The sequence below is a fragment of the Odocoileus virginianus genome, chromosome 6 (genome assembly GCF_023699985.2).
Source record: "Odocoileus virginianus isolate 20LAN1187 ecotype Illinois chromosome 6, Ovbor_1.2, whole genome shotgun sequence".
NCBI lineage: Eukaryota > Metazoa > Chordata > Mammalia > Artiodactyla > Cervidae > Odocoileus > Odocoileus virginianus.
This window is the reverse complement of record NC_069679.1, coordinates 62,934,859-63,041,371: the sequence shown is the minus strand read 5'-3', so window position 1 is coordinate 63,041,371 and position 106,513 is coordinate 62,934,859. Positions and strand designations below refer to the sequence as shown.

General features: G+C 40.4%; 1 protein-coding gene across 2 annotated transcripts; it reads right to left on the bottom strand.

Annotated features, from left to right (window-relative positions):
* Window positions 1-2,692: 2,692 nt before the first annotated feature.
* Window positions 2,693-93,918, bottom strand: RHOJ (ras homolog family member J). Of its 2 annotated transcripts, XM_070469449.1 has the most exons (6): window positions 93,147-93,918; window positions 26,779-26,837; window positions 15,382-15,546; window positions 13,089-13,184; window positions 4,838-5,017; window positions 2,693-4,680 (listed from the first exon to the last, which is right to left on the bottom strand). In XM_070469449.1, exons 1-5 carry the CDS (start codon window positions 93,388-93,390, stop codon window positions 4,871-4,873), a joined length of 711 nt encoding a protein of 236 aa, XP_070325550.1. In that variant the 5' UTR covers window positions 93,391-93,918; the 3' UTR covers window positions 2,693-4,680; window positions 4,838-4,870. The 2 variants fall into 2 exon arrangements, with proteins under 2 accessions (XP_070325550.1, XP_070325549.1); XM_070469448.1 differs by having other exon boundaries at window positions 2,693-5,017; window positions 93,147-93,911.
* Between the last annotated feature and the right edge of the window lie 12,595 nt (window positions 93,919-106,513).

Genomic DNA, 106,513 nt, shown 5'->3' with positions numbered 1-106,513 from the left:
AGAAGAAGGTTTGAAAGGGGATGACCTCAGAGGAGGTTTGAGAGAGATGACCTGCATGGCTATTAAAGACCCAGAGAGCGCTGTCCAGCATTTCATCACTTTTAATGAATCACGAGGTGGCATTATCTAGGATTATTACACAATTAATTCTGTTGGCTGATTCTGCTTAGAGGCCCAGAAACAGAATGCTCTTTATGAGAATGGCCCTGCTTTCTTCCCCATGCTCTAGAGACCAGGCACAAGTTAGTGATTCTTCAGGACTGTCAGATATGCGTTTTTGCCTCATGTTTGGTTTTAGTTTTTTCTCCCTTCTCTAAATGTTTCCTTTTTAAGAGAACCTAACTTTCTTCACAAGAAGTTTGGTTTCCCTGACCTCCCTCCCTCTCTCTTTTTCTGTTTCTAACGGTCCTTGAAATGAAATGTTTTCTTGAGTTTTCCTTTGCACTTGGGCAGCCTCCTCAATGACTCTTAAGAGAATAGTTGGTGACCTGTGGTTCTCTCTGCAAAAGAGAATGCACATTTTGTATTCTGGCCTCTAAATACATGGGTATATTTAAAAATGAAGACATAAGATCATCTCCAGCATGGTGTCAAACATTCCTTCCAAGCTAAACCTTGATTTTTAATCTTCCATCACTTTGGTCTTATGGATGAATCTGCGTTTATGAAAGCAATACTGCTTCTTTATAGGCTGACCTCAAGTTATATTGGAGAAGGAAATGGCAACCCACTCCAGTATTCTTGCCTGGAAAACCCTATGGATGGAGGAGTCTGGCAGACTACAGTCCATAGGGTCACAAAGAGTCGGACATGACTGAGCGAATTCACTCAAGTTATATGTTTCTTCTTGAAGACCCTCCCCTTGGGAGGTTATAGGAACTAACACTCCTAATGATGATATTTATGTTAGCATCACATTCTGGGTTTAATGAAGGCTGTGTGTATGGTTACAGGCACTTCATCTGTTACTTCTCTTACAGACCAGAAATCTTCCAAGTGGTTCTTTGCATGTCATGATCAGACATACTGAAATCTCAATATATACCAAATCTCTCTTCCTGTCATATGTGTGTGGCAATTTTTGATTTCCCAGGTTAGTGCTTTCTTGTTGAGAGTGCTGCAGGTACTGCATTCAGCAATTGCTCTTTGGGTATACATTTTCTTGGCAGAAAGCAGCCCCAAGTTCTACTGTTAACATGGTTCTGACTTGGGTTTTCCATATAAGTCCATTAATTCTACCAAACAACCAACCAGCTGACTGAAAAAAAAATCTAACTAGCTCCTTGATCAAGCCATGAAATTGAGATTATATTACACTGTATATTTGTATCTTATTATAGTGGCCAATGTCATATATTTGAAATGCGGTTAGGATCTATAGGATAAACAGATGCAACTCAGATAATATACCTACAAAACTCCAACTTAATATGTTGATAATGAGTAGATTCTAGTATGAAAGTTAAGTGTTGGTCGCTTAGTGGTGTCCAACTCCGCAACCTCAGGAACTGTAGCCAGCCAGGCTCACCTGTCCATGGAATTCTCCAGGCAAGAATACTGAAATGGGTTGCCAATCCTTTTTCTAGGGGATCTTCCTGACCTAGGGATTGAACCCAGATCTCCCGCATTGCAGGCAGATTCTTTACCATCTGAGCCACCAGGAAAGATTACAGGCATTGGATGAAATGCAATGGATGAAAGCATTGGATGGGAAGCAGAAAAGCTGAGATCTGTCCAGCTTTGTCACAACATATCTCTTTTAACTCATCTGCGCTTGTATTTTCTCACCTGTACAATGAGGAGATTGGGTTATAGCTTCTTCTATCTCAGAAAAGTCAAGACTACACCTTCAGTAGCGGTCTGTTGCCCCTTCTTGACTTTGAAGATGGTGTAGACCTTTAAAAGGGTCCTTGTTGAGATTTCTACGTCTTTTAATCATTGGTTTCAGAATATAGTTTTTTTTTTTTATTGTTTTTTTTTTTTTTATTTTTATTTGTTGGAGGCTAATTACTTTACAACATTGCAGTGGTTTTTGTCATATATTGAAATGAATTAGCCATGGATTTACATGTATTCCCCATCCCGGTCCCCCCTCCCACCTCCCTCTCCACCCCATCCCTCTGGGTCTTCCCAGTGCACCAGGCCTGAGCACTTGTCTCATGCATCCAACCTGGGCTGGTGATCTGTTTCACCCTAGATATACATGTTTCGATGCTGTTCTCTTGAAACATCCCGCCCTCGCCTTCTCCCACAGAGTCCACAAGTCTGTTAAGTTTTATTCAATTTTACGGCATAAAACTTTTTTTTTAAAGAGACATGAACTACCTATTGTCATGAAACAGGGAATACATGATTAATTGGGTGGAATGACATGAACTCTTTTAGGTTGCTTTGTTCTTCATTATTTTATTCAACAATTAGCTCCTAAAACCTCCCAGAGCTTGGGCTCCACACAGACATTGTCTCTCCAGGTTCTGGTTCCAGGTGAGAGAGCGATCTCCCACTATGAACAAGTTAATTTCTGAGGCCCATCAGGGAGGTGATGACCTGGTGAACCATTTGCCTGTTGAGTGCACACATCTGGAAAACTCTCCTTGGCAGAGCAAATACACTGTTCTCAATTTTTCATCCCCATCAGTGAGGAGTGGCTTTTCAGCAAGACGTAACCACACAATAACGTAACAAAACCAGCTAATGGCACTTCATTTATTATAGGGCTAAATGCTCATTATTGTTTGTAAAGGATGAACTCAACGTCTTCAGAGTTACAGTTTATACATGGTTGATTTCCATTTACAAAGAGAGAATGTCCTTGTTTTCTCTAAATGTCAAGCTTTGACTTACAAAACTCCCGTTTTCTTTTAGGTGGGGTGTGTGTATATTCAAGAAAATGTTCAGCAACTAGATGGGAGAGAAGAGAAATAAAACTTGAAATGTAGAAGAAGGGAAAGCACATTTCAAAAATTCCAAACAAACAAAACCCAAAAAACTGAGGGGGTGTCATGGAAGGTCTTCACAGAAAGGACCAATACTGTATGCTTCTTTTTAAATGTGCTTCCTCCAGGAGCAGAAAGAACAAGAAAGACTGGATTTTTCCAACAGGAGTGTGAATCTAGAAATTCTTAAACTAAAATTCGTGTAATTTCATTCTGCAAAGAGGCACTTTGCTTATGCAATTGAAATAAAAATAAAGTGCCTACCTGGGTGTTTCCAGGATAACTGTAAGCAAATAAGACTAATTAGAAGCCTTCACAGTCTCTAATTAAAAGCTAGGAAATAAATCACTCTGAGATACAAGAATCCCTGGATGTTTGGAAGAGTCTCTTCCCCAAGCCTAAAGCCCCTGTTCCATAGAGCACATCATTTTGGAAGCAGGGCATAGGTGGATCCAGAGCTTGGTACTCATGGATATAGACCAAAATACACATTTGGGACAATGAGTACAGGAAATAGGGAGGGGCAGTATTTCAGTACCAGTTATACTTGAAAAATATCCTTTAAAGAGAATGAGAGCTCCCATGGGACAAACTGAGACGCACTTTCAGTTGAAGTGAGAGGAAAAATTGAGGCACTTTGGCTTAACCTTTGGGGACTTTTAAACACAACTTTTTTACATCCCATGATCAGTTGCTTCTTTGGAATCAAGTTATTATTGGGCATGGGAGACAGTGTGAAATGAAGAGAGGAAATAGGCATACAGTGGGGAAGGGAGGGAGCAGGAAATCTCACTTTAATGAATAATAATTTTTTATAAGATAGGTCTGCCATATTCTCTTCCTAATCAGTTTGATTGAAAAGCAGAAATCCTACTTTCTTAAAAGCACAGTTCATTTGTAATTTTGAAGAGCCAACTCATTAGGAAAGACCCTGATGCTGGGAAAGATTAAAGGCAAGAGGAGAAGGGGGAGACAGAGGATGCAATGGTTGAATGGCATCACTGACTCAATGGACATGAGTTTGAGGAAACTCTGGGAGATAGTGAAGGACAGTGAAGTCTGGTGTGCTGCAGTCCATAGGGTTGCAAAGAGTCAGACCTGACTTAGCGACTAAACAACAACAATGACAATATAATGTGGAAAAAATAAAGTGACCAATCAACGTAAGCATTTCTGGGAGGTGAATCTTAGGCAATAAATGTGGACCTGCAACAATTCAGATGGTGCTTCTTTCATTTGGGTTCAGAAATTACGGCTTCGTATATTTCCAAAAGTTTCAACATTTCCTTGTATCTTCTTACAGTCAGGCATTCAGAGGTACATGTTGGTTTTAATAGCTTTGGTAGAAACATGCTGAAAATAGGAATGAACATAAAAACCTTTTTCTTTAAGATAGTTTGGTGTGGTTTTATAAGGCCTGAGTAAACTGGTATATTAGTAAATTTCTTAAAATAATACAAATTAATATAAGACACATAGTAGAACAGCAGATTCAAGAAAAAAAAAGGTTAGTGTCATATTCTCATGTTTTGTAAAAGACATCACGTAAGGCCACCAATACAAGAACCAAGTTCTTTTTTTTTTTCAGTTTTCCTGTGATGATTTCCTATCAGTTTCATGTTCTTGGAGGGGATGATGGAAAACTCAAGATGGCCTTGATTTTGTTTCCCACGTGGTCAGCAGTGGCACTGGCTGGGATCTGGGCTCAGCATTCTCGTGGAGTGTGCAATGTGGATGCTTCTGGCTGGGAGGGAGGAAGTGGCAGTTGGCTGATAGTGTGCTGTGCTTGGGAGGGCTCACAGGGCGGAGGGGCAAGCCTCTGTCTGGGTCAGGGACTTCCTCTCTGGTCATGCCCTCCTTTTGGCTTGAGCTGGGTCACAGAGATTGGCTGCCATTCTTACCCTCTGTGGGGTGGCGGTGGGTCTCCAGCCACCTCAGATAATGGAACAGCAGCTGAGACACTGGGAGCAGTGTTTCTTCTTTTTCTTGGGATGGAAAATGGTGAGGATTGCTTCATCAAAAACTGCTTTGAGACCTTTCTGGGTCAGGGCCGAGCATTCCAGGTAGCACTGTGCTCCAATCTAAAACACAAAGAGAGGCGTGAGAGGAGAGAGAGCGAGGCACAGTGGTGTCTGCCCTCTGCCCAGCCAGGAGCCACCACTGCGTGTCTCGCACGCAGCCCGGGGATGGTTGGGATCACTTTTCCTTCTGCGTTTCAACTTGCATCTGCTTTTCTTTTTGGTGTTTTTATATATTTTGCTTTCTGATATTAACATTAAATCACTATGGATTGCTTCTGAAAAAAACAAATTTATTCATAAGTATAAGAACATAAAACATAAAAATTAAGAGAGGATTCAAAACCAGTGATATAGTTGAATTATTTTTTTTGTGAACTACAGGGTAGGTGATGCTGTTTTTGGTGCCTTCTCATTTGTATGCAGAACATGTGAATGTGGTACAAGTGAAATGAATTCCCTTCTGTGCATAGTAGGGCAGGGTGTCAACTTGCTTAATAAAGCTCATAGAAAGAGAGTGGTTTTATAGAGAGTGATATGGCTTTAGAGGTCATTTTTGATTAAAATGCACTTCTGACAAGGTGTCTCTCAGCAAAGTAATATCTGATTGGTTATATTATTCAGTTTTAAGATACATTAAAAGGCATATGTTAAGCAGTTAAAAAACTCCCAAAACACATAAAAATAAAGGTCATAAAATATATCTACTGACACAGATATCCTCTTTGTCAATATACAGTCTACATGTATTTAAATGACAAAATATCTTGTGCTTGCCTAGGGCTTTATTTCAAAGCTTTTGATGATTTCATATTATGACATATTGGATAATCACAGATCCCTATGAGAAATATAAAAATTCAGGCCAGAGTTACAGATTCTCATTTTTAAAAAATTGCAGGTAGAGCAGTCCATGTTTGGCAGTCAACTTCATGAGATAATTCATGCGAGCAAGACCTGGGGTTTTAATTGCTCCCCAGCTCAGTATGAGCTAACAATTTGATGTGGACTTTTTAATATTAAGGACATCTGGAAAAATGCGTTTATTATATGCTTCACATTATAAGAATAACTTAAAAATTAAAGTGTATTCAGGAGAGGGTGGATGGATGGAGAGCTCCTGGAAACCAACAGATAAATGACTAAAACAGGGTAGCAAAACCACATGTTGATTAGGGCCAGTAGCTCAGGTAACTGAGTAAAGTAGGGCTGGTACCAGACAACAGGGAGAGGTAGAGACTGCGGCGTCCTGTGGGTGCACACCCCTCTAAAGCTGGCAGTCTACTTGGCTTTGGACCACTGTTGTCATGAAGGAATGTTGGTTCATTCTTGGCATCTCTGTGTTTTTGAAGAGGATGTGGGCATTTGGATTTTAATTAATATTTACCCATTAAAAAATACTCTATTGGCCAAGCAAGACACTAATGTGGGGTGCCTTGGGCAGCAACCCGCCAATCTGTATTGCTTAAGAAGACCCCACTAGAAAGTGAACGAGCTAGACCTGGAATCTGGGTCATGTTCTTTCCCTGGTCCATGATGGAAATTCTGACCCTCATCACTCAACTCTGGTCAAGCTGGCAATGAAATGAGGCTGCCCACTTGTTTGAAAGTCCACAGATAAGAAAACTAAGCGTGAGGTAAAATTGTTCTGGTGGGGTCCAGATATGCACTTTTCCCCTACATGGTTATTGGTTACTGTATGAGCCAAAAAATTTCCCAAAGGAAGCATGTTACATATTGAAAACTTATTTTATAGTTTTGCTTTGACCATGGTCTGGATTAGAAAATAGCTTTTTTATATAATTAAAAACAATTGAATATGAGAGGGATAGTGAAGTGAAAGTCACTCAGTCGTGTCTGACTCTTTGCAACCCCATGTACTATACAGTCCATGGAATTCTCCAGGCCAGAATACTGGAGTGGGTAGTCTTTCCTTTCTCCAGGGGATCTTCCCAACCCAGGGATTGAATGCAGGTCTCCCACATTTCAGGCAGATTGTTTACCAGCTGAGCCACAAGAGAAGCGAGGGATAAGGATTAGAAAAATTTTTCCTAATAATGTCCTGAAATGTCATCTCTTACAGTTTGCGATTGTATTCAGGACTCAATATTAACACATGTGAAAAGCACACTAATTTAATGAATGTGTCTACTGAATGAGTGGCTGTAATGTACTGGCTCTTGTCAGTCATCCTGAAAAAAACACCCAGAACATGCCGTGGGACTGTTGTATCTAGAATACCTCCCTGCTAAGATCACAAGCCTCAACTGACTCTGGAAATTACAGGACAGCTGGACGGAGCTGGGTTCGCACATGGAATTCTGGACCATCTGGTCCTGCAAGATGGGAGAGTGCACATTTTCTCCTTCTCTTGTCTCTCCCCCGCCCCCGCCACAGTGCTGCTGACAACCTATCAGAGTTTGCCTTTTGATGGAGCACGAGGAGTCCAAACTAGTCTTTTCCAATTCAGACATTTCTGAAGATAATCAAACAGTAGATCAAGGCATTATTGTGTAACTGGGTTAATATAGGATTATTTTGTACTGATAGTTACAGGAAAAGCAGCAAACAGATTTTGCGTGTGATTTGGGAAATATGTGTGAGAATCAGAACCCAGTTGTGAGGTTAGTATTGCTAACCAAGGATCAGGTGCTCTAATGGTCAGAGGAAAGAATCCATCCTGATGCAGGTAAGACTTATTCCCTATAACACAGTCATGTTATAGGGACTGCTAGAAAAAAACTGTGTGCCCTCCAAGATGCAAAATGCAAAACCATCCCAAGGAAATACAGCCTCTTTTATAGCAGCAACTTCATCTGCCTCTTGGAGCAGAGTGACCTACACTGTCAAATATTTAGAATCCATCTGCAAGTGCTCAGGATTCACAGATCTTTGTTTAGATATACATGTTAGCAATCTGGGACATGCTTTACCAAAATGATGTGTTTTCAGGAACAAAATAGACACTGAGGAATGTAAACTGAGAGAACATTTTCCTGATAACTTTATAATAGCTGTAACTTAATGTTTCAGAAGCTGGGAAATTTATCGGAGGTATACAGAACATAAAAGAGTCTGACAAGAAGAAAAAAAACAGGCAAACAAACTCACAGTGACCAATCAAGTGAAAGAAAACCAAGTGTTTCTTCCAGGTGGTCCTTGTGGAGGTGGGACGTGTTCTAGAATAAGATAAGGCATAACTGGAAGGAATAAAATGGAAGATCTGCCCAGCTGCAGACATATCTGAGAGGACACAATGTCTACAACAGTGCTAGCTAGGTGAGCTAGACCTTGTGGAAGGTACACTGGCTCACTAAGTTGAGAGGTAAGTCTCTCACCATTCTCCTTTGCAGCTCAGAAAATTGATGTCCATAGAGGTAAGGTAACCTCCCTAAGGCCATACAACTAAGAAAATGGCAGAGATTTGAATGTGTCTGCCTCCTGAGCCTGAGTCTTAACCATTCTGTTGAGGTCTCTCTAGCAAATGTAAAGAAATGTGATGAAAAAGCAAAATAAACAGACGGAGATTTTGTTATGACAGAGTGACGATGAGAGACGAGAAGGAAAAGGAAGGTTGGTACTCTGTAAATAGGGAGAAGAGATGTTAGTACAATAAACAGTAAGCTGGTATCTAAAGAAATGGCTTGTAGCGGAGAAGTTCCTTATTTCTTATTTAAAATTTAGGAAAGTTATGCAGATAGAATGTTCAACTTGAGAGCCACATGATGGAAAGAGAACCAAAGGACTTGTGAGAAAGATTCCATCTCAATAAATTAGCATGATGACCAAACTGCTGAAAGAGGAAAAGTGTTTCTAGGCTGGATGCATTGGCTGCTGATTTTTTTTTTTTTTCAAGAATTGGTAGAAATTGCCAACTCAAAGGTGGATAATGTGACTGTACTGCTTGAGCATAGGTTATTATGAGGTGTTGGGGATTGTGGCTTACTGAACAGTATATATTGGTTTGGGTTTTTCTGTACCATCTTATGAACTTTTGGGCCAACCCAATGCCTTATTTAAAAAACTGTTTAAAAGTTGCAATTGATGAGGAAATGCTGGATTGTGCTGCCAGATGTATTGATTTTTTTAAGAAGTCAGAAATGTGTATATTTACATGAAATTTCCAAATTGCTCAATGTTGGCCACTAAATCACATCAAAAATACCCATGTTGGTTGATCAAACATTTGTGGGTGCAATCTGGGCCATTACTTGCACGTGTCGGTCCCCCTGATTGGAATTTGATTTCCCCAGCCCCCTGGTTTTGTCCCCCTGAGAAACTTATTATCCTGGCTCAGTTGTTGGTTTCTCCAGTCAGTCTCCCCAAACGCGTCCATCACTGTCTCCTCTCCGCTACCCCAGTGCACGTGTCTATTCTATTTGTTCAGTTGGCGCGCTTTAGCTTGCCTGTCTCTCGTCTTCTGGGCTGTGGGCTTCCTGAGGGCAGGGCTGTCTCCCTCTGGTCTCTGTAGCCCAGATCCCAGGGGTGAAGTGACTGACTTCCCATGACCACAGGACAAAGTGGAAACGGCCGGCACACAAAAAAGGAGGGTCATGGTGAAGTCACAGTCAGCGGGAGGGTGTTAAAGACTTGATGAGCATTGATGACAGGGTTTTTGCTGCACTTTTGCTGCTTTAAACCCCACTGGTGCAAGTCAAAAACCCAAGAAACGGGTGCTAAGACAAAGTGAGAATAGCAATAAAAAATGCACAGGGTGAAGACGATGATAGGAGAAGCCAAAAACTGAAAAAAGGAAAATGGTCCAGTGTTTTATTCAGAAATACCTTAGGAAGACTGAGCTTAGAACACCATATTTAGATTGTATTCAGTGGAATTGGGAAAGAGAACACATAAAGCATCATCAGCAGCATCATCTTAGAGCTAAAGTGGCACAGATTAGGTATTAATTATTGCCAAAGAAGTCCAGCTGCAGTACAGACATACACAAATGACAAAAGGATGGGAAGAGTGGGCTGAAAATTAAAAACAATAATGGAAAGAAGGGGAAGGATAAAGCAAGTAAAGGGATAACAATGATTATTTATTATAAACTGATATAAAACATTTACATAAATGTAGTTGACTCTAGAGTGTAAATAATAGGAAATATGTATGACAGGAAAATGTCTCATAAGTAAAATGTCCTTTCAGATAAAAAAGAGATGATAGGTGAAAAACATTTTGGGAATTGAAAAGTACTGAACAAAAGTATATAAAAAATTTGAACTTGCAAAGCATTTAAGTTATGGGGAGGATATACACATTAAAATAGGGACCTTCAGGGACTTCCCTGGTGGTCCAGTGGTTAAGACTTCACTTTTCCTGTGCAGCGGGTGAAGGTTCGATCCCTGGTTGGGGAGCTGATACCCAATATGTCTCATGGCAAAAAAATAAAAACATTAAACAGAAACAATATGGTAACAAATTCAATGAAGACTTTAAAAATGGTCCACATCAAAAAATGTCTTTAAGAAAGATACGGGGCTTCAGTCTATAAACAAAGAAGCCCCAAACCTAAGGGTTTCTTTTCAGATTAGAGGGGGGAGGTAGAAGATCATGGTGGTTAAACACAGTTTCACATCCTGGCCCTGCCACTTTCTAGCGAGGCGGTCTTTGCTTCTCTGAGCCTCAGTTTCCTCTAGGAGAGTGGAGGTAATAATAGGTACACCTTGGGGGGTAGCTGTGAGGATTAATTAAGACAAGGCATGTAAAGCTCTTGGCATGAAGCCCAGCGCACTGCAAACACTCCATAAATGTTAGCTGTTATTATAAACTACTTGACAGGAAAGTCAGGGAGCAGAGAAACCTAACGCATCTCTATAATTACATGAATTGTGATGAAACAAGTTAAACTCTTGCTTGGTTTTCTTCTAAATTGGATTTTGTAAGCTAAACATGATTTTCGCTGTATCTGAGAGCAGTTGCTAGGAGAAACTGGCAAAAGGCAATGAAGTGGTGAATTCAGCCATTGTTCCTAAAATAAGTATGAAATGAGATGGGAGGCTCTGGAACGACTTCTTCTCAGAGGGAAAAAACAACTTCCCAAATGAGAAGTCAGTCTAGGACGTTGACAGGATGGTGGTGGGAGAGACTCCAGAAGCAAGAGACACAGAAAACAAATCTCTGCACAAAGCTTATGCTGAGCCTTTGGAGCCTCCTCTCTGTGAAAGATATCTAGCTGGGAATCACATACAATCATTTGTGGAACTGTATGTTTAAGTACTTTAGGGAGAGAATGGAAGCTGGATGTTTGAAGAAAAGGAAGAAGAACCTGTAGAAATGTGCCCATTTCTTAAAAAAAGTTTTGGCTGTGTTACATGGCATATGAAATCTTAGTTCCCCAATGAGAAATTGAACCTGAGTCCTCTGTGTGGAAATGCAGAGTCTTAACCATTGGATCACCAGGTAAGTCTGACATGTGCCCATTTTGTAGGTGGGAAAAGAAATGGTTTGAGGAGATGGTTTACAAAAGATCAGGTGCATGGGGGTGGGGAGATCAGGAAGATCCCCTGGAATAGGAAATGGCAGCCCATTCCAGTGTTCTTGCCTGGAAAATTCCATGGACAGAGGAGTCTGGTGGGTTACAATCCAAAGGGTTGCAAAAAGTCGGACATAACTGAGCAATTGAACACACACACACACACACACACACACACACACACCCCTATTATCAGCTGTGTGAATCAAACCTATTCATCTCCCTCAGACTCTGGGTCCTCAACTGTAAGAGAAGACCACTGCTCCCTCTACCTATGAGGGGAGCAAGAGGCTGAAATGAGATGGAGCTTGTAACGTGCTTAGTGAGAATAGGATGGGTGGTTCGCATTACTGTTTCTAACATTACCATCCCTAAAGCATAGCGCTAAGTCGTTTCAGTCATGTCCGACTCTTTGTGACCCCATGGACTGTAGCCTGCCAGGCTCCTCGTCCATGGGATTTTCAGGGCAAGAATACTGGAGTGGGTTGCCATTTCCTTCTCCAGACGATGTTCCCAACCCAGGGATTGAACCTGTGTCTTCTACATTGGCAGGCAGGTTCTTTACTAGTGCCATCTCACATTTGTGAGATGTTCTCATGTATTACATCCATAGAAACAGAATTTTATTTAATTCATTTCTATTCAAATGTATCACTTAATTTTGTTGCCTATAAGATAGGTTTAATAAGAGAAATGCATTCATTTTTATTCACAAAAAATTGGTAATTAATGTGACTCTTGACCTATTTAAAAGCAGGGGACCCCTAACTCTGCCCCAGGTCATGCATTTGCAGAGTTAGTTAAATAAAGTAAAAGAGAAATTTCTGAGACCTTTGGTTTGGCTTGATGGGTTTGTGACTAAATCAATGAGGAGGCTATGGAAATATGATTTATAAACCTCCTTTTGCATCTGGTACCTCATCCTTTCATGTACATGTTAGTGTCTGCTTTTGTGCACATCTTGGCAGTAAATGGGAGACAGATTTGGTCTAAATTGTTTTCCCAACAAAATCATTCTTTAGCTCTTAAGAATGAAGAAAGGACCATGGAAAGGATCATGGAAACTGTTCCAGCTGTGAGCAAGTAGCTATTATCTGTGAATAGCCCCTTGGATTCTTTGGCTAGTTACCTTTTGGTCCATGTTACTCTTTTAAGATGCTGTTGGTGACATAATCCAGCTCCTCTAAGGGGCTACTCATTATAGGGTGAGAAAGACTAAACAAATATAACCCTGCCAGATGCAAATCTAAGCTTCTCTCAGGAAAATCACAAAATGCCTTTTATGGAGCCGTTTAAATGAGTTACATGGATAATAAGCAGTGAGATTTACAAATATCTATCTAATGACTCCCTTTATTCATACTCAATATGGCAAATGGATATTCTAGAGGTTGCTAAATCAAATGATAAGTGCTTCAGCTGTTTAAATTCATCAAGTTTCTTTCTTAATGAAAACCAGACAGTGCTGGCTGATAAGAATGCTAACCAAATGGTCCCTTCCAGCCTGAATTGAACAGAGGGAAGTGTATATAAAGCAGAGAGATGATTTTGAACATACTGCACTTTAAAGCAAAAGCCTATGTAGCGCTTCTATTCTAAAGCATACAGCAAACTCGTCTCTCAGAAACCATTGAAAATGAAATTCAAAATCGGTACCGCTTTTGCAAGCTTCACACCATGCTCGTAAGTGAGAGGTTTCTCCTTCATATATAGCAAACGGGCCAAAGTTTTGGGGTCGTCTCGGAGATCAATCTGGCAAAAAACACACATGTAATACATTTATTCACTTTTTCAGGCCTTACCAGATATTTCAAACCCTGACATAATAGAGATGTTTTCCCACTTGACACTCATGAAATTGCTGAATTTTCTTTAAGGAAGTGCATACACATGGCCATATTATGTCTAGAAATTAAAGTGAGTTCTTTGTATATGTATACCCCAGGCTTTCCTTATAGTTTCGCCTTCAAAACTATTATCCTGGGAAAGTGAAAGTTGCTCAGTCCTGTCCAACTCTTTGCAACCACATGGACTGTCAGTCCATGGAATTCTCCAGGCCAGAACACTGGAGTGAGTCACCTTTCCTTCTCCAGTGGATCTTCCCAACCCAGAGGTGGAACCCAGGTCTCCCACATTGTAGGCAGATTCTTTACCAGCTGAGCCACAACGGAAGTCCTAGAATACTGGAGTGGGTAGCCTATCCCTTCTCCAGCAGATCTTCCTGACTCAGGAATTTTACTGGGGCCTCCTGCATTGCAGGAGGATTCTTTACCAACTGAGCTATCATGGAACTTTCACTATTACCCTGGGAGCTGAGGACTTATTCAAATGATTCTGCGGCTGTTTCAAATGCTTTTGAAATTTCCTGTTTATTTCTAGATGCTACTTATAGGATATACAAAATAATCAGTCTTATTACTTTGCAGTGACACCTCATTTGGTCTCTAGTTATATTACCAATTCTCTAATAGTTTATTTCCTGGCTCTGATTATATGTATATTATATACATAGACTTTTCCAAACCAAATCTTCATACTCAAAGGGATGAAGATTTGTCACTTGTGAGGATATTCTAAAGAATGTGCTGTAGGCTCTGAAGGCAAGTTCTAAAGAGGAATTTCCAAGGGGCTTGCTTAAGGAATAAACATTAATCTTTTCAAACATAGAACTACTTCAAAAATAACGTTCATGTGTGGATGAAGGTTGAAAATTTAAATATTTAAGTTGCTTTAATCTCTCACTGTGTGTGTGAACCCATGCATACATGCATGCGTGTCAATATGGGCACATCAAAGCTTGTGTTTTAAAGAACAAATGACATTAGGATCCCCTTTGAAAGCCCATTTCTCAGCTTTACAACTTTGTGGGTGGGTTTTATTTTTTTGCCTTAATTTTTTAACTTAGTGCCCATGAGTTATAAAAGGATTTGGATCATACAAAGATGTTGGCATGTCCCATTACATATTTTCTTACCAAATCGTCAAATATTATCATCTAGAGTTAAGGCAAAAGATTTTATTTAAATAAACAATTATCTTTCAGAGCAGAAGTGTTAATTGTATTTATGGATCTGTTAGTTCTCTGTCCACATATTCTCTTGGCAATATTTTCCTTTCTCTTACTCACTTAAAAATTTTTCTTGGTCAAGCAGAATGTAAAATGAGAAATAGAAAGCAGCTGCATATGAAACAGACAACAATAAAGCTCTTCAGTATCATTACATTTCTATGTCTTTGGGATAGTAATTTGGGTTTTAACATAGCAAAGAACAATCTATTTAAAACTATAAAAAGCTAGAACAATCTCTAATGTGTTTGGGAACTGGCTTACTGTTGGAAATTCAAACTATGGAAAATTTATTAGCTTTCAAAACACTCTAAAGTCTTTTACAATTGCAGCTTTGTCTGATATATATCTGTTTTAATATCATTTCTAAGATCTGAAAGACCGGGGGCCTTCAAGGGAATAGGGAGCAGTGACTTTCTGTCTTCCTTTTCAAGGACTGTTATTGAGGAGTTTCTGTCATAATGAGCCTATCCTGATTGCTGTGGTCATTTTGACATTCACACCTATTTTGTGACTTTCAAACAATCATGGATTTTAGATATAAAAAAAATTAGGTAATAAGTGTAATTGACATTTACACCTCATTCCTCTGACTCAGAACTGGAGAAGGGTGTCTGTTTAAAAAATGACTTTGTTTTTTAAAGACAAAAAGTGGAGAGAAGAATTTTTAAAGGCCCCACGGAAACTTCCTGTTACATATGCTTTCAACCGTGGGCTAGATAACCACATGGTTCATAATAAAGGCTGTTCATAGGACTGTTGTACCTGAGACCCTGTATTCAACAGTGTTTGGTAGAATAGGATGTTCTGGGAATGCCTACAGGGTCTTTGCATTTGGTTAGCCCTCCACGGCCACCCTACCCGGCCACGCCGCCGTCTAACCTGGGTCCCTATGAGGACGTAAGGCACGTGAGGCATGCATTCCTTCAGCTCAGGGACCCACTCCTCCTGGACGTTGTGATAAGAGGCAGGGTTTACGACAGAGAAGCAGATCAAAAACACATCAGTGTTGGGGTAGGAGAGCGGCCTCAGCTGGTTGTAATCCTCCTGTGGGAAGAGCAAAGAGTCTGTGTGTTTGTATTGATGCAACAGGGTGAGGTGCGGCCCGTGTGGTTCCAGGAGTGTCGCAGACTTTAGATTCCACCGCAGCGTCCTCGACACCGTTCCTTCCCGACCCCGGAATCTGGGGGTTCCCTGTATTACCAGAAGTAAAGGAGCCATCGGCCAGGAAAACACTGTTGTGTACAGAGCAATTATGAATTGACCTCTTTTAAGATGGACTAAAAACAAAAACCAAAACAAAAACCCTTTAAAACATTTTAAAATAGTTTTAGTGGGATAATTTACATAGTATAAAGTCCATCTGTTTAATGTCTATAACTCAAGAAGAATTATTGCAATTCTTGTGCCTATGGGAATTGTGTTGTATTGAATATGGATTTAAATTAGTGGGCCATTGGCCAAGGCACAGAAATTCTCTCCTTATGTAATTTTTTAAAAATTGCATTGAAATTCAATTTAAAATAAGCTAACTAAAATGCAAAGCAACGAGTTGTTGCTAAAGCATACACCACAATATTTGAAGAAACATATTGTGTGAGGGGTTAGAGCTAAGAATTTGGGATTTGTTTCTAAATCTACCTAAAAGCCATATTGTGACCTAATAAATAAGATACCAGATTAATGAATTTTCCCCAAAGACTTTTCAGAACAGAATATGCTTTGGTTGAAGAGCTTGTGGTTGCATAAGATGTTTATGTATATGCTATTTTAGTGGGAGATGATAGAGACAAAGAAAAATGTTGGATCATCTCAACTTTGGGAAAAGTCAGCAAGTACCTTTTATTGTATGTAAAATATTTTAGGAGGTTCCAAGGTGTAAAATCTGCTATTTCATTAGAAGTTTTTATCTATTGTCATAGAATTTGGTAACACAGTAACTTTAAGTGTGTGTGTATATTTTATATGTATATACTATATACACATTAATAATACATGTTCTCACGTACCACAGTATGTCACAAATGTTCATACACACTACAGTACACTTCATATACATATACATACTACATCCAAGCAGACATTATACATATATAGGTGCAACCAAATCTGTATGTTCACAGTTACATTGTCCATTTCTATGTACATATGTGTATTAATTCATTTATTAGGGTCTGTCCTTACTATTCTAACATTAAAAAAATTACAAAACATATATGCTCATTGTAAATATTCAAACATTATGTAAGGACATAGAATTAGAAGTAAAAGTTTGTTTCTATCCAGTGCTTTATCTCTAATAGTTTTTCCTCTCTTCCCAGATGGAGCCATTATGTAACAGTATCCTTCCAAACTTTTAACATTTATTTACATATATAACATATACATGTTTATTTAAAAATTAATTGCTTATATAGCTTAAATTGTTGTGTGATTCTTGCTTTTAAAAAAAATTTGTTTATTTATTTGGCTGCATCAGGTCTTAGGGAGGCATGTAGGATCTTTATTGCATCACATGAGATCTTTCATTGCAGTGTGTGGACTCTCTAGTTGTGGCCCAGTTACTTGCTCCACAGCATGTGGGATCTTAGTTCCCCGACCAGGGATTGAACCCACATCCCCTGCATTGCAGGATAGATTCTTAACCACTGGATTACCAGGGAAGTCCTGATATTTGCTATTTTAAACTTAATATGTATGGATATTTAAAAATATCGACCTCACTATCTTTCTATTGACTCTAATAACATCTTTATTAAAAGGGGGTGCACATGGCCATGTACACGTGTTCCTGGGAGGATCCCCTTTGGAATGTCAGGCGCGGTCATCTCTGGTTGGTCAGCATGCATTTATCTGTTATTCAGTGCCCAGCACACAGGGGCTTAGTACACTATTACCGCTTTTAATTCTATCAGCCTAAGCAAAATGCAGTGCAGGCTGGCAAGGATGCTGAATAATCCCAAAATCCTAAAAAAGTGAACTAGAAACACACAAAAAGTCAGTTATTGTGGCTCATTTACCACATTTCTATGAAAGCAATTAATTGGGAGATGAATATGTTGCTTAAAAACTGATTGGACCAGGCCTAGGACTGCATCTCAGTCAAGTTGTACCCATGTCTGTGTGTGTATGTCTGCATGTTGAGGCTGGTAGTGGTGGGAGGGGACAACATCTTTTATCAGTACCTCCTCCTCTGTACACAACTAGCTCTAAAAGCCAAACCTCTCCCAGGGTCTCTCTCCCCTCTCCCCTCTCTCTCACGGTAGCTGTGAAGTCCACAAGCTGAGAACTCTCTTTCCCAGCCCATGATCTATGGGTTCACAACACCACCTTCTCCCTGTCACTGCATCCTCTCCTCTGCATTGTCATAAACGGAGTAGGGGCTGTGCTGTGTTTTCTCGTGCCCCACTTACACTCCGTCCATAGCACATATTCCATAAGTGCTATTGATTGACTGGATGACACAGGGCCTGCTGTGATCTGCAAATGAACACATGGCTTTTCTACGGATCATTTATTGTAGTTTTCATAAGAATCACCTGGGGAGATTTAAAAACCTCCCGATGCCCTGCTAGCCAACTACCTGCCTCTTCCTTCCCTACCCTGGGATCAGTGAAATCAGAATCTCTTGAGAGTGGGTTTGGGCATCTGGGTATTCTGATTTCACTGGCCTGAGGCTGGCATGGAGTTGAGAACAACTGAATTACATCACCTTGACTAGCAACTGAAGATATATCAAGGGCTTATTACTAAGGGCCAGGCACTGTTTCAAGCTCTTTCATGTATGATCTAGTTGAATCCTCTCACTAGCCCTGAAGAGATGGTACATCAACTTCCGAATTTCATAGAAGAGGAAATTAAGGGTTAGAGAAATTCAACACTGGACCAAAATTACAGAGCTTAAACACCAGGATAGTGTATTTGGCCTGAATCCAGCTCTAGCTCTTAATTGTGAACAAGTAATTTGTTTCATCCAAGAATTTTAAGTGACAGATTAAGCATTTCCTTGAAAATTCAATTCTCTAGGAATCTTAATATGGACTGATGCTTTACCCAAGGATCTAGGAAAAGAAATGTTAGACCCTGGGGTGGGTGTAGTTACCTATTTCTATAGAACTAAAAGGCCTGTCTCTAGGTCTGCATCTACCAGCAAGTACCACCAGATGGCAGCAGACACTGTATATTTAAAACCTCAAAGCCTAAAAAAACAACACAATTGGGAGAAAAGTCACAACTGGACAAATCGGGTCACAACTAGATAAGCAAATAACTGGTGGTCTGAAAGGATCATGTTTACTTGGTTCTTTACCCAGAAACTCTCAAAGGAATTCTACTTACATTACGGGAAAGTTAGGAAGACCCTGGGTTGCTGGATTAACGGTAGGTGGGAAGGTGCTGGCAGTTTGGTTTGTTGATAATTTTCTCTCCTAGTAGGTCCAGCTGGTTGACTTCTGACTGCATCCTTCATTGGGCTTTATGCTGCTCTGTATTCTGGCTCTCTCCTCTGTGGAAACTTTAGTGCTGCTCTATGTACTGGGCTGTGCTTAGTTGCTTAATGGTGCCTGACTCTTTGCGACCCCATGTACTATAGCCCATCAGGCTCCCCTGTCCATGGGGATTCTCCAGGCAAGAGTACTGGAGTGCGTTGCCATGCCCTCCTCCAGGGGATCTTCCCCACCCAGGCATTGAACCCAGCTGTCCCGCATTGCAGGTGAATTCTTCACCACCTGGGCCACCAGGAAAGCTCAGTCCTGCTGTATAATTCCAATTAAAAAGATTAATTAATTTCCTACTGAATGCCTAGCATATAGCATTAAGGATGCTATAAGAACTATACAAGGTAAATAAGAATTGGAAATCTGGTTGGGAAAAAAAAATGAAAATATGGGAAACAATTCGATTTATGTGAAAGTGAGAGGTGAAATTTCTCTTGTGTTAGTTGCTCAGTCATGTCCAACTCTTGTGACCCCATGTACTGTAGCCCACTAGGCTCCTCTGTCCATGGGATCCTCCAGGCAAGAATGTTGGAGTGGGCAGCTATTCCCTTCTCCAGGGGATCTTCCCAACCCAGGGATCGAACCCAGGTCTCCTGCATTGCATGCAGATTCTTTACCACTGAGCCACCACGGAAGCCTTGCTTTTAGTTAACTCCCTGATAATAGAATACTATAGAATAGTTTTTAACTGAATTGGGAAAATACAATTCCAAGGCTGGAAGAGGTCTTAGAGATCATTAGTGCAGTGGCTCCCAGAGGAGCATGGGCATCACCTGGGAGCTCGTGAGGGATGCACATTTCCAGGTGCTGGCCAGCCTTCTGAAGCTGAGGTTCTGAGAGCAGGGCTGCCCGCTCTGTGACCTAGTGGGTCCTCCAGGTGACTCCATTGTAGACATTGAATGATTGAATCGGGGCCACAGAGCAAGCGTACCATTAAAGAAGGCTCAAACCCGGGCTGGCCTGACTCATTTCAGCTCCTCTTCCCCACGGACTGCAGCTGTAAAACACGCAGGGGCTTCAGGCTTAATATAAGTAAGTGTTCCCTCGGCCTGAGGGCTGGGGACTGGGAGGTTGGGGGACTTGAATTTCTACCAGCTGATAACTTGATTTTTTTTTTTGCTATGGAGCATGTTTTGAGTGGGAATCCATGGTGGCTCAGCTGTAAAGAATCTGTCTACAGGTGCAGGAGATGCAGGTTCGATCCCTGAGTCAGGAAGATTCCCTGGAGAAGGAAATGGCAGCTCACTCCAGTATTCTTGCCTGGAGAACCCCAAGGACATAGGAAACTGGCGGGCTATAGTCTGTGAGGTCACAGAGTCAAACACGACTGAGCGACTAAACCACCATGACCACGTTTTGAGTCTTGGTTGGATGCGCACGTGTCGACATGGGGTAAAGGGTCAGTGGTCTATCTGGTATTTGAGACCCCTTCCAATGTTGAAACTGATAATGGAAGACTGCAACAGTGACTTGAATGGGGCTTCAAGGGCTAAAGTTGACAGAGGCTGGGGTGGGGGTGGAGAGAAGGGTGGGATGTTGTAAAGGTAGGCTTTTGAGCGCTTTTCACCCAAATTCACTGAGGGCAGGATAGTGTTTGAAGACAAATCTCGTGTTCTGGGGGTAACTATGGGTGATTATCAAACAAGAAAAGGTCGGGGACAGCCTCAGCCTCAGACAGGCTAAATACTTGTGTTTGAAATATGTCTGGATCAGCCACACCGTGATGGCACAGATGGTGAGGAAGTGAAACCATTAGGCCAGCTCTCTGCAGACTTAGTGCGTGTTTAAATTACCTGGGGATCTTGTCAGGTTGCAGATTCTTATTCAGCAGCAGGTCTTGCATGAAGTCTGAAAAGTTGCATTTCTAATGGGTTTCCAGGCGGTGGTGGTCCTGGGACCACACTTTGAATGGGGAGGAGAGGAGAGTGGCACTGAGCAGTCCCTTCACCCCTCCTTACCCCCACACCCACGTCAAATTGGAAATAGAAATTTGCTTCCAAGTCCTCTTGGTTGAATGATATTTACCCCAGATTTTCAGCACGGTCTCACTTTTATATTATTCCGTAAGTACACTTGGATCTGTTAGGCTTGGTTTGGAAAATGTAGGCAGCACACAGAGGGCAGGAGTGTAGTAAACGTGGGCTAGACAGACCTACTCACAGGGTTCAATTCCAGCCTGGCCTGTGGCTACTGTGGGACCTGGGGTACGTTCTCCCTGCCTCAGTTTTCTTATCTGTAAAATAGGTTGATAATAGTGCTGGCCTCTGGAGAAGGCAATGGCACCCCACTCCAGTACTCTTGCCTGGAAAATCCCATGGAGGGAGGAGCCTGGTGGGCTGCAGTCCATGGGGTCGCTAGGAGTCGGATACGACTGAGTGACTTCACTTTCACTTTTCACTTTCATGCATTGGAGAAGGAAATGGCAACCCACTCCAGTGTTCTTGCCTGGAGAATCCCAGGGACGGGGGAGCCTGGTGGGCTGCCGTCTATGGGGTCGCACAGAGTTGCACACGACTGAAGCGACTTAGCAGCAGCAGCAGCCGCAGTATTGGTCTCAGAGGGTTACTCTGAGAATAAAATGTGTTAGTGTTTGTAGACCACAGACCTGTGTCGTGAACACAGCAGGTTCTTTAGTGGTTGAGAGTTTATTCTCCCTCCAGCTTCACTTTTCATGAGGAGAAAAGTATGATTGTGTCCTGAGATTATTCTTAACCAATAACTTGTCACAGGGGTCAACTTCCTTACTCCCTGCCCCCCAGTTTGAACACTTCTAAAACCACATTAAAAGGCACATGAGCAAGAAAGTTTGAGTCACTCATTGGGGAAGAACATTTGTTCTGAGGTTTTAGGCAGACTTTCCATAGAGAGTCGATGTTGGATTCTGGGCTCCAGAGGGCCCTTGGGTCAGCTGATGAGAAAAGGAAAGGCTCCTGTCCTTCCAAGTGGGCCCCAGGTTGCCGTCGTTAATGAACCCCTGATGTCCTTGCCTCCGTCCCTGGTCATATGTCTCTCTTTCCAGCCCCTGTGGAGGTGTAGGGGGTGCGGGGTTTCAGGGAGAGGGGAGGAAGCGTTTCAGGATTCAGGGCAGTGAAGATGTGTGGTGTGCCGTCCTGACTGAGCAAGCGGTATGACTGATGGCTCTCCTGCTCTCAGACACTCATGGTCACTGGGACAGCTGAGCTGCTGTGGTTTCTCCGTGACAGACACCATTCTGTACTTGCCCACAAGCAGACAACCCTAATCCAGTGGTACTCATGTGCCAAGAGCTCAGAGGTTTATCCTGCTGAGAAGCCAGGCTCCTGACACCAGGAGAGTCTCATTTCTCCCGGCAGCACAGCTAACTGCCACTTTTGCAAATGCTGTCTTTGAGATACCTCTGTCCTGGGGTTCGCCCTGAGAGGCTGATTGCAGCAGGGTTTTACTCACTTTGCTCCTGCAGGCCAGAGCCCATGAGAGGAGCAGGTTTGGTGTCTTAGTGCCGGGACTGGTCCCACTCTAGGGGGCCAGCTGGGGTGGGGGGAGGTGGGGGTTGCCCGGTTCTGGGCTGTGACCTGGGAGAGACCCTTCTCCCATTTGGGCATTTCTCAGCCAGCACATGTCCTGGCTTGCAGCAGCACCCCCACCCTGCCTCCTGCTCTCCCCTACTCTCTCATGCAGCTGTTTAGTCACTAAGTCGTGTTGGACTTTTCTGCGACCCTCTGGACTGGAGCCTGCCAGGCTCCTCCGCCCATGGGATTTCCCAGGCAAGAATACTGGATAGGGTTGCCATTCCCTTCTCCGGGGGATCTCCCTGATCCAGGGATTGAACCCACATCTGCATTGCAGGTGGATTCTTTACCGCCGAGCCACTGGTGAAGCCCAAGTCTCTCATGAACATGCTTTCAAACTGGCCTGTAAGCGTGTCGTGAAAAAGTCGGCTCCAGACTCTGTAGTCAAGCCAAAGACCTGAGCTCTGGAAATCCGTCTCAGCCACATGCTACTGGGGCATGTGCTGTGCAGGTTGGGTAGGCAGGATCTAAATAGATTCAGCTTACAGACCTGGGCCTTATTGCCTCCCTGGTGTGAGCTGGGGCGTAACAAGCAGAGTGACCCTGTGAAAAAGCCCCTCACTTCATTGCCTAACTGAATGTTTGGAATTCTGTCGAACAGATGAACCGGAGTTCTGAAGACTGTCTTCAAAGAGCTCCACTCACAGCCCAAATATCCGTTTGTTTCAGGGATTTGGGGAGAGAGCTAATGTTTGCTAGCAGCTGCCTCATGCTGGCAGTGTATGCACGTGGCTTCGTTACAAACTGTCTTGAGCGGATGCTGGGCTGGCTGTGCGGTGCCGGAAGGTGTCTCAGGCAAGTCTAGTGGGACTGCGGAGGCGCCCGAGGTGACGAGGTGTGGCAAAGTGGAGGGAACCAGGTCAGATGATTTTGTCCAGGGCTGACTTTGAGGGTAGAGGTAGTATTTCCTTGCCACTTTATCTTTCTGAACACGTGTGCTTCTTGAGGTTATTTTTAACTCTGAGCCCTGCTTAACTCAAGACAAAGATGAGGGGGCACTGTCCCTTAGTTTGTTTGTGTCTGAAAATCTGGTTATTCACAGCCAGATGCAATCCTATAGCCAGGTTCGGAGGCTTGTTTCTTTTTTTGCGGCTCAGGGATCAATCAATTGGCTCTAGATTACCTCTCTTTCTTGTTAGTAACTCTGATCAAATGAGTAATTTTGAATTAGTTCTAGACCTTCCTTAGTCATGTGACCTCAGCAATATTTGTGAGAATATAACTGAGGAGGTTATCATCCCTGAAGCTGGGAATGGAAATTTTGGGACAATGCTTCTAAATTAAATTTGTCACAAAGCCTTACTGGCAGAGTTGTGGAGCCATGGGAATCAACTTGGGTAATGGTTATTTTCCACTGCATCCTCCTGACATTAGGAACAATGTTTCAACCAACAAAGGCTCCAGTTTTAATGTGCGGATGAATCACCAGATCTTCTTAAAATGCATTTTCAGATTCAGTAGGTGGGGGATGGGGCCTGAGATTCTGCCTTTCTAATAAGGTCCCTGGTGATGCTGCTGGTTGGTCGTCCAGACTCTGAGTCCCAAGGTTCTAGAACAGTGGTTCTCAAAGTTACCTGTCAGAAATTTAAGTGTGGAGGCACCATCCCAGAACTGTAGAGTCAGCAGCTCTGAGGGTGGGGCCCAGTGTCTGGGTTTTAACCAGCCCTATTTGTGATTCTCATTTCTACTTAAGTCTGAGAACCACTGTTCCACGTAATGAATTACATGAATCCTTCAGTGGAACACATTCCAACACTTCACGGCCCTTTCCTGCTAAAATGTCTCCCTTAGGTCTAGCCTCCAATTGTTTAGCTTAATTACTCTGGTTCTTTAAGGCACTATTTAAATCATTTTCAAAGGTCCCAATCTTAGAATTTCAGTTCTATAACCGACTTTAAGATATGTTCTGATTTCTTTTCCCCACATTTTATGTTCCCCTATGAACCTTGTCTACCTCTGGGTTTTCAAAGTAGCTGGTGGAAAGCATTAAAGTGAAAGTTAAGTTGAAGAATTATCTGTAACCCATTTGTTGTTATATTCTATCAGCAATTATCATGTTCTCCTGTGTCAGAGTTTTGGGTCAATTTGTAGTCTAAACATGTTTTATCCACTGCCTTAGAGTCTTTACTCAAATACTAGTATTATTTTTAAATTTTTCTAAAAAGATGGAGCAGTGGGAAAGAATAACTAAACTGGTTTTATGCAGTTTTGTTGGATTTGAGATTAAATAGAGGCCAGGGGGAAACTGTCCTGGGGACAATTAAGCACAGAAGCTAACAATTGTAGTGGATTGCTATAGAATTAGGAAGAACTAGGCACAGGGCAGGGGGCATAAGGAGCTTTTTTAGAAGGCAAAGGAAACAGGTTTCAGAGTCAGGTAATGATCCTTGCTGTGTTGAGCTTTTCAAACTGGATTATATTCATAAGATATGATTATGTATGAGAAGGGTGTATACTTTCTTTTTTAGGCTGTGAGTCCTGATGAATGGGGACACCCCCAATGACTGTGTGATTGAATGAGTGTAGGCAACTCCAGCCCAAAGAGCAGCCTCCTTCTGTTGCTGGAATGCTTTCTGGTGCAGGGGCAGTCAAGTAGGAGCTGCACTGAAGCCTGGTACCTTAGCACAGAGGAGCCACTCACCTTTCCAATCTGTGTGTCTGTGGGCATCCTTTCCTAGTTGTGTGTGTTGGTATTGATGTGAGAGGTCTCCTCCACTTTCTAGTTCCTGAGGGTAGCTGGCTAAAGCACCCATCTTCCAGTGAGGGGAAACTAGATGCTTTTACGAGCTTTGATTCTGCTGCTAGATTTTTCAAGTTCTCCACTGCCTGGTTCTGCCTGTCTGTGGAACACCTGCTTTTGATGTTCCATAGACTTTTATATTGCCTGAGCCACCATCATCTGACATGAACAGCCAGCTCATTGGAAAAGTCCCTGTTGCTGGGAAAGATTGAGGGCAGAAGGAGAAGAGGGCATCAGAGGATGAGATGGTTAGATGGCATCACTGATGCAAAGGACATGAACTTGGGCAAACTTTGGGAGATGGTGATGGACAGGGAGGCCTGGCGTGCTGCAGTCCATGGGGTCACAAAGAGTCGAACGTGACTGGGCAATTGAACAACAATAGCAAGACATTTATACAGTGGTTCTTGCCAATGCATACAGAAATCCCAAGGAGAATTTTGTTTATTATGACCTTTTTTTCAAGTTGAGCAAAAAGACATATCTCCAGATAATTGTGAAAAAAATCTAGACAAATGTGTAACTGCATATAACAATTACCAGGAGACTCACAGGGAATAAGCAGGGTCAAACGTTCACGCCAAAGGACTTAAGATGTATAAATTCGGACAGACTGAAAAACCCACTGATTTTGACTTAAATAAATGATCCAGGATGTATGGTAACAACAGCTCTGTCAAAGAAATTGGGTTACAGCCATCAATTACTTAACCACTGCCCCTCTAGCCCATGAACTGGTAACTTTAGAAACTTTTTGTAATGACATGTGGGATACAAGGGAAAAAAAGACAAGGTGACATTTTCACCCTAGCAGAGAATGTGTTAACTGGTTTAAGAATTGAGGGTTCTATTGCTTTACATATTTGTTGGCCAAGATCTCTGACTTGAAGAAATATTTCTGACAGAATGAGAATATTTCAAGAATAGAGAATTTAGATTCAACTCCAGTTGTTTAGGGGTTGATCCTCACATCGGGAAAATATCCAGGATCCTGGTTTTTTCTCCTTCTGATACTAAATCCATCTATTTTCTATTCCCTGACCCCCATTTCCTATCTCTTTTTGTACCTTTCTACAGCTCATTATTAGGCTTTTTAAATAAAGAGTGGGTAAAGAATACAACATGGAAAAAAAATAGTGGATGAAACTAAAATTTATGAAATTGACTCAGTTACCCTAGGTCTGGAATTGGCATGGGTTAGAAGAAACTGGAACTCTTCACCAAATATGTGATTTTGGTTAGTGATAGTCATCATCAATAAATGAATGGGTATTTGCTTATCAATAACTTGAATCTCATAATGATTTAGTTTTCTGTTATTACAAATATTGTTAGGATATTAAAAATATTTTGGTTGTTGTTTTAGGTATATGATAAATTTGCCCCAGGTCATCAGAGGAGGTAACGTCTATCCCATCAGTCCCCATAAACTTAGTCAAATGGACCATTCTCCCCCCTCCCAAACATTTCATGAATCAAGATAAGAAAAACATACCTGTCCTGCGGTGTCATACAGTCCGAGCAAGTGTTGCTTGCCTCCCACTGTCACAGTAACTAGGGGAGAAGAGAAAAGGAGAATCTGTAAATGCGAGCTTCAATCAGGATCCTTCACATTTCTCTATGCCAGCATCTCCCTGGGCAGCAAGGCCAAGCATATGCCTCACCCATGTATATTCTAAACTGAGTTGACAGCATGATCGCCAAATGAAAGCCAACCCTGGGCTGCAGTGAGAGCAGATGGGCTGAGTCAAGGCCAAATTTCTCGACCAAGGCAAATACTGTTTGGTGCCACTAGGGCACTCTGCAGGCTGCTCATTAACCCTGATTAGGTGCTATAATAGCAAGATCCTGAAGGGAAAGGATGCTGGACTCATTCTTGGTTAGGTTATTCTCTTCTTTCATTTGGTTTGAGCCACCTTTCAGGATATAGATTCAGGTAACCAGAAATCTTGGCTTTTATTTCTTGTCAAAATGCTAAGAAGCTCTGAAAACAAAGGATAACCCACCTGTCTATTTTATAATTTATAGCAAAGCTGGGGCTTCCCAGTGGCTCAGTGGTAAAGAATCCACCTGCCAGTGCAGGAGATATGAGAGTCACAGGTTCGATCCCGGAGTTGGGAAGAGCCCCTGGAATAGGAAATGGCAACTCATTCCAGTATTCTTGCCTGGAAAATTCCATGGACAGAGGAGCCTGGTGGGCTACCATCCATGGGAGTCACAGAGTTGGACATGACTAGTCACAGCAGGATCAGCAGGAAGGCAAAACTAATAGTGAAATGAGAAAGGCTTAACATTTATTGCAAAAAATGTTTTTATTCAATATCTCTCTGCTTTAGCTCAACTGATTCATGACAGTTTGAAACTCAGTTGCAGAAGGAAGTGTTGTATATGGGTTTCTTCTAACATTATATATACAGTGAAAAGTAGAGAGTTTGATTTACCCAATAGGCTTATGGCCTCACTAAGCAATTATGTCCAAAAGTAAGAGGTAATAGAGGAATACCAGCCACTCTTTACATGGCTGGAAATGAAATAAAGTCTCAACTTGAAACTAAACTGAGATAGAACAGATTGAAAGCAAGAGTAATACCATTTTCTTGGTAAATGGAAGGAACAAATTTAAATTTCCACAAAAATTTAATTCCTCTTTGGAAAAAGAAAGTAAAATATGAAGGAGAATGTGATTTTTCCTAGTTGATTAAGAAGAATGTACAAATGCTACAAATGCAGGGATTTATATTCAATATCCTGTCATAATCTATAGTGGAATATAATCAGAAAAAAATAAATGAATTGCTATATGGTACACCTAAAACTAACACAATGCTGTAAATCAGCTATATTTTAATAAAAAATGTACAGGTCCAACATAAAAATGATTTTTGATTCCTTCTGTCATTAAATGTTCAGAAAATGAAAAATAAATGGAATAGCAACCTTTTATAACCACATCTCTAAAATATGCCAGCCAGATTCTCTAGTCTACTGCTCAGAGTTACTGATTTGGTACTGATTTGAGTTTTATTTGTTTTCAGGTTCAGGGGCTACATGTGTGCAAAGTGCTTCTTAATGGCTTATTCTTTGAAAAGCACTTGTTTAAAAAGCACTGCCTCCCCAGACACTGGGAACAATTTTTCTAATCTTCTCAGATCAACATGTGTTCAGCTTGATAACATGGTGGCAGCCACTGAGATGAGCTTTTAAATGTGTGTTTTTAAGTGGTGAACTCAGCTCCATCCAATGCTAGTGACAACACAGAAGATAGGCGTTTAAACATTTTCCTTTCAGAAGCCAGGCTAGTGATGGAAATGAAGGTGAGATGGCGCAGCCCCCAGCTCTTTGTCCTGTTATATTTTCCTCTTGCTGCAGACTTGGAGCCTAGTCAGATGTTCCTAAAATCTGCCTAAATGATTTCTTTAATGGCCCATCCACCACCTAGTCATGGATCAGGAATGAAAGGAAGAAAGCCAGCCATTACAACATGGAATTTCCTGCCTCTAGTGAGCCCAGTACACACAGGTTAGGGCAGCTGCTCGGAGAGCCCCTGGGACAGCCCCCTGACCTACAGACCCAGGGCCATCTGTGGAGAGAGCACTAGAAGTTGCTTCATTCTTCTGGCCCCACTGGGCACTGCAGATGTTCTGAAGTGATGGCTCCGACCTTCATCACCGGAGCCCTGAAGATCATGCTTGAGTTTCCTCAGGGAACGAACATTCCTTCCAGCCTGCTTTTCCTCAGACCTCACCCTCTGCTCCCTTGGCAGCTCTGACGGCAGGGAACTGTACCAGGCCTGAGGCGAGGGCCAGCCTGGGAAGCGAGCCTTTGGGCTGAGAGTCTGAGCCCAGTCTTTCCTTTCCTCTGTCCTTCCCTTCCTCTAGGATTTATTGGGTTCCAGGACTGTGCTCAAGGGTTGGGAGTGTTTATGCTCCCTGGAGATACGTCTCCTGCTGTCACAGAGCGTGGAGAGGAGGGTATAAGGCAGTGTGGTGGGCACTCTGCAGGGCAGTGTAGGTGGGTGTGGGAGCACGCAGAAGGGGCACTACCACATGCACACACACACAGCTGAAGTGTGGTCCAAGAAGGCCTTCTGGAGCACATGGTCTGAGCTGAGTCCCAAGATTGGCGAGAGTTACCCATGGTGCCCTGGGAGTGGTTCAGGAGCTACCCAGCATGCACTGGAGGAGACGGGGCTGAGGAGGTGAGCATGCAGGCTCAGGCCCTCCTAAGTCACTAATACAGGCTTTATGCTGAAGGCTTTGTTAAGCTGCGAAAGTCCTGAATTCTCCTCTTCCCCAAAGGCAGTGAAAGAGAAGGAATGAAAATAGTTTTCTTGGGTTTAGGCAAAACGGCAAGAGGAGGGAAGATGAGGATTTTGGGGTGGAAGCCAGGTTGGCCGTGAGCTTGCCGGGCAGTGGCTGCCTGCGCTGTTGGGTCAGCCCTGCTGGACGAATCCTGAGGGGACAGGGCGGGGCTTGTGCCCCCATCTCTGGAAACCACATTTGTTCTCTTCTCTGCCCTTCGATTCTTCCATTTTATCAGAAGGGAGATGAGGGGATCACAGGGTTGATGATGGAGAACATCGTGGGACAGGCAGCCAGAGACACAGCCAAGCAGGACTCACACATCGTGGGATATGCAGATGGCTTTGAGAGTCCTTATCTTGGATTAGCGATGGACGCCCTCTCGCTTGTCAACCTGGCTCTGTGAGGCTCCTTACCTCGGAAATGAATTAGATCAGTACAGAAGGAAGCTGTGCTCTAAAATGATCAGAGGAAATGCAGAGAGGTTGAGACAGCAGGATCTTGGAAGTCAGACGGTTCTGCTTTCGAATCCCATCTTTCTATTCACCATCTGCGTGACTCTGGGAAAGTGACCTAACATCTCTGAGCCCCTCTTTCTCTATTTGTAAAAAGAGAGCATCATCCATCGAAGAGAATACTTGTGAGGAGGAAGTTAAAGGAGAAGATCCTGGCACGCAGCCTGGCCCGTAGTAGGTGCTCAACAACTGTTGCTTTCTCTCCTTCAACAATGGAGAAGGGAGTGACAGCCCACTCCAGTATTCTTGCCTGGGAAACCCCATGGACAGAGGAGGCTGGTGAGTTACAGTTCATGGGTTACACAGAGTTGGACATGACTGAATGACTAACATTCCTTCAACGAATGCTTGTTGAATCCTTCTAAGGCCAGGGCCAGTCTGACTTTTTCGCCCCTGTGTATGCGTACTCAATGCACATATATACTCAATGGACATGACCTGGCACAACAACTTTATAATATGTATCAACTGCCAGTCACTTTCTACCCTAAATGGTTGCTATTTAGATCAATGTCTTGTGTCTCTGATTGGACAGGAAGACCCTTGAGGAGACAGTCTCCATAAGCCATGCCCTGCACAGTACAGAGCACAGTTCCTGACATTTGTAGTAGATGCTGAATCCACAGAACGGAACTGAAGCCTCAGGGGCAACTCAGGCGGAAGGAGGCCCTTCAAACCCAGCAGAGCTGCAGCTTTTGCAGCTTCAGGCTCCCTGGCAAGACACCAACTGCTGGGAATTGCCTGCAGCCAGTAAACCTGCCTGGCAGACTGGTCAGGCTAAAATCCCAGATCTCCTATTCTCAGAGCTTTTAGGATTGTTTTTGGTTTTTTTTGAGCTTAGAGAGGTTTTAAAGAGAGTGGGTCAAGTGACCTGCTAATGGCTCAGATGATTCTCTCCATAAAGTGTGAAAAGTTGTCAGTGACCTGTTAAGTATGTAAAATGAAGGCCTTCCTCTCCAAATCCATTAAGTTCTTTGCTTCCTTGTGTTTACTCTTGGTGCAGCTTGGATTGTTAAATTTATGAGTTGGAGTGAGGTGGTAATGAAGTTGAAGTCATGTTTCCTCTCCTGAGGGTTAGCTGGTTTCACCCAGAGAGAAAATGTCCTGGAAGGAGGTAAGCCCACCCCTGCCCCTCAACCCTAGCATTTCTGTCACCTCATGAAACGGCGTGTCATTTGCAAACCCGGATGAGGAACGGTTGGTCATTCCCTGCAAGCCAGCTCTGACCATCAGTCCAGCTCATCAGCAGTGCTAGGAACCTGGTTCAAAGCCCCTGACCTGTTGGGTGGTGGACAGGTCATCTCATCTGCCAGAGAAATCTTTCGGGGTCAATGTGTTGAATATATGATGAATCTGAGAACTGGCATGGTGGAAATGCCAGATCAGTCATGAGAAAACCTCCCAGTGCCCTTCCATTCCCAGCACAAGGCCAGCTGTCTGCATCACTCAGGTAGAATGTACTCTAGTTGGCGGGTAAGATAAAGCAGACATGACTAGGTGTGTGGATATAATTCCATAGAGGTCCTAGGGTTTCCTTGGTAGTTCAGATGGTAAATAATTTGCTTGCAATTCAGGAGATCTGGGTTTGATACCTGGGTAAGGAAGATCCCCTAGAGGAGGGCATGGCAGCTCACTCCAGTATTCTTGCCTGGAGAATCCTATGGGCAGAGAAACCTGGTGGGCTACAGTTCACAGGGTCACAAAGTGTCAGACACGACTGAAGTGACTAACATTTTCCCTTTCATTTTCACTATTTTGGAGGAAGAAACCCTAAATTTATAAACATAGCAATAAACAGAATTTTAAGAAAGCTTGAAATATGCCCTCATGCAAATATAGACTGATATTATATCAAAGATTTATTAACTCTTTATGAGAGAATTAGTAAGATAAGAAATCTTGTTTGAAGAGCATTTTGAAGAACTGGGCATTTATAGGTACTAAAAGGCAAAATGGCAGAATAAAATAGCTAGGTTCAATGGAAAACTGGTTGTTATCCTATGGAAAGATAACCTTTGGTGTTCTGCTCTCTTACTAAATGAATTGTTTGCATCTTGACCCAACAAGATTTGCAAGGTAACATGCAACTTTCGAAAATCTAAACTTTTAGTTAGTAGCAGCATCAGACAAAGGTGAATTCCCCTAGATTGCTAAGCCTTGAGGGAAGGGAGTTGAACAGCTCCCCAGCATGATGTTGAGAGGAGAGGTTCAGGCTCTTGGCTTTATGTCCAAGTTTCTGATAATTTTTCTTTATGTCTGGATTCAAGTCCATACTTAGCCTTTCACTCACTTGGTGAGATGTCAGGCAGCTCAGTAGGTTTCTCCCTCACCTGGAAAATAAACACATTGCCTTTACCCTAAAAGGGCTAAGTCACTTAGGTCATGTCTGACTCTATTGTCTGCAGTTTCTGTGTCCTCCTCCAGGGGATCTTCCCGACCCAGGGATCGATCCTGCATCTCTTATGTCTACCTACATTGGCAGGCAGGTTCTTTACCACTAGTGTCACCTGGGAAGCTAACGGGGTGTAGACATTCTTTATAAGCTGTTCCAAAGTCAGGGGTAATCATCACTATAATTTGTCTACCTCTGGCGGCTGCAAAAAACAGAGTTTAAATGAAAAATCTCAATTCTGACCCTTGTCATGCTTGCTGACAGGATATTTTCACTGAGCTTTTCCCTCTCTGAACTGACTGTCACCTCTTGTGCTTTCTCCTTTCTAGGAGATCCCATCTGGGACAGTGACTCACCTAACACCAGAGTCTGCTCTGAGGAGTTGCTTGTCTGTATGTGTTATGTGGTGTCTGCCTCACAAATGGACATGTTCATTCTATAAGAAGAAACTCAGAGGCGTCTGGGATGACAGTCCCCTCAAATTAAAATAAGTTAGTGAATAGAATGGAACTAGAAACAGACACTGCATTTTTATGAATATGAATGGTGGTGAATTTCTCCCTAGTGGGGTTTTATCCTTATGTGTTCCTCTTAAGGTGGCTTGAAAACCTTCTCATCCGCCTACACTGACCCCCCTCAGCCAGCTGGTTTCCCTTCTTTGCAGAGAATGCCTCTTGTTTCCTGAGGAGCAGCCTGTGTGTGAGTGCGCATGCGTGTGTGTGTATGTGAGAAATGAAAGTTGTTCAGGCAAGTCTCTTATTTGATGTGTTGGCGTGAGTTCCTGTTTCTGAAGAAGACTGAGGAGAAAACCAAACAGGTTCCCTGAGAATCCAGTAGGATTCTGAGCTGAGGATTTTCTTTGGTTGGGTCTTTACATTTGTCCTACAGTAACGAAAGTTCCATTTGAACAGGGTAACATACATCTGCATCTTCCACCCCTGGTCATGTTTCTTTTTTCCTTTAGGTACACCTATGTGACAGGTGCTTTGGTTTGTAGTCATTTGGGATTGTAATCACCCCAGAGTTTAAGGCAGAAGAATGGGTTGGAGGCCTGAAATCCCTGTGAACAAACTGGGACCTTGAGCAAGCTTCCACTTCCATAAGTCTCAGTTTTCTTGCTGGAAGTTTGAGGAGAAAAGGAGATCATGAGCATAAACACAGTGTACAAGAAAGCTACTACAAATACAAGGTGGCATCACTAAGCAGATGGCTTCTTAACAATACTTTTGAGAACAGAACTTGCTGGAATGAAGCTGGGTGTGGGCTGGGTGTTCAGGAAAGGTCTGCCCTTCTCAGTCCTTGTTTGATAATTGAGGAGGAGGCGGATGAAAAGCAAGAGGAAGGGGAGGAGCTTGTGCAGTTCCAGGGTTCTTGGAACTGACTGGGGATGAGGCCAAACCAAGACAGAGCTATGATTCCATGACATCCACATCCTGGGATTTTAGAGTCTTAGTACTTGGCCTCACCCTTCCTTCCTCCATGTTCATTTGGTGTCTCCATCCTGCCAGTTCTATCTGCTAAGTATCTCTAGACTCGAACTCTTCTTTACCATCCATGTAGCTGTCCCCAGGCAGCCCCTTACCCCCAACCTTGTCAGCTGCGAAAGGCTCCTAATCTTCATTTATTTCTTCAGGCTCCATCTCCTGTTCTCCTTTTCCTCACTGCCCCCAGAGTAAACGCAACTGTGGCTCCCAGTCATTTCAGATAAAATTCAAGTACTTTCCATGAACGTGCAACCTCCTTGTAATCTGGCTTGTGGTTTACCTTTCCAGATCTTTTGTTTTTTATCCTCCTACAACCCAAACATCCTGCAATCTGTTATACTCACATTACCTTTGCTTAAGTTGTTCCCCCTGGAGATCTGGAAAAGAAATTTTGGAATGCTTTCTCCACACCCGTCAACCTGGAAAGCTTCCATAACCTGGAAAACTCACTTCCATAACTCCTCCTTGATGCCCCTCCTCCCCCCATGTACCTTAAGTGTCTTTTCATGCTTATTTGCCCCATTGGCCTTAAAGTGCTCTGTGCTATTTATCCTCATCACCAACATCTAGCATGGGCCTGGCATGTGACGCTGTAAATATTGGTTGAGTAACTGTCAGTTAAACTCCAACCAAAATGGGCATTATCTCTGAGGCATTCATTTTCTCTAGCTGAGTCCTTGGTCTTTCCCAAAGGGTCATCATAAGCTTTTCTAGACATGAAGTGGCAAGATGGGGTCAACAGCAGTGGTGTTCTATCCTAGAGTTGGCCTACCTGTTAGGAGGGGATGCCATGGAAATGTGGTTCCACTGGGTGGGATCAGTGCTGGGAGCTCTCTCTCACTTTTCCAGGCAACTCTCACCATCTACAGGGCTGCTGGACTCCACCTGTGGGGCAGGACCACTGCCAACAGAACACTGTGGCCGTATAAGCCACAGTAGCCAATCTCCCTGGCATTAGCGGCACGGTACAGGGGCTCTGTCTTTTGATTGAGACTTTGGGAAGAAGTGACTGCATCATAAATGAAGCCTGCATATGGCGATGTCTGGTCTGCAAATCAGGGTGGGCTTTATGCAGGACTCCTGTTTAAAGAGATACTTAAGAAAAGAAGGCCAACTCTTTCAGTCATATTCATACATCACTAGAAACTTATAGTAATTAAGCTGACATCGAGGTATGGTAGAATAAATGCCTAACTTAGAGGCAGAACCTTTCAGCCTTGGTCTTGACTTGGTTGAAATCAATGTTTCATGGCAGCCACCAAGGGAAGCTGGTTTTAAAACACACATTCTGTGGTTTTAAACCCCATACTGAAGATTCTAGGAATGTAGGTTTGGGATGGGGCCCAGAGTCTGCATTTTTATCAAACTCTCTGAATGACTGAAATCTGAACCTCAGTTTCCTCATCTTTAAGATGAGAATAATAATAACTCTTACCCTGGAGCATCCAGTCCACTTTAGACAGTTTTGTGAATATCAGATGAGGTATGAAAGGAAACGAGTTACAGTTTATAAAATGCTACAAGGATATTATCTTTTTTGATCCTGCACAATACAGGCACAAGGCGGTATGTTTGTAGCAGTCCTCTCCCCTCCTTCTCTAGAAGTAGTCACCAAGCAAATTCAAACACCTAGGTGATGATAAAATAGAATAATGTGTTCCTGTGAGGAGTGTTCAAAGAATTATTAGGTTCATAAAAAGTCTATCAGGTGCCAGCTATAACTACTTAGAAAATATGATGGAAAATATCCTTCTCACAATAACAACTAAAACTATAAAATGTCTCGTAATGGAAAGACCTTTATGGAAAAAAAGCATAAAAAACACTTTGCTGAGATACATAAAAGAATAAAAATGGGAGAACAGCTCATGGTCTAGGGTGGGAAGGACTGTATTGTAAAGATGTTAGATCTCCTCTGTTTAATATGTTTATAGTAATTCCAATAGAATTTTTGAATTGGGCAGATGCCAGAGTAATTATAGCAGTTATATTCAAAATTTAGTTGGGGAGAATACCTAATAACTTAAAAAGAATGACAGGTTCATTGTGCTAATATGTTAACATGTAATATAAAGTTATTAAAGCAGGATAGTATCAGCATAAGAATCAATGAACCAGATCAAGAATCTCAGCCACTGAACCTATACTACATATGTGAGGATTTAGTACATGATAAGTGGCAATGGGGAAAGATGAGGTAGTCAATATATGGCATTTAGATAACTGGTTACTATTTGGAAATAAAAAAGGACTCTGAAAATATAAAAACAAATGAAGAAAACCTTAAAGAAAATGATTGATATATTGACCTAAAAATAGTCACGTATAATATAGCACCAGGAACTCTGCTTAATGCACCGTGGGGACCTGGTGGGAAGGAAGTCCAAAACAGAGGGGATCTACGTATATGTGGTGCTGATGCATTTTGTTGTACAGTAGAAACTAATGCAACATTGTAAAGCAATTATATTAATTAGATATTAATTTAAAAAGTCACATATGTTCGCATATATTGTGAAAAATGGTCACAGTGTATGAGGGTCAAGAAGTTTATTATCTTCAGTGCATAAGGGTGCTTTCTGATTAAGAATAATGATCCAAAAGAAAATATATAAAGAATATAGAAAATTTACAAATACATAAAGGGCCATTGAATATTGGAGTAAAAAAATCAAATAAGGTGTAACCTTTGGCTTGTCAAATTGGCAAAGATGAGGAGAATGACACCCAGGAAGGGTGAGGATGCGGCACCTACATGCTATTGGTGTGTGAAACGTAAATTGGTTCATGTTTTCTGTCAAGTCATTTGGCAACATAGATCAAAAAAAAGGTCTAATCAGGGGTCTGCCTTTGACTCCTATTTCTGCAGTGTACCCCCAGGAATAGTCATACAGGTGCACAAAAATATATATGTATAATACTATATATCACCAAAAAGTGTACAATAGTAAGAGTTGGAAACAACATACATGTTCAATACTTGGGGACTGGCCCTCAAAAGTTATGGAACAACCATACAATGGAAACTTTAAAGAACACTGAGGTAAAATAACTAGGATATAAAGTCTAGGGAGTAGGAGATAAAATTCTATATTGAACATGCAAAAATCCTTACAGAAAACACTTTATTTTTTCCTTACTTGGTTACCATGAACATGTAACTCAGAAAAAAAGATATGTGGGTGCTCAACAGTTTTAGTTACTTTGTTGTTATTATTGCTGTTATATGTAGATTGGATTCAATGTTAACTAAGTTGTCTCCCATCACATAAGTTCTACCATTTCTTCTTGGTTCCCTCTGTAATTCTGTTTTAGGCTTACCCAGATTTATTTTAGGCTGTAGGACCAAGTTTATATTTTTACAAGTAGGACCATGTGATGAATCGGTCTACTGCAGTGAAGGTTTATGAACTGTGTATTGCAGAGCAACTCATCTTTTTCAGAGAATTATGATGAACCACTAATGCTCTACCTATATTTGCATTTCAAAGGTACCAAGAAAATATTGTGCATTTGAGGGTGGTAGAATCTGCTAAATGTATTAGTTGTAAACCAAAAGGAGTATATGAGCTGTAAAGACAACAGCAGTAAATTGGTTTTAAATATAGAACAATGTCTAGGCAGAGTGAAATAAATTAGCCAGGTAAATATTTACAGTGTGCATTTCTTCTCTCAATAATTTCTTTTCCTAAGTGTTACAAGATAATTTGGAGAAAATTAAGTGATTTTTCTGTTGTCTACTTTTGTGCATGGTTGTTCTGCATTATATTTACTCATCTGCCTCTTTGTTATTCAGGATCTTTGTTATGTATTTGTAGTTTTCTCCCTTTATTTATTTCATTTACTTTAGTCTAATATGGGGTTCTTTTCAGGTAGCAACTTTACTTTCTAGTTCTTAAGAACTGTCAAGAAATATTAATAGTTGCTAGTTAATTATGATCAAAGGAGGATGTGTGACAATTTGAGATAAAACAGTCCTTGGATCTTTTCTGCGATGAATATCTAAGAGACCATCTTGTATAACTTTATTGAGCATTTTCTCAGAATTTCCATAAGGTAACATCTACCGTTTCTATGTCCTTGTTCACCTATTTTTCCCCAGTTGTTCTTCAAACCACCTAAAAAGAGGAGTATAATTTTGGGGATGCTTATCATCAGTGTTAAGTTCATTGCTAGTCAGTCCTATTAAGGAGAGGTTCATAGCCAGTAAAGGAATGCTCTGAATGACAGCTACTCTCTGAGCCTGTGGTATACATTGTCACCCAAAGCTGGAGAAAGGTTTCAAGAAATTCTTGGCATCTGAGTTCAACTAGGTCAGAGCATTAACAATATGAGGCTTTGAATTCTTGCTTGGTTTGGCTGATACTTTTCTGTCAGGTTTTAGGTGAGATACCATTAATTTAGTAGAGTTTCTGTACATTTTCAAGTATTCAAAAAATGTAACAAAAGCGGAGAACCACGTGGTATGGTGTCAGTGTGGTTTCAGATTCAAGGACACACAACACTAACCATGCAAAGTCCTCATAAACCATTCTTACCTTAAGTAAAAGCTAAAGGGACCAAAGGGGGATTCAAACCATAAACCACAGTGTGTGTGCATACTCAGTCATGTCCAACTCTCTTGCAACCCTGTCGACTGTAGCCTGCCAGGCTCCTCTGTCCGTGGAGTTTTCCAGGCAGGGATACTCAGTAGGCTGCCATTTCCTCCTCCAGGGGATCTTTGCCACCCAGGGATCCAACTTGCGTTTCCTGCACTGGCAGGCTGATCCTTTACCACTGAGCCATCTGGGAAGCCCATAAATCACAGCACTGCCTCTTAAAAATCATTGTTTTCTCAGTATTTTTCCTAGTCTACCACAGCTGTGAAGTTTTGCCCCTCCCCTTCATTCATCACCAGCATACCTTCCTAAATATATGGCTCCTTTCTGACAACACAGGAAAGCCAAGGCTTGATTGGTGTTCTCCTTTGGGCTTTGGAGGAGAGGAAATCGGTAGCCAAAGGCACTTTCCCTCCTCAGGAGAAGGGGGGAGGGAGTGAGGACTAGGGGAAAGGGAAGGATAATAAACATTTGTAATTTAACTTTTGCATCCTGACACATTTATAACGCAGGTATTTGTTTTATAAGTTAAGGGGTTGTTTGCCAAACTCTTAGGCTAATAACACCATATCTTTCTGCTGGACCCACAGACAATCAACAGTTTAAACAACCACATGGTCATAAACACCACAGAAAGATGGAACTACAGAGTCTGCTAGACAAGAAGGTGAAAGGCTGAAGGGTGGAAAGGGGATACAGATTAGATGATGGTCCTCTTGAATCATCACTAATTTGTTGGAAGCAAGGAGATTGTGCCATTGGCAGCTGCGTGGACATGGGATGAGGGTTGTATGTGTGAGGGGTTTGAAAACTGTAGTATTGTGTTCTAGAGAATGTGAAGTTAGGCATTCAGGACCTGGTGAAGCAGTGGAGCTGGGGAGGCTTTGCCATTAACTACGGAGAAATAACATCAAAGAAGGAAAAAAGAAGTCATATTTGCTGGGGACAAAAATTGGAGGTGGGAGTGAGAAATAAGATGGAGAAGGTGGAAAGAAGACTTGGGAAGGGGGTGAAAGTAAAATTATTAGTTGCTCAGTCATGTGTGACTCTTTATAACTCCATGGACTATAGCCCACCAGACTTCTCTGTCCATGGGATTTTTTTCCAGGCAAGAATACTGGAGCAGTTAGCCTTTCCCTTCTCTAGGGGATCTTCCCGACCCAGGGATCAAACTTGGGTCTCCTGAATTGCGGGCAGATTCTTTACTGTCTGAGCCAGCAGGGAAGCCCAATATATGGAGTATTTGAAGACCAGACATTTAGTTTGGCATCCATATCCAATAGTTCACATTACAAAAGGATCAGAAATAATAGCTGAAACCCAGGATTGAGCCAGGGACATTTTGCTCTTCAGTCTACATTCTCTGAACTATTTCAGCCACTTGTAGGGAAGGGAGTGGATTATTCTAGTTGGCATCAATCTTCAGAAGTCCAGTGTGGGCCCCATCCCAGCCACCCCAGGGAACTTCCAAGAGCTGGTTCAGTTGAGATACTTAGGCAGTTTAGGTGTAGTTCAGATCCTCTACGGTTGCTCTAAACTGATCTGGTCACTCAGGGAGCTCTCTGACTTGTGGCTTCTCTGTCCTGCCGATGGTCTTGATTTGTGACTCTCCAACTGGGAAAACCCAAACCTATTCTGAAGGATTAGTAAACTCCTGATTTGAGCCAGCTCAAATCAGGAGGGGCATATGGGCTTGGGCTTGGTTCTTGAGTGGCCAGATGTCAGGGATGCCTATGACTGGGGGGAGAGAGGGTAGATAAAGAAACCCTTGTCACTTCTGTCTGGCCTGTTCTCTTCTGGATGGAATCACACCCTACTGAGTCCTGACTTCACAAGGGCACTGATAAATGGACAAAGGCAGACGAAGGATGTTGTAGAAGCCAGAGTGTTGGCATGGTCAGGAAAGCCATACCCACGCATGTCATGACCCTTGCTGTCCCATCTTGTGATGCTTGAGCTTCCCCCCTCCTCTCATTATGAATTCCTAATAAGGGCTGCGATGACTAATTTTATGTGTCAGCTTGGCTGGGGCTTTCGCAGAGGGCTCAGTGGTAAAGAATCTGCCTGCCAATGCAGGAGACACAGGAAACACAGATTCAATCCCTGGGTTGGGAAGATCCCCTGGAGAAGGAAATGGCAACCCACTCTAGTATTCTTGCCTGGAAAACCCCGTGGACAGAGGAGCTTGGTGGCTTGTAGTCCATGGGGTTGCAGAGTTCAAAGAGTTGGACATGACTGAATGACTGAGCATGCATGCAACTTTGGCCGGGCCATAGAATGTCTAGATAGTTGGTCAAATATTATTCTCTGTGTTTCTGTGGGGATAGTTTTGAATAAGTTTAATGTTTTAATCAGTAAAGCAGGTTGTCCTCCACAATGTGGGTGGGCCTCATCTAATCACTTGAAAGTCTGAATAGAAAAGACCAACCCTCCTTGAGTCATAATGACTTCTCCAACAGACTGCCTTTGGACTCCATCTGTACTACTGCCTCTCCTGGGTCTTAAACCTGCTTGTTCACACTGTAGATCTTCTCCCAGCTTTTATAGTCACCTGAGCCAATCCCTAATAATAAATCTCTTTGTCTATATATCCACATCTTATTGTTTCTGTTTCTCTGGAGAACCCTGACTAATACAAGGGCTCTTGTAGGACCACACAATCTGATCTACAAGCTCTCAGCTAGGGGACAAGTATTTGGTATAATGTTTGGACTAACACAGAGATTCAACAAGTGGATTATAAATAAAAGGATATTCTTCATGACAGAGTTGGTTAGGTGAGGACTGATACCAGTGCCAGTTGGCGTATTCTATGGCAAATAAGGGACCCAGGACATGAAACTGGTAAATAAAGGTGCTGATTTGCAAATGACTTGGTCACCAATGACCCAGAGCATCCTTGTCTGAATGGTGCAGGAGGCATCCTTAGTAAAGTCAAGGTGAGAGCTCCTCCTTCAGGCTCCAAGAAATGTGGCTCCAAAATGGAGATAGAAAAGACAATTCATGTAGCAAGTGGCCCTCATCTGAGTGTGAGATGGGGAGACACCAAAGTGGAAGTTGTTTTTATCCCCTGCTATTACCAAGAGGCACACCTGAATTATGAGGATGTTGAGAGAAGGATGGGGAGGTAGGGTTGCGTGGTAATGGTTGTTATTAATGTGCAGATTCTGAGTCAGTTGGTCTGGGTGAGGCTTAAGAATTTACATTTCTAATAAGCTTCTGCCTGGTGCCATTGCTATTGTTCTGCAAGCCACACTTCAAGTGACAAAGTTCTTATTCTCCCCTAAGTATGGCATATATGAATTGCAGGTGGATTCTTCACCTACTGAGCTACCAGGGAAGCCTATATATATCTAAAAATATATATGTAGACATACCACAAAGGCCTGTAGAAAGGAAACTGGATCTGGTCCACAACTAGTGTACACACTCTTACCTACTCCCTCACTGGGCTTCAGAAATTAAAAAGGTGGAGCATGGTCATCTTGGTGGTTTAGTTGCTAAGTTGTGTCTGACTCTTGCGACCCCACGGACTGTAGCCCGCCAGGGTCCTCTGTCCGTGGGATTCTCCAGGCAAGAATACTGGAGTGGGTTGCCATTTCCTTCTCCAGGGGATCTTCCCAACCCAGGAATTAAACCCAGGTCTCCTGCATTGCAGGCAGATTCTTTACCAACTGAGCTATGAGGGAAGCCCAAAAGTGAAGGTGTCTCAGTCATAATCTGACTCTTTGTGACCCCATGGACTATCACCTTATCGGTCCTACAAAAAGTCAAAGCACCTGCCCTGAGGGAAGCCTCCTGATGGGGCTGCCAATTTCCGTGGTGGGGATTTGAGGCACAGAAGGGACTGCAGCCAAAAAAGAGGACTGTAAAAAATGGAATTATAAACAAGTAATCTGGAGGCTTGGAAAATTTTGTCTCACTCCCCTGGGTCATTACTGAGGGGAAATTGACCTCAAAATGTGAGAGGCAAGCGATTTGGGCAAATTGAGACCATGAAAAGGGCTGATTTTCTCAGTCATTTATTTCAATATTTCAGTAGATTATACCCAGCAGCTTGGAGTATAATAAAAACCAATGTGCTTGCTTCTATGTGGGGGATTTCTGAATGTCTTTTTGAAGTTCTGTGACCTAAAAGTCTGTTTCTAGACCTGTGTGTGGAAGTACCTACTGCTGCTATCTGTCCACTGTAAGGGTCTTTGTGGACATGGCTAAAGCGCCATTTGGGGGCAGTTGGTGAAGTCAGACAATTTATCCTCCCTGGGTGAGTGCCCTTCACCCCACTTCCTCTTCCCTGGCCTAGTAATTGGTATCTTTCTTTCCTTTTCTTATCAACATCTATCCTCTTTTCTCCCCTCCCCACAACACACTGAGGTTCTACAAATGATTAATAACTGAATAGACTGTGAACTCCTTACATAGTGTCTTGAAAGTAATGGGTGTTAAATAAATGCATTTGTTGAATAAATGGATAGCTTCACATCTACCCCCTCCCTAATGAGAAAGTATATGTTTTAGAGGGGGTCACGTCAAACTGATACATCTCTAATAGGGATGTCAGGAGCATCTGGTGTGGAGGGCAGGGGAGTTTGTGTGAGACTTGTAGCTTTCCTAGCACTGGGGAAATCACAGTGGGAGGTCCTGGGAATACTATCTGGTGTGGGTGACAGAGAAACAGTTGTTGAATTCAAACTGATCAATTCTAGGAAACAAGGAACCTATTGAACCCATGACTTGGGCATACTCCAAGATAGACAGTGACCAAGTATTTGGCTAGTTCCCAGCATGACAGTTGAAACAACCCCGATCCAGGCTTGTGTGACATAAGGCAGACTTTGAGGTTGTCAGTTTCATAGTTTGGGGGGAGCAGCCCAAACCTTTGACCCTAATCTCTGCTAGGACTGGTTCTACCATCACTCCAAGCACCATGCTTCTCAGGGGCACTGTGGGGGATGGTGCTAGAGTGGCAGACTCTGCTCCCAAATCTGACTTCCAGTTAGGAGGTGGCCAAGCACACCTGCTAAATAGGTTACAGATTTTTAAAAAAATATAGAATTAATGACAGTAAATGAACATTAACCTTCATTAATTATACCTCCTGAGACAAATTCAAACAGTTAAAAAAATCATCACAATGGCTGATCCTTCAACTGTCTGCAGAATGTTTTTCTCTTTTAGACTTTGTCTAAGGATCAGTTCTTCTGGCTCTCTGTGAGGTATAGCATTTGTAACTAATTGTTTTTATATACAATCTCAAGAAGGTTGAGAAGGGAACAGACTTACCAATCAATAAATGCTGACTTGCCTAAAACTAGAAATGCCTGGAGGAAAACAAAGATAGGCAAGAGGGCAGCAATAGCTGATACCTGTGAAAGAAAATGATTAGAAGTATTATCGGAAACCCATATACTTCTGAAGGAATTAGGAATTGGCACTCATAGGCATCTATTAACAAATATGTATCTGTTGAATGTCCCTTAGCATGGCACTACCTTGACTACTAAAGGGATTTCGGCTTGAGAATTACAGAGCTATTGATCTTTTGGGGCTTATAAGTAAGTATAAGTGTAAGAGAGTAAGGAAAGGCAAGAGAAATAAAAATATGTATGTATGTATATAACCTAGACTTAGCAGTAGGGCTAGAAAAATTGTCTAAACATACAGGCAAATTGTTCTTGAACAATTATGGAGAATTTCCTAGTTTCTCTGTTAAATATCATCTCATCTTCACATTACTGTTCTTAAGAGATGCTTCTCTTCCCATCTTTATGACACTGTTGCATTTCTGGGAGTGAAAGGAGGTTGGGTGATTCTAGGGGGTAGAGGGGGCAGGGAGGGTTTGAGAAAATGGTGAATTCCAGGCAGGAGGACTAACAAAATAGCTTCTTTCATCACAGTTGCATACTAGAGAGCTATTAATTTGGAAGGAGTGATGCTTTTCTTAGGATTAAAAATAGTTTAGGAATATCCTTGAACTACTTTTCCATAGTGAAAAAACATTTTATGAACTGTTGGACTACATGAACTGATTTGAATGGATGGTACCAGATATTGGAGACAGTCCATTGATATGGTTTTAAGCATACTCCAGATTCATACCTTGGGGCATCCATAGATATCTAACTATTTAGTATAACAATTGTAGGCAGAATAATGGTCCCCCAAAGATGCCTACCTGCACATTCTCAAAATCTGTGAATATGTTACCTTATGATAAATGCAAAAGGGACTTTGCTGATGTGATTAAGTTCAGGATTTGAGTTGGGGAGATTATCTTGAATTACCTGGTCGATTCCATGTAATCACATGATCCTCAGGAGTTGGGGGTTGGGGGGAGAGAGAGAGAGAGCAGGAGAGTCAGTCAGAGATGACAGGATGGAAGCAGAAGTTGGAACCCTGAATCAAGAAATGAGGGCGACCTCTAGAGGCTGGGAAAGGCAAGGAACGGACTGTCCCGTGTAGCCTGCAGAAATGCAGTTCTGCTGAAACCTTGATAGTAGCTAAGTTGCTTCAGTTGTGTCTGACTCTTTGCAGCCCTGTGGGCTGTAGCCCTCCAGGCTCCTCTGTCCATGGGATTCTCCAGGCAAGAACACTGGAGTGGGCTGCCATGCCCTCCTCCAGGGGATGGAACCCACGTCTATTATGTCTCCTGCATTGGCAGGTGGGTTCTTTACCACTAGCGCCCCCTGGGAAGCCCCGATTGTAACACATTTCTGGAGGTCAGAAAGAAGATAAGATGATAAGCTTTTGATAATTTGTTACAGCAGCAATAGAAATCTAATACAGTAACTTTATGTTATAAAATATATACTAGCCAAAATAAATGTTATAAAGGCAATAATGTTTCTGGAGAGGGAGCATCCTTTCCATTGGCTTAATGCTTTCATTAAGTGAAGGCATCACTCAGTATTAACATTTTTGGCTTGACTGCGCCCATGGGAGTGGAGACAGTGATTTGACTGGTAAATCTGCGAACACACCTGGGTGCGCACTGCTCAGCCCTTCTTTCTCTCTGAGATCTGTCTGCCACAGACGTAAAAGCTCTGTTTCTTTTCTCTCTCTCTTCCTCCCCACCTCCCCTCTTCCCTTCACAAGCCTTTATTTTCCAATACTGTTTGTGATGGGTTATGTGCTTAAAGCCATTCTGTTCTTTTTCTGTTTGACTCTTATTTTCTCTCTCTAAATCAGGGAAAAGTGGTGTCGTTTATCCAAACCCCTGAAACACAACTCATCACATAACTATTTTTCTCTTTTCATCAAATAAGTTATCCTTTGTTATTTATTTACTATGTCTTGCTTAGTTCCGGAGAGTATTTACCATGGTTTACAAATAAATTATAATAAAAAATGAGGAGCTGAGGGAAAAATGAAGGACCTATTAGATCAAGCTGTAGCAAGGAGAGAATGCAAAGCCTGTGTTAGGAAAGTCTCTTCTGGTACTGGGTGGGGGTTTAGGTTTGGGGAGGTTTACAAATTTGGCTATGAGCTTATCAGTAAAAACAAAGAGGGAAGCCTAATTGGTTAATGATTAATAGAATTATTATAGAATCAAAATAGAAGGATTTATGGAACATGATAGCAAAATACCAACTGGTTACTCATGAGAAACATAATTACTCCTACAACTGAAACTGAAAACTCTCTCTTATGGCTTCCTAAACAGAACACTTATATTGATATAATGTGGTGAATGGGATTCTAGACATCATCTTGAGTAAACATGGCAAATTGTTGTTGTTTGGTCACTAAGTTGTGTCCAACTCTTTGTGACAACATGGATTGCAGCATGTCAGGCTCCTCTGTCCTCCACTATCTCCCAGAGTTTGCTCAAATTCATGTCCATTGAGTTGGTGATGGTATCTAACTGTCTCATTCTCTGCTGCCCCCTTCTCCTTTTACCTTCAGTCTTTCCCAGCATCAGGGTCTTCCCCAATGAGTCAGCTCTTCGCATCAGGTAGCCAAAGTATTGGAGCTTCAGCACCAGTCCTTCCATTGAATATTCAGTGTTGATTTCCTTTAGGATTGACTCATTAGATCTCCTTGCAGTTCAACGGACTCTCAAGAGTCTTCTCCAGCAACACAATTCAAAAGTATCAATTCTTCAGTGCTCAGCTTTTTATGATCCAACTCTCACATCATTACATGACTAGTGGAAAAACCATAACTTTGACTATAAGGATCCTTGTCAGCAAAGTGATGCCTCTGCTCTTTAATATACTGTCTAGGTTTGTCACAGCTTTCCTTTCAAGGAGCAAATGCCATTTAATTTCATGGCTGTAGTCACTGTCTGCAATGATTTTGGAGCCCAAGAAAATAAAATCTGTCACTGCTTCCACTGTTTCCCCTTCTATTTGCCATGAAGTGATAGGACCAGATGTCATGATCTTAGTTTTCTTCATGTTGAGTTTCAAGCCAGTTTTTCACTCTCCTTTTTCACGCTCATCAAGAGGCTCTTTAGTTCCTCTTCACTTTCTGCCATTAGGGTGGTTTTATCTACATATCTGAGGTTGTTGATATTTCTCCTGGCAATCTTGATTCCAGCTTGTGATTCATCCAGCCTGACATTTTGCATGATGTACTCTGCATGTAAGTTAAATAAGCAGGGTGACAATATACAGCCTTGATGTACTTCCTTCCCAATTTGGAACCAGTCAGCTGTTCCATGTCCAGTTCTAACTGTTGCTTCTTGAGCTGCAGATAGGTTTCTCAGGAGGCAGGTGATGTGGTCTGGTATTCCCATCTCTTAAAGAATTTCCCACAGTTTGTTGTGATCCACACAGTCAAAGGCTTTAGCATAGTCAATGCAGCAGAAGTAGACGTTTTTCTGGAATTCCCTTGCTTTCTCCATGATCCAATGGAAGTTGGCAATTTGATCTCTGGTTCTTTTGCCTTTTCTAAATCTAGCTTGGACATCTGGATTCTCAGTTCACGTACTGCTGAAGCCTAGCTTAAAGGATTCTGATCATAATCTTGCTAGCATGTGAAATGAGAACACTGTGTGCTAGTTTGAACATTCTTTGGCATTGCCCTTATTTGTGATTGGAATAAAAACTGACCTTCTCCAATCCTGTGGCAACTGCTGAGTTTTCCAAATTTGCTAACATATTCAGTGCAGCACTTTAACAGCATCATCTTTTAGGATTTAAAATAGATCAGGTAGAATTCCGTCACCTCCACTAGCTTCATTCATATGTGTGTGCTCAGTTGCATCCGACTCTTTGTGACCCCATGGATGGTAGCCCACCAGGCTTATCTGTCCTTTGAATTCTCCAAGCAAGAATACTGGAGTGGGTTGCAAGTTGGACCATATAGAAGGCTGAGCACTGAAAAATTGATGCTTTCAAGCTGTGGTGCTGGAGAAGATTCTTGAGAGTCCCTTGGACAGCAAAGAGATCAGACCAGTCAATCCTAACAGAAATCAATCCTGAATATTCATTGGAAGGACTGATGCTGAAGCTGAAGCTCCAATACCTTGGCCACCTGATGTGAAGAGCTGACTCATTTGAAAAGACCCTGATGCTAGGAAAGATTGAGGGCAGGAGGGAAGGGGGCAACAGAGGATGAGATGGTTGGATGGCATCACTGACTCAATGGACATGAGTTTGAGCAAACTCCAGGAGATAGTGAAGGACAGGAAAACCTGGCATGCTGCAGTCCATGGGGTCACAAAGGGCCAGACAAGACTTAGTGACTGAGCAACAGCTCCAGGGATCTTTCCGATGCAGGGATTGAATGCACACCTCTTGCATCTCCTGCATTGGCAAGTGGATTCTTTACCACTGGGCCACCTGGAAAGCCTGGAAAGTTCATATTAATGCTTCCTAAGGCCCGCTTGAATTCAATCTCCAGTATGTCCGGTTCTAGGTGAGTGACCATGTCATTGTGGTTATCTGGATAATTAAGACCTTTTTGTACAGTTCTTCTGTGTGTTCTTGCTATCTCTTCTTAATCTCTTCTCCTTCTGTTAGGTCCTTGCTGTTTCAGTCCTTTTTCGTGACCTCCCTTGCATGAAATGTTCCCTTGATATTGGCAATTTCTTGAAGAGATCTCTAGTCTTTCCCATTCTATTGTTTTTCTCTATGTCTTTGCACTATTCATTTAAGAAGGCCTTGCTATTGAGGGCCTTGCTCTCTCTCCTTGCTATTCTCTGGAACTTTGCATTCAACTGGGTATATCTTTTCTTTTCTCCCCTGCCTTTCACTTCTCTTCTTTCCTCAGATATTTGTAAAGCCTCCTCAGACAACAACTTTGCCTTCTGGTATTTCTTTTCTTGGGGAAGGTTTTTGTCACTTCATCCTGTAATATGTTATGGACTTCCATCCATAGTTTTTCAGGCATTCTGTCTACCAGATCTAACCCCTTAAAATTATTCATCACCTCCACAGTATAGGGATTTGATTTAGACCATACCTGAATGGCCTAGTGGTTTTCCTTACTTTCTTCACCTTAAGCCTGAATTGTTGCAATAAGGAGCTGATTGTCTGAGCCACAGTCAGCTCCAAGTCTTGTTTTTGCTGACTGTCTAGAGTTTCTTCATCTTTTGGCTGCAAAAAACATTATCATTCTGATTTTGGTATTGACCATCTGGTGATATCTATGTGTAGAGTTATATCTTCTGTTGTTGGAAAAGGGTGTTTGCTTTGACCAGCATGTTCTCTTGACAAAACTCTGTTCACCTTTGCCCTGCTTTATTTTCTACTCCAAGACAACCTTGTTGCCAGAATAATAATTCTGGTTATCTCTTGACTTCCTACTTTTGCATTCCAATCCCCCATGAGGAAAAGGAGATCTTTTTTTGGTGTTAGTTCTAGAAGGTGTTGTACAGTGTATGTAGGTCTAATATGGCTATACTTAGCTTTAGAAGCTATTGTTTTTACAGTATCCTTCAGTGGAAGTAAATGGTATAATAACACATATCTTTCTTTTACATTGAATATTTATTGGGCATCTACTCAGTAAGTTGGGAGTGATGCTTGGTACCGAGACATACATGGGAGAGCAAAACAAAACCACCCTTGTTCAGGCAGCTGACAGTCTAGAAGGAGAGCCAGATAATATACAAGTAAGCCCACTCTAGGAAGATAGAAAATTGGGAACTTGAGAGAGTATAAAACAGAGGAGTCACTTTATATTAGGGATCAGGGGCAACCTCTTTGAGGAAGTGACACCTAAGCTGAGACTTTAACTATAAGTGAGCAAAACAAAGAATGTGGGTATAGTGGGAAGAGATCAGGTGTGTGTGTGTGCGTGTGTGTGTGTGTGTGTATGTAGAGCATTCTAGGTAGAACAATAACACAGAGGCCCCAAGATGGAAAAGATAAGGAAGAAATGGAAGGTTAATGTGGCCATTGTATAATGAATGAGGGGGGTGAGCAGACAATGGCCTGGAGAACTTGTGTATTTTTTAGCTTAAGCAGTGGGATCCCTTTGAAGGCTTTTGAGGAAGGAAGTGACATGTTCTAGTTTATATTTTAAGAAGCTCACTCTGGCTGCCGTGAGACAGCAGTCAAGAAAGAACGGGGAGCCTCCTGCAGTGGCCCCAGGACATGTTGGTAGCTGAGACCAGGGGGTGGCGGTATAGAGGTGATGTGTCTGGTGATGGGGGCAAAAGCAGGCGCACATAGGTGCTTTGCTGTTGATTGAGGGAACGCTTCTCCCTAATTCTGATTTGATTTAATCCTAAATCAACCTTAACTCTTTCTTAACTGATTGGCTCTAGCATCTAAATTAGTTGCATGTGCAAATTGGGCAGATTTCCTAGGAGACATATTATCATCCCTAACAAGATTCTATTTAGAGCCATGGTTCTTAACCTTGGCCACACCCTGGACCAATGATCAAAGAATTTCTGGGGCTGAGACTTAGGCACAGACATATTCTAAAGTCCCCCAACTGCTTCCATTGTGTGGCTAAAATTAAGAACCACTATTATAGAACATAAGATTAATAATGAGATGTAATATGTGAGATTAGAATTAAGTCCAATACTTAAGATTGTAAACAAGATAGAGAAGGAATTTTTTTTGCTAATATGAGATTTGAATGAAGCCAACTATGTGGTTTTCTTTTTAAATCACGATGAACTGAGGAAAAAGAAATCCTCATAAATAGTTTAAGTTATAGCAGTTCTTGTCAAATTCATCTGAAACCTTGAACTTAATAAATAAAGATAAATTCTTAGGCACTGCATGAACCAAAGTATAGGCTAATTGGACATGAAACGTTTTACCTCTAAATCAGTGTCAGAGGCCAGCAGTTCTGAGCATATGGTGGCTGCTTTGTGGGGGTTTTTAATAGAACAACGGCCTGCATCCTGTTGCTATGGGAAAATTCCCAGGCTACATACTTGATAGTCCTCAGGTATGAGAAATGATTCATGCACATACTGAGTTGGTGAGTTCCCATCATCCTGTTGCTTCTGGAGAGGGCATCAGCTCTGTAAGGACTAAGAATGCAGTGAATGTATCTAGTTCCTTCCAGCATACATTTCATACCTTCCTCTGTCTTCTGAACCCTGGAGAAGGAAATGGCAACCCACTCCAGTACTCTTGCCTGGAAAATCCCGTGGACAGAGGAGCCTGGTAGGCTATAGTCCGTGGGGTCGCAAAGAGTCAGACATGACTGAGCGACTTTACTTACTTACTTACTCTGCCTTCTGAAAGCACTCTGAGCTTCTCAGCATCACACAGTGAGCTCTGACTGGTTCTAAGAGTGAGCTGTGATTACCATAAGCCTGTCATATACCCCATATAACAGATCACCTTGTTTGGTTGGGAGTTGGCATATGACCCAGGTCAGACCAATTGGGGCCAATGAGATTCACTCCCAGATTCTTTATGTGAGGTATAAAGGAATGGACCCTCTTTCTGACTGAAAGTGAAAGGATAAGGAGGTAGCCGCTGCAGCTGATTTTGGAACTGTGAAAAGAAATCTCTTTGAGAATGGAGCCAATCCTAAGAAAGCAGGGCTGACAGATGTTGTGTAAGTCATGGATAAAGCTTCATCCGAAGCCAAGATGACCCCCTGTAACTTACAGTGATATAAGGACTGTGCCTGCCTTGTTCATTGTTGTTTTAGCATGACAGTAAACATTTGTCGAATGAATGAATGGTAAAAAGAGGAAAGACAGCGGTGTTAGGAAATAGAAATCAATATTGAGTTTATGTAATTACAGAAGAAAAGACCATTATCTGGGAAGCCAAACTGCCATCATTTTTCTGATTCTGACATCAACTTGAAATAGCAAAATATGGAATTTCCTTCTGATCACCTTACAATGACAGAGGAAGCTTAAATGGAAAAAAGTAGTAATAAAAAATAAATTGAGCTGGATGGGAGGGAGAAAATTGTTTTTCCATAACACTGGTATCAAGGGAAATCTGACTCAGATTTAAGGCATGTATGTCAATGATTTCCCAAACTCAAGTATTTTATTTATTATTTCTTTAGCTTTACAAATGGTTCACTTAATTTAATCACACTTACCTTGACATAGATTATTAAAATTTTGCCCAGATTTGAGTTTGTAGAATTACTGTATCATGAAAGAAAACACATTCACATGTTTCAATATATCAATCAAAAGAGAAACATATCTAGTCAATGATCTAAATAATAATTTTTATGTGATACTTTCCTGGGGGCTACATGCATATTTTATATAGTAGTGGTCCCCAACCTTTTTTACTCCAAGAACGAGTTTCAGGGATACAGGAGGGATGGTTTTGGGATGATCCAAGAATAGTACATTTACTGTGCACTTTATTTCTATTATTATTTATTATTGTCACATCAGTTCCACTTTAGATCATTAGGCATTAGATCCTGGAGTTTGCAGACCCTTGTTATATAGGAAAATTTATCTTATGGGCTAGCCTACAAACCTAAACATTGAGGGGAGGTAGGGAAAGAGAGAACTAAAGAGCCTCTTGATGAAAGTGAAAGAGGAGAGTGAAAAAGTTGGCTTAACTTTTAGCTTACACGAGAAATGGGAAAGGAGACACTGAAAGAAATATTTTGAAGACAGAGACGAGAGGCAGGGACTAGAGATGAGTGGTGAGAAGTAAGAACAAGAGGAGAAGGGAGGAGGGGTAAGTGAGTACTTGAGAAGGTGATGGGAAACAGACTTGGGGTTGGGCCTGCCTGGATTCTGGCCCAGTCCCCTGGGTAGTTGCCAGGAGAGAGCTAGGGGTGGGGGAAGGAAGCGTGAGACACTCCTAAACTGGGTCTTCGAAATGGCAGGAATCCCTGCACTATGCAATCTCCTTTGGATTTATAAAAAGGTCATACACCATCTCATAGCAACATTAGCTACACAGGTAACAGGTGGCGAAAACCAGGATTAGAATCCTGTCTCTTGGAATTCAAAGCCAGGTCTCTAGCCGCCCTGTTCTTTTATATTTCTGATGATTTGAACTACTGTGTGTGATTGTGAATGTCTCCTATGAGGTCCTTGCCATTGGTAGGTATGGATTTTATAAGTTTTCCAGACCCTTCAGTTTGTAAGCATTTGCCTACAAAGAGATCATAGTCCTAGATATTGGTTTACACTTAGGTCAGATTTGTATAGTTTAACAAATACATAGTTTTCTAAATAATATACACTGTGTACTAGTGTAGCCAGTTGAGTCTTCTGCCCTTCTTTTCAATGAGCAAGAAAATCTTGAACATGTTTGCACTGTGGGGTTTGCACTGTGATGACTCGGAGGTAAGGCAAAGTCATGGTCAGAAGCACCAGCACTGTAAGAGTTTAGTTTGGTTCAGTTCCCTGAAGCACACAGTGTTCTATGGAACTGGATGGGAACACTTCAGGTTTACTATTTCCATACATGTGATTGAGGTGATAAGGAGATGTTTGATTCTTTAGTTATTCAGCGACTTGATATTACATTGTACTGGATCCATTATTTATCAATAATTGGTAACGTATTTGATTTTGTTCTTTATGTATCAATTTTATGCTTTTCCCAAAAGGTTTTAAAGGTTTGCCAAAAATATAAGATTTTTGTAAAGTGAAGCAATCAGGGTGAAAAGAAAATTAATGAAGGAAAAATTAAGTGAAGGCAAAGAAGATGTTATTATATAAAACTCACAGGGTAGGCCGCTGTTTACTGACCCGTGAGAAAGAAAACCCAAATTTGGTCCTGTGGTTTCTGCAGCCACTGTGAAGAGGGTTGAAGGATGAGTCACAGTGTCCATGAAGCAGAAAGCTCCATTTTACCATTGAGAATCCTGATGGACAGAAAAGGCCACACAACTAGTAAACCCTGGACACTGTATTTAAATTCATGACTGTCTGACTCTAAGGCTCACGCCATTCTCAATAAGCTCTGTTGCTTTTGTGTACACACAAATGCCCAGGTGTGAGTGAACTCAATCAGAGACAAGAGCAAGGACATGAAAGTGAAGGCTTTGCTTACCTGAAAACTTCTTTATTTGTTGAAAATTCATTTTTGCGCAGTTTTGTGATCTGGGGCAAATTTTATTATTGTTGTGGAGGATGCAGAACAGCTAGGAGTCTAGGCTGACAATTGGCAGTGTCACTACTGCCGCATTTTATCTGCTAAAGCAAGTCACAAGGCTGGACCAGATTCATGGGTAAGGATTCTACCTCTTGAGAGCAGTTACTGCAAAATCACATTGTGCAGGGTGTGGATACAGGGGGACATTTTGAGCAATTGTGATTTTTGTACCTCATCTACTACAACTTCAGTCTGTGAAATAGAGATAGTAATAATAATTTCTACTTTATAGGTAGATTGTGAAAATTATATGAGATAATATCGATGTTACCTGGCACATAAGGAATGTTAGAAGTGATAATTATTATATCGCTTATCCTTACAACCAGCCATATGGAGATTTTGTAATCCTCTTTTCACAAATGAAGAAACTCAAGAGTTGAAGTAAACTTGTTGCTGATCACATTTTTAGTCAATTGTGGAGCCAGGATTCAAACCAAGGTTTGTTTGACATCAAAGCTTGTAGCAGAGACTTCCTAACTGTTCACCAAATCTGTTTTTGTTTTTTTCTGGACACATAAGTAGACTACATCTACCAGCTTCCTTTGCTGTAGGACTGACTGAGGGATCTAGTCCATAAAAGATGAGCAGTGCTGCTCAGAAGGGAAGGAATTTGGACCTCTGAATCTCCACATGAAAGAGAAATGCCTGCAGATTAGAAACACTGATTTTGGATTTTAGTGAGCTAGAAATAAGCTTTTGTGAATAGCCAATAAAGTGTTGCAGTTTCTTACAGTAATTACAAGCAACTATGGAAGTTTTTCTTTTTCTTTTTTTGGCTGCTCCACACAGCCAGTGGGATATAAGTTCCTCAACCGGAGATCAAAGCCGTGCCATCTGCAGTGGAAGCTTGGAGTCTTAACCAAGGGACCACCAGTGAAGTCCCTGAGAACTATTGCAGTTTAGTTGTTAAATAGTTAGCTCTACAAACTGACTTATACTACCTGTAACAAACTAATACTAACAATAACATATTGGCTAATGGTATTATTACTAGCTGTAAAATCGAACGTATTTGAGTTTTAGTTTCCTTGTTTTTTGAAATTGGAATCTTTGTGGTATTGTTGTAAGGATTAAAGATAATGTGTATCTACCTGTCTCACTAATACATTACGTGAGATTTGACAACTCTTCCAAAAAAGAAGCCATTATCAAGTTTCAAAGCTGCTCATTTTCAATCAGGGATTACCTTGGTTTGATAACATCCCTAGTGGTTTAACAAGCAACAACAATAACAGCAATCATAGCTTAGATTTATTGCCTTCTTGCCATGTACGAACTGCTGAGTACTTTTTATGAGCCTGTCTGTCTCACATATTCCTCTCTCAGAGCTTGTGAAGTCAGAGTTCTACCATCTCCATCTTAGGGATGATGACACGGAGGATGAGAAATTCATAGATGCATCTGTTTTAGAAAAGGATGTTGTACATGTTCTGAGTAGGAATAGGTGCTGTTACTCAATTGATATTAGTCAGTTGTAGGAGTTTGTCTGTAAAATGTGCTGGTTGTGATGCTACTCTTCCAGCATCACATCAGAAATGGTGCCCTTTGCACAGCTGTGGAAATGACTGCAATTTGTCTTGGGGAAGAGTTTCTGGCTCTCATAGCCTAATGTAAAAGAAGATCAGCTTCCAGAGTGCTTACTGTTGTGTTCCCCATTACAGTTAATACTGTAATACTCAATAGAAAAATGAGTATTTTATTTATTTAGTTTTGAATTGTCTGTTAGGGTGTTATATAAAAATAATGCATGTTGTAAATAACTGTGGTCATTTCATTTTATATCTCTGAGTTATCTCCTTTGTATAACTGTATGACAACTGCTTAAATAGGTCTGTTGATAGCTGTGTTTAGTTTGGATAAGAGCTTATGGATTTTTCCCAGAAAATAGGAGTGAGGACTGGCTTATTTAAAGAGAATGATGTCTCCTGCATTGATAGGTGGGTTCTTTACCACTAATGCCTCCTGGGACGCCCCAAATTATGCAAAAAACTCATTGTGATTGCTAATGTGTGCCTTTCCATCAGAACCAGGCTTCTCAAACTGGGTTTGAGTAATGAGACACAGAGGGAAAAAGGAAGCTTTTTCCTGCAACATCAACTGCCCACAATCAAATAACAACACTTCATTTTCATATTAAAACAAAGAAGGATATATTATAAACACCAAATTCATAAGGCGATTAAAGACAAAACATAGAACTTTAAAGAAAATTTCCACTTGCCCGTGCTGAGTATGTTCCCTTGCCTCCCCTCCCCCAGTGTTTCCAGCCTCTGCTTTGCTGCTTCTGCACTCAACAGCATAACTAACTGCTCTGCAAAGCTAACTGGATATTGATGCTCCTGTCTGCAAAGCTGCAGGAAGCACAGAAAGGTAGTTAATGTGAGTGTCTTTGGCCTGTACTTGCTTTCCGTCATGTCAATAAATCCTAAATCCTCCCTTGAAGTCACCAAAGTCTACTGGTAAGTCATTCTTCTGAATGTGTGCCCAGAGACAGGAGGGACAAGCATTTGTTTAAAATATAAAACTAACCAGGCATGTGCAGCCAAGCTGGCAGGGCTCTCTTTTCATCTTGCTCCCCATCTAGGGATGTGGTTTCACTCTAGGAAGGGCAGGCCAGCAGCGCTTCTCTTCCCCAGCCCCCACTTCCATATTGCAGAAGCACTGTTTCAGACAGACATGGCCAAGAGAAACTGTCTCCTCTTCTGACACACCTCCCAGTCAGAAAAGAAGCTCTCATCCAGGGACAATAGGATGAGCATACTGAGTCTTAAATATTTCTGCCCAAGCTCACCTATAGGGCAAAGGTTCCATGCTGGGAGGAACAAATCAAGAAGATGAGGGTCTACTGTTCCCACTCAAAGACCAGGGTTATCTGGGAGAAGTGGGCCATCATCTTGGCTGCAATTTCAGTGCAGAAGCACAGAAGCTTACTTGGAAGGAGGGAAATATTGAACAAACTGCACTGTTCTGCATAAGGTAATTGACTTGATTTGGGAACAGAGTATGAGGATATTCATACCTAAGGGTGTTGTGGAAAATAGGATCTTGGGAGTGAGCAGTTCAGAGAAGGCAGTAGCTCCATGAGGGAAACAAGCTGTATAGTAGATGACTGAGAAGTTTAACAGGGAGACCAGAAAAAGAGACAGTTGAGAGCTAGAGGGTTGAAACAAACCTCAGAGTCTCCCCAAAGACAGTCCCTGAAAAGAGGACCATGACATTTATTGGATCAGGTTGTTGAAAAATTTGGGTACCAAGGCGTTGTCAAAAACAATCTAGAAAAAATGGTACTGATGAACCTATTGGCAGGGCGGGCTTAGAGACACAGACATAGGGAGTAGACATGAGAACCTGGATCAGGGAGGGTGGCATGTGACTAACTGTTAGACTAGGATTGACATATATCCATTACCATCCCACATGTGAAATAGATGGCTAGTGGGAGCATGCTCTGTGCTCTGTGATGACCTAGAGGAGTGGGATGGGGGGTGGGTGCTGGAGGGTGGTTCAAGAGCGGGGGTATATATGTATATTTATAGCTGATTCATTTTGTTGTACAGTAGAAACTAGTACAACACTGTAAAGCAATTATACTCCAGTAAAACAACAACAACCCCAATAATACAACCAGCCATCAGTGAGTGGAGGCTGGCCACAACTTGTGGTATCAACAGGAGCAGTCAGGTAACAGAAATCAGGAAAAGAAAGCCCTTCAAAATCCATTCTCATCCAAGGATGATCATACCTGGCCAATACCTTGCCCTCAGCAGAGTGATAGCAGGGGCTGCTCACAGAAGCGGAAATAAACCACTAAAATAATCCACCATGTTACAAAATAAACAGCAAAAATATCAAGCCCCGAAGTGGGGGAGGGGAATCAGTACTTACAGTTGCTGTATCATCTAAAATGTTCATTTTTTTTTCAAGGGGGACGGAGGGGGAGGCATGGACTTGGAGTTTGGGCTTGGTAGATGCAAACTATTAGATTTAGAATGAATAAACAACAAGGTCCACATGCATAGCACAGGGAACTATATTCAATATCCTGTGATTAACCATATGGAAAAGAATATAAAATGTCCATTTTCCAACCAAATATTATGAGACATGCAAAGAAACTGACAAATGTGACACATGCACAGAGTGAGGGGAGGCAAGAAAAAAAAAGAAAAGAAAGCTGGCAAGTCATTGATGGGATTAGAAATCTCTTCTTTCCCCTTTTCTCTTGTGTATTTATGGCTGTATCAAAGACTAGGGAGGATGCAATATTTTTGGTCCTTGCTTTCCCAGAAAACTCAGAAGATAGATGATTAATACTACGAGGATGCATTTTTGACTCACTGCTTCCAATCCATATTAAAAAAATGTAGATCTCCAATGACCATAGAACAAACACATTTATGGTGTTCCACCCCCCACCCCCCACTCCCAGCTCCTGTGTTCAACCTGTCCCTGAGCAGACTTTTGTGAGATACTCTAGACCTGATAATAGTTTCAAAGGAACTTTATTGGGCAAAGTCTTTGGTATCTGGAATTTACATTAGTCACGATTTCTCCTGAGGGCTCTGGGAAGAAAGCAAGTGAAATACTGGGAGAGGACTGGCTGTGGATTTGAACTTGAAATCATTGAATCTGAGATCAAAAGATTGAAATGCTTAGTCTGCTGTTGAACACATTCTTAACAAAATACACTTTTCATCTCATGGAACCAGTATCACAGATGAGAAAATGAAAAAGTGGATTCTGGTTATAAATGTCTTAGTTACATTAAATGAGTTGAATAATTTTCCTTGACAAATTTATTACAAGGTGGAAAATCCTGACATAACTTGATTTCATTATGTTTTTACTTGTTCTGCAAAGCCAGTAGGTATTTGTGGAGTATCCACTGTGAAATATTATAACAAGATGATTATAAGGTGGTCCCATAGTTTGTGGGCTTGATTGTTTTTCTTGACAGCTTGTGCTGAGTATGGATCATCTCTTTTCTCTCTCACTGCTCCTGCTACATACTCAGTGTAAATATTCCAGTGTCTTTCTATTTACTCACTATTTCTCTTCTGCTGCCCCGAGCCCTCTGCATCTTCATGCCTATCATTTTTTTTTCTCCCTGAGATCAATCAACCAGCAAGTATTTTTTTTATATTGTTGTTATAATAGGCTTTGCAGAAATTAAGCTATAATTCCTAAAGGCTAGGGGAAGATTTCTGTCCAAATTGCTCCACATAGCCACCAATGTAGTAATATTTCATGCCAAAAAAGTACTTAATGGTTTGGATGATGATAATAAATATATACCTTAGAAAAGAATGAGATCTTTAGTTTCTTTCTTCTTCTTTTTTTTTCTTACTTTCTTTCTTCTAAACACAGCTCTGCTTAGACTTTCCAGAAAGAGTGTTCATATACTCTTTTCCTTTTTGAAAAAAGGGACTCTATTGGTTTTTATTTATTTAAATATTTATTTATGCATAATTGGTATTCAACATTACATTAGCTTCAAGTGTGCAACACAATGATTAGGTATTTATATATATGCTGAAGTGATCATCACAATAAATCTAGTTAACATCTGTCACCATATATAGCTACTAAAAAACCTTTTTTCTTATGATGAGGTCTTTTAAGATCCAGTCTCTTAGCAACTTTAAAATATGCAAAACATTATTATTAACTATACTCACCATGCTGTACAGAGCATCCCCAGGACTTTTTTTATAATGCTAAGTATGTACCTTTTAACTCCCTCTCTTCTCCCTCCGCCCCAGCAACCACCAATCTGTTTTCTGGGCCCATGATTTTGGTTATTTTTAGATTCCACATATAAGTGATATCATATGATATTTGTCTTTCTCTATGACTTCTTTCACTTAGCGTCATGCCTTCAAGGTCTAACCACGTTGTCACAAATGACAAGATTTCACTCACATGTTTTTATTATTAAAACTTTCATTTTTGTCTAGCCATGAATTCCCTCCCAGCCTTTCTTCACTTCTTTCTATTAAGCAAATCCAACTCCTTTAGGGTTTCCTCAAAGGCTCTATTTTCAATATCATAAATTATTCATTTTTGTCATTCTGCCATATTATAGAATATTTACCAAACATAAAATTCTGTGACACTCTATAAAGGAAATACAAGTCAGAACCATTGCCCCCAAAGATTAGAAATAGGGAGATTAAGATAGCCACAAAGGTATCTATTTTAGTTCTTTAGAATTTCATCTCTGGTCTTTTAGCATAGAGTTGACTCACTTGATAACCTCCTCTTTTGACTGTCCTTAATTACAGAAAATATCACACACACATTGTTAAAGAATCTTCTCTTTCTCTTCCTCTACTCATCTTGAGAGAGGTCTGTATTGCTATCTTGCAAGTAAGCAGCAGTGACCATCACAAAATTATAGCTAAGGCACTCTAACCCATGTCTCTTAACCCTGAAATAGAGGAGAAGCATCTGACAACCGCAGTAGGTTAGTCAGGTCAGATTCTGACAGCTAAATTTGTAGTTCTGTTCAAAGAAACTTTCAGAAACAACTTGAAGCCATTTGAATTTCCCCAAAGAGTCAGCGAAAGTACTTGGACTTGCTGACTTCTAATGTTCTTGGGATGACATGGGAACCCTGGAAAGTCTATGAGGCTCACCCTCAATTTTTCTGGTAACAGAGTCAACTTTGTTGAAGAAGTTGTCGTTTTTATTTCCACTTTAAAATGATTTGTTATTCATTTGAAAAAATTATGCTCAGCAGTAGGTAAAGACCCAGAAAGATCATGGACTGAATTTAGGTCCCTGATTTCCCCACTACCCAACTGAGGGTGTGACCACGTGGTGTGGATTTATGGTTATGAGTATGGGAAGCAATATCAAGTCTGTTGCTTGTGTGTGATATGACTATGGGCACATTTCTTAATTGTGTTACACTGTCCTCATCTCCAGAAATGGAGAAATCACAGTTATCTCACAAGATCGCCATGAAAATGTACTGATATATATATCAGTTCATATACAACTGATATATATATACACACACACATATATATATATATATACATACACATACAGACATTTATACATACTGAAAATGTAGTGATATATGCTGCTGTGCTATGCTTAGTTGCTCAGTAATGTCTGATTCTTTATGACCCCATGAACCCATCAGGCTCCTCTGTCCATGGGGATTCTCCAGGAAAGAGTACTGGAGTGGGTGGCCATGCCCTTCTCCAGGAGATCTTCCCAACCCAGGGATAGAACCCAGGTCTCCTGCATTGCAGGCAGATTCTTTACCATCTGAGCCACCAGGAAAGACCTGTAGTGATAGATATATCAGTACACACACACACACACACATCACATATAGGAAAGTCCTCATCACATTTCCTGAAGCATGAGCAGTGTTCCATGAACTCTATGCTGACTGTAATATTATGCTAAGTGTAACCAAAAGTGCACAGCTTAAGGCTTTCCCTGACTCTGATTGTTGAAAACTTAGTTTTATACTATGCTGTGGATGACTTTTGCTTTAACAATTTTCACAGCTTCCTAAAAGTGTTCTGGTCTGAACTATATTATTTTTGCTATGCCTGAGGGAAACAATGAAATAAGCAAGCAAGCAACAAATTGGAGTTACCTTTAATAACACTTCTAAGATGGATTTGACTTAGCTTTCTAAATATACTAGAAATCTACAATTTCTCCCTCCATCGCTCACTTATGAGTTATCAAGGAAAATTTTTTTCTCTACATGAAAAGTTTGCCATGTTAGGCCATGATCAACTGGTGGTGGAAACCACAGCCAAGAGGTGAACGCATCAGAGTAAATCTTAAGTGAGTTGAATGTGGTCTGAAGCTTGCTGATTCTTGGCAGCTGCAGGACCAGCAGGACAGAGCAGGGTGGGAGAACACCCAGGCTGAAGTGGCAAGGAAAATGCCTTTCACACCTAAGTTGTACTTGCTAAAGAATGAGAAGCATGTGAAAAATCCCTTGATTTCACTGAACTGTGATAACAAGGGCAGGTGTGATGGAGATAGTCTGATGATACAGAACAATTAATTCAGTCTAACTTTCAAAAATGGTAGAAGTTTGCAATAAAAGTGAACTTATAAAATGTATACATGTTCATCAATTTTTCTCAGTTATATTTCTTGTTTCTACCATATTTAGATACTCTTTGGAAAATGGAACAAGGCATTACCCCTTGAAGCCATAATTAAACTGCAACTTAGCAAGTGTGTAATTGGAATTTTTGATGAATAGCTAACAGAATACCACATTACATACCACTCTCCTGCTATTGGCTTAAGAGAGAAATGACGAAGATTTAAGAAATAACAATGACTCTCAAGAGAAGATGTGTTTTAATGCTTAAAATTAAAATTTTCCAGAGAGTGATACTGATCTGACATTCAAGCTGTTTCAATGGGAAACAAGTGAAAATTATTCTTTTGAAGTTTTAAAATTTTTTTCTCATGAGATTAAACTGAGCTGGTCAATGTTTTGTCACATCATGCTTTCTAGTTTACGTCATCTTGTTTCCTGCTAGGGCCAAGCTATTTAATAATAGAGAAACTGATTTTTTTTTTCCTCTTGCTCATATTTTCTCTTATTGTTATCAGCAAAGTATATCTCACAAAACATCTTCTTTTGTCTACTCAAAGTCTGTTGAAACAGTTTCCCACTGTGTGAGTGTGTGCATGCATGTGTGTGTGTGTGTGTGTGTGTGTGTGTGCGTGCGCGCATGTATGGCTTTCTAGAATCAGAGTAAGAAGAAAGGATGCAGAAAGGGAGATTTGATCCATAGATTTGTAGAAAAATGCAAAAGCAATTTAAACTCCTTGTGAGTGCTGTGTTTAGCTTTTAGAATACTGAAAAAATGAAGAAATGAATTTATGAAGAATAATTTCTTCCATGTGTCCCATATGCACATTTTTCTCTTGGGGAAATATTTCTCCAAGTGAAAAAGTAATTATTAAAGAAAGTCATCTATTTGCATTTTGATATTTCCTCTCTGGGAGAAAATAATTCTAACCTCAAGTTTTTTGGTAGGTTCTAAAGTAGGATTAGAGAATTTAACCTTCTTATTTAAACCCAATTCAGAAGTTAATAATCAGAAAAAGCAGTGCCATCTCTGTAGCATTAAGTCTAACAAAAGACTTACTTAAAGTAAACCAAATGACCATCTCAGTTTGAAAAAGTATGTTATAGCATGGGGCACAATTATCATTTAAAAAATTTTTTTCTATAAAGAGAATTTTATTTCAATTTTTATTGCAAAAGAATTTAAAACATACTAAAAAGTTGAAAGAACAATGAACACTTTTATCCTCTACCTGGATTTAATAGTGTTAACATTTTGCCACTGTGCTTTCTCTCTCTCTGCACATATAATTTTTTCCCCCTGAACCATTTGAAAATGAATTACAGACATGACATTTTATCTATAACTACTTTAGCAGCATTTCTTAAAAAAGGACATTCTTTTACAGAGCCACAATACTGTTATTATACCCAAGAATATTGACATTAATTTCCTAATGTAATCTAAATTCCATATGAAAATTTCCTTAATTGTCCACAAATGTCTTCAATAGCTTTTCTTTCTCTGAAATCATGATCCAATTTGCATTTAGTCTAGAGTGGTCTGTTCATCCTTCCCCCACCCCTGGCCCCTTGCTATGTTATTGATGCTTTTAAAAGTCCAGGCCAGTTTTCTTATGGAATAGATTACATTCTGGAATAGTTTTGATATGTTTTTTGGATAATTTAGAATCACAAAAGAAGCAGCCTAAGAACTTAGTTTAGTATATTAGTAAAGAGATAGTTACCAAAGAGGTGAATACTTTCATATTAATATAGGAACCCCAAGAGATTCAGATCAGACAGAATGAATTTGGCAGGAAACATAATAGTATTTTGGGAGCAGAGTATATCTGAGTTTACTGGTTTTTAGATTTTCTAAAATTAAAGGGAACAGATTTCTTTAACATGTCATCATTCTACCATGGATATGTTTAGCAAAATGGCTGGGAATACTGGTTTGGGGCTTATAAGAGAAAGTATGGTTAAAGAAAGACAAAGTATCTTCCAAAAAATATAAGAGGAGAGAAGTCTTCCAAACTCATTTGATTTTAGTATCATTATCCTGATACCAAAACCAGACAAGGACAACACAAGAAAAGAAAATTACAGGCCAATATCCCTGAAGAACATAGATGAAAAAAAGTCCTCATCAAAATATTAACAAACTGAATTGAACAATACATAAAAAGGATTATACACCATGATCAGGTGGACTTTATCCCAGGGATGCAAGGATGGTTCAATATCTACAAATCAATCAACTTGATATACCACGTTAACAAAATGAAGTATAAAAATCATAAGATTATCTCAATAGGTGCAGAAAAAGCATTTGACAAAATTAAACGTTCACTTATGATAAAAGCTCTCAACAAAGTAGGTATAGAGGGAATGTTGTTGTTGCTGCTTAGTCAAGAAGTTGTGTCTGACTCTTTTGTGACCCCATGTAGGGGTAGCCCACCAGGCTCCTCTGTCCATGGGATTTCCCAGGTAAGAGTACTGGAGTGGTTGCCATTTCCTTCTCCAGGGGAACTTCCTGACACAGGGATCAAACCTGCATCTCTTGCATTGGCAGGTGGATTCTTTACCACTGAGCCACCAGGGAAACCCATAGAGGGAATGTAACTCAATATAGTAAAGGCCATATATGACAACCCCATGTCTAACATAATACTCAGTGGTGAAGAGCTGGAAGTTTTTCCTCTAAGATCAGGAATAAGACACTCTCAGAACTTTTATTCAACGTAGCATTGGTAGTCCTAGCCAGAGCAATGAAGCAAGAAAAAGAAATCCTTTGAGAATATCTTGCTCCCTAGTCTGCAGAGTTCTAAAGAAGGAAAAATTGCTTAAAGCTGTATAAGAGGTCAGACACAGATAAATACTTTTTCAGTAATGATGCTACTTTTAAATTATCACAGCAATATGTAATAATATTTGCACGCATTTAACACTTGTTAGATGATTTAAGTACTTCAGTTTATTTATTCCTTACAATATATCCATGAGTAAGTACTTAACTCCTTTACAAGTGAGAATATTAAGGATTAGGCAAGAAGTTACTTATTTCATATTTCACTTTGTGCAAGTTCAGAAGTCATGCTCTTGACTACTGTCTGTGAATGCAAAGCACAGTAGTCTTTAAAAATTCCCTGGTAACTTTCCCATTTCTCTTTTACATACCACTTTTCATGACCTTCACATTTTCCTCAACTTTAAATAGCTCACCTATTCTTCGGTTACTAGCTTCATCTTTTGAAATTTTAAGAAAATTCATGAAAATATGTATTTATTAAAGATGGCAGGTCCAAGAATTTCACTGGTTCCCCATTCTTCAGCTGAGGTTGGGAGTAAACTTCATCAAGAAAATGTGTCAAGATGGTAAGTGTTTTATTACTTAAGCAAATGGTAAAGTTTCACTCATTGAAACATATAGGTATTTATATAATTGCTGTATTTATAGGAATCATGTTTGTCTATTATTTCTTCTCGATGTTGTATGAGAAACATGACAATCTGACTTAATGTTAATCCAACTATGGTTTAGTGTGTTTGAATACAGACTGTGCAGTGAAGAGCTTCCCACAGGGGGCCAACTCTGTACTAGCTATGGTCCCCATATTCTAGCAAGCTTCCTTAAGTGAAATGCCTCTAAGAAATAGACTGTTTGTTTTCCTACTGCCTACTTCCCACGCACCTTTCTCCTTAGAGCTGTTGTCCAAACCCTATTTGAGATTATTGTATCAGCAAAGTATAGTTTGGGGGAAGGAAGATGGCTTTTCTGACCCTCAATTTAAATTCAATAGGACCTGTGAAAATTAATCTCTTCAAGTGTCAGAAAGGAAGAAAGTATGCCTGACAACCTAAGAATGAAGTTATGATTCTCTAGTTGAAAATTATTTGATGAAACCCATAGTCATTGGAAGGACTGATGTTGAAGCTGAAACTCCAATACTTTGGCAACCTCATGCAAAGAGTTGACTCATTGGAAAAGACTGTAATGCTGGGTAGGATTGGGGGCAGGAGGAAAAGGGGACGACAGAGGATGAGATGGCTGGATGGCATCGCTGACTCCATGGACATGGGTTTGGGTAGACTCTGGGAGTTGGTGATGGACAGGGAGGCCTGGCGTGCTGTGGTTCATGGCATTGCAAAGAGTCGGACACGACTGAGTGACAGAACTGAACTGAACAGTGTGGGGAGGCTTTACTAAGAAAAATAAGTGAGTGAAGTCGCTCAGTCGTGTCCGACTCTTTCTGACCCCATGGATTGTAGCCTACCAGGCTCCTCAGTCCATGGAATTTTCCAGGCAAGAGTACTGGAGTGGGCTGCCAAAGAAAAATAAACCTAGAGGTAAATCTAGAAGGGACCCCAGAAAGTCATTTCACAGCTGTCTCTGGTATATTAGTGTCTTAACACATCAGTACCATGACTGTCTGCTCTCTTTATGAAGAGATCTTCATATTTGTATACTCCATAACTCACTTGCTCATTTCAATATCTTAGGAAGCAAACCAACTAACATTATTCTATGTTGGATTAGTCTATAGGCTTTTGTGTTTACTCATCTGTGGATGTTGGAAACTGACAGTGGACAGGGAAAACACAGTCTCTGAGGTCAGATGTGATGTAAGGACAAAGAAGTTGGATTAGGTAGCTCTCTCACATGAACAGAAACAATAGAAAAGTCACTAACATTTTCTCAATACTGATACATATATTGATGCATTGGCTCACTTAATCCTCAAATGTCCTAGATGAAATGTCTTATTATATTCTCATTTTACAAATGAAGAAACTGGCTTAGGGAGTTTAAGTGACTTGATCAAGATCAAACTGCTACTGAGTGACACAGCTGAGAGTCTAATGTAGGGCTACTTGATCCAAAGTACATCTTCTTGACTACTCTACATGTGTATGTCTATTCCTAACAAGACTGTGTGACATAATTATAGGATGGAATTTTGCAAAAGCATCACTAGTTCTTTGCCCACATAACCAGGAAAAATAATAGTTCAAGCACAGCTGCTCCAAATTTTGATTTATTTGACTGGCTGCTATATTACCCAGCAAGATATTTAGGTTCCCTAAATTGTGTTGTTCTTTATTCGTTAAGTCATGTCTGACTCTTTTGCGACCCTATGGACTGTAGCCCACTATGTCCATGGGGTTTTCCAGGTAAGAATACTGGAGTGGGTTGTCATTTGCCTCTTCAGGATTGAACCTGTATCTCTGCATTAGCAGGTGGATTCTTTATTGCTGAGCCACCAGGGAAAATCTAGAACTTGTTAATTTTTCTCTGCTTATGCATAAGTATGATCTAATATCCTCTATAATGGACTCATAAGATCAGAGGGAAAAAAGTAAAGATGGATACAAATGCTTGTTGGAATTAGGGAAGAATCAACACATAAAAAAAACTAGAGGGACTTCCCCAGTGGTCCAGTGGTTAAGATTCTTTGCTTCTGCTGCAGGAGGCACAGGTTCCCCTAGCTGGGGAATGAAGATCCTGTCTGCCTCACAGCGAAACCAAAAACAAACAAACACAATTCCCCAAAACAACAAAAAAAGACCTACAAAGTAAAGACATTGTATTCTTGTAAACTTACATTTGTTTGCTCAAAAGATACTTATTGAGTGCTAAGCATACTTCTAAATATCAGAGATATGGCCTATCACCTAAATAGCGAGATGATAAAGAAATGTAGTGTATGGGTACATGTATATATGCATGTAATATATTAGGTGGTAATAAGTTCTACAGAAAAATAAAGCAGGATAAGTGGTGAGTAGTTCATTACTATACAGTGTGACTGGGAAAGACTTTGCTGATAAAGTAACACTTGAGTGGATCCCTGAGGAAAATGAGCAAGCCAGTCATACGACTTTGGGGAGCATAAGTGCCAGTAGTCGGAAGAGCAAAAGCAAAATCTCTAAAGGGGAACCTTGCTTTCAAGGAAGAGCATAGAGAGTAGAATGAATGGAGGGGAGAGAATAAATTATGAAAGAATACCCCCAATGCTTTTCTCTTTTCCAAGTGCATCATCTTGTACTTTCTATGAAATATTAGATAATAATGTTAGTAAGGGAAACTTTGCCTTAGTCCTGACTTTGTTGGAAATATTTCTAGTCTTTCCTCATCATTCATTATCCTGGCTTTTGGATTCAGATAGATGTATAAACAAAATACCCATGTGTTAAAATTGTCTATTGCTACATAAGCAGCTATAAAAAAATTCAGTGACTTAAAGCATTAATTATTTTATTATCTCATGTTTCTGTTGACTGGACTTGACTCGGCATTTTTATGCTTAATAATAAGTCATTTGGGGCTACAGTTTTCTTGGGGCTTGACTAGGCTGGAGCTTCCAAGATGGCTCGCCCATATGTGTGCCGTTTGGTGTCGATTTGTCTGGGAGCTCAGTTGGGGCTGTAGACCAGAATATTTTAGCTCTCATTTTGGTCTTTCTGTATAGCTTGAGTTTCATAGCATCAACAGAGAGGTTCTAAGAGGAAGAAAATCCAGGGCTCTGATGTACCAGAAAACCATCACTTTACTCTCTTGGTCAAGACAGTCATAGGACTGGTTCAGATTCAAGGGTTGAGGGATAACTCTACCTCTTGATGGTGGAGTGACATATTTATACAGGAAGGAAGGGATTGACCATGGCTATCTTTGGAAGCTATTGTATCATCAATTCCCTATTTTATTGTTGTCATTATTTAAATCAAATTTTAATGATTAAATTTTATGTTTTTCAGTCTCCATGAAGGCGATCATAGTGTTTTCCTCCTAGACATATTAATATGATAAATTTTATTAATACATTTTCTAATCTTGAACTATTCTTAAATACTTGGAATAAACCTCTCTGTACATGGCTTTATCTGTATGACTCTTTGTGAGGTCCTTAGCTTCTGTGATGTGAATCAGATGTATGGAGTCTTCTAAAGCCTCCAGATTATTCTTTTCTGCACTGTTTTATATTCATGGGATAAAGTTCTTTTCCTTTTTAGATGTATCCCTCATCTTCAAAAATTATATTTTTGTTGGCAGTTTTTGAGACCCGTCATAACTGGGCTCTGTCTTCTCAGCATCTAAATATTTCCTTCCTTTGTTTCTTCTGTGAATTCTGCTCTTTTTCGGCATCCTTTTCAAAATATTTTGAAATCTATGCTCTTGTTTTACTGAAAATACAGTTTGTATTTTTGTTTTCCATTTTTTTCTCTTGGATGGTTTTCAGAAAGAGGATAAAATTGAATTTATGCAATAACAATCACATTAGAAGTCCCAATGAAATATTATTATTTTTACAGAGGTAAAGTCCCAGTGAAATACTATTATTTTTACAGGGGTAAAAATCAAGATATTAAATTGATTTTCACAGACTCAGTAGGCATTTTAGAGTTGAAATTGCTTGAGAAGTAAAAGATTTCAATATTGTGGGGGACAGGGATAAGATTATTACAAGTTAATTATTTATCTTTTTTGGTAGCAAATACAACACTCTCCTGGAAAGCTAGAGGTAATTTATATTGTTCCAAGGGAAAACTTTTCTCCTCCATCAACCTCCAACTACAATTTAAAAAATAGCAACGATAGTTGTATAAGTGAAAGAGGTTAAGTGATAGCTGGATGTAATTGGGAAAAAATGCTTTTCCTTGGAGATTGATCCCAATCACTTTCAAAATTGTGATGGGGTTGAGGGGCTGAGGAACAAGCCTGGGAGTTAGTGAGAGGTCCCAGGGTGGGGGTATGGGATAAGGGTGAGCTAACTTCAGAAGTCAGAGAATGCTAGGGAAATCAGGAAAAATACAAACAAAATCTTCTAAACAGTAAACTTCTGGATCTATCCCAGTAGGGACTAACTGCGCTTATTAACTGTTCTGTGAATTTGTTATGGAGTAGGCCCTGAATTTTCCCTAGGCAGTAAATTGTTTGAGGTATATTATCAACAGTAAACAGTACAATTACAATTATGTCTTTAGAATAGAGTGTTTTAATATCCAAATGTTTTTATGGTGAGTCTTTTTAAGGTCATAAAAATGGATTTACATGCTTGGTTAGAAACAGTTCTTCTGGGCTGCAGCTGGGTGATCTGGACTCTGGAGACCACCCCCCGCTCCCCACACCTGCTGCTGAAATAACGCCAACAGTGCAGAGGCATTTCCACCCATAAAAGGAACAAGCAGGCGGGTGCACGAGCTACAGGACACAGAGTAGGAACCTCTGGTTCTGAGCCCGATTTCTGGCACTCACACACCCATGTTGCTTATGCACATGAAGGAACAAATGAGGATTAACTGCCTTCTTAGAGATGCAGTCCGGGGAAAAGAGGATGTGTCAGTTTTGTGTGCTGTCATTGTGTTTGGTGTTTAATTACATTTTACATCATTCTACACTTAAGGAGCCTTTAATAAATAAAGTGATTTATACTAATAAGAAACAATAACTTTTGATAGTGCTTTCTGGCACACAAAATGCTTTCATGTACATTATATAATTTATAATTTCTTAAGGATGTTTGGCTAATACAGATTAGTTGCCTGGGGAAGCTCTATAATATTAATGCTATCAAGAAGACAAATTACTTCCTAGATACCTGGTTTCAAGGTAAAATTACATGTTGGAGAGAGTTGTGGTGGTCATAATTTGCTTAACAAGTATTTTTAGAGACTCTCAGGGTAGAGTAAAATTGGACTATGAAATGAGACTGTAGAAATGTTTAAAAGGCTTTATGGATAAGACTATCTTTTCTTAAAAACAAATAAAACATGTTGAAGTCATCTTGTAGGAATGAGACTGAATATTAATTTGGAAAAGCAGAGTTGTGTAAGAGCAATACCTGAGGAGTATGTCAATACAGATCCTTCCTTTTTTTTCTTCTACAGTAGAGTTGGGGTTTTTCTGTTTCTGTGAATCTGTAACTCTTTTACATACCACACACACACACACACACACACACACACACACACACACCCAGTCAAGATCAATAATGAACCGGATTCCACTTATTTTAGTCTTTCAGAGGTGTCCATGAAATGAAAGATTGGAATGTTCATATTGTAAACACTGCTTCCAGCACTGAGCTGGTAAAATAGGTACAAAAGTGAGCTTCTGTGAATGTTTCACAACTTTCCTATGAAACTCAGCAGACAGTAACGTCCTTGTGAGGAAAACACTGATTTGGGGGTGATAGTGGAGCTTTTGGGCAATAAGCAACTCACTGAATGTGCCCCCCCCCCTTTTCTATGCACTTCTGTGGATCACCTAGGATGATGGCAGAATAGGGTAAGTGTTAAAACTTGTGCATAAATGCAGAACTTGGATGGAGATGATCTATAGCACTGAGGAAGAATATCTGTCAATGCTGGGAGTTCTATGCAGACAAGATGCAGTGAGACCTTAGGGACAGCAGGACCATAGGATCTCTTTCTTACACTAATAGGTCCTGCTCTAGCAATAGTCTAGATGGCTGACCAAAATTTTCTATTTTTCACTCTACCTAACAGCATTGACAAGACTTGGAGGAAGTGCCTCCAAGATGGAACATCTTCGCAAATGGCTTTTAGCTGTGAAGAGCTTCCCTGGGGGCTCAGATGGTAAAGAATCCACCTGCAGTGGAGGAGACCCAGTTTTGATCCCTGGGTTGGGAAGATCCCCTGGAGAAGGGAATGGCTATCCACTCCAGCATTCTGTCCTGGAGAATTTCATGGACAAAGGAGCCGGAAAGAGTCAGACACAACTGAATAACTAATACACTTTCTACTTGAGAATCAGAACTAACCTCTACTCCTCTGCCCACAAGCCTTAAATTCTTTTCTTCAATCTTTTCACTTAACATGCAACAATGATAGATGAGCTCAAAGCAGGAGGAGCTGGTCTACGCCCTTCCTTCTCCTCCTTTGTATTCTCCAGATACACAGAGGTGAAGTGAGCAAGAAATAACAAGACACCTTGTAAAGAAGTTGCATTCCTTTGTCTTTGTTCTCTTGACCTTCAGACCTAACACAACTTCAGGCTGCTCCCCTTATGAAGTGGGTTCATTCATAATGAAATAATCTGAGATTTTTGAAGGGGAAGATGCCAAAATTGCTTTGGAAGTTGTATAGCAGTGTCATATTTGAACCAGTCTAGTCTAAATCCCTCATTTTGTAGTTTAAGATGATCTATTTAGGCATGTCCACCAGACATGTATAATGCAATTTTTATCCCTGAGACATCCATTTGTGTTCTTGACACTGGAAAAGGTGCTACATCCTTTATCACCATTCTCTGGTGTTGAAAATATAATCAGCACTTACAATCTAGTGCTTACTATAAGCCCAGTTGTGATGGGGGATAGAGCCTTGCCTCACTAGGAGGAGTAGCCTGGCAGAAGGGGATAAATGCAGCTATTTTAAAAATTAAATTTAATTGAAGTACAATTGATTTACAATGTTGTGTTAAATGTTAATTTCCTGTATAGCAAAATGATTCAGTTCCTTTCAGATTCCTTTCCCTTATAGATTATTGTAAGATATGGAGTACAGTTCCCTGTGCTATACAGTAGATTCTTATTTATTTTATATATTGTAGTGTGTATATGTTAATTCCAATTTCCTAATTTATCCCTGCTTCACCTCTTTCTTTTTTGGTAACCATAAATTTGTTTTCTATATCTGTGAGTCTAACTCTGCTTTGTAAGTAAATTCATCTGTATCATTTTTTTTTTAGATTCCACATACAAGTGATATTATATGATATTTTTCTTTCTCTGTCTTTCTTAGTATGATGATCTCTAGTTTCAGCCATGTTGCTTCACGTGGCATTATTTCATTCTTTTTTATGGCCAAGTAACATTCCATTGTATATATATACCACATCTTTATCCACCCGTCTATCGGGGGACACTTAGGTTGCTTCCATGTCTTACCTATCAGAAACAGTGAGAAGTAGCTGCTTTATAGGAGGCATTCACACAGTTGAGAGACAACAGATGAGGAGGAACAGGAAAGCTTTAGGGATCTTATTGCCTTAAGACAACAAGTATAACAATATAGTCATTTAGAGATAGGACATAACTCCAGATTCTTTAGTAAAAAAATTTAGTTCTGTTGTTTGAATTTCTACAGTTTCAACCACTGAGTATATGTATAAAGAAGGAAGGCATTTGGGAAGGCAAGTTAAAACCACCGTCTTTTATAATTCAGGAACATTTGGATTTTTGCTAAGGGCTTCTCTCTCTCTTGTGCTATGTCCTACTCAGATCTCATGGACCAGGCCAGACTCCAGGCCGGTTCTGTTTTCAAACAGGACCTCCCTTGAGGAGTGAGATCAAGTTACCTAGTCAGGGGTTGGAGGAAATAGGAATTTCCTGCGCTAGTTTTCATCCCCAGAACCAAGAATCTTCTTGTCTCTGTGACTTGATGTTAAAATGAGAAAAAAAAGGAGAAAGTTAGAAATTAATAGAAGAGGATCACTCTATGTACCCAAGAAAGGATCCTAATGGATCCTAGTGGAAAAATTACCAAGGATTTGGGGCTAGAAGAACCTTGTCCTTGAAGAATCACAGAGAAATAGCTCACTTAATTTTCTCTTTCTATAGATTTGAAAGACATTGCTCTGGGGTAGACTTGCATTATTCCTCTTGAATCACTGATTAATTCACCAAGGAAGAAATATGCAGCTCTTCCTTGTTCCTTTTGCATTATGGTGTAATTTCCATAACTGAATTTCTATGATTCTCACATATACCATTTAAATATTGCTAAAGTAATTTTTCCTTAATAAAAGATGAAATTTAAATAATATTAGCAACAAGTTTTGCTTATCAAATTAAAGCTGCTTGTCAAATTAACATGCCGCTGCCTTTCTCTTAGGAGATATGCTTCCCTTTCCTGCAGAATTCACCAGACAGAGGTACTTCAGGGGTGGGAGGAAACTCTTGGCACATGCCAAAGAAAGTTTAGAGTTCTTTAAAAAAAAGAGGTAGGAGAATATGGAAAGACTAAACAAGAACAAAACAATCTCTATGAGGCTCTTTCTTGAGTATGTCATATATTTTTTCAATAGCTGATTATTGATTTTAAGAATCATGAAAATAAAAATGTGCATTAAATCCTCTGAAGTCACCATTTTCAGTTATTTAGAGGTGATTGGTGCCCATTTACAAAGACATAGAACAGTGCTAACAATTTTTAATGGACAAATGGATCATTCTGTGGGTTGATTCTTCTCTTTTGCAAAATGCTTTACCTGGTGCTCTTTTTCTTTGGGTGATCTCTTTTTCTTTTTCTTTGAGTGATTTTCAGAGTCTGTGGGAGTAACCAGATGTTGGCTGTAAAAGTACAGCTAAGTGTCTCTGTCAGTGCAATAGAAGTTCTCTTCCTCATTTCATGGGAACAGGCCTCTAAAATGTTGGTGACATTGCAAAAGATAGGGGAGCTGAAGTAGTGATTTTAGATATCAAAACAATGTAGGTTTACTGGCTCCTTGTGACACCGAATGCAAATAAAATGTATTTTTCCAAATATGTTGGAAACTGATTTTTCCAAATTAGTTTTTTGGGTTACTTGCTCAGTTGTGTCCAACTCTTTGTGACCCCCTGGATTGTAGCCAGCCAGGCTCCTCTGTCCATGGAATTATCCAAGAAAGAATACTGGAGTGGGTTGCTATTCCCTTGTCCAGGGAATCTTCCCAACTCAGGGATCAAACCTGGGTCTCCTACATTTCAGGCAGATTCTTTACCATCTAAGCCACCAGGGAAGCCCCCAAATGTTGTGTGAATGTTTTGAAAGCCATGCATCTATTAATCTATATTCCTAACCCCCTATCACTCCTTCCCCACCACCACAACCTCCACACTTGCACATCAGTTGAAATTTTGGAAATCTCTTGAGGACCCACATATATAAACAAACACAAAGTGAAGTAATTTCTTTTACTGTATAAATTATGAGACTTGAGGTTAATTGATGATGTGGTAGGGTCCACAATGACCCATGATCTCTTAAAGGTACACTTCAGGCTTTGTTCAAAGCTTGGAGCTTAAAATTTCTTCCTGTGTCCAGAAAAATCTAGATTACTCTGGAACAGAATGTTTTTTGTGAAACTGGAGTTCAATCTGTGGTAATTGGTGAGGTCATTAAATAGGATGTCACTCTTCTAGAGAAGCTTTTAATGTACTCACTGGTAGGAAGTGAGTGCAGCCGAAAAAAATGCTTCAGGGTGATTTGTAATCTACTACATTCTAAATCCTAGTGAGACTAGCGTATGTTACAATGATAGAGTGTTCAGTGCTATAAAATACAGTGATCTATGGTAACCACTGGGACCAATATATCTCCTGTAATACCAAAGAATGTGTCAATCTAAGGGCACATTAATTTCCCTAATAACAAGGAAAAAAACCTCAAAGATAGAGGTGATCAAAAACATTATTTAGTCTAGATTTCTACATCCTGTTAGGGTTGGCTGCACCTAACCATGTTGATGAGACACCCTTTACTACTAAAAAAATTACAAAAGCTACTTACTGGGGGTGCTGGCTAAAGATTTGAAATGAAAGTTGTTTGTGATTTCCTTGAAGTAAACTCATGAGAAGTGGCCTATTAAAAATGGGGAAAGAATAGTCAAACGTCTGTGAAAGGAGTTGAAAAGATCTGGGAATATATTGTCTGAGGACAAAAGGGATGAAAATTTCCTTGGTTTTCAAATATGTTAAAAGCCATTATTCTGAAGATGAAGATGAAGGTTGCTCCATCTTTTATAACTTGAGAGGAAATGGCTTTCATCTACAGCCTAAAAGATTCAGTTTATCTAAGGGGAGGACTTGGTAGGGAGAGTTATTAGGAGGGTAAGTGAATGAAATGAAGGGAACAACCTCCACGGCAAAGTTTATGCCTGATGTTGACACTTAAGATATAACATTCACTCTGTCTCCTGTGGGCTTCCCTAGTGGCTGAGTGATAAAGATTCTGCGTGCCAATGCAGGAGATGTGGGTTTGATCCCTGGGTCAGGAAGATCCCCTGGAAAAGAAAATGAAAACCTACTCCAGTATTCTTCCTGGAAAATCCATGGACAGAGGAGCCTGGTGGGATATAGTCCATGGGGTCGCAAAAGAGGTGGACATGGTTCAGTGACTAGAAAACAACATCAACTCTGTTTGGTTAAAAACATGTTTACTATTGAAAATTCTTAATGCTAGTATTTACTAGCTTGAACTATTGTAAATTTCATGTGAAATTCATTTTAGTTGAAGAAAGAAGCACTTAAGGCTCAGAGTGCAAGTTTATCCAATAAGAGCAGAGAGGAGACTTGAGGAGAAAGAGCATAACTATTTTTTCCCAAATAACTTTTCTTATAACAAGTATAATATGCCCCATTATTGATATGTATGTTCATGACTTTTCTTATCAGCTGAAAATTAGTATACTTTCTACTGAATGGTGACATTTTATAAACATCATTCACAGTTTTTAGGAAGTTTATACCTGGTATGCATTAAGGAGATTATTGACTTATTGCTTTTTTCTTTATTAGTCTAATTACTTGAAAAAAGTTTTACAGTACATATTTTAGGGAATTTAATTTTTCTTTTTGCCTCTAGGATATAGCATCCAAAAAAACAAGAGATAGAACAGAAATCCTTAATATAATTAGGAAAAACAATTTTTGCCTAGTGAAATCACTCAACTCACAAGTTTGAAATTTGGCTTAAAGCAAAAGCTTTTGGATTTTTTTCCTAGAAGAATAAAATTGCTTTAGAAAGTTTTAAGCAAACCCAATATATTACCTTTTTTTTTCCTGACCATGCCACGCAGCATGTGGGATCTTAGATATTGAACCTGTGCCACCAGCATTGGAAGCAGAGTCTCAACCACTGGACCACAGGAGAAGTCACCTCAAGACACTATTTCTGAATGAATGATCATGATGTTTAGGATATATAGGATGAGGGAGGACCAAATTTTAACATAGAAAATTATCCTGACAGTTCATGTGGGGTGCTGATTTCAGTATAATGTAGTGGTTAAAACTATGGGATATTTGGATGTCATTCATTCATTCATTCAGTCATTCAGTAGGCATTTCTGGTGTCCATTATATTGTAGGCTAATTCCAGGCACTGGGGACATAAGAATAAATGAGACAGAAAGAACCTTGCCTTCATGAAGTATACATTCTACAATGAGATAAGCAATGGATAAATGAATAAACAAGTAAGATAATTACTACAGAGAAAATAAACAGGTGTTGAAGTGGTGGTCAATTAAATCAGGGTGGTTTGGTTTAGCCTCCTGAGGAGTTAATATTTGAGCTGACAGATTTTAACCCTAATTCTGCCACTTCCTGGTCCTGTGACATTGGAGTGATTACTTCTCTGACTTCCAATTTTCTTCTCTATGAGATGAAGATATTACTACCAGAGAAAATACGAGGCTTAAAGAAGACAGCAAAGTAAAGGGCTTGGTGCATATTAAATAATAGCTAACTAACATTAATTAATTACTATTTGGGGCTTCCCAGGTGGCACAGAGGTAAAAATCTGCCTGTCAATGCAGGAGACACAAGAGGTGGTTCAATCCCTGGGTTGGGAAGATCCCCTGGAAGAGGAAATGGCAACCCACTCCAGCATCCTTGCCTGGAAAACTCCATGAACAGAGGAACCTGGTGGGCTACAGTCCATAGGGTGTCAAAGAGTCGGACAAAACCAAGCAACTGAACACACACAGACATAATTACTATTTTATTAATAAACCATAAATATTCCAAAAAGATTATGAAGCAATTTTTTTTCATTATGATACATTCTGCTCAGGCTACACAGAGAATTGTTTCTCTCTTGTTGGCAAGTTGAATCACATTCTGAAGCCTGGCTGACTGATTTATATTAAAAACAGCGAGAGAGAGACTTGAAAGAGGTCCCCACTGGCAGGAGTGCTGGTCATTGTCCAGATAAGGGTGCCTAAGTCCCAGTTAGCAAATTTCTGTCTCTCCCTGACTTTACCTCCTGTCTTTTTCAGAAACCAGATTCTAGCCCAAGTAAAAGCTTTTTTAGACTCCGAGAAATTGAATTTTAGGCAACTTTCCATTTTTGTTTTTTTCCCCCTCGTTTTCTCCAAATATTAGGTCAAAGCACGAAGAAGAACAGAAAGATCTGCAGAGGGGAAACAGATGTTTATGTTCGTTTCACAACCACAGGGCTGGATAGATATGGAAGAGCAGGAACTGCATCCAGGACAGAGCTGCACCAAACCTCCCCAAAGATCCCAGGCTCTTTTCCTGTGTTTTAAAACTCCTTTGCTTCTTCCCATGACAGTAGGTGTTCTCTAAGCTTTCCTCACGCCCGCTCCGGATGCCTCACAGTCGTGCTGACTATTGTTTTGCATACAGCAGGCTCTGTGAACATGCTTCGCGGCTTTGCCAATCACGCCTGAGGCTTTGCTCTCAGCAGCTGGTGCTTGATGCACCCAAGTTTCCCTAATGAGCCTTCTTTCCGCTCCGTTTTACAACTCCCACTCTTCTCTGTTGTGAGTCTCCGAGGCTTTTCCCTTTCCTCCCAGGCACCTCCCACCACCCCTCCTCCCCAACTTTCTGATTCTCATCCTTGTGAATTTTTTCTTCCAAGGTCTCTCTATGTCCCAGCCATGGGCACAGATCTTTTTATAAAGGACTCTGTTTCCTCATTTAGGAATATGCTAGCTGTTTCTGAAAGGCTCTAAAGACCTCTTCTGTCTTATACAATTTCTTCCCTTAGAAACTAAGTCAAGAAATGATATATATACACGTACTTATTCTCAACTAGCTTTTTACTGATTGAAAGTGTGAAAGTGAAAGCGTTAGTCGCTCAGTCTTGTCCGACTCTTTACAATCCCATGGATTGTAGCCCTCCAGGCTCCTCTGTCCATGGGATTCTCCAGGCAGGAATACTGGAGTGGGTTGCCATGCCCTCCTCCAGGAGATCTTCCTGACTCAGGGATCAAAACTTGGTCTCCTGCATTGCAGGCAAATTGCTTACTGTCTGAGCCACCAGGAAAGCCCTTATGATGATTGATGGTTGGTTATAGAATTTTTCTCTTGATTTTTAGGCATCTTTATAGCATAAAGAAGGATTTTCTGAACGTTCTAAATTATATTAGATTGAACCATATGAACTTATGATACCCAAATGATTTTGAACTACAAAATGATCATTTCATATGTTCACCTATTAAGAAATTCTTAGGCTGCTTGTTGAAATTTATATTTACAGCTCTTTCTCTGGTATAGAAATTCTGGCAAGAACCAAAGAAATCTGCATTTTTTTTTCATTTTTAAATTGAAGTATAGTTTTCCTTTTTTAAAATGGAAATATAATTGAAAATAATCTGTATATGTGTATCACAAATCTTGAATATTATTCCCTGTGTTATACAGGTAATTTTTGTTGCTTTTCTATTTTTGTATAGTAGTATATATCCATTAATCCTATACTTCTAATTTATCCTTCCCCCCACTGTCTTTCCCCTTTCGTAACCATAAGTTTGTTTTTTATGTCTGTGAGTATGCCTCTGTTTTGTACATAGATTCATCTGTATTATATTTTAGATTCCCTGTATAACTTTTTAGATTCCCTGTATAACTGATGTCATATAATATTTGTCTTTCTCTGTCTGACTTTCTTCACTTAGTATGTTATTCTCCAGATCCACCCACGTTTGCTGCAAATGGCAATATTTCATTCTTTTTTAATGACTGAGTAATATTCCACTGTGTGTGTGTGTGTGTGTGTGTGTGTGTGTGTGTGTGTTTACACATACATACTCTAAATACATAGCACATTTTCTTAAACTGATCATCTGTTGATGAGCATTTGGATTGTTTCCATGGTTTGGCTGTTGTAAATAGTGTTGCTATAAACATTGAGGAACAAGTATCTTTTTGAATTGGGCTTCATCTTTTCTGGATATATGCCAATAAGTGGGACTGCTGGACCACATGGTAGCTCTTTTTGCCCTTTTATTAGAAACAAAAACCCAAAAAGAGCTACCATGTGATCCAGCTACCATATGATCCAGCTACCACATGAAGACTACTGATCTTCCCAGTGGTCACATACGGTTGTGAGAGCTGGACTGTGAAGAAGGTGGAGTGCCAAAGAATTGATGCCTTTGAACTGTGGTGCTGGAGAAGACCCCTGAGAGTCCCTTGGACAGCAAGGGGATCAAACCAGTCAATCTTAAGGGAAGTTACTGAATACTCATTGGAAGAACTGATGCTGAAGCTGAAACTCCAGTATTTTGGTCATCTGATGCAAACAGCTAATACACTGGAAAAGACCCTGATGCTGGGAAAAATTGAGGGCAGAAGAAGAGGGTGTCAGAGGATGAGATGGCTGGATGGCCACGCAATGGACATGAACTTGGGCAAACTTCGGGAGATAGTGAGGGACAGAGAAGCTGGTGTGCTGCAGTCCATGGGGTCACAAAGGGATGGACAAACTGGGAAACTGAAGAACGACAACATGGTAGCTCTATATTTAGTTTTTTTAAGGAACCTCCATATTGTTTTCCATAGTGGCTGCACCAGTTTGCAGAATCTGCATTTTTGACAAGCAGGTACTGGAAAAATTTGGGAAATACAGGTATTTCATTTGTAGTTGAATGAACATCTAAATATGATCCTTAGGGAAATTTGTATTGTTCATCAGTTTATTGTATTTGATGTAAGAAATTTCAGCTTAGCGAGTGTGATGATGATTACTAAGTGTTCATTGAAATCTGTTCACTCTTTCTTTGGGCATATAGCTAACTTCTCTAAGTGTAGCCTAGGGTTTAACTTCTCTCCAAAGAAATATAAAGAGATGTCATGCCTGCCACTTGCAGACCTGGCTCAGATCACCACGCCTTGCCCTCCATATCCTCTCATATTCTGTCTAGATGTAGAGCAACACGAAGTCCTACCCAACAGCAGAATCATATGAAGTCATATGAAGTCACATAAAGTCTTTTGCTTCATATGCCCTCCACGTAGCTATTGTTAATTTGAGAGCAACAGGCATTGGCTAGATGAGGCAGACAAAGTATTTTTAAGAAGTATGTCTAGGAAAGACTCACTTCGGTCTTGGATGTGGTTACTGCGTACTGAGAACTAACCAGAAACCTAATAAGTTCTTGAGAGAACTGCATTTCCAAAGAAACTCCAAACTTGGACTAAATGCTCTTGTGACTATAAAAATAATGCTTGAGCCATGAAATTGCACAAGCAAGAGGCAGGCTGTGAAAGTTGTGTGACTCTTAAGAAAGACAGAGTCCCTGAGGCCCAGTTCAGATGTGTGTCATGAAGGATAATGGAAGAGGAAGAACTCCCCAGAGACCCAAGCTAGGGGAAGTTCAGAATAATGGACAAAGAAATTCCTCCTGGAGAACAACACAAGGGTCAGTTCAAGAAAGGTCTCCCACTGCTAGGTCAGGGAGTCTTCCCAACATTTGCTATCTGGATTCTGTTATTGCTACGTTTCTCCTATTCTTTCCTTTTCTGGAAGGGGGTTTGGGTATTTTGGTTATCCTATCTCTTCTATCATTGGCTAAGAGGTGACTGTATATATGGGGGAGATAATGAGTCTTCTGCTGACCACAGGAACCATGTCTCCATCAAATGGAAAGGACCAGGCATCACTTGCAGATGCTAGATTTCAACCTGCTTCACTGAAATATTGGACTCTGTGATCCCTCTTGAGAAAACTTTTGTTTAACATGTAGGGAAAAATGTGCAGGAATATTTCATGGCTAGAGAGTTTGATGCAAACAGAGATGGTTAGATTCCATTAAAATTCATTCTTCCCCCTTCTGGGCACATAGGTGGGTTTGTTTTTATTTCCCAGCTTCCCTTAGACATAGGTGTGGCCTCATGACTAAGTTATCTGCTCTGGAGTTTGACTGGAAATGATGTCTGTCACTTCCAGGCCTGGTACATAAAACTTTCCATGCAAGCCTCTCCACCGTGCTCTTTCTCAGTAGTCTGGTTGGATGGGAGATCTTACGGAATGGTGGGATCACAAAATGCAAAGAACCTGTGTCCCTAAATGACTAAATGAAGGAAAGTTGCCCAACTGACATGAATACCTATTCAGGACCATAAATTAGCAAGGTGTTAATCCCTTACATGTTTGGGTCTATTTGTTAGAACAGGTTAGCATATCCTAACTAACAGTGACTTTCTGATTAATGTTATTAGCTCTAAACCTACACACTGCTTACATTGTTTATTTACTGTTTCATGGCCTCCGCTTACTTCATTACAAGTTATTTAACCTTAGCAAACTGGTTAATAACTTTGAGACTTGGTTTCCTCATCAGTCAAATTTAGGAAAATTAATACCTCATAGGATCATTTATGAGGATACAATGGATTGATGTATGAAAACATCTCAAAATATGCTCATAGCAAGGACTTTGTAAGTGTGTAGCTATTGTTATTGTTGTTAGTACATATTCTAGTAGCATCTGGGTTTTGTAATTGAATAGCACCACACTGCTTGCAGGATTACACGTGGCCATAATGAAATTCAAACTGAGACTGCGAATGAGGAACATCATAAATAAAAGCTGTATTGTGAACCAATACAAAATGCTGAATGAATACACATGAATAGGTCCTTTTGTCTGGTGAGAATCAGGCACATCCAAAAAGTTGGTGGACTTCAGAGTATTCAGGAACGATGCCAGGCCACTCAGTGATTCACAGTGGGTCCCTATTGAGTTCACGGTGGAATTTATCTTGACCGAGTTATACTTGGAAAATTAACTGTTTGGATTCTGCTAACTAACCAAGGGATGGCCTTGATTTTTGTTTGTGGGAAACTAAAATTTCACTCTTATTAGAACCTGTGTCTATACACAGAGGGTAGGACCTCTGTAGATCCTTGTGATCTTGTGCTCAGACTTGGTGAGCGAGATGATTTCTATTGAGTTTTCATACCTGTCCTTTCCTCAGAGGCCTCAGTTGAGTTGCCCTCCTTTCTGTTGCCTTTGTGGAACAGGCCAACTACATTCCCAAACAAAGATATCCAAGGTACTGGGCCATCACTGAGCCAAGTTTTCTCTTTGCCCCACAACAAGAGGGAGTGATGAAAGATTCTGAAAATGCCATCCTGGAGATGAAGTACTGATTTCCTGAAGCCCAACCTTGTTGGCCAATCAGTAGTAAACTTTATGAAGGATTTCCTAGGTTGGGCAGTCAAAGGAGCCAGGCCGTGTGGAACTAAAAGTCTTGGTCACAGGGAGTCTGTCCACTGAAGCCTGCATTGGTCATAGGCCTTGGTTTGTTGCCAGCTAAATCTGGAATGCAGGAGGGTTATGAACTGCAGATGTAGTTTCTAATCCCAGGAGCATGACTTTTCTTGAGTCACAGATACTTAATTCTCTTTTTCCCTCTTCTATTCTTTCTTAGTCCTAAGAGATGAAGCTCGCAGTTTACTCCTCTGCAGTATGCTTTGGATTTCTGAGTGTAATTTCCACCCCTGAACCTCTGAAAGTGCTCATGCTCATAGGCATCACAGTGTAGACTGTGGAAGGAACTTTCTATACAATCCCTGTTACTGTACCTTTGATGTGGCCTCCAAGAGTCCAGAAAAAACATCAGACACTCATTGCACTATCACACTGCCTCACAAAGAGATATTGGAGTGTGCAATACTTACGAGATATTGGGCTTTTGAGCATCATGTTGGGTTTTTGAACAGAGAGATTTGACTGGCTCATTCTTGTCTCCTCTTTCACATACTTCTTTTATATTTTTGCCTAACGTTAAAAGCCTGATGATTTATTTTATCGTCCCATGAGAGGTATTTTAGGTTTTCTTTTGGCTTACAAAAAATGAATCTCATCCATTCTCCAGAGACTCTCAGGTATCTTTAGAAAGAACAAAAGAGAAACTCCTAAGTAAATATTCCCAAAGGGGCAGAACTGTGTCATAATACTGTATAGGACTGGGGCTTTGTTTTATTCACTCTTTATTATTTTATTTTTTTCCTTCTGGATTGGACATAGTTTCCTTCCAATGCTCTGGTCACTAGGGTTGTGATGGAGTCTACCTTGGACCAATCATCACTTAATTAGGTGGAAAAAGTTTAGAATTGACTTTCAGCTCTCTGTGAAAACAACATCCTTTTACATCTCACTCAGCTGATAGACCAAATAGCTGTTTTTCCCTTTTCCACAAATTGTGTTAATTTCCTGCATAGGCAGCCTGGGTTTGCAAGTAGTGACAACACACATTTTTTAAACACAGGTGGTTTTCCTAGAGAGATGGGTGATAGGCGAAAGAGCCACAGACATGACTGATTCTCATACAGAGGATAAATGAAATGGTAAATGAGGTATGTCAGGCAGAGGCTTTAACTTGAATGGGATTCTTTTATGCAGCCACACACATCAACAGACAAACCACAAGCATGATCCAACTCAACTTACAATCTAACTAAACTAGAAACGCAAGTGTTATCCTTATGACATATGTGGTGTGAAACATTAATTGATACTATTTTATCAGTGAGACATCTGCCACAAAACTCAAAGCTGAAGATAAGATGAAGCCAGGATGGGAGAAGAAATACGGTTATTCTGTGATAAGCTGTGAAGTCTCTAAAGGTTGTTAGGACACCTCGAGTCATCCTTGGGAGTAGGAAACAGTGCCCAGAGATGTTTCTTAGGCATATTTGTGGACTTTTTAATCTTCCTTTAACTGCCCCCAGTTTTTAGACCTAGCTCTTAGTTAAACTTGGAGTTACTCCGGAACATGCTCTTTTATAAAGAACTATAAATGAGTGGGCCACTCAAAATTTATGTAAACGTTTAAATATAATGTAAATGGAGGAATCTGAGTGCATCCTGTCTGTTTCCAAGTGAAATTTATGCATTGAATACATTGGGCTTCCCCGGTGGCTCAGCTGGTAAAGAATCTGCCTGCAATGTGGTGGACCTAGTTTTGATCGTTAGGTTGGGAAGACCCCTTGGAGAAGGAAATGAAAACCCACTCCAGTATTCTTTCCTGGAGAATTCCATGGATAAAGAAGGCTGACAGGCTACAGTCCATGTAGTTGCAAAGAGTCGGACACGACTGAGCAAATAGACATGACTTTGGTCCATTAGATCAAGAAAATTCAATGCTGTATTATAATTCCAGTAGAGATAAAATGATATTTAAAATGTGAACAAAATAGTTCAAAAATATAATATATTTAATAAATATTTTATATGTTCCTTCCTAAAGAGACATCTATTGGACTGACAATTTGTTCATTTATTCAAAGTTTATTCAGTTTTAATGGACCAGGAATTTGTCTAAGCACAGGAGGAATGAGATGATTAAGACATTCTAATTCATTAATTCAATAACTGTCTATTTAGAGTACACTGGATTTTGAGTTCTATTTTAGAAGATGGAGATAGAGCAGTGAACAAGACAAAGCCCTTGCCCTCATGGAGTTTACATTCCTATGTAGGATAAAAATAGTAAACAAACAAATATAAGTATAATGTCAAGTAGTATTAAATCTTATGAAGAAAGATGAAGCAGGATAAAAAGTTAAAGAGTGACTCTGTAGGCATGTGTGTTTGTGTTTGTGTGTGTGAACGCATTAAACATTGTGATCAGCTGAGACTGAGGGGGATCTGGAGGGAATAAGGTTAGGTTGGGGGAAGAGCAAGAACATAGTCTTCAAGGAAAGGAGTTTGGTGTGGCTGAAGAACATCAAGATGGCTGGTGTGGCTTGAGCAAAACTACTGCAGAGCAGAGTGTTAGGACTGGAGGTTGGAGAGACAACAGGGCCCAAGTCACGGAGTGCCTTGGGGACTGTGATAAATGATGGAGTCTTAGGGGGAAGGGAAGTGATTGGTGGATTTGGGGCTGTGGGTAGTCCCTCTGTGAAAAACTGACTGGAGGGGGCCAGACTGGAAGCAGGGAACTGGGAAGTGATTATAGCAGTTTGGATGAGAAGTGATGGTGGCGTGGACAAGAATGAAAGGAGGAGTGGTGCAACGTGACCAGGCTTGAGATGTATTATGAACGTTGACCTGATTCGTAGTAGGAAGGGGTAATAACTAGTGGTTTGGCTGGAGAGAGATGGAGGGTACTGTCAAAAGGAGAAAGGAGTTAAAGATAATACCAGAGTTTTTGTTCTGAGCAACTGGGTGGAAAATGGTAATCATATACTACTGGGAACACTAGGGGAGGAGTAGATTGGGAGAATTAAAAAAAATTCTGCTTTGGACAGGTTAAGTTTGCGATATCTACTAGATACCCAGAAGAACAGTTGGGTATATGAATCTGAGTCAGGGTATTTTGTCTTTGTGTGTGTGTGTGTGTGTGTGTGTGTGTGTGTGGTAGAGATATACATTTTGGAGTTATCAGTGTATAAATATTATTTAAGTCCATGAGACTAGATACAATCAACCTGGGCACAGATAGAGAAGAGGATGGAGAGACTGAATATTATAGTATGCTGATGTATAGTGGTAGGGAAGAGATGGAGAAGACAGCAGGGGAGATAAGAGAGAGAATTGCCATCAAGCGGAATAAAAACTAGGAGAATGTTATATCTCAGGAACCAAGGAAGTGTTTCAAGAAGGAGAGTATAAGCCATAACAAAAACCACTACAATATTGTAAAGTAATTAGCCTCCAACTAATAATAAATGAAAAAAATATAGAAAGTAAAATTTTTAAAAATTAAAGAAAAGAAAAGAAAAGCCTCCAAGAGACCAAGTAAGATGAAGACGTGAGAGTTTTTTTCTCCTTTTTGGCCTCACTACAGCTTTTGGGATCTTAGTTCCCTGACCAGGGTTTGAACCTGGGTCCTTGGCAGTGAGAGCTTTGAGTCATAACTCCTGGACTATCAAGGAAGTTCCAATAACATAGAATAGAACACTGGTTTTGACAAGACACGACCCTTTCTTTCAGGAACTTATAGTATAGTGGCAGTGGGGAAGTAAGGAAATCAAGCAAATTGCTGTCAACTGTGAAAGTTGTGTTCTAGCAATGTTGACACATTTCTGGACATGGGTTGAAGAAGGAACAAGGAATTTTCCTTGGGGAGTCAAGGAAAGCTACATTGAGCAGATGTACCTTTTTTTTTTTTTTTTTTTTTGGCAGATGTACTTTTGGATTCTGGTAGGTAGGAGGGAGGGAAAACAACCAAGATTCATAAAACTTTAAAACATTTCTTTTCTCGTTGGTTGTTGATTTTTTTACAATCACTCGTGCAAAACTAATATTTCCTCTCAAGTGAATACCAGCTACAATTACTCCATGTAGACATATTTATCAGTTATCAGTAAACATGATGACTATATTATAAGGACAATATACACATTCAATCATACCCTGTTCCATTTGGAGGACACTTTTGTAATGATATTCTTCCTGGCTGTAGCCTTTATTTTTTAATTATACTTTAATTCCCTTTTACAGCTGTGTTCAAGTATAGAGACCCTATTCTTTTCTTTTATTGAAGTATAGTTGATTTACAACATTGTGTTAATTTCTGCTATACAGCAAAGTGATTTAGTTATACGTGTGTGTGTGTACATACATATATATATATATATATATATATTTTTTTTTTTTAAATTCTCTTCCATTATGGTTTTTCACAGGATATTGAATGTAATTCCCCATGCCATGCAGTAAGATCTTGTTTATTCTTTGTGTGTATAAGATTTTGTTGTTCAGCCGCTAAGTTGTGTCTGACTCTTTGTGACCCCATGGACTGACCCCATGCACACCAGGCTTCCCCATCCTTCACACTCTCCTGGAGTTTGGTCAGATTCATGTCCATTGAATTGGTGATGCTATCTAACCGTCTCATCCCTATGCTTAATCATAGTAGCAGCTGTGTACCCAACACTTAAAACCATATGTAAGACACTGTTCTAAGAACTATATGTATTAATTTATTTTGTTCTCATGACATTAATATCTCTACTGTCCCTTTAAAAGATTCATGACAACTGAGGCACAGAGAAGTCGAGCAACTAACTTAAGGCCACACAGTAATGGCACAGTCAGTATTAGAATTGGGCTGTCTGGCTTCAGAGCTCACTACTTTGAGCAGTATGCTAATGTGACCATACTATTATAGCTTTACCTTTCTAAGATAGTTATTAGGGAAAAATCTCTGCAGCTCATGAAATTCTCCAGGCCAGAATACTGGAGTGGATAGCTTTTCCCTTCTCCAGGGAATCTTCCCAACCCAAGGATTGAACACAGTCTCCTACATTGCAGGCTGATTCTTTACCAGCGGAACCAGAAGGGAAGCCCTTTCACTTCTTTAAGGGATAGGCTATCTTTGACTTGAATTTTTCTGAATTTCTTGACTTCAGTTTTCCAAAGACTCAGTAAACTAGTTGCAGGTTGTCACTGCAGAATGAGCCAGTAGGACTCAGGGACTAGATATCGAATACTTCTCCACATGGAGAAGAGATCATGAGTGGATTCTCACATGACTGTGTCAGGGTTTACATTCAGTTCATACATGAAGAAGATGGTGGTAAAGAGAGTTAGGGTCTTTGTGGTGGAGAAGATCCCTCTACTGATGAAAATGTTCACTTCATTGGGCTGCTAGAAGTATATGGCCCACATTGTTATTTCCCTTAAAGATGTGAGATACTGTGTACTTAAGAAAGGTGCGAAGTGTAAAAGCAACGTTTGGGAGCGCCTACTATGAGCAAAAGAACTGTACAGACTGTACAAAAAGGATCTTCACGACCCAGGTAATCATGATGGTATGATCACTAACCTAGAGCCAGACATCCTGGAATGTGAAGTCGAGTGGGCCTTAGGAAGCATCACTACGAACAAAGCTAGTGGAGGTGATGGAATTCAGTTGAGCTATTTCAAATCCTAAAAGATGATGCTGTGAAAGTGCTGCACTCAAAATGTCAGCAAATCTGGAAAACTCAGCAGTGGCCACAGGACTGGAAAGGGTCAGTTTTCATTCCAATCCCAAAGAAAGGCAATGGCAAAGAATGCTCCAACTATTGCACAATAGCACTCATCTCACACACTAGCAGTGTAATGCTCAAAATTTTCTAAGCCAGCCTTCAGCAATACGTGAACTGTGAACTTCCAGATGTTCAAGCTGGTTTTAGAAAAGGCAGAGGAACCAGAGATCAAATTGCCAACATCTGCTGGATCATCGAAAAAGCGAGAGAGTTCCAGAAAAACATCTATTTCTGCTTTATTGACTATGCCAAAGCCTTTGTGTGAATCACAATAAACTATGAAAAATTCTGAAAGAGGTGGGAATACCAGACCACCTGACCTGCCTCTTGAGAAACCTGTATGCAGGTCAGGAAGCAACAGTTAGAACTGGACATGGAACAACAGACTGGTTCCAAATAGGAAAAGGAGTATGTCATGGCTGGATATTGTCACCCTGCTTATTTAACTTCTATGCAGAGTACATCATGAGAAACACTGGACTAGAAGAAGCACAAGCTGGAATCAAGATTGCTGGGAGAAATATCAATAACCTCAGATACTCAGATGACACAACCATTATGGCAGAAAGTGAAGAAGAACTAAAGAGCCTCTTGATGAAAGTGAAAGAGGAGAGTGAAAAAGTTGCCTTAAAGCTCAATATTCAGAAAACTAATTAAGATCATGGCATCCAGTCCCATCACTTCATGGCAGATAGATGGGGAAACAGTAGAAACAGTGGCAGACTTTATTTTTGGGGGCTCCAAAATCACTGCAGATGGTGATTACAGCCATGAAATTAAAAAACGCTTGCTCCTTGGAAGGAAAGTTATGACCAACCTAGACAGCATATTAAAAAGCAGAGACATTACTTTGCCAACAAAGGTCCATCTAGTTAAGGCTATGGTTTTTCCAGTAGTCATATATGGATGTGAGAGTTGGATTATAAAGTAAGTTGAGTGCCAAAGAATTGATGCTTTTGAACTGTGGTGTTGGAGAAGACTCTTGAGAGTCCCTTGGACTGCAAGGAGATCCAACCAGTCCATCCTAAAAGAGATCAGTCCTGGGTGTGCATTGGAAGGACTGATGTTAAAACTGAAACTCCAATACTTTGGCCAACTGATGTGAAGAGCTGACTCATTTGAAAAGACCCTGATGCTGGAAAGATTGAGGGCAGGAGGAGAAGGGAACGACAGAGGATGAGATGGCTGGATGGCATCACCGACTCAACGGACGTGAGTTTGGATAAACTCTGGGAGTCGGTGATGAACAGGGAGGCCTGGTGTGCTGCTATTCATGGGGTCACAAAGAGTTGGATATGACTGAGCAACTGAACTGAACTGAACTATGAGCAAAATATTGCTTTGGCAGTAGTGGCTGTGTATCTTGAGAGCTAAAACAAGGAGTAGCCAAAATCTAGATGCTTTAATGCTCAAATAACAGCAAGTATGTATACAACTGCAACAAAATAATTTGTCCTTGGTGAAATCTAGTGGTGATCCAGCTTTTGTTTGTTCTCTGATGTTTTTTATAGGCTGATTTTACCTCTAAAGACAGTTTTATCGTTGTTCTTTCTGACACTGTGCTGTAACTGGTTCACCCAAAAGTTGGAGATGGGATATGTAATAAAAAAATTATTTATTTACTTATTTCAATTTTGGCTGCATTGGTTCTTAGTTGCAGCATGTGGGATCTTTCAGTGTAGCTTGCGGGCTCTCTAGTTGTGGCACATGCGCTTATTTGGCCACGTCATGCGTGATCTTAGCTCCCCAACCAGTGAGTCCCCTTCATTCCAAGGCAGATTCTTAACCACTGAACCACTAGGGAAGTCCCATGAATATGCAATTTTTAAAAGTACTCGAAACCTTGTGGGTTCTGTTTTTTTTTTGTTGTTGTTGTTAGCAGTTTTTGAGATTAGGTAGTCCTTTGGACTGCAAGGAGATCCTAAAGAAAAAGAACCCTGAATGTTCATTGGAAGGACTGATGCTGAAAGTGAAGCTCTGATACTCTGGCCACCTGATGCCAAGAACCAACTCATTGGAAAAGACCCTGGTGCTGGGAAAGATTGAGGGCAGGAGGAGTAGGGGACACCAGAGGATGAGATGGCTGGATGGCATCATTGACTCAATGGACATGAATCTGAGCAAACTCCGGGAAATAGTGAAGGACATGGAAGCCTGTTGTGCTGCAGTCCAAGAGGTCACAGAGAGTTGGACAAGACTTAGTGACTGAACAACAACAGCAATCTGCCAGTTCCCTAGCCTGGCAGAAAGAGAATGTAGAATAAATAACCTTTGCTAAGATGTTTACAGGTCAAGATCCTAATAAGTTTCTTAAGTTGCAGACCTAATCTTACAATTAGATTTTTTCCCCCCTCAGGGTGAAAGTCTATGTGCACTTCTCTTCTTTCTGTTCTCTTTAAAAGGTTCTTCTCTGGGCTTGTATGTGTGTGTCTGCTTAGTTGCTCAGTCATGTCTGACTCTTTGTGACCCCATGGACTGTAGCCCACCAGGCTTGTCTGTCCATGGGGTTTCCCAGGCAAGAATACTGGCATGGGTTGCCATTCTCTTCTCCAGGGGATTTTCCCAATCCAGGGATCAAACCCAGGTCTCCTACATGCAAGCAGATTCTTTACAGTCTGAGCCACCAGGGAAACCCTTCTCTGGGCACAGTCACTATAATTTCAGAAAAGCTTAAGGGAATTAGCATTCAAATTTGCTCTTAATTTCTACAAATATAGAAAAACCTGCTAGAGAATGGATACTATTTTCACTGTGGTTTTCTCTCTGTCTGCTATGTAATAGTGTCATAAATCAGGTACATCTAGCAGGAGGAGGAGACGTAGGTGATTGTTTAGTTCTGGAAAAGAAGCTACTTCCTACAGAAAGGATTTCAAATAGCCCCACAGCAAAGCCAGCACTCAAACAGGTTTCCTGTGGGCTATTTCCCCTCCGCTGCCCTGGACCCAAAGCCAAAGTGAAGAAGAGAAATTTCCCTATCACAAAATCTCAAATCTCGGGTAACTCAAGCTGATCTTATAGTGATCAAACAGTTCATCATATTCCAAAAAGTTATAAAAACTAGGCTATTGTAAATTCAAGCATTTTATGAATTTGCTTTTAAGAAGTTTAATAGGATTTACTTTAGAGATTAAGAGAAAAATGAGAGTCAAAGTGGAAACAATTAGATAAGCGATCGCATGACAAATTGGAACACTCAATATAACCAAAAGAATTAAGTTGTAACTACAGTATCTTAACTGTCAGACCTTAAAATATCTTATGTCATATTTTGTGCTTTTGGGACATATGTTGAAATAATTAAGAAATTTTATATTAATCTTTATTTTTACTTTTAAAACATATTGATTAAAAACTTCTCTTTTAATCAAAATACAGACTGCCTAACAGATATTTAAAATCTTTGAATAGTTTTTCTTCAATCTACTTCCATAGGAAAATGAAAGTACATCAGGACAGCACCAATTGTTAGGGAAAAATGAATGTTCTAATGCTACTAATTTAAGCATTTCATTTATAAATGGCATGGGGTGAATATATGAGAAGTGGCAAGAACACTTCTTTCACCAGTTGTGTAACTAGTGGGTTTTCTTTTGTAAAAGAGAATTGTGACGCACCACATTGTTAATCAGCTATATCCCAATACAAAATAAAAAGTTAAAAAGAACTGTGATGCAATTACATTACATTTTATAATGTTCACATTGAAGAAAGTTGATGAATCTTTGGACAGATATTAAATAACATCTCTAGCCCCAAAGTCTAGAGGGCAGTTCAGGGTATTTCCCCAGCATTATTCATTTGGTTTAAGTGGAGAAAAGTGTCACAATAAAAGTGATATCCAAGTTGTTGTAACAACAGCAAAGACCTTGGTTGCTGTGATGCCCAGCTACCTGGCTTCCGCCAGGCCTGCACCCAGCACTGACAATGCAGATAAGCCAGGCCCCTCTGAAGCCGGGATGTCACCTCCCACACCGTATGTCCGGTACACAGGGGAGGGATTCCCCCTTTTCTTACCTGCGTAGTGATCGAACACAGTGGGCACGTATTCCTCGGGGAAGGCGTCGTTGGCGTAGCTCATCAGCAGGCAGGTCTTGCCCACGGCGCCGTCCCCCACCACCACGCACTTGAGCATCTTTTTCTCCTCGTGGCCACCGCAGCCGCAGCTGCTCTCATTTCCCTCCTGGCAGTTCATGCTCGCGGCTCCAGCTGCTCCGCCTGTGCTGTGGTTGTTGCTTCTCCCGCTTCTTCCAAAGCCCATGAAGCCCGCGGCAGGCTTGAGATCACTCTGCCTTACTTTGGGTGGCTGGGATCCTGCGGACTCGTCCGAGGTGGCTGGCACATACCCTCTCACTTACCATACTGATCGGGACAGGTAATGCACTGGGGAGAGTGATTAAAAGCATCTGTCCCTTTCCCCCATCAGTTCAAGTTAAGAAATCCTCATCTTCACTGAATTCTAGGGGTTTCCTGGGAGTCTAGAAATTTCAACAGCTGGAGGGTTTTACTCTGGTCCCCTGTTCTCCAAGTCTGACTGAAGACACTGTGGAATTTTGCTAAATCTTCCCCATTTCCCACTTCACATCTAACATGGAGGAAAGCTGGGCTTTTTTAATGGAGTTTTTCCTTGCTTCCTCCAGCTTGCCGAGTGTCAGGAAATCATGGGTTTCCTGCTGCATTCCATATTAGGATCAGTGGGCTGGAGAAGGCTGCAACAATGGGAGCTCTGTGTGTGTGTGTTTGCATTTCTGGGGAACGCTGCCAGGACATGGAGTGGGAAAACACTAGGGGTCCCACTGCAGACTCAAGCTGTCAGACTTCCTGTTTCATCCAGGGCTGGGGAGCCTGTTTGCCTGGGGCTGGCTGGGAAGAGGCTGACGAAAGGATGAAAACCCCGGAGTACTGTCCGCCACAGAAACACAGGGAACACACCAGCCGTTGGAGGATAATATATGACATCATTCCTCACTGAGTCACCAGTTAAAAGCTCTGCAAATTAAAACTGGACAGTTATTCACATACTTAAATGAGAAACCGCAAGAAATTTGTCCTGGCAATAAAGAAGAAAACCTTCTAGTTTCATTGTTTCAAAGGGAAACGTTCTTGTAGATTGTTAGGTTTAAGATGTGTGATCAGGTTTATAAGCTGCCACATTTGAGCTCAACACTCGTACGTGTATTCCAGACACAAACATTTTTATGGTTGTAGCACATAAGAAATCCATCAGATGTGGGATGTTTGCATCTTCTTATTAGCGAATAAACACACATGTCTTGGCTCACCCTTACTTTTGGAAATGAGAGTGTGTGGGACAGCTTTATTGGTTTGTTTCAGGTCTCCAAACGCTGCTTTTTCTTGAACAGTTCCATTTTTAATTTAGTCTTCTCCCCTTGGTCAGCCTGGTCCTCCTCAATTACAAAGAGCCATTGGCACCTAATTTATTTGTCTGTTGGGTCACTCAAAACGAAGCCCCTTTGCAGCACTGAGTGTGATTAATGTTCTCAATCTTAGAAAAGAAGTGGAACTCTGCAAGTGTTTCTGACAAATGGGTCAAGTACGTTTTTGACACGGGAACTGTGTGTTTCTTTGAGATTTTTGAGAATTGATTTTAAGAATTCAGATTATCCAATTGATTTGAGGCGGTTTTTGTTTTTGTTTTTGTTTTTTTTTGCAGGGGTAGGGTGAGAAGTCTGTTTTAATAAGTGGTTATAGAGAATTTTCCTGCCAGTGCGGGAGATGCAAGAGATGTGGTTTGATTCTTGGGTCAGGAAGATCTCCTGGAGTAGGAAATGGCAAACCACTATAGTATTCTTGCCTGGAAAATTCCCTGGATGGGGAGCCTGGTGTACTATAGCCCATGGGGTTGCAAAGAGTCGAACACAACTGAGCACATGTGCACTCACTCATGCATCAATAATATATATATCCACATACATATGCTACTGTATAATCAATATATTCTCATATTTCTTCTGTGTTGGATTGTAGTAACATTCCCCATAGTGTTAGTAGTGTCCCAATATTTCTTTTCTATAAGAAGATGATGTTTTGGTTAGGTTGTTGTGTTTCTACCAAATTATATTGCTATAGCAACTCCCAATGCTCAATAATTTAAAATAACATGTATTTCAATGAGGTATCATTTCACACCTGTTAGAATGGCTATCATAAAAAGTTTACAAGGAACAAATGTTGGTAAGGAAGTGGAGAAAAAGGAACCTTTGTACAGTGTTGGTGGAAGTGTAAGTTGGTGCTGCCACTATGAAAAACAGTATAGAGTTTCCTCAAAAATGTAAAGGTAGTTACTATGGTGGGGGGAGGTTTAGTCGCGAAGTCGTGTCTGACTCTTGCGACCCCATGGACTGTGGCCCACCGGGCTCCTGTGTCTATAGGATTCTCCAGGCAAGAATACTGCAGTGGGCTGCCACTTCCTTCTCCAGGGGATCTTCCTGACCCAGGGATTGAACCTGGATCTCCGGCACTGCAGCGGTTTCTTTACTGACTGAGCTACCAGGGAAGCCCAAAAAAGGCCAAAGAAATATGTACATACCTTATTTAAAAAGTAATGCTGTTGTAAAAATGGCATCAATAGACTTTTTCGACACAGAGTTACCATATGATCTATCAATTCCGTTCTTTGGTATATATATGGAAAAAAATTAAAATACTAATTGGAAAAGATACATGTACCCCATTGTTCATAATAGCATTGTTTATGATAGTCAACATGTGGAAGCAAACCAAGTTGTCCATGACCAGGTGATTGGATTAAGAAGATGTGTGTTTTATATATATATATATATGTAACATATATATATATATATATATGTATATATAACGGAATATTATTCAACCACAAAAAATGAAATTTTGCCATTTGCAGCAATGTGGATGGACCTAGAGAATATTATGCTTAGTGAAATAAGTCAAAGAAAGATAAATATTGTGTGTCCACATATAGGTGGAATCTTCAAAAAATCAAATAAATGCATGTGTAGAACAGAAACCTTAAGTTTGTTTTCTGTTTTGTATCTTTGTTTCCAGTTCCGCATATAAGCAATATCATATGATACTTGTATGTCTTACTTCACCTAGTATGATAATCTCTAGGTCTACCCTCTTTGCTACAAATGGTATTATCTCATTCTTTTTATGGCTGAATAATAGTCTATTATACATTGACTCTTAAAGCTTCACTCTGGAAGTGACACTTCTATTCATTCATTGGTCAAAGCAAGTCACATTCCCATGCTACCCAACATGAGGGTCAGAAGTATGATCCTACCATGTTCCAAGAAGGTGAGAACTAAATATTGATGAACAGCCTGAAAAGTTGAAATAGTTTAAACAACCAGAGATAGGTTAGTTGAGGTTAAGTAAGAAGTGTGAAAGTTGAATTGTTTCATGTTTAGTGCCAATCTGAAACATTTGAAGGCACCTACAACTGCGTGTGATTTATAATTTTATTTTCATTTAGTTTATGTGAAACATCTGGAATATGTTATAACATAAATTACAATAGTAATAATACATTTACAAAATAATACACTACAAAATACAATTGTAATAATAAAATTACAATTGACTCAAGTGTGAAGGCAGCAGCCAAACAAATCTGTGCAGGTAACGGAGTGATTGATAGTGTCAAGAACTCCATCCTGAAGATGAGTAAGGTCACTCTGAGCACCACGTGATGGTATGTCTAGCAGAACTTTGAGGAGGTTCTGCCTTTGACCTTGAACCTGAGATCAGCAGTAAATGTGGCACGGAGTAAATACTCAATTCAACTCAATTCAGAACTCTCAAACGTGGCTGCCCAGTCTGTGTTCCTCCATTACAAATAAATGCTGGGAAAAGAAAGGAAATCAAATTGGGTGAAATTTTGCTATATCTGTGTATAAACCTAAATAGGGTGCCAGCAGACACAGATATTTAAGTACAAGCTGATTTCCACGTGGGCTGCAGTTTAACAGACATTTAAGAGAGCTGAAGCAACCAATTATGGGTCTTTTATCTTTAACTCAAAATCCAACCTGACAGATTGGATTACATGCAAAGATGGATCATGCCAATGCTGTATTTCTCAAGTTAAACTTGTTTCATTGCTATTTAATATTCCTCAACCACATCCCCTCCCTGGCCAAAGTGAATATTTATAGGGGAAAATGTTTATGACATCCTAGTAAAAATGGTCAAAAAAGTTAGAATTTTATTAACCTGCTGATTATATGAATCATATTCTCCATGTGAGAATAAATCTTTTTAAACATTAAAAACTGATCTGAGTCAGGATATTAGAATATTAAAAAAATAATTTTCGAGTAAGTAAAAAAGTAATGAAAGTAAATAAAGTAAATTCAGGGTTGTTCTTATAGGTCCATGAGACAGTACAATTGTGACTACTTGTCTAGATAGAGTGGTCAAGAATATACTTTAATTTCAAAAGTTTATATGTATGAGTTTGGAAGAAGTTTGAAGACCATTTGCTAAAATATTCTTTACCAGATGCATGTACTTTAGTATCTTGGGCCATGTCAACAACTGAGTGGTGGTTTTGTAGCCATTAATTATCTGGTTTACCTCAAGCACCAAGTTACACAAACTTAACAGTACATGGTGAAATCTTGCTGGGCGATATTTCCTGCTTTTTCCAAGAGACCTTAATTCCCTGACTTCCTCTTGTCCTGTGAGCTTTGGCTTCAGATGAGTTTTCCCAAAAGCCGGCAGAGTATTTTTGCATAAAATTCTGATTTCTCTGATTGATTCCAGTTTTAGTCTGACTTTAATAAAAGAGCCTAGACTTTCTCCCTTGCTTTTTTTTTTTTTTTCTTTTTGTGTTTGAAACTAGAAATTATACAGGGAAATAATGCAATTTGGTCAGATACTCTGGCTCTGGACTAGCCTCTACATAGGAGACTGTTAAGACTCCAGACTTAGGAATGTGGGATGTGCTGTGGTTCCCATGATTCTGGCAAGCCCAGCCCAGCCAAAAGTCACTACTCCCTTTCCAGAGAAAGCCTGTATGTGCCTGCGTGCTATGTTGCTTCAGTCACATCCAACTCTTTGTGACCCCATGGACTGTAGTGACCCTGTGGACTGTAGTTTGTCAGGCTCCTCTGTCCATGGGGATTCTCCAGGCAAGAATACTATAGTGGGTTGCCATGTCCTTCTTCAGGGGATATTCCCCATCCAGGGATCAAACCCGCATCTCTTATGTCTCCTGCATTGGCAGGATTCTTTACCACTAGCATCCCCTGGGAAGCCCCAGAAAAAGCCCTCTGTGGGGCTAATATGGAAATCAGGCCTACAGAGGTGGAGGGTATGGTGTGAGGTAGGAAGGCTGCATAGTTTTAGGGGATCTGACCCAAATCCCCGACTGGGACCAAACCTCAAGATGAATTGGAGAACTGCTAAAAGTTAACAGGCTGTCTTGGGATAAGTATGGACTGGAACTGCTCCTCCCCAAGTCTAGAGCCACCAGGGACCCTTGTGGATTTGTGTTTTTCAATCTTTCAGGCTACCTGTACTCGGCCTCTGGACAGTGTCCATGTCATATCATATCATATATCATATCATAATCATATGTCAGCCACGTCTTCGTGGATATGATCTTTTTATAGTTCCAGAAATGGCTTTCATTTTTCTTGCTTAAAGGAATTTTCTCTCTTTTCCAAATCTCTTAAATCTGATAGAAATAGATTACTTGCAGATCTAAGACAGATGGAAACTTCTTTCTGTCTTAGGAAAGAAGAGGCCAATTTGACCAGTAATGGTTGAGGGGTGTGTGTGTGTGTGTGTGTGTGTGTGTGTGTGTGTGTATCTTCTGTGTTTCACTATTGCATACCTTAATTCTGAAAACAAAGCCTTGTTCCAGAAAGAGTCCAGCAGATGATCTAATGTTTTGGTCTCCCTCCATAGAAACTAAGAGGTTAGAGAACTTTGAAGTTCCCCTATCCAGAAAATCTGGAGAAAGAGAACAGTTTAGAAAGAAATTTTACATTGATTCCTGATCTTACAGACTGGAAAGATATATTTTGGAAGGGGGAGAAATTTGAGATTGAAGTGGTATTAGGTTGTTCATCCATCAAGGTCATGGAGTAGGAAATAGTTGCTGGAAATAGCCATCTTAGAGTCCAACAAATATCCTCAATGATTATTTCAACAGGTTAGTGACATGGGCCCAAGAAGCCTAAGGTCATTGGATTGGTCATTGTCTGAGTGAACTAGCATCACAGTGTCACTGCCATAGGTTCAACTTCTGTGGGCTCTGGAGCTTTGTCCCTTCTGTTGCCTGCTTTGCATGTGGGGTCTGTTGGGAGAATGAGAAAGATTGGTGTACATTTTTTGTCTCTGTTAGAAAACTTGAAATTTGACCTCTGCTTAGGATGCATTATTGTTATATAAAAAATTAATATACATAGATTGAGGACTTGAAGTTCCTTTCAACAATAATAGGTGATATGGGATATATACAAGACATAATATGTACAAGATATATTATGCACGAGGAGGCATTTTGGTTGTGACTGGATGCAACACAAAAATGAGTCCTCCTGAGAGCCTACAGGTTACCAGCCAACTCCTTGTGGTGAAACACTAAATGCGGAGGAAATGCAATTCTACTCTGTAGATTAATGTATCTGTGTCCTTCTTGAACATCCGTGTGCTAATTGATTTGTGTGTAAAAATTATGTGTCAGAAGAGAGGAGACAAAAAGACTACTAAGCATGAGATGCAATCACAGCTCAAGTCTCCGATTCAGAGCTTGTGCATGACAGGGCCTGAGAGGCAAGGTCCGAAAACCAGCTCCCAGTGGGATAAGTGGAAAGAGAGTTAGGGGGAAAGAAAACACCTTCAAACTAGTCTATCAAAATTCCCAGGAGAGAGGAAAGAAGAGAAAGTTTTCTGTGATTATAATGCTAGCAACCCTGGGCACAGTACAGATGGAGCCATTACGTAGAAGGACACATGGTTTTCAGGTTGAGAGCCCTAGAAAATCAGTCCCTGACAGAAAGAGTTGTTAAGATGGGGAATTCTTGTGACGTGAGAATTCCAGACAATTTTATGCAATTTTCTTTTTTGGTTGTTCTTCTATTCACTCTTTATTGTGCTGATTTATTAAAAGCACTGTGGGTATTTAAAAAATGTTAAATAGTGGTTTCTAGTGTGCATCTATTGTTTTTGACTATATTATACTTGGTAATTATTTTGTACTTTTCCTCACTTTTTGGAAAACTAAAAGAATTATAATTAATTTTGTGAGATGCATATCTCCTTTGTCTGCTCTGGAAGTTTAAAAGTAACTTCTTTTTACTTTAATTTTGTATGATAAAATCATATTATTTTTACTGATAATAATGGGAGAATTGACAATATATTCAATACTTAAAGTGGTTTTGTTTTTGTAAATTTCAGGTGTACTTTTTTTAATCTATCTTTATTTCACTTTTTCATATCAAAGAAAGATAATCCTTTAAAAATGCCCAACATTCTTGTTTGATTCCAACACATAGCAAACTCCAAGTACCAAAAGATTTATTTCTGTTTGACTTTCATTTTTATTGTGTTTCAAAATCTTTCCAAATCTCAATCTCATTGAATCTGGAAGGAACTTTTTGTATTTATTAAATCCAACTTTCTAAGCAATAAAGGAACTTTCTTTACAACATGGCTCACAGGCTGCATCCTTTTCGTGACTATTATTGTTCACTCTATAAAACAGCTATAGCTATTATTTACTATTTTAATAATTAAGGTGTGGTTGGCTCTATAGTAGACATTTGTTGTTTTTTCCTATCTAAGATATCTTTCCTCGTTTGATGATAGCAATTTTCCTTCTGCTCTTTTTTATCCTCAGTACAAGCTGCTCATCTGGGGCTAACCCCATGTTCTACTGCAGGAGTGGGCATATGATCCAAGAATGGTGGATGAGAATTATCTTTAGAACTTCAGCTGTTTCTCTCTGGAAAGAGGTGCTCTTCTTCCCTAAAACTTCTCTAAGGATCACATAAACTTTTTGTTGGTGCCATTATTTGCCACCAGATGTAAAGATCCTGCCTGATGCTGATAATGATAAGGGCAATAAAGTAGTTTTTATTTTATAACTGTTTAATCCTCTCCTAAAACTTATGAGGTGAACATTATTATTATTATCTCCATTTCTATGATTAAAGAACTGAGGCTAAGTGAAATCAGGTGATTTGCTAGTGTCAGGCAGCTAAGAAGTAGTGGATCCAGGATTCTAAGTCTGGCAGCTTTCTTCTAGAGCTAAGACTTTAAACCATTATATCGATACTACAGAGAAACACAGCTGAAACATAGAGAGAAAAACAGATTCCAGGTCACACAATTTGAGTCCTTGGATCCAGCTATTAACACAGCTCTAGATTTCCCTTTTGAATACGTCAGTGCATTCCCATTTTGATGGAAAATAATTTGGGATGTATTTCTATTATTTACACATGAAGGAGCCCTGGTTAATGCCCGAAAGATGGAGGGGAAGTCTTAGGTAAACTATGCTTTGCATGTGGTATTCAAGACAATGCATAAACAGAGGACTTGCTTAATAATTCTATGCCTGCTTAACAAAGGTATGAAATGTTGGAGGAGCATTCCAGACACGTGATTATAATGAGTTGATTTTCTGTTCAAACTTATGCTTTTGTTTTTACATGGTACTATAGACCGAATGTTTGTGTCCCCTCAAGGTTTATATGTGGAAATCTTATTCCCAATGTGATGGGGTTTGAAAGTAGGGTCTTGCAAGGTGGTTAGATCATGAGGATGAAGCCCTCATGAATGGGGTTAGTGCCCTTATTAGTGCTCTTTTATAAGAGGGCTCCCTTGCCTCTCCTACCACGTGAGGACACAGCAAGGAGACAGCTGTCTATGGACCAGGAAGTGGGCTCCCACTAGACACCAAATCTATTGGAACCTTGATCTTGGACTACTAGCCTTCAGAACTATGAGAAATAAATTTTTGTTGTTTACAGCAGTCTAGTATTATGTTAAAGCAGCCCAAACAGACTAAGACACGTGGTTAAGAACTAAATAAAAGTCACTTAAGCCCCTATTTGGGTAGACTATAAAAAAAATCCTCAATAAATAATTAATTTTTGCCTTTTAAATAAAAATAAACTAATCACATCTCTAGAACATAGTTATAAATATATAAAAAGATCCTGGGAACATAGTTGGACTCTAACTAACTTAAGCGAAAGCCATTTATAGTTATGTAACTGAGATTTACTATTACTGGGTTTGACTAATCCAGGATTAATGTTGTCAGTAGGATCCATTCTTGGCCTCCTACTTCTGGGCTAGTTCCATCCTCAAGCTGTTGATGAACATGAAAGAGGAGAGTGAATAATCTGACTTAAAACTCAACGCTCAAAAAAAGAAGATCATGGCATCTGGGCCCATCACTTTATGCAAATAGATGGGGGAAACAATGGAAACAGTGAGCGACTTTAGTTTCTTGGGCTCCAAAATCACTGCAGATGGTGACTGTAGCCACAAAATGAAAAGACACTTTCTCCTTGGAAGCAAAGCTTTGACAAACCTAGACAGCATATTAAAAAGCAGAGACATTACTTTGCCAACAGAGGTTCATCTAGTCAAAGCTATGGTTTTTCCAAGTAGTCATGTACGGACATGAGAGCTGGACCATAAAGAAAGCTGAGTGCTGAAGAATTGATGCTTTTGAACTGTGGTGTTGGAGAAGTACTCCAAGTCCCTTGGACTGCAAGGAGATCCAACCAGTCAATCCTGAAGGAAATCAACCCTGAATATTCATTGGAAGGACTGATGCTGAAGCTGAAACTCCAATATTTTGGCCACCTGATGCGAAGAACTGACTCGTTAGAAAAGACTCTGATGCTGGGAAAGATTGAAGGCAGTAGGAGAAGGGAATGACAGAGGATGAGATGCTTGAATGGCATCACTGACTCAACGGGCGTGAGCTTAAGCAAGGTCCAGGAGATGGTGAAGGACAGGGTAGCCTGGCGTGCTGCAGTCCATGGGGTCACAAAGAGTCAGACACGACTGAGTGACTGAACAGCAACAGGCTCTACAACATGGCCCCTGGCATCTCTCTGCCACTCTACAGACATGATGGAGGTAAGTTTCACTTCCTCAGTCACCCAGCCTGTTAGGGAGGAGACTGTGTATCTTGGTATTTCCTTACAAGTCCCTCTCTGACTTGTGTTAAGTGAGATATGCTGATGGATTTAAGCCAATTAAGCTGCACAACTTCTGCCCATGGAATCACAGAGCTGAAAATGGAAAAGGGGAATGAGGGAGGAAACTCTAAATACTGATATTAAGAAAAGAAGTGGAAAAAAAAAGTAATAATACTAATGAGTATAGCTGGTGGTAGCAGTAATAATGATGATGATAAAAATATGACTGTGTGTTAGCATATATTAACATGTATAATCCTTACCACAACTCTATGCTAAGGGTACCAAAACTTCTCACCTTATAGATAGGATTGCTAAAACACAGAGATTAAGTTCACATCCCTAGGAAGTAGCAGAGCCAGGATTCCCACAAGTGCTTTGGCTACAGGATGCTCTTGCCTGTGTTAAGAATGAATGGTTGAGTCATAGTGAGTGTCCTACATTCAGTTCTTCCCACCAATTATGATCTTTGGCCTTTTAAGAGCCCATAACATGCAGTAACATTTAGTGCTGTGCCCTACAATCCATGCCTCATTTGCTCTGTTTGCAGGGATTATATAAACCACATGGGATAACCTATCAGTTACTGAACTCTGGTACTTCAGACCATTTTCTATATATTTATTTTTATTCTTACTGAAGGTGTTGATAAAGCACTGTATTTCTTAGTATATGACCTCTGCAGCTGATTCCAAGGATGAATATTAAATATTCTTCTCTCTTGTTTGTTTTCATGGCTATCTACTGCACAATCAAAAGAGGATTGGAATGAATCTGCAACATTATTGCTTAGATGTGTGACTATAGCCCCAATTTCTTGATTTGATATGGAACAGAAATCATTGAACCTTTTGTTTGGCTCAATTTTTTGTTTTGTTTTGTTTTTTTCCAATAGGTAAATTGGGCACATAATAGGAAGTGTATATTTCCTCCTTCTTTGGGTACAAAAACTTATTGTCAGGTGTATTGACTACCTTTGATACCAGTTAAAAAAAGCAAACAAAAACTAAATACAATTTTTCCCACTCTATTCCTTTCTTCAAAATATATTTTGGACACAATATATGTTCAGAAAATTAAGCCATTGCATTCTCTATGCCATGAAAACACTAGAGATACTGTTACCAGACCAAATCAATTGGATGAATAACAATATTGTAGGAGAATAACTATATCCATTTCCAAAGTTCTTTTTTCTTCAGTTAACATCTGTCTCATACAATTATTCCTAGCATTTCTTAAACCACTGGAATCGGTACAATGCTTAAATCTTAAATTATTCAGGACTGAAGATCTTTTTAAAAAATGTTGAAATTCCCTTTATGTCATTAGGGAAAGCTCCCTTAGAGTAAATGTGAGCTTTCAAAATCTGGTTGAGGGGATGGGATTTGTGAAGCCTGATTAGGTAAACTTTCTGTGATTTTAGATGCAGGCCTGAGTATACTGAAAGAAGCAGATTCCATAAAATGAAGTGACAGTTCAATTGGTTTGATATAACTTTACAGAAATTTAGACTTCCCACTGTCTTTCCTTAAGCCTTTTCTTAACCTCAGACATAATTCTACAATTGACGCTGCTATGACATAGCTTCTCTCACAGTTATGCTAGAAAAATCAAATGAGGAATTGGAGAAGAAGAGGGCTATTCTATGGGGCACTTGTTCTTGTTCAGTTGCTCAGTTGTGTCTGACTCTTTGCAACATCATGGACTGCAGCATGCCAGGCTTTCCTGTCCTTTACCACCTCCCAGAGTTTGCTCAAACTCATGTCGATCAAGTCAGTGATGCCATCCAAGCATCTCATCCTCTGTCATCCCCTTCTCCTCCTGCCTTCAATCTTACCCATCATCAGAGCCTTTTCCAATGAGTCAGCTCTTTGCATCAGGTGGCCAAAGTATTGGAGTTTCAGCTTCAGCATCAGTCCTTCCAATGAATGTTCAGAACTGATATCCTTTAGGATTGACTCATTGGATCTCCTTGCTGTCCAAGGGATGCTCCAGAGTCTTCTCAAGCACTACAATTTGAAAACATCAGTTCTTCAGGGCTAAGCCTTCTTTATGGCCCAACTCTCACAACTATACATGACTACTGGAAAAACCATGACTTTGACTATATGGACCATTGCCAGCAAAGTAATGTCTCTGCTTTTTAATATACTGTCTAGGTTGGTCATAGCTTTGCCTCCAAGGAGCAAGTATCTTTTAATTTCATGGCTGCAGTCAACATCCACAGTGATTTTGGAGTCCAAGAATATAAACTCTGTCACTGTTTCCATTGTTTCCCCATCTTTTTGCCATGAAGTGATGGGACCAGATGCCATGATCTTTGTTTTTTGAATGTTGAGTTTTAAGTCAGCTTTTTCACTCTCCTCTTTCACTTTCATCAAGAGGCTGTTTAGTTCCTCTTTGCTTTCTGCCATGGTGGGGGGGGGATGTCATCTGCATATCTGAGGTTATTGATATTTCTCCCAGCAATTGTGATTCCAGCTTGTGCTTCATCCAGCCTGGCCTTTCATATGATGTACTCTGCGTATAAGTTAAATAAGCAACGAGACAATATACAGCCTTGATGTACTCCTTTCCCAATTTTGTACTAGTCCATTGTTCCATGTATAGTTCTAACTGTTGCTTCTTGACCTGCATACAGATTTCTCAGGAAGCAGGTAAGGTGGTCTGGTATTCCCATCTCTTTCAGAATTTTCCACAATTTGTTGTGATCCACACCATCAAAGGCTTTAGCATAGTCAATGAAGCAGGTGTTTTCCTGGAATTTTCTTGCTCTTTTGGTGATTCAATGGATGTTAGCATTTTATTTCTGGTTCCTCTGCCTTTTCTAAATCCAGCTTGTACATCTGGAAATTCTGGGTTCATATACTGTTGAAGCCTAGCTTGAAGGATTTTGAGCATTACCTTGCTAGCACGTGAAATGAGTGCAATTGTGCAGTAGTTTGAACATTCTTTGGTATTGCCCTTCTTTGGGACTGGAATGAAAACTGACCTTTTCCAGTCCTGTGGTCACTGCTGAGTTTTCCAAATTTGCTGGCGTATTTACTGTAGCACTTTCACAACATCTTCTTTCAGGATTTGAAATACATCAGCTGGAATTCCATCACCCCACTAGTTTTGTTTGTAGTGATATTTCCTAAGGCCCACTTGACTTCACACTCCAGGATCTGGCTCTAAGTGAGTGATCACACCATTGTAAGT

What these genes read in the sequence shown, in the direction of transcription:
- RHOJ (XM_070469449.1), bottom strand. Translation starts at nt 93,390, where the DNA reads ATGGGCTTTGGAAGAAGCGGGAGAAGCAACAACCACAGCACAGGCGGA. An exon ending in ACGTCCTCATAGGGACCCAG is followed by an intron (nt 13,185 to 15,381) that starts GTTAGACGGCGG and finishes GTTTTTTGCCAG; the next exon opens with ATTGATCTCCGAGACGACCC. An exon ending in GTGTGAAGCTTGCAAAAGCG is followed by an intron (nt 5,018 to 13,088) that starts GTACCGATTTTG and finishes TTTGTGTTTTAG; the next exon opens with ATTGGAGCACAGTGCTACCT.